Source organism: Mus musculus, chromosome 11 (assembly GCF_000001635.26).
Source record: "Mus musculus strain C57BL/6J chromosome 11, GRCm38.p6 C57BL/6J".
Lineage (NCBI taxonomy): Eukaryota > Metazoa > Chordata > Mammalia > Rodentia > Muridae > Mus > Mus musculus.
The window spans coordinates 120,905,979-121,035,432 of record NC_000077.6 but is presented as its reverse complement, the minus strand read 5'-3'; the positions used below and the strand labels follow the sequence as shown (position 1 = coordinate 121,035,432).

At 47.9% G+C, this 129,454-nt stretch overlaps 3 protein-coding genes, 3 long non-coding RNA genes and 1 pseudogene across 26 annotated transcripts in view; 2 read left to right on the top strand and 5 right to left on the bottom strand.

Annotated features, from left to right (window-relative positions):
- Nucleotides 1–4,450: 4,450 nt before the first annotated feature.
- On the bottom strand, nt 4,451–4,575 carry Gm22152 (annotated as a pseudogene).
- Nucleotides 4,576–20,011: 15,436 nt separating this feature from the next.
- Gm30062 lies at nt 20,012–25,958 on the bottom strand. Its single transcript, XR_003949840.1, has 3 exons — nt 25,815–25,958; nt 21,325–21,501; nt 20,012–20,641 (listed from the first exon to the last, which is right to left on the bottom strand). It is a non-coding gene; the product is annotated as a predicted gene, 30062 (long non-coding RNA).
- Nucleotides 25,959–32,884: 6,926 nt separating this feature from the next.
- LOC115486436 lies at nt 32,885–44,069 on the bottom strand. The gene is made up of 2 exons (XR_003949839.1): nt 37,184–44,069; nt 32,885–34,603 (listed from the first exon to the last, which is right to left on the bottom strand). It is a non-coding gene; the product is annotated as an uncharacterized LOC115486436 (long non-coding RNA).
- A 13-nt stretch (nt 44,070–44,082) lies between these two features.
- Csnk1d (casein kinase 1, delta) lies at nt 44,083–77,724 on the top strand. 4 transcript variants are annotated; one of them, XM_011248663.3, is made up of 10 exons: nt 44,083–44,498; nt 52,090–52,200; nt 61,464–61,612; nt 62,239–62,467; nt 62,886–63,056; nt 63,718–63,866; nt 66,239–66,410; nt 67,299–67,438; nt 76,138–76,290; nt 77,348–77,724. In XM_011248663.3, exons 1-9 carry the CDS (start codon nt 44,423–44,425, stop codon nt 76,225–76,227), a joined length of 1,287 nt encoding a protein of 428 aa, XP_011246965.1. In that variant the 5' UTR covers nt 44,083–44,422; the 3' UTR covers nt 76,228–76,290; nt 77,348–77,724. The 4 variants fall into 4 exon arrangements, with proteins under 4 accessions (XP_011246965.1, XP_011246964.1, NP_082150.1 ...); XM_011248662.2 differs by lacking the exon at nt 77,348–77,724 and adding an exon at nt 77,113–77,255; NM_027874.2 differs by lacking the exons at nt 76,138–76,290; nt 77,348–77,724 and adding exons at nt 70,423–70,485; nt 71,527–73,692 and having other exon boundaries at nt 44,100–44,498.
- On the bottom strand, nt 76,433–86,949 carry Slc16a3 (solute carrier family 16 (monocarboxylic acid transporters), member 3). 5 transcript variants are annotated; one of them, NM_030696.3, is made up of 6 exons: nt 86,854–86,949; nt 81,165–81,259; nt 79,964–80,207; nt 79,491–79,634; nt 78,311–79,078; nt 76,433–77,578 (listed from the first exon to the last, which is right to left on the bottom strand). In NM_030696.3, exons 3-6 carry the CDS (start codon nt 80,184–80,186, stop codon nt 77,301–77,303), a joined length of 1,413 nt encoding a protein of 470 aa, NP_109621.1. In that variant the 5' UTR covers nt 80,187–80,207; nt 81,165–81,259; nt 86,854–86,949; the 3' UTR covers nt 76,433–77,300. The 5 variants fall into 5 exon arrangements, with proteins under 5 accessions (NP_109621.1, NP_001033742.1, NP_001033743.1 ...); NM_001038653.1 differs by lacking the exon at nt 86,854–86,949 and adding an exon at nt 86,283–86,366; XM_011249321.3 differs by lacking the exon at nt 86,854–86,949 and adding an exon at nt 85,421–85,587 and having other exon boundaries at nt 76,658–77,578.
- Nucleotides 86,950–101,420: 14,471 nt separating this feature from the next.
- On the bottom strand, nt 101,421–102,569 carry A430102A20Rik. 2 transcript variants are annotated; one of them, XR_880366.2, is made up of 3 exons: nt 102,296–102,569; nt 102,025–102,092; nt 101,421–101,877 (listed from the first exon to the last, which is right to left on the bottom strand). It is a non-coding gene; the product is annotated as an RIKEN cDNA A430102A20 gene (long non-coding RNA). The 2 variants fall into 2 exon arrangements; XR_880367.2 differs by having other exon boundaries at nt 102,342–102,569.
- The window catches only part of Ccdc57 (coiled-coil domain containing 57), a 106,398-nt gene continuing 79,450 nt past the window's right edge, over nt 102,507–129,454 (top strand). For 2 of the 13 annotated variants that reach the window (XR_388531.2, XR_001780053.2), the window contains exons 1-3: nt 102,513–102,717; nt 113,499–113,913; nt 115,852–115,960. Coding sequence is in view for 5 of the 13 variants with exons in the window: in XM_006534240.4 (XP_006534303.1) it covers nt 113,507–113,913; nt 115,852–115,960 (516 nt within the window). In the remaining 8 variants the exon portion in view is untranslated. Of the gene's footprint in view, nt 102,718–108,640; nt 109,391–113,498; nt 113,914–115,851; nt 115,961–129,454 lie in introns of those variants that run through there. The other 11 variants (XR_001780051.2, XM_006534236.2, XR_003949507.1 and 8 more) reach the window with 9 other exon arrangements.

Below are 129,454 nucleotides of genomic sequence, written 5' to 3'. Positions count from 1 at the left end.
ATCCAGGCCTGCCCAGGCTGACCCAGCTTCCCCGTCAGCTCCACCCCTGATATCTCAGAAGAGCCAAGTCACACAGCATTGGTAGGCCCTTCCTGCAGGCCTTCGTGGGCAGGGCGTTGCTCAGCCAGGGGTCATCCATAAAGATTCCTCCCTCAGCATGAAGAGAACCTGGCTAAGATGGCTGCAGATCCAGAGCCTAACAGTGAGCCCTGAGACTAAGTTTGTGCCTGACCAACCATTGCAAGTCTGAGACAAAGTTAATGCTATCAACTGCATGCTTTAAAAAAAAAAAAAATCCCAAATAAAAATGATCGACTGTAACCTCCACCCAGCCTGAAGCTGGCTGAGCCAGACCTCGACTTTGCTGCCACTAAGGAGATTATCTAGGATGGAGCCTCCCTAGATCACTCTATTGTTCAGCCACTGCAACCTGCTGGGAGTTTGCCTAGCACCCTATCCTGCACGTGGTCACTTGCAGCTGGGCTCCAAGGATGAATTGGCGGGAATGGGCCTCTCCCCTCCTTTAGAAGCGCATCCGCCATTAAACATTTGAGCCTTGAACAGACTAGTTGTCTTGGTTTCCATTATTTCTCGACCCGCCTAGGTTCCCTCTTCTCTTTCAGCTCCGGTTGCCTCCCAGGCTCCAACCGGACATGGGAGCCACAGGCCGGCCCCAACAGTCGACAAGGAACTACAAACAGCTGGGAAATAGACGGGTCAGGATCCAATATTTTCAACTTATAAGATGACTTGTTCAGGGGGGGAGGGTATGGGGGACTTTTGGGATAGCATTGGAAATGTAATTGAGGAAAATATGTAATAAAAAAAAGAAATAAAAAAAAAGATGACTTGTTCATGAGCAGGAAGTCAGTATTTGAGGTAAAGAATCTACCAGAGACAAGCCAGCAGTACCCAATTGTTCTTTTTTCCTTTATAGTGGCTCTGCAGTGTCTGCTGTCACTTAGTGTGCAAATCGGCCATGTTGGCAGTTGTGCCCTGTGCAGTAGCAGAAGTTTTGTTCTAGCAGAGGACAGCAATGGGACAAAGCCCAGGAGGCAAATTTCTGTCTTCTCCACTTCCCTAAAGGAAATAGAGACGTCTATGTCTTAAGACTCGGCCAATGGCAGATCCAAGTATACAGCAGGTGCTACCAGGGCCTTTCCAACTCCACAAAGGAGCCTTATTATTGGTCCTTGGACCTCATTCCCCAGCTGTGAATTAGGTAGATGGGGGTCTACTTCTCTTCAGGTGCTGGTTCGGTTGCCAGGCTTGGTGGGCATCAACTGAGCTGCCCCAGACCTTCAGCTCCCATCACAGAGAAGTAACTCTACTCCGTTTCCCCTGTCATTTCAGAAGCAACTTCCTGAAAGAAAGCAGGCAGCCCACAAGCCCTTGTCATCTCAGAGCCCTCGTCATCTGAAACACTGCTTGCTAGACCCCACCCAGCAACAACACACCTTGTGTCTGTCCCCGGGGTCTCCATCCCTCCTCCTGACACCTCAAAGCTATGCTTTCTGCCCACTCCATATTCAGGCCCACATTTCTTGTGATCCTTCTCAAGATCCTTCCGTGTCCCAGGCTGAGTTCCCCACAGTCCCTGATGAGTCCTCATTCATACCCTGATGTGTAGTACACGGAAATGAGTCCTACTACGTGTCCCTCCCCACCCAGGCTCAGAAGTACCAGCCTCGCACTATGTGCTGTGCATGTTAGGTAATATTCTGGCTTATTCTTCTACTGGCAAAAGCGTGTGCTTTCTCTGAGACCTGGTCCCCTGCTGTGGTAATTTCTGTGCCTCCCACCTCCCTGCAGGAAGTGGGAACATCAATGGTTTGGGACTCAGTCGAGGACAGAGTGGAGCACACAGCAGTGCCACCAGGGACTTGCTGACTTCTGGTGCCAGATCTTCACTACTCAAGAAATAAGCCTTATTTTTTGGCCCTTGGGCCTTTGTGGAGGCATCCGGGACAAAGCAGTAATTGGATGCCACGAAGATTAACCAAGATATGGCATGTGATACCTCTCAGACACTCAAGCTTGGACACTTGGACAGACAGAAGAAGTAGACCACAAGGAGGAAAAAAAAAACTTAGGAGAAGCCCTACCCATTGGGGGAAAAAACCTTTCTACACACACACACAGCTGGAGATTTGAGAATTTCATGAGGTCAACCTCAGCCTAAGGGTTCCCAGCACAGGGGGAGCCACGGAACCACAAAGCCCCACCTCTTCCTTCTTTACTCCAAGTCTGAAACTATCAATAAATCTGTTTTGTTAACACTATACTCGGTCACAAGGACCCGGCCAAGGGGTAGCAGCCAGTGGAGACTATGGGAAAAGAAAGGTCCGCAGCAAGCAGAGAGCTCCTGAGGGGCAAGACTTCACCCCAAAGGCAGTTTGGGGTACCAGGTGAGAGGGAAGGGAGAGCCTGAGAGAACCACAGAGCAGTGAGGAGAGTCCAGACCAACATGGCACCAGGCTCCTCATGCATGCCAACAAAAGTAATTACATGCAAATCAAGAACCTGATTCCCAGACTGCCTGTCACTCAACAGAAGTATACAAGTTAAGAACAAAGTAGCAGCCGGCCATGGTGGCGCACACCTTTAATCCCAGCACTCGGGAGGCAGAGGATTTCTGAGTTTGAGGCCAGCCTGGTCTACAAAGTGAGCTCCAGGACAGCCAGGGCTATACAGAGAAACCCTGTCTCGAAAAACCAAAAAAAAAAAAAAAAAAAAAGAAAGAAAGAAAGAAAAAAGAACAAAGTAGCTACTCAGGCATTTAAGCTCTTAAAACACACTATCCAAATCAAACTTGCAGTCACAACTGGAGTCAGTATTCAAGTCAGACTAGGCTCAAGTGCAGGAGTCATCACAAAAGAGAGAAGACATACTGAGTCTGTAGAGGTCAAAAGTACTAGCTGCTCTTCCAGGGACCAGGGTTCGATTCCTAGCAAATGCATGGAGGCTCCAGTCCTAAGGGGTCCAATGTCTTCTGGCCTCTCAAGGTATTGCACACACATGGTACACAGACAATACATTCAGACAAGCATTCATATGCATAAAATAAATGTGAATAAGGTCACTGGGGCACTCAGGAAGCAGAGGTAGGTGGATCTCTGTGAGTTTGAGGCCACCCTAGTCTACAAAATGAGTCCAGGACATTTAGGGCTGGTTACACTGAGAAACCCTGTCTCAAAAAAGCAAAACACAACAATAAAGAGAAAAAGGTCAAAGCTAAGAACATGAATTATTTTGCAGAATGTTTGCATGCTGTGATGAAGCCTTGAGTTTGAGTCTCAAAACCACAAAAACTCAAGGTAGTGCACACCTAAAGACCCTGTGCTCCAGAAGCAGGAGCAGGTAGATCAGGTGTTCAAGGACATTACTGGAGATATATATTTCAAGGCCAGTCTGGGATACACAATACCCTGTATCAAAACACAATAAAATAGAGATAAGAGACCAGCTGGCATTTGCTTTGTTTCAAAAGAATAAAAGAGTAAAGAAAACAAAAGCAGAATCTAACAATGTAGAACCAAAATTCCACATTATAGCAGCATAACAGATCGGGAGGAAAAGTAGAGAGAAAGGGAGGTGAGGAATTATCCAGACATTTCTTGTGTCGGAAAGATAAGACAGGCAAAGGTTAAGAAAATCCTTTAATCCCAGCACTTAGGAGATAGAGGCAGGAGGATCTCTGAGTTTGAGACCAGCCTGGTCTACAGAATAAGTTCCAGGACAGACAGGACTACACAGAGAAACACTGTCTCAAAAAAACCAAAAAGAACAAAAGAAAAGAAAAAAGAAAAAGAAAAGAAAAGAAAAGAAAATCACACTACGAAGAATTAAATGTGAGGCTTACAGGTTATGACCGTAAAATCAAAATATACCTATGTCTTTTTAAAAACCAGCAAAAAAAAACAAAAACAAAAACAAAAAATCTCTTAAAGAGGCAACAATACATTATCTACAGGACAAAATACAACAGAGCAAGATATAACCAGTGTGAGATTAGCAGAACTGATGTTGTGAAGATGGTAACATGTTCAAGAGTAACCTATAGAGCAAGATATAACCAGTGTGAGATTAACAGAATTGATGTTGTAAAGATGGTAACATGTTCAAGAGTAACCTATGGATTTGATCCGCTCCCTCTTGGGCTAGAGAGATGACTTGGCAGAGAGGAGCATTTCCTGCTTGTCTAGAGGAGATAGCTTGGCAGAGAGGAGTGTTCCCTGCTGTCTAGAGGACCTGAGTTTGATTCCCAGGAGCCCCACCAGGTGCTTACAATCCAGATACACTGGATCTAATGCTCTCTGGCTTCGGCACTTGCACACACGGTGCACACTCAAGCAGGCGCACTTGCATAGACATAAGTAGGTTGGGTTTTGTTTTTTTATTTCAATCCACTGTCCATCAAAATTCCACAGATATTCTTTTTTTTCTACACTCAGACTGCATCCTCTCCCTCTTGAACCTCATAAAGGATCGAGAATGAGCATCAATGGCAAGCAGCTGTTGCAGAAAGCAACCCTAAGAGCCGGCTTCACACTCAGGAAAGAGCACTGCGTCTCACAGTCAGAAAAGCTTCTCCAGTCTTTCCACAGATATTCTCTACAGAGCTAAAAAAAAAAAAAAAAAAGCTAAAATTTGTGTGGAAACACAAAAGACCATAGATAGCAAAAGCAATCTACATTAAAAACATAGGCAAAGTGTTCTACTACCTGACCTCAAATTATACTACAAAACCACACTGATTAAAAACAGCATGGTACTGACGCAAAAATAGGCATGTAGAGCATAATAGAAAATCCAAAAATAAATCCACTCAACTATGGGTAGCTAATTTTTAACAAAAGTGTCACTGAAAATGGCATGGTATACAATAAATAGTGTTGGCAAAACAGGGTGTTCACCTGCAAAAGAATGAAATCAGACCCATATTTCTTGCCCTGCTTTTTTTTTTTTAATCAAATCAAAGACCTAACTTAAAATCTTAAACATTTAAATCGCAAAAAGGAAATCCAGGGGAACTGCTTCAATATCGATATGGACAAGGGTTTTTTGTTTGTTTGTTTGTTTGTTTGTTTTTAAGGCAAGGTCTCACTTTGTAGCCCTGGTTGGCCTAGAACTTGCTAAGCAGTCTAAGCTGCCTTCCAACGCAGCAGAGATTCACTTGCTTCAGCCTTGCAAGTGCCGGGATAACAATGTGCACACCATGCCTGGCTTAGGCCAGAATTTCTGAACAGAACCCTGGTGGTGCAGAAAACAACTTCCATGAAATTACATTAAGTCCAAAAGCCTCTGCATAACAGAAGAAAACGTCAACGGGACAAGCAGCCTATAAAATGGGAGAATTATTGCCAGCTGTATTTCAGACAAGGGGCTAATATCTAAACTATAACAGGAAGTGCAAAAATTAAACACCAAAAACAAACCACCACCACCGACAACAGAAAGAAAACAAAGAAACCCAAAACTGCCAATCAGTAAACAGGTTAATGAGCTGAATCCGAAGTCCTCAAAAGGGAACACAAATTACCAACAGATGCTTAAGTGTTCAGCATCCTTAGCCATCAGGGGAATTCGTACTAAAACTACTTGAGATCCTATCTCACCCCAATCTAAACAGCTATCGTAAAGAAAATAAAAGTCATCTCAGTGGCCCAGGGTTCAATCTCTAGTATAGTTAATAATAATAATAATAATAATAATAGAAGGAGGAGGAGGAGGAGGAGGAGGAGAAGGAGAAGGAGAAGAAGAAGAAGAAGAAGAAGAAGAAGAAGAAGAAGAAGAAGAAGAAGAAGAAGAAGAAGAAGAAGAAGACCCCAGCAAATAATGGTAAGCATATGAGGAAAGATACTCACTGTTGGGAGTATGAACTAGTGGAGCCACTGTTAGGGCTTCTCAAAAAAGAACCAAAAGCTAAAAACTTTAGGGGCTGAGAGATAGTTCGGTGGTTTAGTGTGGAACAATGGACCATGCCAGGAAACTCGGTAAGGTAGAGCTGGTCTGAGAACTCAGGTCCTGAGACAGTAGACGCCTGCCTGCTCCCTGCTAGATTCCTGGTGTGGAACTCGTGCTCACGTTGGTCACAGAACACAGATCTCCATGGTAATGAGGTACCTAGAGGCCTGAGGGTTTAGCCAATAAGCTTCCCTTCCCAGGCATTCCTTCCCACGAAAGGTATTTAAATATCTGGTCTGCCCAGAGAAGTTGATATGCATTTATTTTCCAGGATAAAGAGTCAATAAATGGTATGGATAAACATGGACTGTCTCTTCCATGGAAACCGCCTAGACTCCATTCTCAGGCTGCTTATGGCCCCCCGACTCCGTTCTCAACTCCTCTCAAATCAGCGATGCCTGGATGTCCAAGAGTTAGGGAGCCTGGGTCCTGGCCTTGTCACAGGCCAGTGGATCCCTGACACTTCGTTCCTGACTTCTCTGTGTGGCACCCCAGGGGTGACTGGGTGTCCAGGAGTCAGAGAACCCCAGCTCCAGCCCCCCACATCTTGGACTGCACTTTCCCACCCTGGGAGTGGTGTCTCCGCACTTCCCTAAAGCCCAGCACCCAACAGCAGCAGCATGATATAAGCCCAGTCAAGCTTCCCACGTTTCGCCTGCCCAGCAAGCAGGATGTGCCCAGCACCCCAGCAGCAGAGCAGAACTCGGAACCCACAGCTTATTTCTAAATAAGCATTTGCCACCTTTAAAAAAAAAAAAAAGACTTATTTTATTTATATGAGTACACTGTAGCTGTCTTCAGACACACCAGAAGAGGGCATCAGATCCCATTACAGATGGTTGTGAGCCACCATGTGGTTGCTGGGAATTGAACTCAGGACCTCTGCAAGAGCAGTCAGTGCTCTTAACCGCGGAGCTATCTCTCCAGCTCGGAGAGTACTCTCTTAAGTGATGAAATCCAGGCTAAAAAGGAATGCCACATCTTTGTCCTCATTTGCAAACCCTAGTTTCTAATTCTTATATTTGTATATTTGTGTGGGTAGAGACTACGACACTAGAAAGGATCCAGTAGAGCCAAGGCAGAGGGTTTGAAAGGAGAGGGTTGGGTTAATGAGACACGTAAAATCAGAAAGTGGAGGGGTGAATACTGGCAGTGGAAGGGTACAGTGTGGGTAGGCCTGGAGGATGGTAGGAAACATGGGAGAATCGACCAAAAATAAGAGGAGTGTGGAAATGCCATATGGGAACATGTTACTTTGTATGTGGTTTTAAAAAATTAAAAAATTCAGGATGGAGAGATGGCTCCATGGTTAAGAGCACCAATTGCTCTTCCAGAAGTCCTGAGTTCAATTCTTAGCAACCACACGTGGCTCACAACCATCTGTAATAAGATCTGATGCACTCTTTTGGTGTGTGTCTGAAGACAGCTACAGTGTACTCATTTAATTGAAAATAAATAAATAAATAATATTTACAAATAAAAAATTCAATGATATAAGCACTATGCAAACATGTGATCTGAAAACGTAAAATTCATGCGGGTGAGGACGCTGTGACCACAGACAGAAACAGATAGATCCATAGTTTTAAGCAGAGATTTCACAGAGCGGCATGAGGTGGAAAGAGTCAACTCTGTACACATGTAGCCAAGGATGGCCGAGAAGGCCTCAATCTCCTGCTTCAGCCTCCAAAGTGCTAGGATTAAAGTGTTCTCCACCACGCCTGGCTTTGGGGAGATTTTTAAGCCCCACTGCAGATCCAATTCACAGAAGCAGTCATAGAGGGATTCCACATTCATACCAACACTACCACCCGATTGTGTGAAGTTGCATTTTAATCATAAGCCACATCAGGCCCTGATCTGTGAGAGGCAGGATGACGTCTACAAGCTCAGCAGCCTTTATGCGCAGCTCATGAACTTGCAGAAAGTGCCAGAGCTCTTTGCTGTAAGCAGGCCCAAAGGAAAGTGCACTTGAACTCAGACCAGTCGAGAGAGACTATCTTGGTTTTCTTACAAGGGAAAAAACAAGAAACCACAAAGCAAGAGAGTGGCCATGATAAGACAAGTGACAGCTCCGGTCCTAACCTCTGAGGACATGAGGCCTGTACTCTATCTTTGAAGTTCAGCCTGGTCTCTGGACCCAACCTGAAGGTTGTGTGCCAAAACCTAGATGCGCTCCACCCAGGAAGGACTCGGGGAACCACTAGCCATTCTCCCACCTGGACTGCAGGTTCCCCCCCAGCTCAGGACACAGGACCCTGGGAGTATGCCTTGGAGGGAAACTTCCCCAGATCCATCCTAGACTCTTCCTTCTGGTGCTCACGAGGTCCCTCTCTGTGCGAGCCCATCCCCTGCTTGCTTCCCAGCCTACCTAGCAGTCTGTGGTCTTGAAACAGCTGCTGTTCCAGGTGGCCCAGAGATCCGTGCAGAAACCCTAGAAAGTTAGAGTATCCGGGTATTAAAAAGGAGAATGAGCCATACCTGGTGACACAGACCTGCCATTGCAGATATTCAGAAGGCTGATGCAGGAGGATCAGAAGTTCAAGGCTAATGTGGTCTACAGTGTAAGTACAAGCCTGGCAACTTGGTGAGCCTGAGGGCTGAGGTTATAGCTCAGTGGTAGAGCTTGCCTAGAGTGAGTGAGGCCCTACAATGAATGAATGAATGAATGAATGAATGAACTGGTTCAGTGGGTGAAAGCACTTACCACCAAGCCAGCCTGAAACTCTAAATTCAATCCCAGGCCCCACATAGTGGAAGGAGAAGAAAGACTTCATAAATTTTCTTCTGACCTCCACACATGCATGGTGGCACACACACGTGCACGCACGCACACACACCTGCATGCACGTACACACACAGGCTTTCATTTTTCATGATGCAGTTGGTATTCTCATCTGTAACCACACTGCCTCCCAGATGCTGAGATTACAAGTGTGCGCCACTAAAACCTGCTGAAAATTATTTTTAATTGTACCATCAAAGACAGTTTGCATATCTTCACCAATTCAGCAAATGTCAAGGTCTGTCTACAAACCGGGCTCGTGCTGCACTGGCCCTGCAGAGGCTCACCTTCAGGCTACCGGTAAAGAGTAGAACACCTAGAACACCTAGGCATGAGGTAATTCAGCTGGAGAAGCTGCAACACGCACAGACTGAGAAATTGCACCAAGAAAATAAACACAGAATCACAGATATAAAACGGTATCATCTGATGAGGTAGAACATACCTGCAATCCAACACTTGGGAGGTAGAGGCAGAGGGGTTAGGAGTTCAAGGCCATCTGCAGCCACATAGTGGATTCAAGACTAGCCTGGGCTACTTATTTAGGATCAAAAGAAAATTATGAGAATGTTTACGTAACTGTTTTTATGCATACAGATTCATGTGTGTGCCAGTACTTATGGGAACCAAAGGTCAACCTTGGGTGTCTAACCTCAGGCCCTGTCTCACTGGGTCTTTGAAGTGAGTGCTCTCACTAGCCTGAGGCTGACTAGTTAGGCTAGGCTGTCTGCCCACTTGAGTTCTAGATACCTGCTGTTTCTGCCTTTCTACTGCCACCATGCTACCACTATTTTTTGGTGGTGGGCAGGGGAGTTGAGACAGAGTTTCTCTGTGTAGCCTGGCTGACCTGGAACTCACTCTGTAGACCAGGCTGGCCTTGAACTCACAGAGATCTGCCTGCCTCTGCCTCCCAAGTGCTGGGATTAAAGAAAGGTGTTTGCCATCACCACCACCTGGCTTCATACCTGGATTTTTATGTGGGTTCTGGGAACAAAATTCAGGTCCTTGTGATTGCAAATCAATACTTTGCCAACTGAACTATCTCTCCAGCCCCATTTTGTTGGTTCACTGACTGGCTGGTTGGTTGGTTGTTTATTGAGAGAGGGTTTCTCTGTGTAGCTCTGACTGTCTAGGAACTTGCTATGTAAACCAGGCAGGCCTTGAACTCACAGAGATCCACCTGACTCTGCCTCCTGTGTACTGGGACTAAAGGCATGTGCCACCATGCCAGCCCCCTAGTCAATTTTTTTAAACATTTATTTTCTTAGTTTTTAGAATTACATATTTGTGTGCGTAAATGCACATGAGGGCCCATGTTTGTTAAAGCCAGAGGCATCAGATCTGGAGTTGCAGGTGGTTGTGAGCTATCTGAGCTATGTGCTGGGATTCAAACGTGGGTCCTTTGCGAGTATAGAATTTGATCTTAACCTCTGGGCCATCTTTTTTTTTTTTTTTTTTTTTGTGAGACAGGGTTTCTCTGTGTAGCCTTGGCTATCCTGGAACTCACTCTGTAGACCAGGCTGGCCTCGAACTCAGAAATCCCCCTGCCTCCCTCCCAAGTGCTGGGATTAAAGGCATGCACGGCTTTCTATTTCTTTTTTTTAATATTAAAAAAGAGCCCCTAAATCTAATGTTTTAAAGAGTATATAAAGCAACATATACAATTTAGAAGCTTGTGCATATTTGTCATAGTTCAAAGAAAAGATTATGGGCGTTGTGGCACATGCCTTTAATCCCAGCACTCAGGAGGCAGAGACAGGTGGATTTCTGAGTTCGAGGCCATCCTGGTATATAAAGTGAGTTCCAGGACAGCCAGAGCTACACAGAGAAACCCTGTCTCAAAAACAAAGCAAAACAAAACAAAAATCCACAAAGAAAAGATTATAAGTTGTAAAATTTTAAAGAATATATATATATATATCAGTATAGAATTTAAACTTTTAGATGGTATCAAATTAATTGTAATGCAATCCATTTTTAACTTCAGCTATCTTTAAGAATAACTATTCTGAAAAAATAAAAGTATCTGAGAGAAATATCCAGGAACTAACTATATAGGTGTATCTATAACACTCCCCCACAAGCACACCTACCCCACAGGTGGTTATGTAAGTCTAACTCTCCTGGAACTCTCTATGTAGAACAGGCTGCCCTGAACTCACAGATGGATGAACCTCCAGCCTTTGCCTCTCACGAGCTGGTTTTAGAGATGTACACGTCTGGCCACTCAGCTATTTTTTGCTGGGGACTTCACACCCTTCTCTCTGCCTCTTCAGGTGACCACAATCCCATGGGGTCCTTTTCTAGAGAAAAGATAGGAAGTCTCAGTGCTGACTCAACAGAGATATGTCTGGGAGACCCAGATAAAGCGCAACCTACTGGAGATTTCCAGACGTGGGCTTTGCTCACGACACACACACAAGGAATTCTGGAAGATGTTTGTTGAGATTCTCAAAATAGTAAAAGAACAGTGTGGTCACAGACGTGATAGGCAGCTGCATCATGGGATGTTAATTCATGCGTGCGTGCATGCATTGTGCGTGGTGACGTAGCACACTCTCATTCCTGACCTTGGAACCAGATTTAGGTCTCTCACTCACTAAGCATCAAGAATTTAAGCATAGCTAACAAAAATCACAGTGATGACTGCCCACAGGGACTGTATTCTTTTCTTGAGTGATGTTTAAACAAAAAAAGTTAAAATTAGGTCTGGAGAGAAGGCTCAGTGGTTGAGAGGACTTGTTGCTCTTGCAAAGGACCTGGGTTCAGTTCCGGGCTCTCATCTATCTGTAACTCCAGTTCCAGGGAACTCCTCATCACACCTCCCCAGGCACCAGGCACACACATGGCACATAAACAACTCATACACATAGAATAAATACACCTTTTCATTAGTGATAAAATGGCAGAGAGCTATGCTGAAGGTCAAAGTGCCTGTGATCCTTGATTTTAAGATACTCCGTTCTCATCTTTAAACTGATGCCTTTCTGATAATCTCACATTAAGATGATGAGCCTGCTTGCTGTCTTGAAGTTTGGACATTCCTCACCTCTTTTTAATCTTATCACCCTCTGTCACCTGCATGATGCACCTGGTACACCACTGACAATTTCACGTAGTAATGTTTCTTAGATAAAAGTCAGTGTAGCCAGGTGTGGTGGCGCACGCCTTTAATCCCAGCACTAGGGAGGCAGAGGCAGGCGGATTTCTGAGTTCCAGGCCAGCCTGGTCTACAGAGTGAGCTCCAGGACAGCCAGGGCTACACATACAGAGAAACCCTGTCTCGAAAAACTAAAAAAAAGTCAAAGTCCTTAATTGTAAATCCTTTGGCAACTGTAACTTCAAACTCATACATATGGCCATTGCTTAAACACTGAAATCTGACTATTTTAAAGATTTTTTGTTTCTATTAGGGCATTAAAGAGTACTGGCTAATCTTCCAGAGAAGCCAGGTCAATTCTCAGCACCCACATGAGCAGCCCACCTTGTTCTGGCTGTCCCTTGGAGAGCTGCAACTCTTTGGCCACTCTGGCTGGGCCAGATCCCCTCAGATCCCCTCAGATCCTCTCAGATAGCACCAGAGACAAGAACTCAACTCGTATATCTACGGCTGGCCTTGAACTCCTGATCCTCTTGCCTCCACATCACAAATCCTAGAATTATAGTCATATGCCACCACACCTGGCTTTAACTTTTTATTTCTAACCTGTATGTGCCTATGCACCACGGGTGTCCCTGGTGCTCATGGAGACCAGAAGAGGGTGTCAAATCCCTGGGGCTGGAGTTACAGACAGTTGTGAACTGCCATTTGGGTGCTGAGACTCAAACCTGGGGCCTTTGGAAGAACAGCCAGTGCTCTTATCAGCTGAGCCATCTCTCAGTAGCACAAGCTGGTGGAGGAGTAACAATGTTGCCTAAACTTACCCAGAACGCATAGAGATTCTCCTACCTTAGCCTACCAAGTGCTAGGATTAGTAAGTAGCCCCGATATACTCAGCTCCCATATTGTTTTTCCTAGCAATTGATCATGACCAACTGGCCCCACATGGCCCCATCGGTTGACCAAAGAGGTTAGGGCTGTGATAAAGTCCATCTACTCCCAGTAACAGTAAGATGTAGCAGGTGCCCCTTCTCTACTGTCCCCTCCCACCCCCCCAGGATGCTGAGGCACCTAAATGGTAACCTGCCAGTGGGCGCCTGTCTGCTTGAGCTGTGGCTGTGGTTTTGGTTTATGGTGGTTGGTGCAGGAAGGACCTCCTGGGCCTGCAGAGGCCCAGCAAGTTCTCAGGCCCTCCACTGTTTAACACCACCCCCGCTGCACCTCAACACCAGCAAGGGTCCTAGACTTTTGAGCTGGATAGTTCACAGCCCCAAACCAGGTCAAGGGCGGGTTCATAAAACACTCTTGTTTTGGCAAGGAAACCTCATATGGACCTGAGAGTCTGCACCAAGTGGGCACACCTGTGTGTCCAGTCCTTCTGCCCATGCCTGGCCTGTTCAATGAGATTTCATTGGGATCATCAACCATACACACTGCTGCTCACTCCACCACAGGAGCCATGGCCAATCTGGGAGACCTCACACAGTCCTTTACCTCCACCTCAGCCTCCTTAGCCGAATCTACAAGCCCGGTAGGACAATGACCCAAAGTACCAGATGGCCTCTGGAACCGTGACCTTGGATAATGGAGAAGGGGGATGGTGGTTAAAGGGTTTAAGGTAAGCATGGACACAGGAAGGACACAAGAAGGGAGGAAAGAAGAAGTGAGACGAAGCTGAGAGAGAAGGGGGAAGGAGAAGAACACAGCCCTTGCAGCTCTGGGGTCAGCAACCACATCTTGCCAGATACCCTCCCTCCCCCAACCCATTGGCTGGTAGGTGGAGGGAGAGAGCCCCAAGTTCTCAGTGCTCAGAAACAAGGGCTCGCAGCTCTGAAGACTCCAGGGCAGCATGGGACATCACACACTCACCACCACAACCCTTGCAGCCCCACAGCTCGATCTTTAGAGCATGAGACCTTTATCCCATTCCCTTGCTCTCTGCTCTTTTTGGCCCTTTCATGCATTCCTAGTGTTCAAGGATGGCTGGACAACTTGTCTGGAGGCAAGACCCTTGCAACACAATGGGCCTGAGGGACAGCATTCAGGAACACCTTGCACCCACAGTTATAGACAAGTGTCCCATAGACCTTGGTAACGTCCCTGTTTCCTCAGATTCCTCCCCTCCTTGTAGCTCTGAGGCCCAAGCTCTGCATGCCGTCATGTTATTTAAAGGGTTCACACCTCAGAAGAGCCATGAGTGGTGGGCAGACAGTCTATTTGCAAAGCCAGCTTGCTGGGTCGCAATACACGACGGCTCGCTCAGCAGTTAAGAGAATATACTGTTCTCAACGTGGGCCTGAGTTCAATCCCCAACACTCATTTGGGGTGGTTCACAACTGCCTGTGAGGTCCCTGGAGTCCCCATCCCCCAACAACAGATCATACAGCAAGTGTCCCTACACTAAGCCTGCACACCTCAGACCCATGACCCATTCCCTTGCAGTTCCTGGGATCTGTGGCCTGCACCCTTTCTGTATGTGTGGCTTTTTGGGGCACCATGGAGGCTTCTTGAGTTAAGATTCAAGGCCCTCCATAGACACCTGAGAAGAACACCAGGTGGAAAGATCACATCTTGGCTCTCATTGGGTCATTAGTGATGGGTTTCACAGGGGCTGGCGAGATGGTTCAACAATTAAGAGCACTTTTGATCTTGCAGAGGACCTGGGTTCGATTCCCAGCACCTATGTGGTGGTTCAAAGCTACTCATAACTCCAGTTTTGGGGGAATTCAATGCCCTCTCTCAAATTCCATAGGTACCAAGCATACACATGGTGTGTAATATATGTGCAGGCAAAACATTCACACATAAAATGAATAGATCTAATTTTAAAATTAGATGTGTGTGTGTGTGTGTGCAGGCTAGCTCACACTACAGTGGTCACTCAGGTCCCAGGTCTCAGATTTCAGGCCCTAGGTCCCAGGTGGCCTGAGCCCCAGAAGGACCTGCCAGCGGGTTACAAGCTCTACAGGCCCACAATAGCCACATTATAAGGCAGCCAGCCATCTTATCTCTGCCGGATTATGGAGCACAGACTGCTATGCTGTTTGGGAAACAGCTCGCAGAGGCTAGGGTGCCAGGCTAGCTTTGACCCCGTAGAATGAACCTCATGAGGAGCCTATCCAGACCCCAAACCTCAACTTCTCTCTAAGGCCAAATCCAGGGTATAGGGCCCATCACAGAACTCCATACCCTCTCAGGCTGAACTTCTGGTTCTTGAGGGTAGACCTTACCTCATCCTGACTCTTGGGGGTATGTGTTCTCTCTCTCTCTCTCTTGCAGCCTAACTTATTGTACCTCCCCTCCTGGCCTGGCACCTGTACCTGGGCTGTCTGAGATACCTCCCTACAGGACACTAACTGCTACAAGACCATTGCTCTGCTTGTTCACCTGTCCTTGTAGCCACACCACCATCATGAGCGCGGGACTTCCTGTTCTGCTGAGCTTTGGGCCCAGCCACCCCACCTGCATCCTCCAGGCCCAGAGGTTACCTTGACCTCACTCTAGGAGTGGCCTGAGGCAGGACTTCTTCAGGGACTCAAGCCCACAGAGGTGATTTTGCCTAGTGGGAAGTGGACATTCCTCATCTCCCTTCCCCAGATGTCACCAGACTCCCTTGGGAAGAAGGGAGTCAGTCAGTCCTAAGGTTACAGCAGGAAGAACTGGCAACACACAATGATTTATCCAGGCTGAGACACAGCCACTGTAGTCCCTGGATGCTCTGGGAAAGGCCAAAACAACGGAGTGTGCAAGGGGACCTGGGTCTCTTGTTTTGTTCCCTCTCTTCTCTGTGACACTTTGCAGACTTACCTCCTATGATGAATTTGGTCTAGCCACCTCCTGCCAGCCTGACCACACGTCATGTGACCAAGCAAGGCCTGGGACTCAGCTTGCCACAGGTACCACATCCCCTAGCAGAGACCTCAACCATGCACTTCAGGTATACAATAGCTCTGCAGACTCAAGGCGAGCATCTCTCGTAAGAGCATTTGTGAGCAACCCCAGAAACTAGGTGCATCCTGCTCCCCTATGGGCCTGTGATGGCGCCCAAGTCAGAGTACAAGGTCCTCCACAGACCACTGAGAAAAACACAAGAAACAACTGGGGTGAGAGAGCTACATCCTGGTTCTCATAAATCATTAGTGAGGGGATAGTTTCCCCCTACAAGCCCCTCCCCCAGGCTCAGCATGAAGATCTCAGATGCCCTGAGCCCATGAAGAACCGACCTATCAGTGTGTTACAGGTCACAGGGACAGCAAGAGACCAAGCCCAAGACCCACCAAGAGCCAGGTGGTTTCCAGACCCAATTTTCAGGGCCCTGGTCCTTGTCTTTTGAACACATCCAGAGAGGGGGCCCCAAATTCTCACTCAAGTGTGGGGAACCATGAAAAGGTCAGAGCCATGGCCAGCACACCCTGAACTGACCTTTGTCCCCAGAACACTCCCCCCCCCCACACCCCCGCTCACCTCTTTCCCCACCTCTTACTCTATCCCTTCTCTCTTTGCAGGGACCACAGACCTCAGACTCTCAGCCACAAATGCTCAAAGGCCATCTTAGCCTTTCACACCTGGGAGGGGGGCCTCACAAAAGACCAGGCCAAGTCTGGATGGGACCTCAGTCAAGTTTCCTCTTCCTGGCTCCATATCTGCTGCCAAAAGCAATCCACTACTTGTGGGGCATAAGAGACTAGGAAAGGGGGGTTTAGAAAAAAGTAGGGAGCCCCGATAGTTACCCTTTTTTCTGCATCTGCCACCACCTGCCCTGGAACCCCAGGGACACACTGACTCTCCTCAGTCTCACTGAGACTGACCTAGGACATGGCCCCAGTCAGGTCATCCCCCAAGACATTGAAAGACAGGCACTTAGGAGTAGAGCCATCTCCCTCCTCCCATTTCCCAGGACACCATGTGTATCCTGGGACATCTCATAAGCATTGACACCTCCCTGAGCTTCTCTCAGTGTCCATTCCACTTCCAGGTCAGGTGTCCCTTTGCCCCCCGGACTTGTCTGTTTCAGCTGGCCCTGATATCTGAGCTGGAAAGTCTTCCTCCTCCTAGGGAGCCTTGTTTTTTTATGTCTGACATGAGTCATGCTATCTTCCCTAAGAATCTGTAGATTTTTCTCATGATTCTCTCCTGCCCATCCTATCTGCAGAAATCTCAAACCTCTGCTCAGTACCCTGGTACCACCCACCTGAGCCTGAGGCTGAGCCTAGCTCTAGGAGACTGAGGAAGAGTATCTCACACTAGTATTTCACATGGCACCATGGTCCACGACCCCCTGTGGACCCTCCTTCTACAATGTCCAAGCAGGCAGTCTCTTTCCCTCCCCCTTCCCCTCCCCCCTTCTTCCCCTCTCCTTCCCTGATCAGGAATCCTCCAGATATGCCCCACCTGCCCTTATCCAGGATCAGTCGAGGCTTTTGCTGTCCTTTTGCTGTTCCAGGAAGGTTTCTCAACATGATCACTGAGTGGTCCCACCACCCTGGGGACACTGGGACCATTCTGTCTTGATGCCAGTATAGCACGCTCTAGGAACCATTTAGAAACTTAGCCCTGGAGGTAGGGAATGTCCTGGAAAAGGCTGGCACTTAGGTTTGGGCAGGGGCAGACCAGAGGACTCTAGCACAGAGAGGCAGAGTCCAAGGCCAGTCGCAGTTCTAAGAAGGGCTGTCTGCCCTCTGGTGGCCAGACAGAGCAGAAGTGAGGACAGCATGCTCAGATAGGACCACCTTTCTGTGGAAGGGCTGGGCTGAGTCTGTGCCCTGAGAGTTTCCTTGTTAATAGAAAGGGGAGTGACCCTTCTCACCTCTACCAACACAGTTCCCTTGGTCCACCCTGCACACCTCACTTTCCCCACTAGGGAAGAAGAGCGGGAAAGAGAATGAAGCTGGATGAGTGTCAAGGAAGCAGGAGATGGCCATCACTTAGGCCCATTTGGACAACACAGATAAAGATGTCTCATGAAAGAAGGATACCCATCTGTGCTTGTCTGAAGGAAGCATTGTCTCCAGGGACCCAGGAGGAGTTGTTGTTTTGGAAGGGAAAGTGATAAGCTAAAGCTAAAATGTGAAGAGGAGCGGGGTACCTTTGACAGGCCCATGCCAAGGGGTGTCCCTAGAGATTACACCAGGCAACAGATCTAGTGTAAGGTTTACTGAGGGAGGGGAGAGCAAAAAGCTGTCTCAAAGTGGGCACGTGAGGGAGAAATAGAGGCAGACAGGCCAACAAGCAGACAGGGAGACAGAGAGTGAACAGGAGACACAGAGGAGACATGAGAAACGAGAGAGAGAGACAGAGACAGACAGAGACAGACAGAGACAGAGACAAGAGACAGAGACAGAGACAGAGAGAGAGATATCTGGGGTGACCGGAGGCACTTTTATGCACAGCATGTGCCTGGTGCACCTGACAGCAGAAGCTGCTGCTAAGTCCCTGAGAGCAGGCCAGTGTGACTGCCTGATCACTAACAGAAAGTGTGGCTGGGAGGGACCAGGTAGTCTTCCCTGTCCCATTTATCCCTGTCTGCTCATATATTTATAGTAAGCCAATGAGGATCTCTCTCTCTCTCTCTCTGTGTGTGTGTGTGTATGTGTGTGTCTTTATCTCTCTGTCTCTCTGTCTTTGTATGTGTGTGTTTGTATCTCAGTCTGTGTGTGTGTGTGTCTTTATCTCTCTGTCTCTCTCTTTGTATGTGTGTGTCTGTATCTCAGTCTCTCTGTGTGTGTCTGTATCTCTTTGTTCCTTCCTTTCCTTCCCCTTCTCTCTGTGTCTCTGTCTCTCTTTGTCTCTGTGTGTTTATCTCTCTGTCTCTCTGTGTCTATCTCTCTGTCTCTCTGCATGTCTGTGTTTCTCTGTCTGTATCTCTGTGTCTCTGTCTCTGTGTGTGTGTGTCTATAACTCTATGTCTCTTCATCTTTCTCTGTTTCTCTCTCTATGTCTCTCTGTGTGTCTATATCTCCCTGTCTCTCTGCCTTTCTCTCTATGAGTGTGTGTGTGTCTGTCTGTCTGTTTCTATCTTTCTGTGTGTTTCTTCATTACCGACTCTAAAGGGCTGACTGAAATTTGGAGAGTCCATCTCTTCATAGAGATCTTTGCAGAAGTTTGAGGCCAACCTGGACCACCCTCTAGTGCTGGGAGGGCCCTCAGCCATTGATGGAAAAGCTCTGAGACCAGCCTGGAGGGCCGAGGCATTCTTTAGCCTCTGTCTCCTGGATCACATATGGATGCTTCCTCTTCTCTGTCCAGGCCACAGGAAGCACAGGCCTCCAGCTGCTCCTCCATCTCCACGGCCATCCTGACTCCCTGGTGACAACAACGCCTGCATCACACCATAGAGAACACCCTCCAAGGCGGCCCTTAAGCAATGTTTCATTTCTCATGAGTCTTAAAATGCCCCACAGCAACCAAACAACCTGGTCACCATGTTCCATTCCAGCTGAATAGTGTCCATCCTGGTAAATATAAGTATTTATCATCCATTAGCTTTACTTAGTAACCCACTAACTTTATTTCACATCGGCTTGTCTGAATGTCTTTCCTAGGATGCAGTCACGGATCTGGCTTTATCCAAGTGGAGGTCCTTAGTTGGGCTCTCCTCCGACTGCCCTCCGCAGTGCTGGGCTGCATTCCTGCTGCCTCTGGCAATCAGAGGGAACCAGAAAAGTTTAGGGGACGCTGTATGTGGTGGTTTGTGCCTGTAATCCCAGGACTTGGGAGGTAGAAGCAGAGAAATAAGACATGCAGGGAGATCCTCAGCTACACGGTAAGTTTAAGGCCAGCCTGTGCAGGGCAGTATGCAGTGTCACGTCCACTGAAGAATGTCTTCCCTAGGCAGATGGCTTTGTCCCAGTAAACACTAATTTCCTGCTGCCCGGCCCTGCAAGATCTCAGCTACTTTCTAAGCTGTTCCAAATCCACAGACACCTCTACTTAGTCTCTGCTCACTCACTAACAGTTAAGGGCGTCTAGCTAGATGCCCTGTGTAGGAAGCTGAAGGACCCTAGAGGCGTCTATCCCAGCTCCATCCTGGTTTCTGAGAGCTGTTTTCATTCAGTGTGCCAGCAAATGCAAAACCATGCCCCGTTTGTGTAGTGTTGGGTTTTGTTTTGTTTTCTATTCTAAGACAGAATCTGAATGTTTTACAAAAGGAAAAACATAAGCACAGGGGAAAATTTTAATAGGGATTTGAGTGAGAATTTAAACTTAGAAAACGCCTCGCATTTGTATCTAGTAAGTTTGGAAGCACAGACGTCATGAAAGATAAAAGAAGGTTGGTTAGGTCTTGTCAGCTAGCAGAGATGGTCCAGGTGCTGTTGGCAAGCATTGCCTGCTGACGTCTTCCCACAGGCGATGACAGGTGATTGCTCACTTTGGTCCGGGAACCATCTGGAGGCGGTTCTTCCTGGTGGTGGGAGCCTTGGCGCTGCCTCCTGCATTCAGCTCCCTGTGACCTATCTGCTTCTCCACTAGAGGTGGCAAACGCAAGATTCTGGGATATTCTCCACAAAATGTCCAGGCAGAGCAGTGGGAAGACTGCAAGATGCCAGACTGTGGCGTCACTCTCGCTTCCTGGAGACGCGCGCACTTCCTCGGATTCCTACGATTACGTCATGACGAACTCAGCTGGGAACAAGCGAAAGCGATGCTGCAGTAATACTCCCGGGAACGGAATGACAAAAGTCCTGTGTGAGTTGAACACTTAGATCCCATCTGCACTAGTCACGCTAGGGCGTGTTTCCTTCCACTTCTGAGTGACCCGAGCTTCTCTTTGTGTCTGTACTCGGGAAGACCTGTAAGGATTAAAATCGTGAGACACCCATCCCCACTGCAGAACCACCACAAGGTGACATGGAGGAAGAATAAGGAGTCTGAGAGGAGGGTATGGAGAGTGTGGGGGAGTGTAGGGCAATGTTGGCTAAGAAGAGGGAAATCAGAAATTCAAGTATGGGGTAGAGAAAAACCTCACATGTGTTACTGTTTCATATTCACATGGAAACCAGAACATAAAATTTTCACGGAACATTTCACTTGTTCTGGGTTGCAGAACTGGAACTCGGGCTTCCAGTATCCTGGGGACTCCAAGTTCCTTTTCATCGCATTGTACCGCTCACCCACTCAGATGAAACATTTTAAGTGGCCCACCTGAACTAAGGTTCCAGTAAACATACATAAAACAGCCTTTCTCCTCAAGCTTTAGGTGCCCTCCCTGCAATCTGCCTTAAACCACCTGGCTGAAAGGTGGACACAGAGTTACCAGGGCCAAATGCTATCTTTTGTTTTGTGGTCTGTTTTTATTTGTCTGTAGCCCAGGCTGGCTTCGATTTTCACTATGTAGCCAAGGATAACTTTGAACCTATGATCCTCCTGCCTGCACCTCACAAGCACCAGGATAGAGCTGTGTGTCACTACACCCACCTTTGTTAAGTTTGATATCATCCCAGTAACCCAGGCTGGAATTTCACTTGATATGTACCTGGCTGGCCTTGAACTCCTGATCCTCAGGCCTTAGCTTCCTGTGGGCTGGGGTTCCACCGAAGATGGAAGATGCTGTGAGACATAAGGAGATGCAGAGCCAAGGGTTGCATAGGCATGCTTTAGCAAGAATTCACAGGCAGAAGAGCAACTCGGCAAGACTAGTCACTTCCTGTACCTGAAACAGAAGCAAGTTATGCTCAGTTAGGTAACCGTGAGCCGCAGTCCCTGGATGTACCTGGTCTTTCTCACTGTTAACATGTCCCTGTCAGTTAAGAAACAGCCCAGCATCGGTGGCTGGCACACCACATTGGACCGTCTAAAAGACTTCATTTGTCTGGTAGGCTCTGTGGTGTGTGCCAAGGATGCCTGCAGCACAAGACTGCAATTGTGCCCAAGATGGCTGTAATTGTGCCAAGCGGATCCCTACAGCAATTCTATTTGCAATACAGAAATCTAGGAGATTTCAAAATACTAACTAGATTTTTTTTTCTGTTTTAATCAAAGGCTTGAAATATAGTTACTGTGTGTTTGAAAAGGCCTTTTCCCATGTCATAATCCATTTCACGGATGTGTTCTCTGAGAAGCTGCTTACGTTAGCTGTAGAACACTATCCTCTAAGCCTCAGAGCCATTAATCACTATCCCGTCTCTGTCTCTCTCTCTCTCTGTTTCTCTGTGTGTCTCGGGTGCGTGAGTGTGTGTGTCGGGGAAGGGGAGGCACTTGTGGTCATGAAGGGTCCTTCTCAGGCATGGACAAGTAATTGAACTTCCAGAGAAGACAGAAGACCAAGTTGCCAAGAAAGGAAAAGTAACAAGAAGGAAAACCCTTTGGATGGGAGGGGGCCCCTGAGTCCTAACCCATTCTAGGCTGGGTATTCTATAGCCCCCTAGGTGCTCCCCTTTACCCAGCTGGTCCTGTTTAGAAACCTGCCCTCTGTTCCCACCTTCTCTTACTGTCTTCCAGCGAACCGGAAGCTGTCTACTCAGGGCGCCTGCTTCCACCTTCTTGCCTTTGTATCTCTCTCTAACACCCCTTCACACTCCACATTATTTCCATTAATTTTTTAATTGCATTTATTTATGGGGCAGGAGGGAGCCATCTCTTCTTCCACCCTATGGGTCCTGGGGCTGGAACTCAGGTCCCCAAGATTAATACTGAGTACCCTTACCCCCTAGCCGTCCTGCCAACCCACCCACCACCCTTTTTCTTCTTTAGTAAAGTCTCTTGCAGAACCTGGAGATCATCATCTCGGCGTGACTGAGTGGCCAGCAAGTCCCAGGATCCTCTCTGTTTTTCCAGAGCTGGGATTACATGTGAACAGGACCATAGCTAGGTGTTACGTGGGTGCTGGGGATCTGAACTGAGGTTCTCATCCTTCCAGGGCAAGTACTTTATCAGTTATTTCTTAAGTTCACCATTACCGTCTTAATCAGAGAGGCTATGAATTCCATGAGGGATTCTCACAGGATGGGGCCTATCGATGTTCCCTTGAAGGAGGGATTGGTTCAGTCACTCAGTCCCTCCTATGTTCCCTGCCCTGGCTGCATATCATGTTGGGTGATAGTTGTGGAGCACTGTCTGCTAAGCATCATAGCCCCACACACACACACACCTGTATGTGTGTGTGAGTATGTATGTTCATGTGTGTTTGTGTGCACGCCCGTATGCATGTATATATGTCCATGTGTATGTATGTGTGTATGTGTGTGCCAGTGGGCATGTATGTATGTTCATGTGTGTGTGTGCATGAGAGCACGCAGGCTGTAGGAATGAGGAAATCGCATGGTACAGTTTCAGAGAGCTTTTCAGAGATGCAGTTGTTTTGCAGTCACCCGTGTTCCTGTAACCCCTCACCACACCCCTGTAAAGAAACCCAATAGACTCGTTGGTTCAGTAAGCTGGACTTGAGTGGAATCATTTGTTTGCTCTGTTGTTGGGAGATGTTTGAACATATCGCTTAAAGAAAAACTACAGTACTCTTTTTCTCCTCCTACTCATCATCATCATCTTTAAAAATATTTTACAGTGGCTGTACTGGCTAGTTACTCCCAACGTGATGCAAGTTAGATCCCCTGGGAAAAGGAAGCCTCTGTCACGTTGACCTGTGGGCATGTCTGTGGGGACATCTTCTTGGTTTATGATTAACAAGGAAGAGCTCAGCTTGCTCTGGACGTTGCCACCCTTGTGCAGGTGATAATGAGGAGGGGGCTGGAGGAGGTGTGGAGAGAGGGCCAGAGGGCCAGGAGAATGAGTGGAAATCTGCAGCTGCTGGGGGCAGGGAGAGTTTCTAGGAAGTCCCAAAGACCTGGGATGAGGGAGGCTCCCAGGAGTCAATGTTGGTGACCTTAGCCGAGATGCCTAATAGTGGTGACGTGGAGCCTGAAAGGCCACTCCTGTGGCCAGACAGGACCCCCAGTGGAGGGATAAGGACACCAAACCATCCACAAAACTTTCAACCCCAAATTTGTCCGGTCTACAAAAAAATGCATAGACAAAGATGGAGCAGATATTGAAGGAATGACCAAACAATAACTTGCCCAACTTGAGACCCATCCTATGGGCAAGCACCAATCCCTGACACTATTAATGATACTCTGTTATGCTTGCAGACAGGAGCCTAGCATAACCGTCCTCTGAGAGGCTCTACCTAGCAGCTGACTGATACAGAGGCAGATACCCACAGCAAGCTAAACATTGGACAGAGCTTAAGGAATCATGGAAGAGTTGGGGGAAGAATTGAAGACCCTGAAGGAGATAGGCACCCCACAGGAAGACCAACAGTCAACTAACCTGGACTCTTGGAAGCTCTCAGAGACTGAGCCACCAACCAAAGAGCATGCATGGGCTGGACAGAGGCCCCCAGGACATACATAACAAACATGCAGCTCAGTCTCCATGTTGGTCCCCCCAACAATTGGAGCAAAGGCTCTCCCTAAAGCTGTAGCCTGACTGTGGTCTCTGTTCTCCAACAGGGCTGCCTGTCTGGCCTCAGTAGGAAAGGATGCACCTAATCCTATAGAGACTCAATGTTCCTGGGTAAAAGGATAGCTAGGGGTCCCAACCTCCCAGAGGAGAAGGGGAGGGGGAGGGACTCTGTGAGAGGGGCCTGGATGGGGGGGGGCCGCATTTGGAATGTAAATAAATAAATAAATAAATAAATAATAAATATTGTTTTTAAAAAAAGGGAAGAAAGCAAGCTAAGAGCTGTGGGTTTCTTTACAAACCCAGTTATATGATGTTTTTGTTTTAATCCCAGGTGCGGGCTATGGAGTTGCTTCAGGTTGTCCACAGCCGCTAACTTTGATTGTCTCATGCTCTAGAAGGGGCGTGATTTTTGCCAGCTGCAGATAGTTTATGTTTGGCATTCTGGGGTCTCTTGAGAGGGTATAAATTTGAGAGCCCAGGAGGGCCTGTGGTGGCTGCTGCTACCCCTGCTTTCCCCAGTTCCGCCCCCCCCCACACACACACACTGTCCCTGTTGCTTGTCCCTGCTACTGCTGGTTCCTGCTGCTGCAGTTGTTATTGCTGGATTGTTGGACTGCTGGCTGGAGATATATCCTGACAACAGAGATTGGACTTGCCCCAAGGAACCTGATGCTCCCTATAAGCAGGAAGTAGTCTAAAGAGGTTTACACCCCTTTTTGCTTCTAATCTCCTTTCTCTCCTACCTAGTATTAGGGACTTAAAAGGAACTGGGGTGGAATAACAGTTGGAAGGGTGGTAGATAACAGAGCCCAATAAAATAGCCCCCCAAAAGTATGCCTATGAAGAGCCAGGTATGGTGGCACATGCCTTTAATCCCAGCACACCAGGGGCAGAGGCAGGCTTATCTCTTGAGTTCCAGGCCAGCCCCTAGTTGCTGTGGACTCCAGACCAGCCATGGCTACATAACAAATGCTATCTCAAAAGAAAAAAAATAGTCCACAGCAACTATATTCTTGAAGCCAAGTATGAGTAAAGGGTGTGAACACATCAAAGTGTGCTTAAAACAGTGCTACTCAGCAAAAATACTGAGGCCAGAGCGAAGGCCCAGTGCTCAAGAGCACTTACCGCTCTTGCAGAGGACCTGGGTTCAGTTCCCAGTGCCCACATGGCAGCTTACAATGGTCCATAACTGTTCCAGGGGATCCAACTCCTTCTTTTGGCCTCCTCTGGTACTAATTTAGTGCACACCTATACATGCAAGCAAACACTCATACCCATAAAAATAAATAATAAATCTGCCAGGTAGAGGTAGTGTATGCCTTTAATCCCAGCAATCAGGAGGCAGAGGCAGGTGGATCTCTTGAGTTCAAGGCCAGCCTGTCTACTGAGTTTCAGGACAGCCAGGGCTACACAGAGAAACATTATCTCAAAAACAAACAAACAAAAACAACAACAAAAAAAAAACAAAAAGAAGGAAACCTTTAAAAGAACTACTGATGAATACATGGGAGGTCATACATGACACAAAAGAGAATTGCAAACACATTGTAGAAGGAGATTGACCTGCACAGGCTTGTGTTGATGTTCTCACATGATATCTGAAGATCAAGCGAGTGGGAGGAACAGGAGCAATGGATGCTTCCAAGGATAGGGTCACTGGAAGGACACAGTTGTTCTGGGCTGCTGGAATGTTCTATGCATCTGCAAAGCACTTTGGGTAATAAAGTTATGGGTATTTGCAAGAACTCAACAGATGTGCAGTTACAATTAGTCCTTTTCTACAGACAAAAAAATTCTTGGAGACAGTGTCTCAGTTTGTAGCTGTGGCTGGACTGAAATGTAGATCAGACTGGTCTCAAATTACAGAGATCTGCCTGCCTCTGCCTCCTGAGTGCCCAGACTAAAGGTGTATGTGACATACAAGCAAATACTCTATAATGGTTTGTATGCTCTCATATTCAGATGGAGCTGTAGGCATCTGCATTCTAATGTTGTAATAATCTACCCTAAATGCACCATAGACAGCAGGTGGTGGTTTCAAGTCCTCCACTACCTGGGCAGGTAGCAGTTTGACAGACAAGGGTCTCTGTAGGTCTGCCTTTCCTCTCCTCTTCAGTAGCAGTGTCGGTCTGCAAGTCGGCAAAGATCTGAGGTCCTCAGCAGCTCTCAGCAAACCCTCCCGCACAGGACCTGTCAAGAGTACCGGAGTGTCCTGAGGAAACACTAGGAGCCCTTGGAAACTTCCATCTGCTCAAAGGTCCCTGTCACATGAGGCCTGGTCCAAAGTTGTGGGTGATGCCAGCTCTAATATCAGCAATGACCCCTGCTTCCCAAAAGTTCTCCATGCCTGTGGGCCTGAATCCAGACTTGAAGCAGCCCAAGCAACAGATGATTCCTGTTGCCAGTCACTGAAAGTTAAACGGCATGGCCCTAGACAGCCAACTGAGGATACTAGCCACGTGAGAACTTGGCCCAGAGATGAACCCAAGGGACTACTGGACCCTTTATACACACGGGGACCAGAAGGCAATTGAGTATGGCCAGAGAAAGCACAGGTTGCTTGAGGCACGTTAGACCTGTTAGGCAGCAGTGCACAACTGCAAAGCGTGCCTGTTTAGTATGAGGCTCCTGGCTATGCAGCCAATCCTCCTGCCAAACGGTGTTCTCATTCCCCGGAAAAGACCCTAAACTATGAGCGGTCACTCCCCGGTCCTAGGAATCCACTAAGGCTCACCTATATCACAGAGACTATGTTACATGTGTGTGGCTTATCTGAAGCACAAATTCATCTGGAAATTCTATGCTGTTATTAAATCTGGCCACCTCATTTGGGGAGGTGTTCTGAGCCCGGGCCTATCTGTCCATGAGATGTCCACTCTTATATTCTTACCTCTCCCTGTTTCCAAGAAAGTAGCCTCAAGAAAGCAGGTAGCACCTGAGTCCACCCTGGGCTGTACGGTTCCTCTGAATGCCCTAGACAGTTCTCCATGAAGAGTCCAGTCTTCAGAAACAGTAGGAAAGGGATAGTCACTGTAGGTCCAGTAGGACCTAAAGTTTTTTCATAAGCATATTGTTGCCTGATTTTTTTTGTTTGTCTACTTCTAGTTCTTTCTATATATTTAAAGGTAAATCTCAGTGCAGGGGTGGAGGTGGGGAACATGTTCAAACCTAAAACATTCTAGAAGTGGAGGCAAGAAAAACCAAGAGCTAAATGTCATTTCGGCTACTTAGAGAGCTTAAAGCTAGCCTTGGATATATGAGATTCTTTCTCAGTCTCTCCTTGTCCCAGCTCCCCAGTACTAAAAATGTAAAATAAAAAGAGAGTTCTTTTTTTTTTTAATTTTATTTTGAGACGGCATGGTGCTGCAGTGGCCTACTAGCCTTCTGGTAGCATAGCCACTTCAGGCAATCCCCAAGTTTTGTACTATAACCTGGTTCCTGAGCTCCAGGACTCTATATATAGCTTCCTGTATTTACACACACACACACACACACACACACACACACACACACACACACACACGCTCCTTGCCCTTATCCTTTGACTGTCAGGTAGGTCTTTCCTGGTGTGTTTTGGTTGGCTGTGAATTTATCACGTGATAAAAAGAAATATGTATTCTTGCTGAAACCATCAGAACCAGACATAGGTTGGTAACCCTATAGTCACAGAACTCTGAGTCTGAGGCAGGAAGAACATTTGAATCCAGGATGTTGAGGCCAACCTGGGCAGCGTAACAGACCCTCACCTCAAACAAGATAATACAAAATATAATTATTAGCAAGCTAGGGGAAAAAAGCCAGAAAAGTACATAATATGGAACCATTCTGAAACCTAAAATAATTTGAATTCTTTCCATATCAGTATTTGTTGTAGAATAGCACAGAATTCCCACATGGCCCACTTTTCCCATGGGTAACATTCTAACAAAGGTGGTGCTTCAGGGTTTGTTCTGTTTGTTCGTGTACGTTAACTATGCAGAGCAGTGGGTTTTGTGATGCCGTTTTCACAGCGTGGCACAGCTGTTTACCATTACAAGCCCAGGATTGGTTAGTGAAAATCATACTTCAGGGGCTGGTACTGCAGCTCAGTTACTGGATCATGTTCCAAGCATGTTCAAAACACTGCATTCGATTCCCCAGGCCGTATAAGACCCAGGAATAGAAGCATCCTTGTATCCTAGCACTTCAGAAGTGGAGGCAGGAGAATAAAAACTTTAAAGTCATCCTTGGCTACACAGCAAGTTGGAGGTCAGCCTGGGCTACATGAAGTTGTCTCTAAATAAAAACATCATCCCCCAATCCCTTCTTATTTCCTCAGTCACTCAAGGTGCCCCTCTGCTCAGGGTCCCACAGGTCATTTATATTCTAACCCCTTAGGCTATTAGGAGCACTGGGCAGGTACACTGCAGACAGTTGCCTTTTTTTTTTTTCCTATGATGACAAGACTGGGGCCTGTGGTTTGAGGACTGGGAACACAACCAGATAAAGTGCCTGTGGTGGTGTAAATAAAAACTGTCCCCATAGTCTTTGGCACTTGAATACTTGATCCCCAGTTGGTAGCACTGCGCTAGTTAGGAACTGTGGCCTTGCTGGAGGAAGGGCTTTGAGATAAAGCCTCCCACCTTTCCCAGTTGGCTCTCTCTGCTTGCAGTTTACGATGTGAACTCTCAGCTTGCTGCTTCAGCCACCATGCCTGCCTCCTGCTATGCCTCCACACCCCTATGGTGGTGAACTCCTGTCCCTCTGGTACCTAAACCCAAATAAACCTTTCTTCTCTAAGTTGCCTCGGTTGCGGTGTGCCGTCACAGCGGGAGAAGGGTGACTAATGTGGTGTCCTTATTGCTGTGTCCTCTCATGGGTTCTTGTTATCAACATGTCTCACTGTCAACCACTCTCTGGATAAGTCGTCCTTTCCCCTCTCTTCACCCTGGGCCCCCTGTAGGAGGAGGTCACAATACCTGGATGGGGAACATGCTACTGTCCTGTCCACTGCTGGGTCCTAATACTCTGACTAAAAGCAGTTTGGGGAGAAAAGGGCTTATTTGGTTTCCAGGTTACAGTTACAGGTTACATCTCGGGAAGTCAGGACAGGAGCCACAGAGGAACGTTGCTGGCTCAGTCACTCACAGTCTCGTCTTAGGTGGATTTCTTTACAGCCCAGGACTACTTGCCTAAGGAGTGCTGCTCCCCACAATGAATGAGGTCTTCCTGTAATATAAATCAAGTCAGTCCTCACAGGTTAGTGTGAGCTAAGCAATCCCTCAGTTAAAATTTCCTCCCAGGTAACTAAGCTGTGTCAAGTAGACAAGGCTAACGAGGACAGAAGAGTGAGGTGGAGAGTCTACCTAAGCTATATGGAATGTTGTACTTGGGACATTCATTTCTTTCCCCATTACACGCTCAGTCCGTTTCTTATTTACATGTGTGTGAACCCACGTGGACTCATTTATATTTGGCTCACAGCAGCATGTTACCCGTTCTACTGTTTAGAATCTAGCTCGTTCCAGCTTGAGCCATTAGGAACACTTCTGTTGTGTCTCTGGTCTGATCCCATCATTGAGGGTTTGCTGCTTCATTGATGGGTTTTTCCCTTCCTGGGTGTATTAATCTGCTTGAGTCGCCATAACTAAACACCACAAAGTGGCTTCAAGAACAGATGCTCCTTTCCTCCAGTTCTGCTGGATACCTGCGGTCAGGATCTGGCAAGGCTGGTTTCACCCGAGGGCTTCTCTCTTCAGTCTATAGATGTCCCCTTCTCCCAGTGTCCCCACTTGGTTTTCTCTGTGTGCTCCAGGAGTCCCTTCCTCTTATATGGGAACCATCCATGAGACCAGAACCTCACCCCGATGATCTCATTTAACTGTAATGACCTCATTAAATAATTTGGCTCCAAATGCAATCACATTGGGGCGTCTGCATGTGATTCAAGGAGAACATTAGTTTGCTCTGGAGCAACAGCACTAGGATACTCCAGGAACATGGCTATCTGCTGGGGCAAGTCCAGTGTCCTCTATTTCTCCAAGGCCCGTGGGTTCTTTACTAAAGAATGATGCCTCTGTGGTATTTGTGTTCACTGAAGTGCAATTGTTTTAACTGACCAAAAGTAGAGGCGTATGTGTGCTACCCTCTGCATATACATATGTGAAAAACATGTATCCATACGCCTTTGCATTAGGTAGGAGCTCAATTGGTGTCTCTGGTCCTAATTTACTTCCACCTGCGCTGCTCCACAGTGAGGAACCATCTACCTCATTCTTGATTTCAGGTGCTTGGTCAGAAGCCTCGGGAGCCTTTGCCAATCAACTTTACCAAATGTGGGCGAGTGTCTCTGTGCAGTTCCTTCTGCCTTTGGCCTTTCAGAATTTGCTCACTTCCAAAATTGCTTAGGTCTGTCCTAAGCCTCCTTTAGCCACGTTGTCTGCTGTATTTGTGATATAGTCATATTCCCTCCTCTCATCTGAATTCCATCTTGGGACTCCCCACCTGCTAAATGACTAAATTTGCATACATTAGGGTAGGGTTTCGGGTGTCGACAATTACACAATAAGTTCCACTGTCTTGGAAATCCTGTGCTTTACCTATCATCCTTCTCCCCACCCCACACGTGAACTCCTCTGTGTCCCCATCTGCACAGCATGCAGTCTTTGCCTGGCTTCTTCCACTAAGACTGAGCTTGTGACTCATCCCTGTTTCCACACCCCCTCTTTCTGTGATTAAATGTGTGTAATGGTTTGTTTATTACCATTTGAATATGACCCCTCTTCCACGGGCATGCACTGGGGTGTGTGGCCGCCAGCAGACAACTTTGGGGCTGTGGATCCAGAGAACTCTGATTTCATTGAGAATTAACCCTTGATGGAGTCATCATAATATGATGACATTATTGAAGTGGTAAAGAGGGGAAGATGGGGCCTTGTCGGAGGAAGTACTTCATCCTGGAAAGAGCCTTGTGGCCTGCTCCCTCTCCTCTGTTTATCTGCTTCGGTCCACCATGAGGTAAGCAACTTTGTTCTACCAAGCCCCCACCCTCATGATGGTGTGCCTGACCTCAGGTTGCTAAGGGACCCCTGTGGCTGTGAGCCAAAGCGAATCATCCCTTAGTTATATCTCCTTGGATATTCTGTCACAGCCATTAAAAAAGAAAAAAAAGCTAACATACTTATCTATCCAGCTACTGGACTGCACCCTTGTTCTTTAAGTTGGGGATAATTATTATGAGAGATGCTACAAGTCTTTTTCCTTTGCTCCCACCATGTGCACAGAGGCAGAGGTTTGTGTGTATGCAGGACTCAGCTTCACTCATAAACCCCAGCAGTCATGGCAGAGGAAGCGTTGCTGCTGGAGGTGTAATAGCCGCTTATCCTGCTTCACAGAAGGTAGGGCACCCTACCTTCATCCATGATGGCCTAGTCTGTGGAATTAGATGGGAGCCAAGCCTGCCTCTGTGTGCTGGTATCCAATTATGGTGAGCCCCTGTACAGCAAGTCTGTGGAGGCCCTTTGAGTCAAGCACCAAAGCAACCTAATTAAGGTTGATGACAATAAATGGGCAGGCCTCTGTAAGACCCATCATGAGGAGAGACCATACAAAGTGGTTGATTATAGTTGTGTAGTGGCTAAGGATTATGGGGGAAAAAAAATCTCCTCAGGCCAAGGATGTCACTGAAGAGTACTTCAAATGCAAGAAATAAAGAAAAAAATTGAGTCAATTTTTTAAAAAGATGCTACAAATCTTCATATTAATGTTTCAATGGGAAGCAAACAAAAGTGAAAGCCACACTTACGATCCTAGTGCTTTGGAGAACGAGGCATGGGCGTTGCCAATTCAAAGCCTGCCTGTTTTGTTGGTTTTTAAAATAAACTTTATTATTACATGTACGCGGGGACAACATATGTGGGTAAACGCTCCCAGGGCCCATGCGTAAGGTCCGAAAACAACTTTGGGGAGCTGGTTCCCCAGCCACCTTTACGTGGGGTCTAGGGATGGAGCTCGGGCTGCCAGGCGTACAGAGCAGCACTCTTACTGGCCAAGCCATCTTTCCAGCTGCACACACATTTTCAGTTCTGTTGGGCATCGAGAGGGTTGACTGCAGGGCTGTTCTGTCTCAAAGGCTGTGTAAAGCAGGACCTTCCTTGGGACTCTTGGTCTAGTCGTGGTCTTGGTTATTGATGTTTTCCTATTACATACACTTCACTATACAACACTGTATCTATGATTATGCATTAGTTTATATTGTACACGGTGACTGCAGTAGACATGGGAATGCTCTCACTTCTGTGCACTGAGCTCTTTAATAATAAACAAAGGAAACACAAGTCTACCTGATCTATCAAACGATGTGTCCGTTAATGACAGAAATTGTCTGTTCCCTGATACTTATCCAGAGAAATCTAGACCATGAAGTCCATATCTAATGTACAATTAGATCCGGCTCTGGACACTGTATTTTATTTTTAAATCTGTATTTGTTTCATTTATATAATTTGGGGGGAGTGCCTGTGCCATGGCATGCATGTGGCATGCACAATTTACAGTACACTCTCTTCTTTCAGCATGTGGGGCCCAGGGTTTGAACTCAGGTTGTCAGGCCTGATTTACTGGAGCCATGTTGGCAGAACCCCCCCCCCCCGCCCTTTTTTTTAAATCTGCACTTAAGCTCCTAGTGAAACAGGCTCTTAACTGTCCTTTGTCCTCTCTGGTCTGGGTTGGCACAGTCCTGACCTTGTAAAATGAGCTGTCACCTCTTTCTCACCTCCAGAACATCTTGTTCAAAGCAAGGGTTCGCTGGTCCCAGGAGGCTGGGTAGAACAGCCCATTCTGAGCTGTAGAAAGGGAGGCTCCCAAAGCCACTATTCAGTCTTTTCTGTTTTGTTTTGAGGTTTACTTTTGTTTTGAGGAATATTTTCTTTGGACTTTCTTCCTTATCACGCCATTGATGTTCCTGACTCTGTTCTTCTCTGACCGTGTGTGGTTCACTAACATGTTTTCCTGGCCTCCTTCCTGCAGGGAGCCTGCCTGCTGGCGTTCTTCCAGGATTGGTTTTCAGTTTTGTTGATTCTTGCTCTGCCCTTCCTACTGACTTCTTTCTTTTTTTCTGGTTTCTTCGGTTTGCTCTCAATTGACTGGTTATAGTCCTGGAACTGATGCTTACCTGGAGAAGAACTGGTCTTGTGTCCACTATCTCTGGTACCCACTCCTTCCTTAGCAATTAGTCCTTCTCTTGTGCATATGTGTGTGCACGTGTGTGTGTGTGTGTGTGTGTGTGTGTGTGTGTGTGTGTGTGTGTGTGTGTAGGTGCACCTGTGTGGTAGTATGCATACATAATATGTATGCACCTGTGTGTGGAGGTCAGAGGTCAACCTTGGGAATCATTCCTCAGATATCATTTACCTTGTTTTTTGTTTTGTGAGTATTTTAACTGCATGTGCACTCTGTGTGTCTGGTGCCCAAGGAAGCCAAGAGGGTGTCAGACCCCCTAGAACTGCAGTGAGTTATTGATGGCTGTGAGACACCATGTGGATACTGGGAATGAAACCTGGGCCCTAGGCATGAGCAGCAACTGCTAGTCACAGGTAAGCGATTTCTCCAGCTCTAACACCTCCAGCTCCCATTGCCCTGAACATAATGAGTAGGCTAGGTTAATGTTGCTAAATTTCCTTCCCAGGGGATACTTAAGCAATATCTACCCCATCTCCTAAATCCTAATGACAAAGCCAGGCATGATTTTGCCAAAACTCACTGTGGTGGTTTGTATATGTTTGGCCCAGGAAGTGGCATTACTAGGAGGCATGGCCTTGTTGGAGCAAGTGTATCACTGTGGAGGTGGGCTTTGAGATCCTAATCCTCTCTGTCTGTAAGTCAGTCTTCGTCTGTTTGTCTTCGGAACAAGATGTAGAACTTTCAGTTCCTTCTCCAGCACCATCTCTGCCTGGATATTGCCTTTATGATAATGGGATGAACCTCTAAATCTGTATGTTTGCCCCAATTAAATATTACCCATTATAAGAGTTGCTTTGGTCATGGTGTCTCTTCACAGCAATGGAAACCTAAGACAGAAGTTGGTACCAGGAACTGGGGTATTGCTGGGATAGGCCTCACTGTGGTTTTGTTTAGAGGAAGGTGGGTTTTGAGACTTTGAATTTGGGAAACAATGGAATGGTTTAGGTGGAGCTTAAGGGACCACCCTAGTCAGAATGCGGAATATGGCTGTGTGGAGGGTGATTTTAACTACTGTAGACCTGCTGGTCAGGATGTTTCAGAGGGGCAGAATTTTAGTATGTGGCCTAGAGACTGTTCTTGTAATATTTTGGTGAAGAATGTGGCTGCTTTTTGCCGTTGTCTGAAGAGTCAACCTGAGAGTAAGGTAAAGAGATTTTGATTAATTGGCATTGACAAAGGAAGTCTCAGAAAAGTCCAGCCTCTTGTTGAGTCTCATGAAGAGCATTTTGATCAGGCATAGCAAGCTTACAAAGGAAAAATACAGGCCAGGCAGTGGGGGCACACGCCTTTAATCCCAACACTTGGGAGGCAGAGGCAGGTGGATTTCTGAGTTCGAGGCCAGCCTGGTCTACCGAGTGAGGTCCAGGACAGGCAGGGGAACACAGAAAAACCCTGTCTCAAGCCCCACCCTACCCTACCCTCAAAAAGGAAAACTACAAAATGTATGGCTCAAGTAATAAAAGGGCACCAGGAAGCACAATGCAGCAAAATCCTCTGTTAGAGGAGATAAACAGATCAAGGGAGCAGTTAGTGTCTGGGGCAGGAGCCCACCCAGATGAGCTTATTGTTTATGCATTTGCCATCGAACAAACAAGGAATAGTTACATCATGTTAGGCGTTATTACTACTCAGTTACTGTTTTCATTTGGACTTATAATCTGGAATGAACTACAATCCAGAAATGGAAGACACAGGCTTTTGATCCAGATATTGAGGAATAGTGGCCATGAAAAGCTTATCCGTGCCGGGCGTGGTGGCGCATGCCTTTAATCCCAGGGAGGCAGAGGCAGGTGGATTTCTGAGTTCGAGGCCAGCCTGGTCTACAGAGTGAGTTCCAGGACAGCCAGAGCTATACAGAGAAACCCTGTCTCGAAAAAACAAAAACAAAAAAAACCAAACTCCACAGCCTCTATTCTTTTGGGGCTGGAGAGATGGCTCAATGGTTAAGAGCACTGACTGCTCTTCCGAAGGTCCTGAGTTCAAATCCCAGCAACTACATGGTGGCTCACAACCATCTGTAATGAGATCTGATGCCCTCTTCTGGTGTGTCTGAAGTCAGCTATAGTGCACTTACATATAATAATAAATAAATCTTTTTAAAAAAAAAAAAAAGAAGAAAAGCTTAGGTCCAGGCATGGTAGTACATGCCTTTAATCCCAGGAGACAGTCGTGCAGATCTCTGAGTTCGGCCATGTGGCTCTGGCTTTAGAGTCAAGAATAGAAGGGACTACTGGGACAACTGATGCTGGTTAGCTGGAGCTAAAAATTAGCAGTGACTAAGAAGAGGCCAGCATCACTGAGGTGAAATCTTTTGGGAAGTGTTTTCTCAGAGCACAAAGCTATGTTCCAGAGATAGCCAAGGTTGTACCTCATGCTGCAGATGGACTTGGTAATGTGTAAGAGTCACCCAGGTGGTATTTTCTGTGAATGTATGAAGGGGTCATGGAGACCAGGTGAGGCTCGGCACTCTGAGAAGCCATGGAAGGCCACTGGTGAAGGTGCAGCCTCAGCTGCAGTTGACAGCCCAGGACTGAAGGGGTTATGTAAAGAATCTGAGGCTTGGCACCACAACCACAGCGTCTGAGAGGCTATTGGTGAAGCCTCGTTGCAGTAAGAAGAGCCCAGTATATCAGAGATGCCGGTACCATGGGATGACCACCATGAACAGCTGCAGTAGAGTGGAGTCAACCAGAGCCTAGGGTGCTACAGAGCAGAGATGGAGAAGCGACCCAAGCCCTTTGGAGAGCCTAGAAGATCATGTGTGGATTCCAGACACTGGAACAAGATGCTGTAAAGTTGGAAACCTGAAGATGTCAGAGCTGTGGGATACCTGCCGAGAAAAGCTACTAAGAGGGAGTGGAAGCAGCCAGCCCAGGTGAATGAAGTCTGCTGCTGCTGACTGCCAGATCTGCCAACAGCACTCAGCAAGGATGAAAGGAGCTGGAGATCTGAAGAGCGCTTTGACATCGGACATGGAGATGTGGAGTTTGGAGCTTGCCCAGCCGGTTTTAGTCTTGCTTTTGTCCAGTATCTCCTCACTGTATTTTTGGAATGGCAGTGTATATCCTGTGATGCTGAAAGTAAGTGAACCACTTTTTGACAGTTAAGTGATTGGATGAATCTCAGAAGAGACTTTCAACTTTTAACATTGTTGAGACTGTTACAGTCTAGGGGGACGTTTGAAGTTGGACACTAAATATATCTTGCATTATTGTATGGCTAGGTATGGCCCCCACAGACTCATGTATTTGAACAAGCCTATGAGGGTCAGGGAGTAAAATGAGGTGGTTTGAATATGCCTGGCCCAGGGAGTGGCACGGTTAGGAGGTGTGGCTTTGTTAGGGTAGGTATGATCTTATTGGAAGAAGTGTGTCACTGTGGGGGGGGCTTTGAAACCCTCCTCCTGGATTCCTGTAAGCCAGTCTTCTGTTTGCCTTTGGAATAAGGTCTAGAACTTTTAGCTTCGTCTCCAGCACCATCTCTGCCTGATCACTGCCATACTTCCTGCCTTGATGATAATGGATGGACTGAACCTCTGAACCTTTAAACCAGCCCCAGTTAAATGTCTTTTATAAGAGTTGCCTTGGTCATGGCATCTCTTCACAGCAACAGAACTAATCCACTCACTCTGGAAAACTGGCGAGTTTATTGGACTTCCTTACTGAGCATTGGTAAAGGTTACTTATAGGCATGCTATTCTCTGCAAACCATACCTGGGAAACTTTTACTCAGCACAGATGAGGGCTTTTTCACATCTCCATAGATGGAGTCTCTTCCTCCAGTCCCCATAGTCTAATGGTTCTCAACTTGTGTGTTACAACTCCTTGTGGTGGTGGTGGGGGATCATACGACCCTTACTCAGAATTCACCTGAGACCGTCAGCAAACAGATATTTATATACGGTTCATAACAGTAGCAAAATTACAGTTAGGAAGTAGCAACAAAACAATTTTATGGTTGGGGGGGTCACCTCAACACGAGGAAAGGTTTGCAGCATTAGGTGGGTTGAGAACCATGGCTCTTGACCCGCCCCTAGGCCGAGTGCAATCAAGGTAGAGTTGTATGCATACAATAGGTGTTAGGAAGCCACTACTCAAGTGAGGGTCTCATTAACCTAACAGACTGTGAGAGGATGTAAACAGCCACCAATCCCAGATGGCACGTCGTCCTGTTGCAATGAGGTACAGCTGAACTCAAGATGGCAGCCACTTAATTCAGAAGACAGTCATGTCATGGACTGACTGATAATTGTGCCCCAGAGATCCACGTGTTCACATCGTCTTAGAAGAGTCAGTGCAGGCTACCATAACTATTTGTTTCTGTTGCTTGTTGTTGCTGTTGTTTTCAACAGGATCACTAAGTATGCCTGGTTGGTCTAGAACTCTCCATGTATACCAGGCCAGCCTCTGCTTACTGAGTGCTGGGATAAAGGCTTGTGCCACTACACCTGGCATGCCTATCTTTTTGTTTTGTTTTAAACCTGGGTTCTAGGATTAAAATTCAGGTCCTTGTCCAGCAAGCAATTACTAATTAAACCATGTCCCCAGCATTTTTTGTTTGTTTTTGAGACAGGATCTGATATACTCCACTCTTTCCTCAAAGACTTCACTGTGACCTTGATTGTCTGGTCCTTATGCCCCCACCTTCTGAATGTTGGGATTACAGGTTTGTGCCACCTTGTCTAGCTAGCCCCAGCAATTATTTCTAATAATCGTGGCAGTTGTGCCTTCACTGGCACCTGTGTGTGGCCCCCTCTCCAACCTCACACGTCCACTCTGTCTTCCCAGTCAGGTCTTTTGAACCTCCTTAGAGAGGATCAAAATCTTACCCTGATTTCACCCCTAACTCCCTTAGCACTACAACACCCTTTCTTTGGCGGCCTCCAGTGAGGATGCTCAAGGTTGGACAGAGCCAGAGCTCTGCCAGCTGAGCTGGGTGTGATATCTTGCCTGGAGGGGGTGCGCTGACATCAGAGGCTGCCAGCACCCATCCTTTCATGGGTGACTCCACTGGGAACCAAGCCTGTTGGGGTGGGTAGGCCTCATGGAGGAGGTGCTGGGAATGTTCCCATGGCTGCCAGCTAACTGGGTACTCACCTTGGGAAACTCTGAGACACTGGGCTGGTGAATCACTGCCCAGTGGGTGCCCCACAGGCTTGAGATGTAGGGATAACGGGGGTGTTGGAGCTCACAAGTCAGTGTCAGTCAGACACTGGTGCCAGACACAGTGGGGTACCGGGTGGGCCTCTCATCTGCCTCCCTGCCCATGAGAAAAGTGCAAGGCCTCAGGCCAGAGTCAGGCAGGCATGACTCTCCTAGCCTTGAATCAGGAACAGGGACAGGGACTGAGAAGGGAGGGAGTACCTGGAGACTACTGAGATTTCCTTCAGACCAGGCAGGTATTTCCCCCACTCCCCAACTGTCTGTCTGCTGTGGCAGCTGCAATGGTGTTAGGAGCTCTGGTCAACTGCCAGGGCTATGAGAGGGGTTTACTGAGGGGCAGGGCTTTGTACCTGATAGGAAGGCCTAGGGGTCAGGAGAAGAGAGGATGTAGGGGGACAAGTGGTGGGCTAAGAGGAACCCAAAGCTACACTGCTAGCTCTAGAGAGGCCATTGTGGGCCAGAGTTGCTGCAATATGGACCCCCCCCCCCCAACACACACACACACACACACACACACACTGCTGTATCTGAGTGATATTCAACAGAAACTACATCAGGTCAAGAGTCAGAATTAGGAGAAAGCCTGAGTCCGGGCTTTATTAGAGCAGTGTTAGAACAGCACTGAGATTCAACCTCTAAAGATTCCCATATCTCTGCCACTGGTTATCAGGACCGGCAGAGATGAAAGCAGAAAGCAGAACTTCTGAGAACCCAAAGTGCTGCTCTCCACAGCTCTTACCGGTACCTGTGGCTCGCCTGAGTGCAGTAAGCCCAGAACTCCCTGGGATTACCTTCAGCATTTGGATGCATGCTAGCCTGCCCCAACACACAGACAGACACCTGTGTGTGCATGCGCACTGCTGGCCGCTCATGCAGTAACCCTCATGTTCCACTGGGAGTCCTCCACAGGGACAGTTCACCACCAGACCTAAGGGTCAACCAGTGGTCATTGTGGTGGCTATTCTTGGTTGTCAACTCGACTACATCTGGAATGACCTAAAACCCACGTGACTGTGCACACCAGCGAGAGATTCTTTCTTAATTAAGTCATTTCAAGTGGGAAGACTCACTTTTTATTCAAATCTTTTGAGGTTGGAAGATACACCTTTGATCTGAGCCACACTTTCTGCTGGCAGCCTCTATAAAGGACATGGAAGAAGGAGGCCTGCTTGCTCTCATTCTGGCTGGCAAGTCCATTCCTTCACTGGCATTGGAGCTTACTCTTTTGGGATTCCACTGCATACTGAAGACCAGCAGAGACATCCAGCTTTATGGAGACTGAACAACTACTGGACATTCCATTGATAGATAGCCATTGCTGAACTACTATAAGCCATCCTAATAGTGTGTGTGTGTGTGTGTGTGTGTGTGTGTGTGTGTTTTCTATTAGTTCTGTCCCTTTAGAGAACGCTGACTAATATAATCACCCACCCTACAAACTACCAGAAGCTGCAAACTGCAGCCAGGTCAAGCCCTGTGTTGCACGATACTGTCATAAGACCCCTACGTCTTTTGATAATTTGTCAGTTTCTATTCACTTGTGAGTTGGCTTCTCCATCTTCACCCACCCCACCAGTGATGACAGGATTGTGCCACCTTGGGCAATGTGCATCAGCATTTCTGTGGTTCTGCAGTGATAGAGAGCTGCAAGGGGGATCCTTGACTGATGATGCTCATCGGGAAGCAAGCTAGTATGAGCTGACCCGATGGCCTTCTCCCCAAGAACAAACAAATCAGTGACCCCAAGAGCCCCAGGGGCTACATCAGGAGAAGCCACAACTTGTGTGAATGACCCAGTTCCTGCCTAACTGTTTTCAAAGTGACAGTTTGGGGCTAGCCAGTGATCTATAACCTTTGATCTGATTCGAAAAAAAGAACTGGCTAATTGCCAGCTATTATCTCTTACCAAACTGAATGGATTCGCTATTGGGAGGCCAGGAAAGCTGTTATGAGCAGAAACTTCTAGAAGTTAGAGCAGTCCACGGAGAAGAATGGAGTCAAGTGGCCAGGAAAAATGGGGTCACCATGAGAGCTGAGGACTCTCCACACCTCTCGTTCTGTATCCAACCAGAGTCAGGTCTCTGGACACAGGCACACATATCTAGCACCCTTCTTGATCCTGGAGATGGAGCCTGTGTCTACCGCTTGCCTGACAAGGACTGGCACCATGAGACTGGGTGGAGAATACAAGTGTGCCTACTCTTTCCATCATCATTTGCAGTTCACATGGCCACACAGGAAATGTCAATTCTGAGCCCCTAGGTTCTAAGCCTTGCCTCTCTATTCACTCCTGAGGTGTCTGCTACTTTGGGCTTCTTTGTAGGGAGTATAAAGAGGTGAAACCTGGGAGTTTTGGAGACGCGATGGTTCAGTGGCTAAGAGCCCATGCAGCTCTTCAGAGGAGTTGTGTTTTATCTCTACCACCCACATGGTACACAGACATACATGCAGTCAAAGCATTCACACACATAATAAAATGAATAAATCTAGAAGGAATTTAAATAAAATGTTAAAAAAGAGAAAGAGAGAGAGAAAGAGAGAGCCGGGCATGGTGGCACACACCTTTAATCCCAGCACTCAGGAGGCAGAGGCAGGTGGATTTCTGAGCTCGAGGCCAGCCTGGTCTACAAAGTGAGTTCCAAGACAGCCGGGGCTACACAGAGAAACTCTGTCTCGAAAAAACAAAACCAAACAACAACAACAACAACAAAAACCCCCCAAAAAACAGTGGAGGCTTGGTGGTGCACTTCTGAGGATACAGGTGAGGACAACTTGCAGAAGTTAAAAATGAGCAGGCTGCACGGAAGGTGAACTCCAGCTAAGTGAGGGTAAACTCACTCATACAGGCTGCTCAACAGGAGACATCTGTCACAGTTCCAAGCGGAAGGATGCGCTTATTCTGTTCCCAGTCTCCTCTTTTCCTAATGGCTCAGGGAGAAAGGCAGGCTGGGTCTCCACGCTCCAGACATAGCTTCCCTACTTGGTATTCTGAAAGGAAACCTCGCCCCATGCCTGGGAGGCTGGGGAGATCTGGGCTGAAGCCAAGTGGTCTTGTATGAATCTGGAAGCTCACACTTACTACAAGCATTGGGGGGTGGGGGGGAATCTGCAGACACATACGACCCTCACAGTGAAGCCCAGTGGGCAGAGATACAGCTGTGCCCAGCAAAGCTATGATGGAATCTATACTCCAAATTGTTGGGGGCACCTGGAAAGTTGCCTAGCACCCCAGCTCCAACAAGGGCTACTCAAACCTTCCTGAGACTAGGCTTCTGTTGGGGTTTGTGGTTAGAATACACGTTAGTTGGGCAGGGGTGTCCAGTCTACAACATACACAGGGAGTTCAGGTATGAGTTTTGAGGGAGAGCCTAAATCAGCACCTTTGTTGGGAAGTGAGGACAAGAGGGGGATAGCCAGTACCCCACAGAAGCTGCCCCAGGCCCTCAAGGCAGTATATTTATACCTTGTTGTCTTGCTTTGGCTGGCCTGGCCTCATGCTCCACACTGGGCTGGACATCTGATCACAGGAGTCATTTGTGAAGCTGATGTTACTGAGTACTTAGTGTGGGTATCGCTTAGGGTCACCGTGAACCAGAAAGCTAACAAGGCTATTTCCAGCAGAACACAGCATGTTTGCTAAAGCACCTGTGTAGGCCTTTGCGTGGGCATTGTTACTGCAGGAGAAGGGTCTACAGGCCTAACACTTGGCCCCCTCTCAAGAGTGTTCAAATTACTAGCAGCGTTGTGAGAGGGTAGATTGTGTAAGTATAGAAAGAACCTAAACTTCAGAGGTGCCCGTGGTGAAGAGCCACCATGATCTCAGTCAGTGCAATCTCTGCCCGGCATGCCCAGGGGATGGCGATGGCTTTGGCACACACATTCTGCAGCAAGGGACTGTGATGAGAAGCCAAGAACCCCAGCACAGGACACTTGCAAATGACCTTCAAAACCCAGAGCATTGATCCTGCCTGGGGCCTCTTCCGTGCACTGCCTCCTTCTGACCATCGAGTAAGTAAAACGCAGCAAGAACTTTGGTCACTTTATCAGCTGACTGTCCTGTATACAAGTAATAAGAAGGGTGTGCAGAGCCCTAGGCACGCAGCAGCTCACACCCTCGGCTCTCTATTCCAGACAGAGCAGGTGCTCCCAGAGGGAAGACCGCTAGGCAAAGATCAGGCCCGAGGTTGGTAAGAGAGAGGTTAGGCCAGATACCAGGTTTGCTGTTTTCAGTTCAATATAGGGGCTTCTCAGATGAAGTTAGGTATTGTTCATCAACAGAAAAAAAATTATACTTGAATTCTGTCAGTAAGATTATTTTTACTAGTTTGGCCGCATCTGGCTCTGACTCCTGGACTAAAAAGCTAGGCAGTTCCCATACCTGCCGCTCAGTGACCACTGGTTTCAGTTTGCCTTGTGGTGTCTTCTGTCTCCGGCTGTGTAATGCTCCCCAACCTGACTGCCAACTGTGTGCAGGCAGGCACTGCAGGACCACCAAAAGGAAGGGTGGTGGAGCTGGGAGACTAGAAGACATGTCAGCTCCACGTGCTTCTGCAGGGCTGCTGAGTTGTCATGCAGCGTGATACCCTGTGCAGATGCTACGGGTGCTAGCTGACCAAATAGAAGCATTACACTCATCTGTGACTCTCGTGTTTCTGGCTGGGTGAGAGTGGGCCTAGAAAAGCATCTATTTGGAAGGTTGTCCCCTCCTGGTTAGGGGGCACCTCCTGTGTGGTAGCTCCTCCAGAGTCCCTCCTCAGTGGTCAGAATGGACAGCCAAGTCTTGGAAGCTGGCCGTCAGCCTGAACTTCAGAATTCATGTTTGTGTTTGCCAGGGGAACATGCAGATCCAATGCAGACCAGATAAAAATGTTGACTCTCTCTCCAGGCAGACAGCCCTGGAGAGCGATCAGAGTCTGAGACATACCCTCTACACCCTCAGTGAACTCAACACTGACCTTCCTGCCCACAGTGGGTCCCAGGAAGACCTCTTTTCTTCCACCCTTGTGTGCAAGAAGCTGGCAGGCAGCAGCAGGCACGTTTTGCACCATTCAAAGCCCACAACTGGTGATTCCTACAAAAGCTAACTGTCTACCTGTGATCTCAGAGCTAGGCCTGGACCGCCCTCTCTGCCCTTTTCCCCTATCTGTAAAGGGCCTTTCCCGGGGTCTACAAAAGGAACTGCTATTCGGCTTCTCTCTGCCTGTTTAGGGGCAGGGTCGCTATAGCCCAGGCTGGTCTCGAACTCCCAAGGGCTGGAACTACAGGCATTTCTTACCACACATGGCTTAGCTTCCTCGGACTTCTATTGGAGACAAATGGGAAGACCAAAGAGACCAGCTGGAGTCATCCTGCGGGAACGGTGGACACTGGGACAGAGAAACAGGCCTGGTTGCGACTGCGCAATCCATCAAGTAGCCAAGCCCCGCCCCCGAGCACGGTGGCCCCGCCCCCTTGGGTTGCTAGGGGAAGTGACGTCACAGCGCGATGGCGGCGGCTCCTTTAGGCAGCTGAAGGGGGATTTAGGCCCGGAAGATCCGAGTCCATCCGCGGCGGGGAGAGGGCGAGCGGGGCCGGCAAGGGCCGGAGCAGCGGCGGCGGCGCTCGGACTGTCCCATCCGCCCCGTATTGAGGCGCTGAGAGCGACGGGGCGACCGGAAAGCGATGGTGAAAGCGGGGCCGTGAGGGGGGCGGAGTCGGACCGGACCCGCAGTAGCGGCAGCAGCGGCGCCGCCTCCCGGAGCGCAGACCCAGGAAGCGGCCGGGCGGGCAGTAGCGAGCCGCACCGCTGCCATGGAGCTGAGGGTCGGGAACAGGTACCGACTGGGCCGCAAGATCGGCAGCGGCTCCTTCGGAGACATCTATCTCGGTGAGGCCCGGCGCCATCGAGCGCCCGGGGGCCTTGCGGATCGGCGGGCGGGGTCCCCGGCAGGCCGAGGCCTGCGGAGGGCCGGAGTGGACGTTCGGCATCCCCGCAGCCGAGGGCCCGGGCACCGGCCTCGGCCAGACACCAACGGCCGCTGTGCGAGCGCGGCCGGGGGGCTGGGCGCGGCGCGGCGGGTCGGGGTGGGGTGCGGGGAAGGGCTGGAAGGACAGGCCGGTCTTGGGGACTGCAGGCCGGGGGGCAGAGCTCGGAGCGTGTCTGGGGATGGTCGGGGACCCGGGAGAGGAAGAAGGAGGCCTAGAGGCGGGGGCCAGCGGGCCTCGGTGGTGGGGTGTCAGAGGGCGTGGGAAAAGGACTGGGGGCGGGGGCCGGGGGGGGACAGCGGGGAGGGGGAGGGGAGAGCGGGGCAGGGGAGGGCAGCAGGCTGGGGGTGGGGCCCGGAGGGGGCAGGGCCTGGGCCGGGCGTCAGCATCCTCCCCCACCTAAGGTCACCGCAGTAAACAAAGGCCATGCTCTGCTCCGCCAAGGGTCTGGTGCTGTTCCTCAGCTCTGCAGTGGCGTCCTGGATGTTTTCATGTGTGGGGGAGAAATGTCAAAATAAGCCAGATGTAGTGTGGAGGTGGGGAGTGTCCCGGTCAGAAATGGGGGAAACGACCGGCTGATTTCTGAGGGTTCTTGGAGCAGTCTGGGCCTGCTCTTTTCCACAATGGCATCTCCACTTAGCTGACCCGCTAAAGGGATCACCCATAGCCTCCTGGCTGCCACTCTCCTCCAAATCAGGACTGAAAATGTTCCCTGTGCCTGGCCTGAAAGGCCTTGGTTTGGTTGGGGTCTTGAGGATATGTTGAGCATCTAAGTTGACTACTGGACACCCGGAAATCAACAGGAATGAAGTTTTGATGAATGCAGATGCATTCAATGTCGAGATGTAGGCAGAACAGAGGGGAGAGAAGTGGTGTGGAAGGAAGTTCTCATGATGGCTCTCAGAATTCTCAAGGTAGACATGAGGGTTGCTTAGGGTTGCTTAAACCTGATAGTTGGGGATTTTTAAATACAAACTTCCCCCTGCATTTCTTAGTAGAATTATGTTATTCCAAAGCCCCTTGAGAACTTGGAGCCTTCTGGTGGTGAACTTCCTGTTAGAGGTAACCATATTCTGTTGAGCAGTAGCCCATCCCTGCATTTGTTTGGCTGTTGTACCTCTAGTGGAGAGTCAGGAAGAAGCTGTGCTTTGGGCCGGCCTTCTAGTCTTCCCAAGCTTATGAACTTGCACTCTGACTCCTCACAGGACCTTGATAGCTGGTGGTGTGGGGTGAACAGCTGGCCCATTTGGGTAGTTCAGAAGTATTTATGGTGCCTGGTTAGCATACAGGGTAAGCCTGCTATGTGCCACATGAGTGCCTTTGAATCCGAACTTCTTGCCAGAGTGGTCTGATGAGTAAAATATGCTTTAGAGATACTTAGGATTTGCTTATTTAAATATTTATAACCAAGTAGAGAGCCAGATGCCTTCTCGGCAATGTTTGGGAGTCAAAGTGCTGGGTAAATTGGAGCTGTTTGGCGTATTTATAGAACAATAGATTTTGGCAGAAGTTTAACCTCAGGATATAGGAGCTAGACTGAAAACCAATCCATTAGCCACCCTTTCATGGGCATCAGAAAATAGGTATTTTGAAACTTTTTGTTCCCTGAGATCTTGCCAAAAGGTTTTGTGCTTTCTGAAGATTGATTATAACAACCAGTTGTGCTATGGTAGTCATGTGTCATTCAGAGATGGGAACCTTTCTCCAGGAGAGTGCAAGCTGTGTCTGGGGTTGCAGTTTACTTAGTCACATCTCTACTGCCCCACCTGGTTCCCCACCTCCATCCAGAGCATGGGGCAGGATATGAGGGACAAGACAAAGGCTGAAAGACTGTTTTGAACCCGCAGATGCATATCCTGCTCAGGGTCTTCCACAAGTGGGTGGTTGGGGGCTGGCTTAGACACAGGCTGGGCACAGCGTTTGATCACATGAACTAACCTTTTCCAGAAAGGTTTAATTTGGTGACTCCTCTGTTGTGCTCCAAGATGGGCACTGGATCCTAGGGTTAGAATCACTGGCTTATCTGTCTGTCATGGTGTGAGTTTTGTTGTTGTTGTTTTGTTTAAGACATGGTCTCACTATGTAGCCCTGGCTGGCCTTGAACTCAGAGATCTGCCTTCTGAGTGCCAACATGCTAGGCCTACAGTGTGCCTTTTGTCAGGGGATTAAGCACTGCCAGTCTTTCTCTGCTTAGCTCTCAGCCCTACTGTCCTTTCAAGATACCCCTTTGGGGAACTGAATGTGAAATGAGTGACTCAGAATAAGATAGGCTAGGAAAGCAGGTCTGCAGGACGGTTTGGAGACAGGACCCGAAGACAGTGGGTGGATTGGCTCACCCGTACATACAGTAGGTCAGGAGCCGTGTGAGCATGAGTGGAGTTGGATCCTCATCTTGAAGTCTGTGTGACATGGGTTCTGGTGCAAGTGCAGTTGAAACATATTCCTAACTCTCCCACTTAGGTACTCCACATAAAGTACTTTATTCTTCCAGTGGGGTTCTCCCTTTTTTAAGCCTGGGAGTTGGGGGGGTATATTTCACCCTGAGACATTTTTACATAGAAATATGTAAAACTGTGGTCATAAGTAATTAAACCTGTGCTTATGCCTTCCCTGGTGGCCTGCTGTGCCACCAGACAGGAGGAAAGAAAGTCTAGTGGCCTGTCATGTTGTTGCTTGTGTCTTCTCTAAAACTACCTCTTTAGAGGTCACTGGCATCTTGCGTCTGTTTCTTGATTGCCCAGGTTTTAGAAAACCCAATCTCAGTCTTTGTCCAAGACAGTCAGATGTAGAATGTGCCACTGCCCACATATCTGTAGATGACCCCTGGACAGAAGCGTTTGCTGAGTTGAGCAGCCTCTCTGTCCTAACCTCACCCCAGTGTGTGTTGTTTTGGAACTGATGTTTCTGACGCGTTGGGAGCCAGTAGAAAGCCCTTTTGCTAGTACTGTGCCACTTGATAACTTTTGTTTTTTAATTTTATATAAATTTTTTGTCTGCAGGCTGCATGTATGCAGTGCCCTTGGAGGCCAAAAGAGGGTGTAGAAGCCCCTGGAACTGGAGTTAGAGACTGTTAATGTGCAGCCAGTGCTCTTAACTGCTGAGCCATCTCTCCAGTCTCTTCTAGATAACATTTTAAGACAGAGATTATACTCTTAAGTCAAGTTTGTTCCCAGCCCAAAGGAGGCATGGGTAACTTCAGGAAGAGTTTGCAGTGTGGGCTAGGCTGGGGTCCAAGTTGTCTGGTGTTAAGAAGTAAGTGAGTCTGTTCATTGAAACAGTGTAGGACCAACCTACAAAGTGCAAGAGAGGCAAGACAAGCATTAGCTACCTACTGTTTTTGGCAGCTGCTTTCATCCTTATTTCTCCTCTGGAAGCAAGCAGTAAAGGCTGTGGATGTCATAGGTAAAATGGGAGTTTCCTGTCCACTGTATTAATTTGTTCCTTACCCATTATTCTGATTTCTCTGCACCTCAGCTGACAGTGCAGTCAGATTTCATGATGTGCCTAAGCATCCCTTGGGAGTTAAAACTTAGTGGCATTTTCATCTGGTTTTTCTCCTCATAACCTTGAATGGCTTCTGAACACTGGTGGTTAATGAGAGTGGTACTTCCGATCTCACAATGGCCTTCAACAGGAAGGATGTCTTGTAAGAAAATTTGTGTATGCATGTGTTCTGCCTACATGCATGTGTGTTTACATGTGGGTACGTGTGTACATAGGGTGCACATACATGTGGAAGTCAGAAGCTGACATCTGTGGCTTCTCAGCCCCTCTCTACGTACTGAGGCAAGCTCTCTCACTTGAAACCAGAAATCCAGTCTGTGCTTCCTGCATTTGGGGGTGACAAGTGGGCTGCCACACTTACCTGGAATTTAAATAGGTACTAGGGATCTAAACTCTGGTCCTTGGGCTGGGGTAGTGTGTTACCTACTGTGCCAGACATCAAAGAATTAAATTTACCTGTTGTTGGGGAAAAGTCAAGGCTGACATCTGGTACCACCCAAAAAGGAACTGAATGTACAGAAAGAGTTCACATAGTTCTGACGGCTTGTGTGACTACCTTACAGGACAGATCTAGAACTGTGACAGTAATGGTGGATCCACAACTTGATTTTTGCCTGCTTCTTGCCCTGTGCTTGAAGTTGAAGGAGGGTCCACCCTGGGCCTCACATGCCCACCATGTTTGTAGATATCCTATATAGTCAAAACCCTAGGGCAGCTTTGAACTTCTTTGAAGTCAGTACTGAGTGATGGGGACAGGGGAGTCACTATATTCCTTTGTGTTGTTCTGCCCAATGTGACTATATTGAGTAAATCTCCTTTATTTTCTTTTTTCAGTTTTTCAAAACATAGTCCTGGCTGTCTTGGAACTCTCTGTGTAATCCAGGCTGGCCTCAAACTCAAGAGATCCACCTGCCTCTGCCTCCCAAGTGAAGACATACGCCACCACTGCCCAGCTGTTTTTGTTGTTGTTGGCTTTTTATTTTTTATTTTTTTGATATGTTTTGCCTGCTTACATGTCTGTGTACCACCGTACTTACAGTGCCTGAGGAAGCCTGACAAGAATGTCTAATCTCCTGTTTAGAGTTATAAGACAGGTGTTGACTGCTTTGTGGATACTGGGAAATAAGTCCAGGTCTGGAAAAGCAGCCAGTACTCTCTTAACTACTGGGTCATCTCCAGTCCAGAAAAGCTAGATCCTTATGAGAGTGACCAGCATTTGGGCTTGTCGCTCAGTGTTCTCTTCCTGCCCTAGACAGTGTGATGTGCTGGGTTAGGTTCATGTAACCTTTGAACTGCTCAACCTTAGGGCTTCCAAGTAAATGTTTCTATCTGTTCTGCATCTGAACCCCTGGTTACAGTGACATCTTTTAGGTACTAGTGTCCCTTCTGGTAGCATTTATCAGACTTATATATGGTAGAGAACCTGGTAGTAGTGTTAAGTCACTACCAGAGTTCCTAGGTCCTTCTGTGTTTGTCTCAGGAGCAGTGTATGGGTGTATGGTCTGGACTAGATTAGCATGCTAATGGGGCTCAGGAGATGTGGCCCACTGGGCTGATAGGACAGAAATACAGGGCTACAAACCAGTGAGTCTGCAATGGCACCTGTAAGACAGACAGAACTTGGAGCTGCATAGTCTTTCTACACAGGTGACACAGTCCCTGGAGTAGGCCTTGTGCTGTCCTCTCAAGTGTGTATGTCCTCTGTTCATCTGTTACTCTCCTATCAGACTCAGTACAACCCTCTTAATAGGTCCTGCAGGCTCTGTGTGTGTGTGTGTGTGTGTGTGTGTGTGTGTGTGTGTGTGTGTGTGTGTGTGAGACAGACAGACAGACAGACAGACAGACAGTCAGTGTGACATAGTATATGGCCTTGGCTTCATGAAGAGATGTAATTCATTAGTTTATGTCATTGGCTGAATGAAAAAAAAAATGTTATTAAGAAAGGCGATAGTGGCTCACACCTTTAATCCCTGAAGAGGCAGGCAGATCTCTGAGTTCAAGGATAGCCAGAGCTACACAGAAACTTTCTTGGAGAGAGAGGGAAAAAAAGGTTGGGGGGGGGGTAGAGGTAGGGAGAAAATGGTGTCGAATGGTGGTGTAATTCACATTATGTTTTGGAGTTGTCATTGGTCATTTGTCCCCAAGGCTGAGAGTACTGCAGGAGTGATTTGTCATGGCATGAGCTATAGGAGCCACAGAAGAGTAAAGCTAGAGGCATTTCCACCTTCCTGAAGGTCCTGATCTGCTAGGCTGGTTGGCCCCAACTTGTCTTGTCCCTGTGGACCTGCCATTTGGCAAGGGTGGTATGGTGTCCCAGAGAGTACTGCTTTGGGGGTTCAGGGAGTTGCTGACATAACTGGTGAAGTGAGTCACCATAGCTCCTGGCTGGCAAGTTCAGCTCAGAGTCCAGGTCCTTAAAAGTAGTCAGAGGTCATTTTTCATCTGCAGATTCATTCTAGATGAAGTCATTTCTTGTGTGAGTGGATAAGCTGCCCTGACTGTAGGCAAGAAGAATAAGATATATTGCTTCTTACTATAGTGTTCCCAAAGATTTCTTGTGGAGTAGTAAGTGAAGTTCTTCCACCTAGATATGTCAGTGGCATTCCTGTTATTCTTACAGATCTGCAGCATCGGAGATTGGCTTTTGGCCCAGGTGTGGTCAGAGCAGCCAGCCATCTGACAGACCAAAATGACTTGTCTATGATTCTTGGGTGGCAGCAGACACAATTTGTTGGCTTTAGGTTGTCCCTATGCCTATAGGCCACCTAAGTGACTCATTCCTCGGCTCCCTGTGAAACTCTTGCATACCCCTCCCATCTCAGTTAACAAAGAGATTGAGTCACGGAGAGCTAGCCAGGCTTCTCAGTCCACAGCTTCTCTACCCAGCACAGAACCTGGTCATGCTTGGTTGTATCAGGCTCTATTTAAAAAAAAAAAAAGAAAAGAAAAGTACAAATCTTTTTCAAATAACTACAGTCCTTGGAGTATAGAACTGCTTTCCACTTAGAAACAACCTGTCGAGGAAGAGGGCTGTGTGGAATGTTAGGTCCTGGATGTACCATGCAGAAGCAGGGAAACTCCGAAGCAGCCTGGACCAGGTAGACTGAGGAACATTTATGTGGGAGCTTTTAGAGTAAAGCATGAAAGGGATGCTTACAGATAACACCGTCTTTACCTCCAAATTCCACAGCCCTAGTTATCGTAACATCGTCACAAATTAACAAAAACTCTGTGGCCCCAAGGGGCTGAGGGTGGCACCTGCCTTTAATCCTAGCATTTGAGAGACAGAGGTAGGTCAGTCTGAATTCAAGGCCAGTCTGATCTACAAAAAGGAGTGGAGAGTTTTCCCTTGGTTTAGTTGAGGGTCTTTGTTAAGCCTATGGTAGTTTGTTTGGAGATGATTGTGTCCACATTAGAACCACTGGTGAGAAACTGTTGAGGTGTGTGGGTAGACGTCAGGCTTGTCTGGCCTGAGATCGGGAGGAGAGAGAATAGGGGGACACTCAGCTGTCCTCCTCTTGGGAGACTCAGGCACGCTCCAAAAGGCCTATCAAACCGTCACAGAGAAGCATCCCATTGCTCTCTGTCTTAGTTAGCCCTGAGTGGGTAGAAGGAATGGGGCCTGCAGCTATATTGACTAGCTGGTGGGTACAATGGGTACAGGTAAAAATGGAAGGTAGAATGTCAAAGATGTTTTCTTACATGTTTTTGAATAAAGATAGTTTTTTTGTGTGTTGGTCAGCCAGCAGTACCTTCTCTTAATAGGAAGTACAAAGCACTATCATTTAGTCCGTCTTAGGAAGCCAGTACTATAAGGGGTAGGGTGTGGTGTGGTTCAGTGGCATGGTTTTGGCCATGTGCAAGGGTGTTGGATTCCATCCCTAGCACTGTTCCTGCCTCACAAAGATGTAATGGATATCAAATAACCCAAAAGCTTTGGGTTATGTGGTAGACACAGAATAATATATGTAACTTTGTTTGTTTGTAAGGTACGGACATTGCTGCGGGAGAAGAAGTTGCCATCAAGCTTGAATGTGTCAAAACCAAACATCCTCAGCTCCACATTGAGAGCAAGATCTACAAAATGATGCAGGGAGGAGGTAAGGTTCATGTTCAGTTCATGTCTACCATAGCCTACAGATGATACATAGCTTACAGATACATCGCCTACAGATAGAGCAGACCTCACACCCCAGAGGAAGCAGACTTAATGGGCTTTGCTTAAGAGCTCCCCCTATTAGCTTCCCATTAAATGATAATGTCTTTGAAAGATGGATTTTGTGTAAATTTCAAAGTAAACATGGTGCTCCTTGTCACAGCACAGTGCTTCCTGCTAGCTGGCTTCTTCTGGGTCACATGCTTTCCTTAGAACTTGAGGGTAGTCTCATAAAACTCTGAAGTTTCAGTTTTCTCTTGGATAGGAGTTTTGAACATAACTTCTCTGACTCCCAGCTAAGTCACTGTTCTCAGTTCTGTAAAACTTTACTGCAAGACCTTGGAGTACTAAGTAGTTTGCCTGATGAAACAGGAGCTCTAATTTGAGGCTTTCAAGACCATGAGACCCAACCCCACCTCCTAGGATAGGAGCCTGCTTGTGACAGGATTTGTATCTGAAAAACAAACAAACAAACAAACCACAGAAGCCTCTGTGGTGCTGTGATAGTTGGAATAGGGAGGAGAGCCCCCCACCATGTGACCATGTGACCCCCCCACCATGTGACAGACTCTTTATTGGCCTCAGCAGGAAAAGGGAAACTGTTGGTTTGATGTTTTGTTGCCCTCCCTCAGCAAAAGCAATTTAATTCTACCTCTCCTGGAAACCAACTTTCTCTAACAAAATGTCTAAGGCAGTAGCTGCATGCCATTGTGTGTCCATCTTAGTGGCCATTGTATTCCCTTAATGTCCATTGTATCCTATCCTGGGTATAGAATCAAAGGAGGCCATAGGTAGATGAACAATACCTGGTGACATCCACACATACCTTCCAAACATAGGGCTGGTGCACATATGAACTCACAGAGACTGTCTATGGGCCTAATCCAGATGGGTTCCCAGCCCCAAGAGAGGAAGTAGACACAAGCGACCATCCCTAAACCAGAAGCTATCTCCAACAGAGTATCACCAGTTATACAAAACAAGCCACTCTTAAGGATAAATGTCATGCCCAGCAGTAGATGAACAAGACAGCATGAACTCAATGGCATTTTTGGGTTCCTTGTCTCATAATGATTTGTTTGGACATTTTTGTTCTTTTTTCTTTTGCTTTTCCTGTCAGATCTTTTGCTTATGTTTTATGGTTTCTGGTGTTGTGTGTTAATTGGGAGTTCTCTGTGTGTCTCTGCATCTGTATGTGTTTCATGTGCTCTTTGGTTCTTTTGTTGTTTTATCCTTTTCCGTTTTGTTGGGTTTTATTTTTAACTTTATTTTCTCAAAAAGAGGTCAGCAGAGTCCCAGTCCTGTACGCCTGCCCTTTGGCACATCCTCAGTAGGACAGTCTTCGTGAGGGCATTAGCTTTTGTAACAAGTGGAGTAGAACAAAACAGCATAAGAATTAAGCTTAATGCATGAAGGGGTTATAATAAGTTCTGAAAATGTGCTAGCCTAGAGTGCCTAAGGGTGCTGCAGCCTGATAGTGGTCAGAAAGGAGCATAGTGGGCTCCAGAGAGGCACGAGGTTCCAGCATCCCTGCCATGTGCTATGGTTACTGCTCTTTTTTTTTTTTTTTTTTTTTTTTTAAAGATTTATTTATTTATTATATGTAAGTACATTGTAGCTGTCTTCAGACACTCCAGAAGAGGGAGTCAGATCTCCTTACGGATGGTTGTGAGCCACCATGTGGTTGCTGGGATTTGAACTCTGGACCTTCAGAAGAGCAGTCGGGTGCTCTTACCCACTGAGCCATCTCACCAGCCCTGGTTACTGCTCTTTGTGCACTGTGTCAGTTGCCCTCCCAGGTTATGATTGGAGAATAAAGTTGTGGATAGTGCAGGGTACCTACTGCTGGGTAGCATTACTCACTGTGTGGGCCCTTAATCACTTGCCCATATCCCTTCTCTAGATGCCTGGAATCCACACAAGATTGAGAAGTGGGTGGCAGCCTTTCTTGGCCTTTGAACATTGTTCTGGCTTTGGTCAGGTTTTACTCTTGCTGCCTACTTACTGTGTAGTCCTGCAGGTCTCTGTTTTAGGAAACAGGAAAAGGATGCACAGTTACAGCAGTTTTTAATTATCTGAGACTAGATGGGGGGGGGGGGGTGCACTTTGCTCAGAAACCACAAGGTATTGCTCCCTGACAAGTGTCATGTTTTTCTGTATGTAGGTGGTATAGGTCACTTTGCTGCCTTCTGAAAGGAACAAGTGCTGCTTTGGTTGTCTAGATCTTGTTTACCTTGGCTCTGGCTATGCAAAAAAAAAAAAAAAACCAAGAAGGAAAGCATGATTGGCTGAAGCGCTGGGAGACCGTGGTGTCACGGTGTCTGATTGAGAGCTGCCGTGCTGGGCGAAAAGCCAGCTTGCGGTTCTGTGTGGTCACTGTGCAGTGGGTGCTACAGAAGGCAAGATGGTGGGCTTTCTCTAGGATACAGACTGAAACCTGGACACTCAGCCTCAGGATTATGACCCAGGCACTTCACCAGACCAAAATCCAGTCAGGAAAATAGATTAAAGGTAAGATACGAGAAATAAACTAGAATTCGGTGTTAGTGGACAGCTTGAGTAGACACTGAGTTTTTTATCAACACCTGGTGCTGCCAGATAAGACCTGGTAGCTTGTTAAACTGCTTGTTCCATTCCTGATATATCCAAAGTACACTAGAGCACACCCTCCTTCAGCAACTCCTCAGCAAAGAACGCTAATGAGCTCACATAGGCTTTTGGTAAATGAATGCTAACTTTGTGTTAGTGAAAATGGATCTTTGTGATAGGATCTGGGTAGGGAAGTAAGCAAAGAATTTTTGTCTTGGTTTTGTTTGATTCTTCTTTCTCTCTTTTGCCCTGGATGGACCAGAGCTCACTTTGTAGGCCAGGCTGGTATTCTTCCCTCCCCTGCCTCCCAAGTTCTCTGATAAACCACCGTGCCTAGCAATGTTTATTTTTATCTTTTGCTTTTTATCAAGATTTCAAATTCAGTCTTCCTACTCATGAGTGTTGGGGTTAATGTTGTGGGACACTGTGCCTGGCACATAATTAGTCATAAACTATTGGATATCATTGGAGAGCATGCAGCAAATAAAGAGTCTTAGATATTGGACTAAGAGATGCCTGTGACCCCGCGCTCCCTTGAGGAAGTCCAGTGCTCCCTTGTGAAGACATGTGCCTGCCTAGTCCCCCTAGTTGATCTCCCGTGGCCCTCGCTTACACAGTCTGTATGCCGTGATTTAGGAGGTGTTTGTTGTGGAGTAGTGCTAGGATGAAGCCCCACCCTTGCCTGTGCTAGGTCAGCATTCTCCCAGTGACCTAGACCCCGGCCTGTTGCTGTTATCTGCTGTCCTCCTACAAGAGACACAACATTACTCGTAATATTTGACAGGCTTAATCTTAAAAATTGCTGAAAATGTAATGAGTTTTCTTTTGAATTAATTCTGAGTACCCACATTGCCATTGAAATACTTGTGAAATCATAATGGAAAGCCCTTGCCTAGTACTTGTGTCTTCTAGTGTCTGGCCCAGTCGCTTATTTTGGCATCTTAGACGCCACAAGGGTAGAGAACCCATGTTTACAACTGTGAACGGCAGTGGGAGCAACTCTTTCATTCCCAAGTCCCAGCACAGACCATAGTCAGGGTTTCCTTAAACCACTGGCAGCGCTTCCCAGGTCTACTTTGGATTCTGAATCCTACTAGTATGAGATTCCTGGCTTCAGAGTATCAGTGAACATGTTGCGGAAGGGTCTTCATTCTGCATTAGCAGGAGCCTTCTCATTGGTTTTATAGTTACCTTCTTCCTAGGCTTCACCAGTAGTTAGTTTCTGGTAGTTTGCTGAGGGTAAAGTAAACCACAGATGAGACTCTGCATCTTTTCCAGCCAGGGAATCTGTGAGCTTAGGAATCCTTTACAAATGGCAGTATTTTATCCAGTCACCAATGCCATGGAATAACAAAACTATTGTTCCCCATTGAAAAGGAAGGTGGTGCCATCTATCACATATACCACCAGCCATGATACACCCCTCCTAAAGAGCAGTTTGATGTTATGTAATGCAGTCATAGTCCTGGAACTTGTTTGTGTATGATAGAATCTCCTAGAATAAACATAGAAAAAAATTAAAAGTTTATTTAGCTTAAGATCAAAATACCGTCAGTAGGGCTGGGGAGTTAGCTCAGTGGGTTGGAATATGGAAGGTGGAAATGGGAAAATCACCCAGAAGCTCACGGGCCCGATAGATCTGCTGGAGTGCACAGGCCAGCAGCAGAAACCAAGAGAGACTGTCTCAAACAAATTCCTAAAAAGATGTCTTATGTACGCAATGTGGCACAAACATGTACATACATATACATTCAGATTAAACATTTAAAATATGGCCAGTTTAATTCAACAAAACTACTTGCAAAATGTAATTTAAAAATATCACTTATGGTAGCATATACCTTAAATGTTATCACAAAATGTTTTTAAAATACCCTTTATAGCCAGATGGTAGTGGCACACACCTTAGATCCCAGTGCCTGGGAGGCAGGGGCAGTTGGATCTCTACAGATCAAGTTCCAGGACAGCCAGGGCTGTTAACATGGAAACCTTGTCTCAAACAACAACAAGAAGACATTTACAGTAACAAAATAGGAAGCACATGGGGTGTTTAGGAACAAATTCTCAGATGGACAAGTTAACTGTACTCAGTGCAGAAAGTTAAAAGGCTCAGTGTTAGTTTAGTTCTCTTATAGTTTTAATGTTAAGTGAAATTCCAGTCAAAACTTCCTTCTCTCCCCAACTTCTTTTTGAGTCAGGGTCTTTCTGTATTTAAAAAAAAAAAAACTGTATGTATGTGTTTGCCTTTGTGTGTGTGTGTGTGTATCACATGAATGCTGCTGCCTTCGGAAGTCAGTGTTGAATCCCCTGGAACTGGAATTAGATGTGCATAATTATGAGCCACTGTGTGAATGCTAGGAATCAAATCTGTGTCTTCTGCAAGAGCAACCAAGGGCTCCTAACTTCTGAGCCTTCCCTCCAGCTCTGTGTACACATGCACGCGCGCGCGCACACACACACACACACACACACACACACACACACACGAATACATTTTGGTTATATTGTTATCCTTCCCATCTCCCTAACAACCCAACTTCATATTTTCCTCTTTCAAAGAACAAAAACACAGGGAAAACTCTAATAAGGGAAATAAGACAAAACAAAAAGCACATAGAGGAAAAAGTTGTAGCCTTTTGTTGTTGTTGGCTAATTTTCTGGACATGTGGCCTGTCCTTGGAGAGAGTGGTTGATACACATACCCAGTGACACTGAATTGGAGAGAACTGGTTTCAACTTTCCCTGCAAGTATCAATTGCAAATAGCTCCTTGGATAGGGATGGACTTCATGTCTGCTTACCTTCTCAGTGTTGGGGTTGCGTGTGATTTGAACCTGTGTAAATCCTGTCCAGTGGCTCTTAGAGAACAGGGTTGCTAGACTTTAGAGAGGAAAGTGAAAAGCCAAGATTAACGACAGTGCTCATGAAGAAGAGCAGCAGTTGCCTGAACATTTCACTACTTGCTGCAGAACTGTGAAGATTAAAGTTGTGTGATTGTGGGCACGGCCTGGTCCCAAGCTCTCACAGTGTACTTCCACATGAGAGATGTCCGAACTACTTGCAGTGGCCAGTTCTAGGACTGGAGCGGGAAATTGGACCATGTGGGGACACGTAAAAAGGCATGCCTCCTGGCCAGCTCTGAGACAGGGCTTAAAAACAAATGACAGCAGTGTATTAGTGCACATTGGAGAGAGAATAACAGCTGTCAGGTCCACGGTAGGACCTGCTGTGAATATAGCTGTGGTTTTCTTCAGAGAAGACTGCATCTAAGCAGTAGTAGCTCCCAGAGCTATTAGTGAGACTGTGTGGATAAGGGGCTCCCCTGACACTCTTGCCCTCTTAGAAGGAGCTCTTTGCAGGACGGCTGAGAAGGAACACCACCTGTCTGGGCAGTTTGTTGTGCACTGATGTCATAATCTCCATGTTCTCACACCTGTCTTCATTAAGCTGAGTCTGGATCTGTTTTCAGATGTCTGCTTGCTTCACTTTGTCTTTTCCATGATGGTGTGAGCCTGCTGAGCAGTGCACAGGGCACTCCGGTTGACTTTTGCTCTGCTTTAGCCGTTTCTTCTACAGATTTTGGAGTTCATTGGTCTTTACAATGCTTAATCTGCTTGGGTTTTTTTTCCGCTTAGAGTTTTCAACTTTTATTGTTAGAGAGTGTGTGTGTGTGTGTGTGTGTGTGTGTGTGTGTCTTTCCTTAACTTTCTTGACATGGAATTTAGTTCTGTTTAATAAGAACGTTTTCTTTTGCATTATTGTGTTTTAATCTGAGTCTCTCACATGCTAGGCAACCCCTCCACTACTGAGGTTTGTCCCTATCACTTTTTTGTTTCTATTTTGAAACATGATTTCAATAAGTTGCCCAGGCTGGTCTAGAACTCACTCTGTAGTCCTAACAAGCTTTGAACTTGTGATCTTCTTGCCTCAGTTTCCTAAGTAGCTGGAATGAGAGCCCCTTGGCATATATTTCATTCTAATTTTTAAGGCCCTTCTCTTCCTGCTGTAATATGTGAGCCCGTTTCTCCATGCTTTTACAATATATCTCCCAACTTTTGGTGCCAACGTTGAGATCTTACCCCTGTGTATTGGGTATTTCTGTCATACACATTCTTTCTGGGCTAAAGTCAAGTTCCATTGGTCTTTTTAGTTATGTTTTTTATGGTGACACTTGGGCATGTGGTGGGGGGGTCGTTCAGGCATCAGCAGCATCTTTCTGAGCACCATCTTCTCTTGAGTTACATTAGTACTGGAGTGAATTGAGTCTCTTATTGTAGCACTGCTAGAAGCAAAAGTGACTTCTGCACGTAAACACTTGTTGTTACTGTTAAGACAAAGTCTCAGTATGTAGCGTTGCACTTTGACACTTTTATAGGATAATAATGGGATCTAGGGTCAGGAATAATTTCATAGAGAAAAATGCTAAAAGCACGCAGGACAGGCATGTCCATGTCGCACTTGAGAGACAGCAGAAGAATCTAACTCCAGCCCAGACTGGATATGTTAGGAAGACCATATCTCAAGAGGAAAAAAATGCTGACATTATTATTCACCACAAAAAGATACTTGCCTCACACAAAACCACAAAATCGTTTTTCTGATCCTGTAATAAATAGGAAGGTTGTATCGTTATAGAAAAAATACTGTCAAGGAATGCTCGAGGATTTCAGAGAAGATAACAGGTGTGGTTGTTCTCTTCATAAAAGACACATCCTGAGGTCAAAGGTTCATTTCCCACTCTAGGTACAAGTAGGGAATTGACAGTTCTGAGCAGGAGCAGGGCCTTGCTCCTGCTGCTCCGTGTCAGTCGACTTACCCATCTAGAAAGCTTCTAATGTTGTCATGGCTTGTGTAGTCAAATAATGTGCACCTCGACACCACAGCAAATGTGTTCTAGGTATATAGTCAGAGGTAAAGGATTGCATGTATTACAGTGGACATACATAAATAAGAACATACTTCAGTGCCATTTATAATAAGAAAAGCAAACCTAAACCATCTGTCTTAGTTTCTGTTGCTGTGAGGTGACACGATGACCTCACAACTCTTATGGAGGAAAGCATTTAACTGTGGCTGGCTTACAGTTGAGGTTTAGTCCACTGTTGTGGTGGTGAGAAGCATGGCAGCATTCAGGCAGACATGGTGCTGGAGAGGTCGACAGCTGGGATTGGCTGACAGCAGGAAGAGAGACAGGTGGGGAACAAGGGCCTGTGTCTGGCCTGATCATCTGAGACAACAAAGCCATACCTAATAGTGGCACTCATTGTGGGCCTATGGGGGCCATTTTCTTTCAAATCACCATTGAAATGACAGGTTGTTACCCATTGTGGAGTGCTGGTTGGAAGAAATGTTACATAGCACACGAGGTAGGGCTGAACGCTGAGTATCTGGAGAGCACAGGTCACATAAGGTAAATGGGATGTAGAAGATACTATCAGGAATATATATACTAGGTTCCCAGTCTCAATTACTTTTATGTTTAGATATTTGTCATACAAGTTCTCAATAAGATATAAAATACTTGGAGATAATGGAACTTTTAAATTTTTCAAATGGTAGGATCTCACTGCAAACATCTAAACTTACAATGAAGCTCCACTAAGCGTTTTACCTGGAAGGGAAGAGAGACCTCAGGCTCATAACAACACCAAAAATGGAATGTGTATGGTAAGAGCCAGTAGCAGAGGTGGCACTCACTAGACCACGTGCTCTGGCAGGCAGAGGAAAGCACAGGGCATCATTCTTGTAAAGCCTCTCTGCACTGCTTGCTCTTGGACTTGGACAGAGCATTGGACAGAGCTTGGACAAAGCTGCTCTGTGCATCCTCGTTCCTGACAGTGCTCACGAGCAAGCAGCGTTCTCAGCTTTTTTCTAACCGTCTTTTTGTGGCTGTCTGTTGTGTGTGCTCTTAGAGAAAATATTTGGTCTTTGACCCATTTTTCAAAAGTAGTGCTTTGTTTTCAGATCTAACATCTTGAAGGCATCCTTCAGTTCCTTCCCTCATTCTGCATTGTTTGGTGGTGTGATTGCTGTTGTTTTCTTTTACCCAGAGTCTTAGTATATAGTCCAAGGCGTGAGCATCCTGATCCTCGAGCTCCACCTCGCAAGCGTAGCACCATACCTGGCTGGTTTCTTTCTGTTGGCTTTGTCCTGGTGTTTTTATTCTCTCTCCTACCAGTTGGTGTGTTTGAGTTTCTGCCCATCAGTATTGGGGGGGGGGACCTTTTCTCTCTTCTACAGCCCATGGTAGTTGTCTTTGTCTTCAGTTCCTCAGGGTTAGCTTCCAGCCTCACTGGACTGGTGCAACTGTGGCTTCTAGCTGGCTTCTCTGGACCTGTCTTATCTCACATATTTATTATTCCCCATGGATGGTGATGTTATAAAATTTAACTATTTCGCTTGCTGCCACTGCTTGTTTGACTCTTGTCAGTTTGCTCTATGTCATGTTACCGTATCCTGCTTAATGACAAGTGGGCGTACTTGAGGGCAGAAATTGCCAATATCATCTGAGCCCCTTGAACACCACAGACATAACCTGCTAAACACCTGTGTCGTGTTGAATAGAGGTGAGATGATGCAATAGCGTGGGTTGAAGTGCTGTGTTTGGTTTCTCTTCCAGTGGGCATCCCTACCATCAGATGGTGTGGGGCTGAGGGGGACTACAATGTCATGGTGATGGAGCTACTGGGACCCAGCCTGGAAGACCTGTTCAACTTCTGTTCAAGGAAGTTTAGTCTCAAAACTGTTCTGTTGCTTGCTGACCAAATGGTAAGCACCCCTTTTCCTGAAGTGCACTTGGCATGTGCTGCTGGCTTGCTAGAGTAAATTACTGGGTTACATTGGCAGTGGTGACTTGTAATCCCAGCACTCAGGAGGCAGAGGTAGACAGATGTTTACCCCATCTCAGAAAACTAGATCACTTACTAGGTTGCCATTTCTCAATTATTATACCCATCTGTGCATAGAAAGGGGAGTTTGTTTAACCTTGGCCTCGAGATGATTGACTTAGAAAGCACCCAGGGTGCATCCATATTGAATGGACTTCAGTTCTCTCAGGGAGCCCGCATTTGACTGGTAGCAACTCTTGGATGGTTTCCATGGATGTTCTTGCTTATGACTCATACAGAGTCCATCTGACGTGAACCATTTCCTAGCAGTAGGTTGTCCCGTCAGCTTGCTCGTTTACCTATTCCTCTGGGAACTTAAAGAGAAAAAAGTGTCTGGGCCTGTGGGGGGGACAGAGAGCTGAAGACACTTCGAGAGAAGACCACCTTAACTGAAGTCACTGTGCTCTCAGCACGTAGAGAATGTGTGATGTGAGCCTCACTGTCAGTCAGCCTCCTTTCCTAGCATGATCCACTATGGGATTCAGTCTTACCTTTGTTTCTCTGTAGATAAGTCGTATTGAGTACATTCATTCGAAGAATTTTATCCACCGAGATGTGAAGCCAGATAACTTCCTCATGGGGCTGGGAAAGAAAGGCAACCTGGTCTACATCATTGACTTTGGGCTGGCCAAGAAGTATCGGGATGCACGCACCCACCAGCATATCCCCTATCGAGAGAACAAGAACCTCACAGGGACAGCACGCTATGCCTCCATCAACACGCACCTTGGCATTGGTGAGCCCTGACGTAGAGACGGATCACTTGACTTCGTGTACCTTTAGCATGTCCATCCCTTGGTTTAGGCAAAGTCCATTTTACATAGCAGCCTAAGTGATGAGAGATGTGGAGGCTGTCAGCCAACCTTGGTAACGGACAAGCAGAATTGAGCAACTGCTGGAGTCTCTGTATTGCCTGGTGCAGTGGGATAGGCAGAAGCTGGCTTCTCCAGCAGTTCTTCAAGATGTTGATGTTGCTCCCTGAAGTGTTAGGAAGGTTTCTTTAACACATGTAAGGTACAGCTGGTGACATAATTCTGCAAATATGTTTTTCTGTTATTTTTGAAATTTATTTCTAATTTTTTGTTTGCCAGGAGTTGATTTTACACACACAGACACATATGCCATCCCTGACATAGTTTCCTTTTTTTTTCCAGAACAATCTCGAAGGGATGACTTGGAGTCTCTGGGGTACGTGCTGATGTACTTCAACCTGGGCTCTCTCCCCTGGCAGGGGCTGAAGGCCGCCACCAAGAGGCAGAAGTATGAGAGGATCAGTGAGAAGAAGATGTCCACTCCCATTGAAGTGCTGTGCAAGGGCTATCCTTGTGAGTCCCTCACATCCTTGCTGCAGAATTTGCTGGAGCATCCAGCAGCCGCCTGTCTCAGGGTTAACTAGACGCTTGTATGAAGAGCCTCTGGCTGTGCTGTCAGATACGCTCACCTTCTGAGAAGAGTTAGATGAAGTGGGTACTTACATATGAAGATGGCAGTGGGGACCTGCCACTACACCACATCATCCCACTCCCAGTCCCTAAGCACTTTTGCCCAGGAGAGACTGGAACGAGGCAGGACTGGGCCTTGGGAAATGACCCCTATGGCCGGGAGGCCTAAGTACATCTAAAACTGGCTGTCTTTACCTCTTCTACCTCCCAGAGCTATTTTCCTAGTTAATGCTCCTGGGATGAGAATGCTCGAAATAACTAAATTTTGCTCTGTAGTCTTGACTGTTTAGGGGATGTGGAAGGTGCTGGATATGGAATCCAAGGCCTCACATGTTCTGTGTAAGCTTTGCAAGATTCTACCATTGAGCTGTACCTCTACTTAGATGCTGAATTTATTTTTCAAACAGTCTCCCAAAGGCCAGATATGACTAGTCTTCAGATTGTGTCTCTAGTGTCTTTAGTGTATGGCATGTGGGAGGTGAACTGGATGAACTTGGCCACAGCTGGTAGCTCCAGGCTAGCTTTGAGTTTCTTGTTTCTTTAGCTGAATTTGCCACATACCTGAATTTCTGCCGTTCCTTACGTTTTGATGACAAACCTGACTACTCCTACCTGAGACAGCTCTTCAGAAATCTGTTCCATCGCCAAGGCTTCTCCTACGACTATGTGTTCGACTGGAACATGCTCAAATTTGTAAGTGGAATTGTTAGAGCATGAAATGACAACAGCCTGGTCCTCAGGACACTGGCGCTGGTGGCTGGGCTGGGTCTGTATGTAAAGCTTTGCTGTCTGCAAGACTCGGGTTTGCAAGTCACAGTAGAGTTGTGAAAGCCAAACACACTGGTAGAACTTTGGCCTACAGATCACTTTGCCTGTGGGTTCAGAGTACTGAGAAGGAAGATGCTGGATAAGGCAAAAACTTCTATAGCAAATGGGGCTGGAGAGATGACACAGTAGTTAAAGCCACTTGCTGCTTTTCCAAAGGACATGGGTTCATTTCTCAGGACAACTAGGGGATCCAATTCCCCTTCATACCCTCTTCTGGCTTCTGTGGTTACTGCACGCCGGTAGTGCATTTACTTAATGCAACCAAAACACTAAATTAAAACAATCTCTGGCATTTATGGATGTGCATAATAAGAAGCCCAGGAAGCTGTGGTGAAGGTCTGCTCAGAGTCAGCTCCTTCTGGATTGGTAAGTCCTCCTTAGTTCTTAGTTGAAAGGCTTGCCTGCTGTCCTTCCTATATTTTCCTCCTTTCTTTAATTTTTAAGGAATAAAGCTACTTCTGAGAGAATTTATTTTTTTAGGGTTAGCCTTTGTGTGTGTAAGAAAGAGAGTGTGTGTGTGTAAGTATGTCTGCATGTATATATGTAAACAATGTGTATGCCTGTGCTGTCAAGGTCAGAAGAGGAGGTCGGATCCCCAGAAACTGGAGTTAGAAGCTAGTGTGAGCCTCTGTGGGTACTGGGAAGCAAACTCAGACCCTCTGTAAGGGAGGCAAGGGTTCTCAATCACTGAACTTTGGCTTTCCAGGTGCTACAAGTACTGCTGTCCCCATGTCCACCTTAGATTATTCCAGTTACTATAAGAACTTGTGAATTCAGCTACCTGTGGTGGCATGGCATGATGGTCTGGGCTGGCAGGAAGCTGGTGGTATCTTAAGCCCTGTCCCCCCTCCTCCTCCAGCACCCCTACCCCCATCGCAGATCTAGTGTATACCTCATAAACCTCAGAAGAGCCTCTGGGTAAAGTGCCTGGTGTTCTGTCTGAGGTGACCAACCCTGTAATCATCCAGGCGGTGCTGCTGCTAACTTTAAAGGCTTTGTGAAACTTGCATGTCTATTTCCATTAAAAATTTTTGGACTGGGCATGATGGCTCACACCTTTAATTTCAGCACTCAGAAGGGCAAAGGCAGGCAGGTCTCTTTGATAGTTTGATACCAGCGTGCTCTATATAGTGAGTTCCAAGCCAGCCAGGGCTACAAATTGAGACTCAATAAAATAGAGGAAAATAAAATACATTTCTGAGCCAAGCACAATTGTACACCTTTCTAATTAATTCTAGCACTTGGGAGGCTGGTTATTAGCTTGAAGCCAGTCTTGGGCACAAAACAAGACCTGTTTCAGTGGAGAATTGTTTTGTAATTTGAAGTAGAGATTAGAGTCTTTGTAGGTAATGTATCTAGTCAGAGGAGCAGCAAGAACTGTGTCCTCTGTGTGCGCACCAAGGGCCTTGTCAGCTGCGCCGTGTCAACTCACAGGGGCAGGGCACTGTGAACTAGAAGTACGTGGGCCTAGTGCTGCTTGTGTGGATGTTGATCAACCAGGGCTTGGAAGATGACCCTAGGGGGTGAGCTGGCTCACAAGATGCCTAGACCTTCTGCTATGGTGGGGGTTCAAGAGACAGCTAAGTCTAATTATTAAACAGGCAGCACAGGGAAGTGCTTGCAGGTGCCTTCTGTGTCACAGCGGTAAGAATGATACATTGACTCTGATTTCTGCTCCAGGGGAAATCTGACTCTTGTCCTTACCATTGGCCTGTATGTAGAAAGGCTGGCATTGCCATGGCGTCTGAACTCTGCCTTGCTCTACTCCCGGTCTTAGGCAGTCTTCTTTCCTTTCTCTAATGCATTCACATGCCAACACTGATAGGTAGGGATTAAGGTGGCAGGTTGTACCTGTGAGTTCTAGTATGGTGGAGAGTGCAGAGGGACTATGGCCTTCCTGGTACTGTGCAGGCATCATTCCTGTGAGAGCATGGACTTTCTGGTGTCGCTGCCTGCTGTAGGAGACTTCAAAGGGCACTCTTCTCTTCTCCTTTTGTTTTGTTTTGTTTTGTTTAATTTATTTATTTTACTTATATGAGTATACTGTAGCTGTCTTGAGACATATCAGCGTTGATTTCCATTACAGATGGTTGTGAGCCACCATGTGGTTACCAGGAATTGAACTCAGGACCTCTGGAAGAGCAGTCAGTGCTCTTAACCGCTGAGCCATCTCTCTAGCCTTTTAAAAAACCACCAAGGCTATTTTCCTCCTGTTTATTCTAATCTTTCCTCATCAGGGTGCCAGCCGGGCTGCAGATGATGCTGAGCGGGAACGCCGGGATCGAGAAGAACGATTAAGACACTCCCGGAATCCAGCCACTCGTGGCCTCCCTTCTACAGCTTCCGGCCGTCTGCGGGGAACCCAGGAAGTGGCTCCCCCAACGCCCCTTACCCCTACCTCACACACGGGTAAGCACACCTCTTACTGTGCTTCACCAAACTAGGACCTCTGTTTGCTGTGTTGATGAATTGCTAACCATCCCAGTATGTGACTGGATTAGTCAGTTAAGGCCAGCCTGGTTTACATAGTGAGATATTGTCTCAAAGAAAAGAAAGAAATTTCCCTTTTATAAGACTTGTTTTAAAGTTAATTTCCCTGAAAGTTGTTGCTCATGGGGCTGGAGAGCTCGCTCAGTGGTTAAGAGCTCTAGCTGGTTTTTGTAGAGGACTTGGGTTTATTTCCTAACACCCACATGTCAGTTTTTACACTGTCTCTCTAGTTCCAAGGGAACTGACACTTTCTTCTGGATTCCTTGGGCACATGGTACAGAGATGTGTAGGGAAAACATCCACACACGTAAATTTTTTTAAAGTCTAGCTCTCATAGATTTTCTCAAACTTTTGAATACTCGGGGCTGACTTTTATATTGATAAATGTAGGGCCTTAGAATGCATTCAGCTACCATCAGGTTTCAGTTGCTGAGCACTTGAACTTGAGTTGGTTATGTGTAGCCCTGAGCCAGTTAATAGATTCAGGATATGTACTTGGCTAGGGTCATTAGTTTCTGCTGTGCCTACAGGCTTATGAGTTTTTTGTGTTTGTTTGTTTTTAGATAATTAGGCGTATTGTAGGTGTTTTTCTCGTGTGTATATGTGCTGCCTGTGTACCCAGTGCCCATGAAGGTCAAAAGAAGGCATCAGATCTCCTGGAGCTGGGGTAGCGATAGTTGTGAGCCACCATGTGATACTGGAACCCAAACTGGGTCCTTTCTAAAAGCAGGTGCCTGCGGCCATTGAGCGCTCTCCATCTAGTGGGTCCAAGGGTATTTAATAATTATGCTTTCTCTTCCTCTCCAGCCAACACCTCTCCGAGGCCTGTCTCTGGCATGGAACGAGAACGGAAAGTGAGTATGCGGCTGCACCGTGGGGCCCCAGTCAACGTCTCCTCATCTGATCTCACGGGCCGACAAGATACCTCTCGCATGTCCACCTCACAGGTATGCATGTAGAGCTCACTGAGGCCTAGCTGCGCCAGACCTGTGTGGGGTGCATGTCCTTGTCACTGTGTGCTGACACTGGCTCTCCCTGCCTTTCTTTAAGGACTGATCTTTTCAGGTTCATAGTCAGGAGTGGGGCGACATTTGTGAAGACTGTATTTCCTTTCTTCCTCCCACATTTTTTCTTATTTTTGTGGATATTTAACCCATTGGAACCTGTGACTTGCTGGGTTTCTAAAGGGTTTGTTTCCTGGCTAGGACTGTAATGGGCTGTGAACTCTGTGTGAAGCTTTTTCTCTTCTGCTCGATCTCAAAGGGACATCCCTATCCCTGCCCCGCCGCCTTCTCCACCAGTGAAGACAAAATATACCTGTTTGCTTTGTACCTTTTGTTGGGGAGACGTCTGTCGTTGGCACACCGACTGGGTTTTTATAACTCGATTTGTGTTTGCTAGCCAGGCTCTCGTTAGAACACCAGAAAAGGCACTGGCTGCATAAGAAGGGTTCCCGTGAGTGATTGAGCCTTAGAGGTGCCAGGCTGTAAGGTGTCCTCTTCTGTTGCCCTGTCTGTCTCTCAGGAAGGAGGTACTCAGGGAAGGTAGGGTAGTGTGAACTAGTTCCCAGGCCTCTTCCTCACAGATACTCGCTCATCCACATCTGCGTCTCCTCCTCTCTGTGCTTGCTCAAGCCTTTGCATTCAGCACTGCTTCCTTCAGCAGTCTACACTACACTTCCTTTTCTAAAGTAGGGTCTCCCACTGATGGGGGGGTTAGGGTCAAGGATAAATTTGAGGAAGCTCTTGCAAGCACCACTGCCCTTTTAGAGCTTGTTTTGAAGCACACTTGTATGGCAACACCTCTGTAGCTCACTGTGGGACCTCTACAGTGTTTGAGTGGAGAAGGACTGAGCATGTATTGAGTTAGTGTAAGATCCCTGGAGCTTCCTGGACTTGTCCATACTTGAGACTGGTCTGATGAAAGTCGTGACTGCTGAAATGTGTTCCTGTGCATTTCTTAATTTACCAGGAATTACTGATTTTGTATAAATTTCTCCTGAAAAGACAACAGATGTAGGAAGTTTAATGAGGGATGACTTAAGTTCTAGGCCTTGAGTTTTGAGATGAGGAGATTGAATTCCTTGGTGTGCACCCCTTAAGCTCAGCTCCCTGGGAAAGACTTACCAGGTTGTTTTTCTTTGGGGTGTTTTTCTGGTTTTGGTTTTTGTTTTGTTTTCAGGCAAATCATTGTGTTTACTTTAGGAAATGGTTCACTTCTGCCTGTTTATCTACAGCTTGTGGTGTGGTGGACCCTGGCTGGGTTTAGACATATTTTATGCCAGTAGCTGGATAAAGACTAAGGAACTAACAGCTGGGGTGGGCTTTTTTGCTTTTGTTTTGTTTTTAGTTCAGTATGAAAATGAAGCATCTGGTAGTTTGTGATCCAGGAGGAAAATGGAAGAATCAGGAAGGTTCTGTGGGTATCAAGAAGACACAGGGTACATACAGCCCAGCTTCTTCCTGCCAAGGCTATGGCTGCCTTGGCCTTACAGTGTCAGAAAATAGCACTTCCTTCCACATGACTAACTTGGGCCTCAGAAATCAGTCTCTGGTTGCTTGGCCTCTTATGTTTCTGCATGGAGAACTATTAACAGGCTTGAACATTGGTTGGGAGGCTTCCTTCCTGGAGTTTCTTCATTTCTCCTGTTATATTGGGGATTTTCTAGAGACTGTTGTGTGTGGTTGTCTCCAGAGTACTCATTTGTCTTCACAGCTACTCCTTTGGGGTTGTTTTGCTGTCACTAAAGGGCAGGTACCCTTAAGAGGGTCCCTTTCATTACATAGTGCCACCAGCATCAGTGTGCTTGTACTATAGATGGTGTCTTTTCTCCAAACAATTCATCCCTCTCTATACTCTTTTCTAGGCTCTCAGCCAAGCATCTGCTCTGATATTTTAAAAATTAAAGGCTAGTTGGGGTTCCTCCAGGCATGGCAGGCCAGTATTAACTTCTCCCTAGAGAGCTGGAGTTCAGGTAGGAGTGATGGCGTCTCCTTAGAACTGTGAACTAGAGAGCACCATGCATATTATTAGCTCTTGTTACAGCAGCACATTCCTTTCACTTGGCCTCCTTTACCTATGGCTGCTGGTTTTCTAATAGGTGGTGCATCCTGTGAGGTGTAATATGACACCCACAAGTCCATACACACTCAGTTAAAGTCAGCCTTGAGAAGCATCTGCCCTTGTCCACCTCTGATGGGGAGGAGGAGGAGCAAGAGGCGTGGTACAGGTCACTGGAGTCACCTCTTCTTCCCTGTAGAACCCCACCCTCACTCAGGCTGCTGCTTCAGCATCTTCTCTTCCCTGAAGAGCGAGGCATTAGGCGAGTCTTCTGGGGAGACCATTTCTCCTGATATCTGTGAGTTTGCTCTCATTAACCAAAAGAGCATAGGCTTTGCAGGGCATCTGATCAGTGGCTCTCTATTGTTTGTTTTTCTTTCACTAAAAAGAAAGGTTTCCTGTCTTAGCACAGCTCAAAATGTGCCAGTTACTGCTTTTGATACCTTACTTAGTCCACACCTGCCCCAAAGTAAGGTCCTAAGATCCACCTGGTAATCTGTTAGGAGGGAGTATGTCCATGGGTGTATCCTGGGAGGTGCTCTCCCTTACACTGCTGCATAGTGCTGTCAAACCGATCTGTAGAGCTTCTTCAGCCTCGCCGTCCACTGGATTTCAGCTTTTCTAAAGCATGAAGTTAGGAAACAGCAATGTCACTTTTATCAAGGGTCATGAGAGGCAGATGAGCTGTGCACTGTGTGGAGAGACTTGCCGTGAGCTGGAGTCCCCAGAGTGTCTGTCTGTGTCTTGACCTGGTCAAGGCAAGGGACACATCAGGACTCAGGCTCAGTACAAGCAGCCAGGGGACCAGGACCTCATGTGCTGGTGTGGCCAGCAGGACACTTACCAACAGCTGTCTTTTCCCCCACCTCAGAATAGCATTCCTTTCGAACACCACGGCAAGTAGCTGCTCGTCTCCATCGGAAGGCAGCACTGGGTGAGTGTGCTCGTGGTGGGGCTCTGCAAGTAGCAGGTGCCAGGCAAGGTGGGAACAACTCCCCACCCATCATCTGGGCTCGCTGGTGGGCTGGGCTTGCATGCCAAATGCTGGAGATAGAGTGAGGCTTCTTCTGCTTGTTTTTCTTTGTGTGGGTTTGGAGTAGTTATGGTGAGCTACCCAGTCTGGGGGAATCAGTGGCATCCTTAGAATCTCTGGACTGAGTGACCTTAGAGAACCATCCTGCTGTGCCTTTGTCCTCTGACCTCCTGTAATTGTATTCAGTATGCTGGAACTGCCCCCAGTCCTGGCTCTGGGCCAAGCACATGTGTCTGTTGTACTCAGCTGAGTGGTCCATGCTTGGTGTTGGGCTTTCTTGAGCTCTTGCTACATGCAGACTCCCAGTGGTCTGTGCTCATCCTGGCTTTTTTAGTCATCCCTCTTCCTCTTTCATTTATCTTTGTCCTCATTTTGTGTTTCTTTCCAAACTTGGTACCTGCCCAGTCATCTTGTCCATGCAGCTGTTGTCTGTATTAATCCAGCCACAGCCGCCTGCTACCCTGCCGTCAGTGCATGGCTGGGTGTCCACGCTGAGCTCCTTTCTTGTTGGCCACATGGTATTTGGTGGTTCCTTCCTTCCATCAGGGGCTTGAGCTTTGGTGGGGGTTGTGCTGCTGGGAGATCTGCTTTGTTTAACACATATGTGCACTCTTGGAAGTGTCCATAAGAATTTTTCCGTCTTCCCTAAGGGGTGTGCCTGTTCTCTCTAGGAAGGGAGGCTGGGAGCAAGTGTCGCTGCTCCACTCGGATCTACAGGAGCACAGCTCTGCAGTTTCTTTGCTTGCATGCCCTTTCTTCCCCATCTTCCTGTCCTGGCTAGAGGCCTTTCTGTGCAGCCAGGGGTGAAGGTGTTTAGATTGAAGCCAGGTGGCAGTGTGTCCCTTCCCTCCCAGGCTCTATTGTGTTATGTGCACCCAAATGCCTGGCTGGCCTATTCCTCTGGCCTTATGCTGACCTTGTACTGTGCTTTGGCTCCGACAGATTCCCGGTCGGGTGGCTTCCAGTGGTCTTCAGTCTGTCGTGCACCGATGAGAACTCTCCTTTTTGCTGTGAAGGGCAGACAATGCATGGCTGATCTACTCTGTTACCAATGGCTTTACTAGTGACACGCCCCCCGGTCTAAACCTGAAATGTTAACGCCGGGAGCTCTCCAGGCCACTCACCCAGCGATGCACATGGGGAATCAAAACACAAACTAAATGGACAGGCTCCAAGAGCTGCCATCGCCAGGGGCTGCCACCGTGGCCCCGTGTGAGCTCAGTTATCATGGGGCTGGGACGAAGAGCAGAGGCTGGGAGACCATTGCAGAGAGAACCCGACTCCCTGTGAAGAGCCTCTCAGCTCCCACCAGTGGTGGCGGACCTGCGCTCCCTGATGATCCCACCGCAGCTACCAGTCTTCTACTTGGTTAAGACAGTTTTGTATCATTTTGCTAAAAATTACTGGCTTAAATCTGTGTAAAGAAATCTGTCTTTTTATTGTTTCTTTCTTGTCTGTTTTTGCGGTCTTAAACAAAGAAGGATGTTGACCTTAAAGAATCCTAAGACACGCTGGCTTGGAGCTTCTATGTAAAATGGAGGCAGGCAAGAGAGGGGCACATGTGAGTGTTGAGGATGTGTGTGGTGTTCTGTTTTGTTTTCTCATGTTGTGCTGTTCACTTTGGAAAGGAACTTCTCATCAGTTGTGTATGTGTGTGCGTGTGCGCGTGTGCGTGTGTGTCTTGTGGCTCCCATCAGCCTAATTTGGGCATCTTGCTTACTCTTTCCCACTGTAAACTGATAGCCTGCAGTCATCAGAGCAGGTACAACTGCCATGGCGTGAGGGCTCACAGTTACAGCCTCAGCAAAGCACCACGGCCTGGCAGTCCTCCCAAAGGAGGCAGAAGGAAGTCAGAGCTGAAGAACCCACATGCTGGGACGGGGGGCCCCTCTAGGCTGCTGGAGAGCTCCAAGATTCAAAGCTGAGCTTGTGTTTGTGGTTTCTAGGGAGAGGATTGCTGTTGGTAGGATTGGTTTCCTCTATGCCTTTGAACTTGGGAAGTTGCAGAATAGACTGAATAGTCTCATGCAGATGCCATTTGGGTTTGTCATGGGCTCTCTGCTCAGAGCCAGGGAGCTGGCTGTCCTAGAAACACACCATGGTTTGCCCAGAGGGACCAGTGGCCAAAGGGAATCAACCCTGAAGTGCCAAGAAGCAGGTAACTGCCTATCTGACTCTAAAACAAACCTTCACCTCCACATGCTGCGTGACCTCCAGAAAGGTGTGGTGCCACACACTGCGTGGTCTTCAGCTGGACACACTGCGGGCTGGGCTGCTCTGCCGCTGGCGGTTAGGATGCCACCATGCTCTTCCCCACCATGTGCACCGGATATGAAGAGACGGCAGGACCTGAGCTCCCCATCTGAGAAGTGGGTGCAGTACATGTGTGTGGGTCCATCTCTGATTTTCCCTGTCAGCCTATGGAGAGTTATGCTGGTTACCTCGCTCCCTTGGAGGTTTGGCTCTAATGGTGCCACCATGGCTTCTCCCTTCTTCCCAGAGTTCCCTGGCTCTGAGCACTGGCCCGGGGTTGGGAGGGACACACTGCTGATGTGTGATATAGCACCTCAGAATGTGGCTGTTAATTGTGCCTGCCAGCCATCTGAGCCTGTGGGTGCTGATTTCTGAATCCTGAACTGGTTACTCTGCAAGCATTTTAGGGTGCAGAGACTTGACTCCGTGGGACTGTGTGTCTAGGAGTGCAGAGGGAGGTTGGGAGGGTCGGGCGAGTTTGAGATTTTTGTTGCAAATCCTTTATCAGAGTTGGTCCTCCCCTCTCCAGTGGCAGGCCTGCCCGGCAAGTGTTCTTGTTGATACCTGTGGTTCTGGAGGGGTATGGGGTGGCCTTGAGACTAATCCAGGTTCAGCCTGGCCCTGCTGGGTTGTGCCGAGACTAGGACCATTGGAAGTCCTCCAGGGTGTGTTCTGACGGTTCTTGCCCGATATGTAATCCCATCGTCACTCGCAGGAAGCGTAGTTAGAATGTGTGTATCAACCTGTGTCTTGGTGACCAGTCTCTGAGCTGTGCGTTTGTACTACCACTGTATTTGTGTACTTTAACAATTGTGTAAATAATAAATTCATAATGACTTCTACCTTTCTTCCCTCCCCTTTGTGTGGTCTTTCTTTCAGCAGCATGTGTAAGCTACATGAAAGCTAACTTGGTGTGGGTTGGGGTTCTGAGGTTGATAGTTTCTATAGCTTAGGCTGGCCTAGAACTGAGCAATCCTTTTGCATCAGCCTTCTGTGTGTTGGTTTTACAAACCCAACAGAGTCAACTTTTTCAGGATGACATTCCTGCTTGTCCATTTGTGGGTATTGGGAAGCTAGTGGAGTAGGTGCCAGAAAGATGATTTCTGCTTGGACTCTGGTGTCATGAGTAGATGTGAGTTCCCTTAGTGATGTTGTGACAGTTCTGTGAGCCCTCCTAAGTACATAACCTAGGCAGGCCTCTGTGTTAGTGCCTTAGATTTTCACCTTGCCTGGAAGGGAAGCTCTGAAGTGGGTATGTCCAACTGCCTTAGCTCCTGGCATGCACTAGAATCCATGAAGGATTCTACATCCACAGATCTACTGGCATCTGTGTAGACCTGACTTCCACAGCAGCACCAGACTGGGAGGCATGGAAAATCTTGTCAGGCTGCTAGAACTAGGTCTGTTCCTGTTTGGAAATCTGTCTTCTTGGGAATTCCTAATGTGTCCCACAGCCTGATGAGCTTGACCAGTTGAACATGGTAGAGTAATCCCCACTCTCCTGCTGCTCTTAACCCCGCCACTTACCTTGCTCTTGTCTCTTACAAGTTACTCTTCAGCCTTTTCTACCCCTATACCTTAAACATTCCAAGTTGGCTTCTAGCTGAATTCCAGAAGGGAATCTGTTTTCCCACTCCGTCCCCTCATTAGCTAAGACAGTGTTTCTTAACCTGTGGGTAATGTCATAGCCACTTGAACAAATCTCCAAAAATATTTACATCATGATTCATAAGAGCAAAATTGGTTTTTTAGTAGCGACAGAATAATTTTATGGTTGGGAGTCTCCATAACATGAGAACTGTAAGAACTAGCAAGGTTGAGAAACACTGAGCCAGGAGATGAAATATGGGTACAGGCTCTGTCTACATGGGCTCCTTCCCCAGCCTAGTGCTCCCTGCTGTTTAAAGCCAGGCAAAGTACAGGGGACCCTATACTTCCCCTCCTGTAAAGGTACTTAGGCTAGAGGTGGAAGGACCAGTCTTGGAGCTAGAACTGGGTGGACTGCACATCCAAGAGGCCATTGTCTACACTGAAGACTGGTCCTACCATCAGTCCCCCGTGCATCTGAGCAGCATTCTTCCAGGAGCCCCACCCTGACTCTTCAAATGGTATAGGATCTGTGTCCACTAGGCTGCTGAGTCAGCCACATCTTCACCTCCATGTGTTCTCTGCCAAGGATAGGGTATGGGGATTGGGGAAGAGACCAACAGGTGGGTCAGCAGTAGCCTGTAAACTAGCTCATTTGCCTCAAACTGGTTTGGGGATTATGGGTTATCTTAATCTCTTCCCCTGGACCTTTGCAGGCCCAGTTATAAGCAGGTCTAGATGGACAGGCCTCTCCATTCTCACTCAGGCTTGGGTCTTCACAGGATCCTAAATATAGCCTTCCCTTAGTCAGTTCAGCCCCTATAGAGTTCCTAGTATGTTCTTTATGTCCTCAGCTGCTATAGGAGCAGTCACAGGCCTTAAGTCTTCCTGGCTTCTGGCATCATCTGCTTGGGTTGGTTGCCACCCTAGGAACCCCAGCAACCATACTTTGAGGACAGGAAATTTCCTTTCCTCCAATTAGAAAATATCCCAGCCTAGGAATGGAACTGGATGGAACTAGCTGTTCATTATAGGGCCCAGAGAGCTAGGGAACCTCGGGGCCACCCAGCATCTCCCTTATAAAAGCTCCAGCCCACTCAGTCTCTCCCCTATGAAGAATTTTACTAGAAAGTGATCCTGATCATCTTATCTGTGATTGCCCATGTGCAGGAAACCTGACCCATTTTTGCCATTTCCTGAATGCTTCATGTTCTCACCACATGCTCTGGGTGCAAGCATGGGGTGACACAAGCAGGGGGGAGGGGGGCGTGCAGCACAGCCTACTGCTCTCATCCAGGCTGAGCCTGAGCAGTACAGATAGCTCTAGGAGCCTTCCCCTCCAAGATCCACTCTCCACAGCCAGGTCTAGAACTAGGAAGCCTGAAGCCTGGGGGGTGGGGGGGGACACGCAGAGCAGTGATGTGGAGAGGCCCAGTGCCTCTGCACAAGAATGCTACCCACTTATCACCACTTTGCCTCTGGGGCTCGGCCTATCTTGAAGCCTTGCCATTGCCACTAGTCTGGTGAGATTGGCAAATTAGACTCCCAGGATGCATGTGACTGCTGCTGCTATAAGCAGTGCCCACCAACTGACCTCCTAGTACAGAGAACAGACCAGATGGGAGAGGCATCCCAGAGTGAGCAGGGCCAGACCCAACATGGGGCATGGGAGGCTGGGCCCAGATATGAGCACTCGCCTCCTTTTCCTTGCAGAGGAGCAGGGACATGGCGTCTCTCCGGCTGCACGCGGCCCGCCAAGGTGCCCGCTGCCGACCCCAGCGCCCACGACGTACCACCTACTGAGGCGGCCCCAGCGGCCTCTGACCGGGCTTCCAGCCACACAGGCCGCCACCGGCCACAGGGCAGGTGGGTGTGAGGTGCCCAGGGCGAGCCCGAGCTGAGCATGGGCTGGACAGAGGTCAGCAGGTGCTGACCACATAGAGAAATTTACCAGCCCTCCAGAGGGTCGAATAAACAGAAGGCAGGAAACTTAGGTTGGAAGCCCACACACAGTGAACAGCTTATGCTATACTTCAGCTCGCCCTTGGGGGTTCCCCATGGCCTCCAAATGCCACCCAGGCACCCCTCTCTAGCATGGGGCTCCCTCCCTTGCTATTCCCCTCTCCCCCTTTCTTCCTGCTGTATGAATGCTGTGGCTATTGAACAAACCCTAGGGGCAGCAGAGAATGTTACAGCAGGCAGACCTGGAAGAGCTAATGAGGGCCAGAACCACTTTTTAAGAATCAGCAGTTTGTTATTTAACAAAGGGTGGGACTCAGGGTGAACAGACCACTGCCCAGAACCACACAGCTCCTAGAGACAGGCCCCTTGATGCTCCTCCCACGGGCAGGTCTATTTCTGCCTTCTCAGGTAGAAGGATTTCTTTGTCCCTTAGGCAGAGATGGATGACTGTCAATGGAGGAGACTAGGGCTGAGGGGAGGGGGGGCGTAGGTAGGATGGTGGGATCAGGGAAGACCCTGCAGGCAGTGTCCACCTGCCAGCCTGTCCCAGCCCTGCCCTCTGATTAAAGTCGTGTTGTCTCCTAAGTGTGGGTTTCTAGGTCCTTGGCCACAGTGGGGATGGAGGGTGGGGAGGGGGCGGGGGAGCCACAGGCTGCTTGGGCTCAGCAGGCTGGGTCCCTGGTTTAGGTGGCTGATAACTATGGGGCTTCCTTGGCTTCACCGCAGATCCACTTTGGAATGACGCGGTTCCCACCCCGCCACCTCTCCCCGCAAAACACTGACCGGCTGACCAGGCAGCCAAGAGCTGAGCCGATGGCCCCGCCCGCCCTCAGCTGGTCCTGTTTGTGAAATAAATATGAGCGTTGCCAGTCTCTGGACCTCTTCCCTGCTCCCTGCCCGCCCGGCCAGGCTGCTCACACGCTGGTTTCCGGGGTATGAACCACCTCCCCATTTTTCTCAGGCTCTGCCTTCAGGAAGTGCTCCACCTCCCTCGAGTCCACTCCCACGTCCACAGGGGGCTTGTGGAGCTTCTCCTCTGAGGCCACCTCCTCAGGCTCTGTCACCTCGGGCCTCTTCCTCTTCCCGATGCAGAAGAAGTTGCCCAGCAGCAGCACAAGGGAGGAGGTGAGCACCTCGGCCCCCGCCAGGATGAACACATACTTGTAAACTTTGGTTGCATCCAGCAGCTTGCCTGCAAAGAAGACCCAGGGTCACTAGAAGCTCCAGGGAGTGCCCCGCCTCCACCCTGGGCCAGGGCTCCATCTCCTGGCATTGAGGAAGTGCCTCAGACATGCAGTCACCCTGTCTGTCTTGAACTTCATCCCTAGTGGCACCCACCCAGCCCTCTCTAGTCTCCTCTTCTTCTTTCTCCTCTCCATGGGAGCAAAGACTGAATCAAAAAGGATAGATAGAAGTGGCCTTGAGGGTTTGTACACACCCCCTCTTCCCAGTCACAGATGGGACCCCTAGAAAGAGACAAGGCTTAGCCAAGGCCCTTTGTATCTAGTAACTGAGGACCCCAAGACCATCCTGGGAGAAAGAAGGAACCAGAGGGTATAAGGAGAGCAGATAGGGCTATAGAGTTCCAAGTCCAAGATGGCTAGGCTGCCCTCTCCAGCCTAAACTTGAAAGGAGTGGTTTGGTTTTTTTTTTTCAGCTGGTCTTTAAAAAGTCAAAGGACTGCAGTAGCAGACACTGAAAGCTGCCCATGTAGTGTGCAGACTTCAAAGCCTGCCGCCAGGCCCCGTGTGTAAAGGTGTCAAGCTTATGCCTGTCCTGGCTCAGAGCCAGCACTTAGCTGTTGACACCTGCTGGCCCCAGTCTCCTAACGCCGGGTATGGGTACAAGAGGAAGGGGGGGAGCAGCCCCTCCTAGGGAGGCCAGGCCTTGCCCTGTCCAGGTCTCCCCTGCCAGCAGCACTCACCTCCTGACGGGGGTCCGATGAGCACAGCCACGGCCTCCAGCAGCAGCACGAGACCAATGGCACTGGAGAACTTCTGAGTGCCCACGATAGCCATGAGCACCTCAAACTGTAGTGCGCCCACCATGCCATATGAGATGCCAAAGAAGATGCAAAAGACCACCAGGCCACCGTAGTCAGTGGCTGTGGAGCCTGTCAGGTCAGTGAAGCCATTGAAGAACATGGCAAAGCTGAAGAGGTAGACAGAGTAGGGCCGCACCTTCTTGAGGCCTGTTATGAAACCAGCCGTGGGCCTGGCAAAGATGTCGATGAAGCCCAGGATGGTGAGAAGGAAGGCGGCCTTTGTGTCGGGTACACCCATATCCTTAGCATAGCTCACCACAAAGACCGGAGGCACAAAGAGTCCCAGCACCATGATTGAGGCGGCCACGGCATAGATGAGGAAGCCGCGGTCTCGGAAGACACTCAGGTCTAGCAGGCGTTGAGGTGGCCGCTGGGGTCCGCGGGGCTCAGTCCCTCCGCCTACCTGCGGTGCCACCAGCGGCCTCATGAGCGCAGCACACACACAGCAGTTGAGCAGTAGGCCCCCCAGGATGAGGAAGCCACCCCGCCAACCATAGTGATCCTGCAGCAGCTGCCCCAGTGGAGACAGTGCACAAAGGAACACTGGGCTGCCTGCCGCTGCCAACCCATTGGCAATAGGGCGACGCTTGTTGAAGTATCGATTGAGCATGATGAGGGAAGGCTGGAAGTTGAGAGCCAGACCCAAGCCTGTAAGAGAGGACAGTATAAGATCCCCAGACCTCCAAAGAAGGCATCGTGAGACTCTGAGATCCAAGCCTGCAGGGAAGGCATGACTCAGATTCCCAAGCAAGGCAGCTTAGATCCCTGTGTTTCCCCAGACCTTTGTCCACTCCCCAGATCCCCTGGACTTGGGCTCCAGATGATGACAAGCTTCTAAATGGGTCTCGACGTCCAAGCCCTCAGACACCAGCCACTCGACCCCAGCAGGGCTGTACCTACTGCTCTCGGGGACTATTGTGGATGGGAGGGAAGGCTACACATAGCCCAGGGGCCCAAGAGTCTTCAACTTTCCCCCAAAGCTTGGAACAGATGAGCACAAGTGCCATGGCCCACTCATCTTTCCTGACACCCTGAGGTCTTCAGGTCCCACCGGACTCACCAGTGATGACCCCCGTGGTGAGGTAGATCTGGATAATGCTTCTGCAGAAGGACGCAGCCACCATTCCCAGGGACGCAAAGAGGCCACCCACAAGCATGACAGGCCGGCAGCCAAAGCGGTTCACACACACACTGCAGAGCGGTCCTGTGTGGGGAAGGTAGCTGAGGGCAGGTCCAGGCCTCCAGCTTAGCTCTGCCCTCAGCCTAACAGGGGTGCTGAGCACTGGGGTGTCAGGTCCTTAGTGCAGGTGACTCATGGACCCTAGGCATGGCTCAGCTCCTCACGATGCCCAAGCAGGGCAGCAGGCATCAAGCACCTTTGAAGAAACTGCTTGTGGAACCTGACCACTGGGAGTATCGGCACAACCCACCCCCTGAGACAGAGCCAATAGCTCTCTGGCAAGATCACCTCCCCCAAGATTTAACCCATTCGCCCATTCGCCCATGCTCCCTGTGCCCCCCCCCCCACCTCACCTGTGCCATAGAGCATAGCCAGCAGGATGGAGGAGATCCAAGCCGTGTCGCTGTAGCCAATCCCAAACTCATGCATAAGCTCCTTGAAAAAGACGCTGACCGCCTTGGGGAAGGCGTAGGAGAAACCCGTGATGATAAAACAGCCAAAGAGGACGGCCCAGCCCCAGCCCCCATCGGGGGCCTTGATGCCGGTGGGACCCTCGTCCACCACAGCCCCTCCCATAGCCAGGAGGGCTGCTTTCACCTGAGAGGAAAAAAAAAATAGCAGTGACTCAGGTTGCCAGGGTGACCATCTCAGCCACAGCCCAGCAGAGGAGGGTGGGGCCAGAAGCAGGCAGGGCACCTGGAGAGTGCCAGCATTGGCACCTGGCTGCTCCAACAGCAGCTCAGCCAGGGGCAGCCTGCTCCTGCTGGCTCAGGGCTCCCACCCCTGGCTACGTTTAACTGGTACCTTGGGAAGCTGTCTAGACCCCTCCTCATTCAGTTGCTGATCCCCACACAGGTGGCTATAAAGTACAGTGACTTTGGGCTCAAGCAGGATTCTATGTTACTTCCTGGGAAGAGCAGGCACAAGAAGTCAGCCTAGCTGGCATCTTCTGAACTCTCGCTGGGCAATCCTGGCAGTAACCTGGACTTCCTGTCCCTTTCAGAGCACACTCTTGAATCCTCCCCTAGAATGTCTCGGGTGGGTATCCAGCACTCTGCCCACCTCTGAGTCTAAATAGGGTCTGCCCTGTGCTGCTTTCCTGCCCCTGAGGAGCTACTCCGGATCGCACTGGCTGACTGGGAGGACATGTCTCTAGGGCATGAAGAAGCAGGCTGTGTGGTATCTGAGGGGGGGAGGGGGCTTGCTTCCCAGGACCCCTGGGTAGAGAGGTTGGTAGCTCTAACTCTGCCTGGAACAACAGTGTATGACATTAGCTTTGGGGAGTAGCTGAAGATCCTGATGAATTCTGGTAAGGTCTAGGATTAAGGGAGAACAGCCAGCCATGGCAGCAAGCAGCTCACATCCCAATCTACGGGAACAGGGGCTGACCCCAAGCCCACACCCACCCAGCTCTAACTTCCCTTTTCATGAATTTCAGGGCCTTATTGATGAGAGACAAAGCAAGTCCGAAAGCTAGGACCAAGCTTCTGTTTGGCTAATGGCACCCCAGTTAGTGTTCTCCTAATCCCAGGTTAGCCTCATCCCCCGTCTCACCAAGAACTGAGCTGCAGCGAGGGCGGCCTCGGACCTGAGTATTCAGTCCAGCCTACTCGTCTCTCTCCACAAATGGTGTGCTGCCAAACAGTACTCTGGGAGAGAGAAAGCAAGCCATGATGTATAGAAGGGCAGCTCGCACTGGGATGGAAACTCCTGACCAGGTGACCTTCCCACCGCAGCTGCTCACCCTGGGAGGGCTGAGCATGGACCTCTGGGCTCCAGCCCTGCCCCTGCCCCTGCCCCTTTGCTGGCTCTCTCCTTGAGCAGTCCTGTGATTGGGTCACAGTGTGCTAAACAAGACTGTCCTAGGAAGCCCAATGTGACTCTGTCCAGGTATTCCTGGGGCTCAGAAACAACACACAGCTCTACTAGGAATGCACACCAGCCTTTGAAGGCTGCACCCCACATCTGACCATCTGGCCACGGCCCAACCTGAGCCCCACCCCAGAGAGTCACCAACAGGACATGCTCAGTGGGAGCCCCAAGTGAGCCCCAGACACCTCTTATCCATGAGCCCTAAGTTTGAAAGGCCCTTAAGATTATTTAAAAGGAGCCGGGCGGTGGTGGCACACGCCTTTAATCCCAGCACTTGGGAGGCAGAGGCAGGCGGATTTCTGAGTTTGAGGCCAGCCTGGTCTATACAGAGGGATTTCCAGGATAGCCAGGGCTACACAGAGAAACCCTGTCTCGGAAAAAAAAAAAAAAAAAAAAAAAAGATTATTTAAAAGGGAATCTTTAAAAACTGGAGTAGTTACATTTTAGGAATATATATTATTTAGAGATGAAATCAAAAGACAGAAAACATGAAGATCACCCCAGGCCCAGAATTTAAGGAGTGGTCATGGAGAGGATGGGGTGGGGGAGGGAAGCATGGTCAACTCAGCAGGGGTTCAGATTGTGGCCTTAACAGAAGTTTGCCTTTTTTGTCTGCCTACCTGTCTCTCTGCCTCTCTTCCTGTGCATGTGTGTAGACAGTATTCACTTTGTAGCCCTAGATAGCCTTGAACTCTCCTGACTCTCCTCAGTGCTGGGATTAATTCTGTTGCACTCTTTAAAATAAATCCAGGGTGGGCCAGATGGATCACTGGGTAAAGACACCTTCAACTGAGACTGAAACCTGGGTTCAATCCCCATGACCTACATGATGGAAGAAGAGAATGGACCCTGCAGGCTGTCCTCCGACCTCCACAAGCAATGGCGTACACATACAGGCACATACGTTCCTGGGCCCCGCCCTCCCCCACATAGTCACAAAATAAATTAAGATGTAAAAAAATAAAATCCACGTTCCATGTGAAACAAAAAGGAGAACATGCCCAGAACCAGACGTGAGCACCAGCCTAACTCTGGACACCTGAGGTCCCCACAGAGGAGCTCCGCCTCCCAGTCCCGAGCTTCTGGCTCTTATCAGATATACCTAGCACTTGTCATGGTACCAACAGGCATCCCAGGCTTTTGAAGTCAATCTACCTTTGCTTGTTTATTTTAAAGGTTGGCCTTCACTGGAGCTCTCAGAGTCCTAGGGGACAAACGGGGACATAACTACTTGCTATAGATAAGGTGCCCACTGAACTAGGGTCCTGGAGGGCAGTCAGGGCCAGAAGAGTACCCGTCCTGGGACTTTTCTGTCCCATAGCTGCCATGTAAGGCTTACACAAGAGGGGCCACCTTCAGTGCCAGGAGGTGATGGCACGAAGACAGAAGGCCCTACACCCACATTGTCCTTACCCAACCCAGGCGCTAACTACCGTAATGGCACCTCACCAGTGCCCATCCCAGCCTGTCACCAGAGACCTTGCAGAGGGAGACCTTCCAGGGAGATGACAATTTCCTAACCAGGGTGGAGTCTGAGCCTGCTATTGGGCCTGCTGTTTACCACCCAGGCCTGAACACATCCCAATAGAGTAAAAAGGCTAGGATACCCAGCCTGCCTCAGGGATGAGGTCCACGGGGTAACAGAACACAGATGGGCCAGAATGCAGACCAGTGCTCTAACCCTAGGGCTTCCCTGTCTGTCTCCACCAGGGCCCCACCTCCAGCAGCATATCACATGGGCACAGCCTAGCTATCTGGCCTTTCAGTGACATTTACCCTCCCAGGGAAGCTTGTGAAGCAACCCAGAAATAACTCAGCCTCCAGGTCACAGAAAACTGATCTGGGGATGGGGGCTGGGTCAGGAGAGGCTCCGGGGTGCTCCCAAGGGCTGTGTCTTATGACGGGTACATGGAAGTCCTTTGGAACAGCCCTTTGCATCTGAGGGCCTGGACTTCCTCCCTTTCACCAGCTGGGGTCTTCAGACCTGGACTAACAGTTCAAGGGAAGCAGACTAGGTGCCCATTAAGTGCCTGTCACCAGAGGGACCAGCCTTGGCCCTGCTTTTGTGGTCAAAGTAAGCAGCAGGAACTAAGGCAACTACAGCCCTTGTGTTGCGCTGCAGATCCCCAAAGAACAAGTAAGGCAGTTGAGGCCAGCACCCAGTATCTCAGGGTGGCAGGGGCAGACGGTTGCTAAAAGGCCCCCTTCCAAGTTCCCTCCTCCCCCCCCCTACCATTGTACAAAAAAAAAAAAAAAAAAGGAAAATGTAGCAATGGGCCTCTCCTCTCTGAGCCCACCCGTGTGCAAAGGTATACCATGGAAAAGTCCCTAGGGGGGTGGTTTCTGGAGAGGCCACCGTGGGCAGCTGGAGGCCTGCAGTGCGTGCCTGGCTCCTCTGCGCTTTGTCCTGTCAGCTCACATCAACTTTGCAGGGATCCGTGGGATAGAAATACTGACCTTGTTTGCCAAAATAGACAGTTGCCCAGAACCAACCATCACACCACCTCAGCCCTGAGATCCCCCTTCTTGTGAGGAACCTTGGCTGTCACAAAATGGGGCAGCCCTAGGGACCTGCTCCGGCTTACTGTGGGAGACCCTTCTTTGCAAAGTTCCACCAAGGCCCTGCTGAACATTGCACGGTCCACTCCTCCACAAGAGCATCTTACGGAGCCCTCGATTCTCATGCAGCCCTCCTCCCTAAAGCCAGAATCTAGATTAAAGCTAAAGGGAGTCTCGGAAGTCATAAGCGCCCTCCAACTCCCATCACTGTCTGGCATAGAGGAGATACAGGTTTGGAGATGGCCGAAGTATGAGTGGGGGTGGGGCTTGGATCAGAGGGCGGCAACCGACTGGAGATAGTGGTCCAGCCGACCTGGGCGGGGTTCAATGGGTCGGGTTAGGGAAGGAAGCTCCGCCCAAGCGGACTCGGGACGTGGGGGACGTGACCGCGCCAAGGGAGGAGCCGCTGCCGTATTGCCTGGAGTAGGCGGTCCTCTGCTTCTACCGTACTTGCAGCTCACGGCGCCAAATGCCCTGAGAGACCTAAGACTCACCCGTAGATTAGCTTGCAAGGCGGGCCAGTTCATTCTGCCCTTCACGAAGGCGAGCGAGGGCGCGCGACTGAACCTCTGGGATGCTGAGATGGGCTAGTTCATTATCCATCTACCCCCTCATGGCCCATTCCACTGATGGGAACAACGGCCAGAAGTCTGCTCTTGCCGCTAGGGCGGTCTCCATTCCTAACCTGCCCCTGAGCCAGTGCTCAGTGCCAGCTGGACCAAGGCCTGGTCCAGAGGTCTCTAATTGCTTAGCATCACCATCCAGAAAGTCCCGCATGGGGCCCAAAGGTGTCTGCTTCTGGGCCTCCCCAGCCCTCCCCTTTCTGACCAGTTCACTGGAGGATTAGAGTCCTAAAGTCCCGGAACACCGGCATACTGTGGGGTCCCACGCACTGGCCCCTTCAACATTACTTCTTGATGGTTCTAAGGCCTACTGTGCTTTCTCCTCGCTGCCCCTCGAAATTTAGGCATCCAAGCAGTGAGATCGTTTTTACGGGGAGCAAGCCCTGCCCAAGGTCACTGGTGATGTGGCCAAGTCCATCTTGGAACCAAACCACTGGTTATTCAAAGTCCTTGCCAAGAAGGGGCCACATGTATCTCGGTAGTGTCCTCAGTGCCCCTTAAGGGGTAGACTCATCCTTTGCACAGCATCCTAGCTGTGCACTAGTCACTGCTCATCCTGAGTGAGTCCACACACTTTTAGGACTGTCCTCGTTCCTCAACACGGACGGACCCAGCACCCACGGGACACCAGCCAACTTTGGGCCTGTACAATGATGCCGGGAGCCCTCGGGGATAACCTGCTCCCAACAGAAGAACTTTGGGAAAGCTAATGAGCCTGTGTTATGGGGAGAACCTTGCCGTTACGCTCAGACCAACCTGTTGTCCTGAAAGGGTTCCTGTCGGCCTGGGCCCTGCTGCCCTCTCCTTGCTTGTCACCCAGATTCCAAGCACTATCAGCTGTCCAGAGTTAACAGTTTCTTGAGCCTGTCTGTTGACTGGACCAGCATCCAGGCAGGCGCCTAGTCAACCCACTTGTCAGGTAAGAAAACAGACCGTGCCTGGTTTTCCTATCGGATGAGAATAGAGCAAACAGAGCCCACTCCGGAGGAAAACCCCACTTTCATGTGCCTAGTTTGGGTTAATAGTGGTGGCTGGGTAAGAGTTGATGAGTTTAAGATGGTAGAAAAGGTGGATGTAAAGAGATGAAAGAGACCCGAGGGCATACCTCCCCCAACGTGGCACCATTCCGAAGCGCACGTGTCCCTCTCTCTCACTGGGCGGCCTGCTGACGCCCGCTGGAGATTCGGGGTTCCAAGGAGGCTGTAGCATTCCCACCAAATATAGCCCAGGTTCCCCGGCCGTCCGGCCACGCTCCAACCCTCTTGGGCCGAGCTATTTATACTCTGGACGTTTGGTCGCCCAGGGCAGCTGCCCTCCTGGACGAAGCCCAGCCCCCGAGGGCTACCGGATGGATAGATAGGCGTCTACGAGGGCAGGGAAGCAGGATGCAAGCGCGCAACTGGCTGTTCATGGCCCTTTGGTGGAGCCGCAGTGGTGAGAAGGTTCTCCAAGTCAAGAAAGAATGGGGCTGGAGAACCAGGAGGAGAGAGGGTCAGGGGCCGGGAGCTCCAGGTCTGGATCCCCCGCCTGATGATCGAAGGCCCCAAACCTTGGGCGACTGGAGGCGGGGGGAGGGTCCCAGCCTCGCTCCGCGCGCCAAGCATCTCGCCGCGCCTACCTGTTACCGCCAGCCGCTGTATCTGCCTCTGTCCGCCTTGGCTGCCCGGCGCCGCGCCGGGGGCGACTTTAAGTGCTCTCATCCGTCGCGCGGCACGTCCCCCGCGCACGTCACCGCTGCCTGGCGCCGCCCCTGCCCTCCCCACCCGGACCCCGCGCCGCTGCCGGAGGGGGCGCCCTGGCCGCTGTTCCCCGACGGCGCGGACAATGCCATCTCCACTTAACAGGGAGACCAGGCTGGCACTCGCTCTATAGGCGCCCGGGGCCCGGGCCCCACCCAACGCAGACCTTCTCACTGTTCTCTTCCGCGCCCTTGGGCCGTGACTACCCACCTCTGCTTCCCATTCTACCCTCCATTTATCCCCTCCCAAGACTGTGGGCTCCTTCCATGATTCCTGCAAGAGAGTGGCAATGTCCTCGCTATCTCCGAGACTGGGACCTTTTGCCCTCCAGACCCTGGCCTTCTGGCCTGCGCCTTCTGCCGGGTGGCACACGCCCCCACCACACCTCATGCACACAGGGCTCCTGCCGCCTGCCTACTTCGGACTTTCGCCCCATCCAAACCACCATACCTTGCTCGTGCCTCAGCCTGGGCTATTGTGTGGCTGTGGCAGCTGTCTTCCCTAGTTAGGAAGACTCAGGCACCTTGGACTGACCGGGGATCTTGGGCAAGGCTGTCAACCTCCCTGAACTTCCGTTTTCCCCTGTGGTCGGGGCCCTGCAACAAAGTCAGATACAGGCACTGACACAGCCCTGCTCTGTCGCCCCTCAACTCCTATAGAAGTGATTTTTATGGGGGGATTTCTGCTCCACTCTAGCCTGTATAGCTCCCTGGGGGGCGGGGGGGGGGGCAAAGAAACCTGGTGTTTTTATTAACAAGCTGTAAGTTTAAACCGGGCAGGTTCTGAGATTGCTATAACATCCTAACTATAGACGCCACATTACTTGCCAACTGAGTCTTGCTGTGTTTGCTCTGCCCCATGAGTGTCCTCAGCGATTTTCTCTCGGCCACGTGCTCATGGTCCATCCTCCCAGACCATCCTGCCTCAAGGCAGGCCTCTTCCTTCCCCTGCCTTTTTCCTTTTCCTGGTACCTACTGGAGATACCCCTACTCATCTCAAGTTCCACCTTCCTCTCTTTCCTGCCCAGTCACAGGCTTTAGCCTTTTACTATCCAATCAGAAGTTATTGGGGAGCATTCTCCACAGCACATTGGTCAATACGCTGCCCATGTCCAGACTGCAACCTGATCTTGGGGCACAGAACTCTTGGGGCATCTGAATACACAGAGCACAAGAGCAATCCTAACACTCCCAGCCCAGTGTGGGAGATGAGGACAGGACAGCAGCTTTGCATGCTGCTCTACAAATGCTGACTTCCCGGAAAGGAACAGGATTGGGAGAGAGTAGAGCCATTCTGAGCTGGGAGAGTTCTTTCCAGTCCTCCGAGGGGTGCAAGGGGTGCCGATTCAAACCCATGCCACACAATGGAAATGACCAATGACCGGGCAGTTTGGGTGAGGAGATGAGGAGGCATCTCGGAGTATGGCCTTTGGTGGACAGGGCCCAAGACACTTACCCTAGGGTACCCAGTCCATCTCACTTCTAATGTGGCTCCTAAATGACCCCAGGTCCCCCGAAACTAGGAAATTTTGATAATAACTCAACATTAGACAAAGATCTTAACACAGCCAGAATGGGAAAGGGTGACCTCCGAGTCCAGAAGGTCACAGCTGCCCATTCTTTTGACCATGATAGCAGTGGTGAAGAGGTTGGGCACCATGTGCCTTAGCTGTGGCTCCCATAGTCCACCATCCTGAGTCCTTACCTACGAAGATGCCCAGCCTGGTAAGGCCAGATGCTCTATCACGTGTTTACTCTCCAATGGCCCTCCATGAAGAGTCATTCAGACTCCACCCATGCCTAGGGCCTGACTATTATTCAAAAGGTGCTTCAGAAACAACACATGTGAGGACCCCATAGCCTACAAGTGGCACTGTGGGGGGGGGGGGGCTTCGATCCTTAGGGATGGAGACCTGTGACAGGTAGCTGACAAACTTCAGCCTCAGCCACTGGGTATGTCACAAATACCCAGACCCTTCCCACAGATGCTGGGGCATAGCCAGGTGTACTGGCCACCCCTACCCTGCCTTCAGACCAAATAACACGGCGCTCCCAACAGGGAAACAGAAGCCAAGCCAGTGCTTCCAGGGTCTCAGAGCCTCCTCCTGTCTCCCAAAGGTTAGGAGCAGCACCATCAATAACCATGTTTCTGCAGACTCGGCGACCTAGTTTCCCTAGAGGACCCAATAGTCCTTTTTCTGAGTTAGAAGCATTCAGTACCTAGAGGCAAAGAATAAATTCCGTAGTACAGCCGCTACAGCTCTGTGGCTCACGTAGCAATGATGTGGGAGCTCTCTTCAGACCTGGATCTAGTGTCCAGATGACCCACTATGGCCCTGTACCAGCCCAGGATGTCCCCTTCTAAAGGGAAGGTACTTGGGAAGATGTAGCTACTATCCCTGGTGAGGTGACAGTTACCTAGAAACTGCCTGGTGATCCAGTCAGATCTGGCCCCACCCTCTAAACTCCACGTCCCTCCAGGCAGCCTACTCTTCTCACCTCTTTCCACTCCAGTCTACAGTTTCAAGTCCCATCAGGCCCTGGAATGTGCTCCGAGGCAACTCAGTGGCCCAAACCCTGGGGGACGTGGACTTTCCCAAGATTCCTGACCCTAGGAACCATGGGATGTGAAGGATCTATCACCAGTCTTAAGCAATCATCCAGTCTTCCGGATGGCCTCCTGGCTCCTCCTCTGTCTCCAAAATGATCTTAGAAATAAGGAGAGAATTATCTGAAGGTGTCCTGTCAGCTACCCCAAGGTGGGTGGAAGGTCAAACCTCCTCTCTGGTCAGGAAGATTCTGTAGAGCCAAATGGACGCCACATTGGCGGCCCATGGGGTTTCTTCACGATCAACCTGATTACAGATCATCACTATGCCTGGACAAGCCTGCATGAACCACCCAGCACCAGTTGCTACCCCATGATGGACTGGGGCCAAGACAAGCTGGGTCAGGTAAAGAAAGCCAAGTCACTGGGACAAACATTCCGTCCCGAGCACAGCTTCCACCCCCCCCACCCCCCCCAGGTCTGCAGCTGCCTGTCTCTTACTCCTGCTGCCTGGGTGATCTCTGTCCAGGGGATCTAGGACACACTATTGAAATCTTTACTCCACACCTAGAGCACTTTTCTCCAGGTGCCTGCAGGTATAGTGGGATACAGCCTTCCCTGGCCCACTCCTAAGGTTGCTAACACCTCCCAACATGCCATTAAGTTATGAATTAATTCATTCCTAGAGTCCATTTCTAATGATCCACAAACCTCCCAAAAGTCCTGTCTCTGAACAAGGCCACACTGAGTCACCAAGTTAGAGCATACAAGCCACAACAGGATCTCAGATGGCCCCATGTCCCCAAGGCTCCACAGGGCCTGGAGGGTCAGCTTTAGCATAGCTGTCCACAGAAGATCTCGACAGCAAGAAGGGAGAAGGAATACCAGGAGCAGAGGAAGCAGCTGGGTGTAGACCATTTAAGGCAGTCAAGTGTCTGTATGAACAGGACATGCCCCACAACTGAGCAGATCATCCAGTAGAGAGCAAGATGCAGACTTGAGCAGGGTGGGGCTTTGTCTTCCTGTTAGGATTGCTTGTATACAAAGGGGTGTGGTAGCACACACAGCAATCCGAGAATCCAGGTGTTGAGTTTGGAGTACGAGGCAGTCTGGGCTAAACACACACACACACACACACACACACACACACACACGTGCACACGTGCACACGTGCACATGTGCACATATATGAAGCCCCCGTCTTGAAGGTAAAATTGGGATGGCTCACTAGGAAAATGCTTTCTGCACAAGCATGAATGTGGGAAATGTAGAAGATGAAATGTACTGTCTTCACTATCAAAGGGTCAAATGAGACCATGAAAATTTCATCTATAAAGAACTTAGTCAAGACAGAATCTGAAGAGATGGCTCAGTGGTTAAGAGCAGTTGTTGCTCTTGCAGAGGACCCAGGTTAGATTTCCAGCACCCATATGGTAGTTCACACCATCTGTAATTTCATCCAATCCCAGGGGATCCAATGCTGTCTTCTCACCTCCAAGAGCACCAGACGTACCCATGAGCATATAATACACGCAGGCAAAAGACTTATAGATATAAAATGATAATCTGAAAATTTTCAATTTGTTTACTTTTATTTTATGTGCACTGGTGTTTTACTTACATGTTTGTCTGTGTGAGCTGCCATGTGGTTGTTGGGAATTGAATCTGGGTCCTCTGGAGTGGAGGAGCCATATGTGCACTTAATCACTGAGCAATCTCCCCATCTCTTGGAGCTTGGGGTTGCATCCTATTCTTAGATGTTGCTCCTTGCTGATCAGGTATGCCATTTTAAGTGCCATAATCCCTTCAAGAATGTGAGGCTGAGCTCTGACTAATCAGAGTGAGGGGCAAGGACCCCTTTTTTGCATTAGGAATAAAACGCAGTGGGAAACTCTAGGGATGCAGATCGCTGGATTTGCATTGCTCAGCATCCTTGTGCAAAAGCGATACTTTTTTTTTTTTTTTTTTTTGGCCTTTTTTGCCTTGCTGAAATTCTTTGGATTGTGTGGACATCTTCTTGCAACCCATTTCTAGCATTAGAACCTGAGTCTGAATCCCAAGAACCGATGTAAAAAGCAAAGACTGTCGGTTTGTGTCTATAACCCCGGCAAGGTGGTGGTGGTGGTGGTGGACAGAGAAGGGTAGTGCACTTGCCACCTAATCCAGGCAAAACAGTGAGAGATCTTGTTCTAGAACGGAAAGTGGAGGCTGGGGAGATGGCTCAGTGGGTAAAGGTACTGTCTGCATCAACCTGACCACCTGAGCTTCATTCCCGGAACCCACATAAAAAATCGGATGCAACAGTGATGAGCACCTGTGATGCCAGCACTCCGGTGGTGATGTGGGAGGTAGAAGAATCATAACTGCCCAGAAGCCCGGGGCCGGCTGGCCTGAAGCACGTAGTACAACATCACAAACAAGAGGCACATTCCACCCCAACAAAGTGGAAGGTGAACTGACTCCCAGAAGTGTCCCCTGACCTTCACACCTTTTCCGTGACACCCTCTAACCCAAACTCCCTCTCACGCACAATAAATATTTTCTTAGAAGGCAAAGTGATTGAAGGAGACAGACATCCTAAAGTTAACCTTGACCCCTATGAGCATCTGAGTGGTCAGGTGCATCCACGTGGCACACACATATACAAAGCAAAAGTGAATGTGCACATAATGACCAGAAGGACACCCCGAGTGTGACCTGTATAGTGTGGCTTCCCTTCTGCTTCCCCAAATTGCCCTTTCCCTGCAGGGTATGCTGTTACCTGTGCTTCACCTTTAAAAATCAAAAATGAAGCTTTAGTAAAGCAACAGTGGCATCCGGTGCCTGCAAGTGTTGTGTAACCAACAGCTTCTCAAAGTCTTTCCATCATCCCATCACAGCGCCCTGCACCCACTGGGGAATCACTCGGTACAAAGTAGCAACTATTTCTGTGCCTTCTGCCTTTTTCTCTGTGGACATTTTATGCACAAGGAAAGAGTGTGTATGTCAGGGACTGAACCTGTGGCTTCAGGCAAGTGCTCTGCAGTGGAGCTGAATACTTCCAGACATTTTTCTTCCTTTTCTTTCTTTCTTTTTTTTTTTTTTAATTTTTTTTAAATTGGTTTTTCGAGACAGGGTTTCTCTGTGTTGCCTTGGCTGTTCTGGAACTCACTTTGTAGACCAGGCTAGCCTCGAACTCAGAGATCTGCCTGCCTCTGCCTCCAGAGTGCTGGGATTAAAGGCGTGCACCACCATGCCCGGCTCCTTTTCTTTTAAGACAGGTCTCACTAAGTTTCCTAGGCAGGACTTGAACTCACAATTCTCCTGCCTCAGCCTCCCAAAGCCACAGGGATTGCAGGCCTGGCTCAGAATGTGGCCTTATGTGACCAGTTTCTTTCACTGACCATAAAGTCTTCAGATTCACTAGTACTTCACTCGTTTTATACTGAGTAATATCCCATTATTTGGACAGAAAGTATGTATTCTATGTATCTGTTCACCTGTTGATGGACATTTGAGCCATTACCACCATCTGGCTATCATGATTTTTTTTTTTTTCCGAGACAGGATTTCTCGGTGTAGCCCCAGCTGTCCTGGAACTCACTGGAGACCAGGCTGGCCTCGAACTCAGAAATCCACCTGCCTCTGCCTCCCAAGTGCTGGCATTAAAGGTGTGTACCACCATGCCCGGCTCATGATTTTTTTTTATTTTTAATTTTTTTAAAAGATTAATTTATTTATTATATGTAAGTACACTGTAGCTGTCTTCAGACAATCCAGAAGAGGGAGTCAGATCTCGTTACTGATGGTTGTGAGCCACCATGTGGTTGCTGGGATTTGAATTCAGGATCTTCGGAAGAGCAGTCAGTACTCTTAACTGCTGAGCCATCTCTCCAGCCCCCTAAAAATAAATTTTTAAAAATTAAAAATAAGAGCTGGCGTTCAAATCCCAGCAACCACATGGTGGCTCACAACCATCCTTAACGAGATCTGACACCCTCTTCTGGAGTGTCTAAAGACAGCTACAGTGTACTTACATATAATAAATAAATAAATCTTTATAAAAAGATTCATTTTTAGATTTATTTATTTTGTGTATGTGAGTACACTGCCACTCTCTTCAGACACACCAGAAGAGGGGATCGGATCCCGTTACAGAGGTTGTGAGCCACCATGTGGTTTCTGGGAGTCGAGCCCAGGACCTCTGGAAGAGCACTCAGTGCTCTTAACCTCTGAGCCCATCTCTCCAGCCCATGATGTATGCGCTTATGAACACTTACGAACAAGTCCTTGTACAAACATATGTCTTCATCTTTCTCAGCAATGCATAGAAGAGTGAAATTGCTGGCTCACACAACACAGGAATTGTGTGTTTATTGCGTGTTTAGCTTCATGAGGAACTACCTACCCAGCTGCTTTCCACACCCCCTGCTCCATGTCACACTCCTGCCACAGAGCAGAAGACTTCCAGGTTCCCCCTGTTCTTATTAACACTGATCTTCTCTGTTTTCTGTTTTTATTGAAGCTGTCCTTATGGGTGTGAAGTAGCAGCTCACTGTGGTCTTGATTTGCATCTTTTTTTCTTAAGATTTATTTATTTTATGTATATGAGTACACTGAAGCTGTTTTCAGACACACTAGAAGAGGGTATCCATTACAGATGGCTGTGAGCCACCATGTGGTTGCTGGGAATCGAACTCAGGACCTCTGAAAGAGCAGTCAGTGCTCTTAACCACAGAGCCATCTCTCCAGCACTTTGAAAGTGACTAGTAATGAACATCATTGCTTTCTATCCTGTAGAGAGAGAGAGAGAGTGTGTGTGTGTGTGTGTGTGTGTGTGTGTGTGTGTGTGTGTGTAGTTGTGGGAGGGTGCTTAAGCACAAATGTGCGTGGAGGCCCAATATTGATGGTGCCACTTTTTTATTATTTCCTGCAACAACAGATGACAGGTTGTTCCTCGATCTTATCTATCTATCTATCTATCTATCTATCTATCTATCTATCTATCTATTTTTGGTTTTTCGAGACAGGGTTTCTCTGTGTAGCCCTGGCTGTCCTGGAACTCACTCTGTAGACCAGGCTGGCCTCGAACTCAAAAATCCACCTGCCTCTGCCTCCCAAGTGCTGGGATTAAAGGCGTGTGCCACCACTGCCCGACTTCCCCGATCTTATTTATTAAGGCAGAATCTCTCATTGAACCTAGAGCTCAACCATTTGTCTAGTCTGCCTACCTATTTTGCCTGAGAGACTCCCTGTCTTTACTTTCCACTTCCTTGTGGCTGAGATCACAGACAGGTCACCACACCCACTCCGCTGGCATTTACATGGGCGCCTGAGAGCTGAAACTCCTCCTATCCTCATACAGTGAAAGCTTTGCCCACTAAGCCATCTTCCTGTCCTCTAGAACATCTTGTGTACTGGCTTTCCCCTCCCCCACTGACAGTTTTACTATGCAGCGTTGGCTGCAATTTCCACCTACCTGCTTTGCCTGTGCCTCTTCCACTGAGTGTTGGGCTTAAAGGTAATACACCAACACCAACGGGCCTTTTGTTGCCTATTTATTTATTAATTTGTTTTGTTTTGTTTTTCCGAGACTGTTTCTCTGTGTAGCCTTGGCTGTCCTGGAACTCACTCTGTAGACCAGGCTGGCCTTGAACTCAGAAATTCGCCTGCCTCTGCCTCCCAAGTGCTGGAATTAAAGGCGTGGGCCACCACACCTGGCAGGACCCTTAGTTTTAGTTGCTTGTGGTTTTAGTGTCCTGACAAAAACCCTCTGCCATGAAATTTTACATTTTCTTTTCCTTTCTCTTCTTTCTCTTTATTTTCGATGTTGGAATAGCACCCTACCCAATGTTTCTTTCTTCTAAGAGTTGATGGTTTGTTGACCCATTGTCCAATTTCAAAATACTCTACGTGAACGGCTTGGGGTAGGGGTCTGGTTTCATTCCTCTACATGTGGACATCCAGTTATCTCAGCATTTAAAAATTGTTTGGAATTTTTTTTGTTGTCGTTGTTTTGGGTCAAACTCAGGAACTTTCACATGTTATGCAAGTATTTATCTATTGACCTACACCGGCAGCGCCACACACATGTCATTTATTTTTGTTTCTGAGACAGGATCTCACTGTTGTGTAGCCCAGGCTAGTCTCAGACTTATGTTCTTCTTGTCTTATTCTCCCAGGTGTGGGTATTAAAGGTCTGAGTCATGGTACTTGGTTTAGCATTTTGTTCTGTTTTTTGAGACAAAGTTTCTCTGTGTAGCCTTGGCTGGTCTGGAACTCACTATGTAAGCCAAGCTGGCCTCAAATTCATAGAGGATTCTGCCTGCCTCTGCCTGCCTCTGCCTCCCTCCTTCGTGCTGGGATTACAGGTGTGTGTGCTGCTATGTCAGAGAACTGTCACTTTCTTTTTTTTTTTTTTTTTTTTGGTTTTTCAAGACAGGGTTTCTCTGTTTAGCCCTGGCTGTCCTGGAACTCACTTTGTAGACCAGGCTGGCCTCGAACTCAGAAATCCACCTGCCTCTGCCTCCCGAGTGCTGGGATTAAAGGCGTGTGCCACCATGCCCGGCAAACTGTCACTTTCTTGGTTGCAGGCTAGCAATGTGTGTTCCCCCTCCTCTGTGCCTAAGCTAAAGTGGGCGTGGCCTGGCAGGACTTCCCCTGTGAGAATCTCTCCTGGAGACCTTGTCCTTATATTTTTCTGTCCACTGACCTTCACCTACTCTCACAGCCCTCAAGACCACCCTTACACTGACCCTTCTGATTGTCCATGTAGCCCAGGTGCCCTGGGGTGCCCTCAGTCTTGCTTGGCCCAAGCAGAGCTGCTTCTCCCCCATCCCCCACCAGCCTTTGGGATCCTCTCTCCCCCACTTTCTGCTCATACCAATAGGAATTCCTAAGGTCCTTTGAACCCCACTGGGCCTCCAGCCTGAGGCCCAGGATGAGACAGACAAGGTGAGAGGACAGTCAGCAGGAGGTAGCCTTGCCCCCAGCCTATCCAGCCCTCATCCCTTTAGCCCATCCCCCACCAGCAGTGGGGTGGACCTGCAGAATCTCGCAGTGATCAGCACTGCTTTGCTTGTATTTAGTACTGGCTCAGATGAGCATCCACAATGGTTTATGACTTCAGCTGAACGTGGCTTGGACATCTACTGGTTTGTGACACCAAGAACGAATGTACCTGGTCCCTTGATTTCTCTTCCACTACTGTTTACCTCCACCATTTACCTGGAGCCTATCATGTCTGCACTGCAGCTAAAGGCTCACAGTGTGAAACACCTCAAACCAAGGGGACAGAGGTCATGTTCGTCCTACCCTGGCTTTGAAATGTTCTTGCTCTCAGCTTTCATCACGGAAGAATCAAGAGTTTCAGGAGAAGCCAGCCCATAGTAAGGGGACAGGGAGCTTATGGGTAGGCAGCCTTTGTGCTAAACTCATGCCTCAGACTACGGGATGCGGTGAAGCTCTGACCAGCTGTCCATCAGAAACCAGGAACTACTGCCCCTCCCTGTGAGTCAGCACTGAGACCTCAGAGGCCAAGCGCACAAGGAAGCAAAACATCACAGGTTTCTGATGAAGAGATCAATGACTGAGCTGGCATTTCCCTCTGTACAAGACCAGTGCTGCCTTTCCAAACTTTTCTCCCCCTCCCCCTCCCTCTCCTCCTCCCCTTCCCCTCCCTCTCCTCCTCCCCTTCCCCTCCCTCTCCTCCTCCTCCTCCCCTCCCCTCTCCTCCTCCTCCTCTCCTCCTCCCCCTCCCCTCCCTCTTCTCCTCCACCTCCCCTCCCTCTCCCCCTCCCCTCCCTCCCCTCCCCTCCCTCTCCCCAGCCCCCTTTTTTCTTTTTTGTTTTGTTTTTGTTTTTCATGACAGGGTTTTTCTGTGTAACTTTGGCTGCCCTGGAACTCAGTCTGTAGACCAGGCTGTCCTTAAACTCACAGAGATCTGCCTGCCTCTGCCTCCCAAGTGCTAGGATTAAAGGTGTGTGCTCCATTGCCTGGCCAAAGCATTGTCTCTTATGTCCTCAGTCCCTAGCCAGTCCACCCATCCTGGTGACCCTATTTGAATAATTCTCTGGTTCTTAGGATGTAGGGACCATTTGTACAGGTCCAACCATTCTGTAGGGCAGGTGACAGACATTGCCACTAATAGCCATTCCCAAAGTGGCTCCCTACTTGGGGACCTTGTTGGGAACAGATATCCACATCCATTGTCACTCACAGAGAGGTCCAAGAAACAGGTGACTTTCATCTCCCTCACTTCTCAGCTCACCTCCTGCTCCCTGACAGATAGAGAAGTCACCCCAGCAAGCATGACACTGCCATTTCCTGAACCTAAGGGAAGTGGCTTACTCTGGCCCACACAGGCCTGTGCCCAGTCAGAACCTGGCCCTAGTTCTTGTACCAGATCCCTGTGCTATTGAGGCTCCAACAAGTCCTAGAGTCCTAAGGCAGACAGCTGTGTGTGTGTGGTGTGTATGTGTATGTATGTATATGTGGGATGTGTATGCGAATGTGTGTGTATTTATGTGTGTATGTGTGAGGTGTGTGTATGTATGTGTATATGTGTGTGTATTATGTGTGGGGTTGTATGTGTGTATGTATGTGTGGGGTGTGTGTGTGAATCTGTGTGTGTATATATGTGTATATATATGTGTGGGGTGTGTGTATGAATGTGTGTGTATATATGTGGGATGTGTGTATGTATGTGTATATGTGTGTGTATTATGTGTGGGGTTGTGTGTATGTATGTGTGTATGTAGGGTGTGTGTGTTTATAAGTGTGTGTGAATGTGGGGGGAGGTGTGTGTGTATATGTGTATGTATATATGTGGGGTGTGTGTATGTATATATGTGTGTGCATTATGTGGGGGGTTGTATGTGTGTATGTATGTGTGGGGTATGTATTTTTGTGAATCTGTGTGTGGTGTCTGTGTATTGTGTGGGGAATGTGTGTGTATGTATGTGTATGGGGGGAGGTGTGTGTATATATGTGGGGTGTGGTATGTATGTGTATATGTATATATGTGTATTATGTGGGGAATTGTATGTGTGTGTATGTATATGAGGGTATGTATGTGAATGTGTGTGTATGTGTATGTGTGTATATGTGTGTTGGGGGCAGGTGCCACCACAAGGTTGGCCTATGGCCAAAAATCAAAGAAAGAACTCCCAAGTTGTGGGTGGCCAGAACCAGGTGTCCTTGTGTTGCCTTCTACCCCAGGGCACTGTCTTAGGAGAATGTGTAGCTACCAACTTAGGCTGCTCACTCAGTGCTCAGCAGCATCTGCCAAGTCAGCTTGTGTTCCGATGTCCCAGAATTCTGATCAAATTCTAGCCTTTCTGCCCTTCCTTGTTCATCCCACTCAGGAGCCCAAGCACCTACTACACAGAGACATGCTGACATCTACCCTGAGGTGGTAGCATCAATGCCTGGTGGTCAAGGACAGTTGATCTCTACTCTGCATCTTAACCTGTAGCAGGGATCACTGCAGAGTGGCCACTGGAGCCTAGCACAGGCCCAGACAATGACAGGCTCAAGTCCTGGCCACCTGTGTTTCAAATGTGGCCCTACTTAGAAACAAGATGACTTGTTGATACAGTTGATTAAGATGAGATTGCACTGTCCTGGGTACATCCTGACCCAACGTGACTGGCATCCTATACAGGGCAGTGTGAGACGGCAGAGAGGCACAGTGCAGAAAGCACCTGCAGCCGAGGGTACCACAGATGCCTGCCACCAGTAGCAGCTAAAGACATAGGAGCATCTTCCCCTAAGCCTTGGGTGTGGGGCTGGCCCTGCTAGCACCCTGGTTTCCCTGAATGGTGAGGGCTAATGTGGGAAGCCACATGTGCCGTTGCAGAGTGGCACTGACTACTGCTGGCCACCACGCATAAGTTTGGACAAACAACCAATGTGTACATATGCAGTAAAGTTTTTTGCAAAGACACTGCCTGGCCCGGGCATGATAATGAGGCTTTGGGAATATAACCAATCAGATGTGAGACATGCAAATGAGGTATGATAATGAGGCTCTGTGAGGTACAGAGAGAGAGAGACTAGCCAATCAGATGAGGAACATGCAAATGAGGTGTAGTGCATAACCAATCCGGGTGTAAGACACGCCTCTCCTAGGCCTATAAAAGCAGCACCAGTTCTGGGCTCGGGGTCTCTTCGCCTCTGCAATCAAGCTCTCCCAATAAATGTGTGCAGAAGGATCCTGTTGCAGCGTCGTTCTTCCTAGCCAGTCGAGCGCACGCAAGAGGCTAAGTTTAACATCCTTTCTCATTGCAACTGGTCTCTTTCACCCATGAGCCCCACTTGCATTGTCCTCCGTGACAGTGAAGTAAATGTCATCTCCTTAGCCATCGCCTGACTGGTGATGCTAAGAAAGTAGGAAGAGGCAGGAGAAAGGTGTATGACATGCAGGGGGCTCAGAGGAGGGTTCCAGCACATCCTTGAAAGAATCACGGCAGGACGGGGAGGATGCAGGGTGTGGCGATGTGAGCCTGCACTCTCAGATGGTATTTGAAGATTCAGCCTTAGTCCAAGCCATGTGGGAAGCTATCAGCCAAGGGAGTCCAGCTCAATTGCACTGAGATTCGTACAAAGGCTGCTGGGCACTACCACAGCTTCTAGACTTAGATGGTACCCCTGCTTCTGTTCTTAGGTACCAGGGCATGTGGCTTAGCTGCAAGAATGACTGCTGTCACCACGACACCTAGGTTGCCCAGCCAAAGTTCCAAGTACATGTGCCTGTAATGCCCTGTTTCCACCCTGGCTGCCATAACTAAATGCCGAGGGCTGGGGCTTCACACGGACACTCCTTTCTTCTCTTCTGGAGATGAATGAGGTTAGAAAGCCAGCAGGGCTGGTTTTTTTCTGGCCCTTCTTTTCAGCCTGCAGACAGCTCCTTTTTCCTGTGTCCTCACTTGGCCTTTCTGTGTGCTCCTTGTGTGTCTTCTTCTTCTTATAGTGGTCCCACACTGATGATCTCATTAATTGATAATTACCTCTTTAAAGCCTTAAATTCCAAACACAGCACCTTTGGGAACTAGGAATTCAAATATTGATTCTGGGGAATCCACTTCCTTCCATAACACACAGGCTCTTATGGACCTTCACTTTACAGATGAGAGGATGGATGCTTGAGGGACTCAGGTGACACATATTCTGGCTCTCTTTCTCTCTCTCTCTTTTGTTTTTTTTTTTGTTTTTTTGTTTTTTTTGTTTTTTTTTGTTTTTCAAGACAGGGTTTCTCTGTGTAGCCCTGGCTGTCCTGAAACTCACTCTGTAGACCAAGCTGGCCTCGAACTCAAAAATCTGCCTGCTGTGCGGGCGGTGGTGGCACACGCCTTTAATCCCAGCACTTGAGTGAGTTCCAGGACAGCCAGGGCTACACAGAGAAACTCTGTCTCAAAAAAACAAAACAAACAAACAAACAAACAAACAAATCCACCTACCTCTGCCTCCCAAGTGCTGGGATTAAAGGCATGCACCACCACTGCCCAGCATATTCTGGCTCTCTTGTGGGTAGCCTGGCCCCAATTTGAGCACACAACTTAGACTGGTTCCTCTCAGCCTTCCCTAGCCATTTTCTTTTCTTTCTTTTTCTTTGTTTTTGTTTGTTTGTTTGTTTGTTTGGTTTGGTTTGGTTTGGTTTTTCGAGACATGGTTTCTCTGTATAGCCCTGGCTGTCCTGGAACTTACTTTGTAGACCAGGCTGGCCTCGAACTCAGAAATCTGCCTGCCCCTGCCTCCCAAGTGCTGGAATTAAAGGCGTGTGCCACCACGCTCTGCTTCCCTAGCCATTTTCATGTACATAGAGGCCCAATTCCCTCTGTCACCTTGGGAAGCTATAGTGGCATGTTTGAAAATTCTGGAATTCTGGTTTCTTTGAAAAACACAAAAATATCATAAGAATGTGCTTTCATTTTAATCCTAGGTGTGGGGATATGAGACTGCTTCAGACAGTCCACAGCAGCTGACTATGATTTGCCTCGTGCTCTAGCAGAGGCATGTTTTGCCAGCTGCAGATAAGTTTCTTTGATTGTGTTATGTTTGGAATTCTGGGAACTTTTCAGAGGATATATAGATGCTAGGGCCCCGAGAAGTGGGAGTGGATGTTGGTCGTGGTGTGTGTGTTGCAGTTTTGTTAGTCGTTATGCTCAAAGTAGAAACAAGGAAAGAAATTAGATTCAGGAATCTCTATCCCACTCTCTCCCCCCATCCTTCTTTCTCTCCTATCTGGTGATGGTGGGGTGAAACAGGGGTGGGAAAAAGAACCACAAAGTAGCAAAGACCAACTACAGGAAGCTCCTGTGACAGAGTGAGGCAGAGACAAGGGGTGTGAACATACTTGTGGAATGGGGCTGACCCTTGGACCCCTCAATTAAGGCAAGGGTTTTACATTTGACAGCAAAGAACTGGCAGTTGAGGTTACCTCACTTTCTAATAGAACAGAAGGCCCCTAGAAGTTCAGGGGACTCCCTGGCTGAGAAGAAGGCTACAAAGACAAGCTGGTTGGGGGAAGGTTCAAACACCAAGCATTTGCTGTCAGGAAGTGGGGACAGCAAGTTGAGGGAAAGAGACTGACGGGTAGAGGAAGACGGCAGGATATAGGACAGGAAAGTAGGAATGACTAGACTTCTTGATACTGCCCTCCTGGAGGAGGGGATTCCCAGACACTCCCCATCCCCTAGGAATTATGCTGGTTTAGGTGTGTATGCCAGTTCCAGGACCAGGCCACAGTTTAACTTCTTCAGTATAAAGAGATAAGAATACCATTCTTTTTATTATTTGTGACTGTGTGAACGTGCAGACCATAACATATGGGGGATAGGGAAGACTCATGGGAATTGGTTCTCTCCTTCCATTCTGTGGGTCCCAGAGTGTGAATCAGGTCATCAGACTGACACATCCACAGAGCCATCTCCCTGGCCCTCAGATGACCTAAGGATTTAAAGAAAGACAAAGGCGAGCCTACAACGAATTCCTGGGGCTCATGCAGGCCCTTCCCAGCAACCAGCCCCATTCCATCCAACTCTTCTTAGTCCAGGACACGCTCCATGAAAGCTGGGGTCTTGGAGGATCATTCACCTTTTGATGCTTGGGGTTTCAGACCAAATCGTGGATGGACTTCTTGTGACTGCGCCTTACCCAGGGCTCTGAAAGAGGATCAACTTCTTCACTTAGCCCTCTCCGCCTGGCGACATGCCCTAGGTGCAACCTCCACCCACTCTTGCCATGTGCACCCTTGTTACAGTCTCATGTGCAGTCTACAAAGGGAAAACCTGAGTCCCAGAATAACTTCCCACCCACGACTTGCAGGTTCCATCCCTGAGCTCCCAGTCCCTCCGCCTACAGGCACCTCCTGCTAAGCTGAAGTTAGCCCTTTGGGACTCCAGAATGGGCACCTTGGGGACCCTCAGGACAGCTGGGGGAGGGCACAGGGCCCCGTAGGTGTAGGTCCTTGCTCACTGGCTCGCACTACTCAGGGAGTCTGCTAGGCCACGGAACCCCAAGCGTCTCTTCCTTCGGTACCAGCGCACAGGTCGGAACTCTTTTGTGTTGAGACTCCTGTTTCTGCCCGGCGGGATCGGAGCGCCGCTCAGGGTGCACCGGGACCAAGGTTACTGACTCCAGTCGCTATGGTAACGTGGCCCGCGCTGTAGGTTCGGGCGGGAGAGTGCTGGCGCTCGGAATCCTGGAGACCCGGGTCCCAGCTGGCGCAGCTCTAGGTCGCACGCGGGAGACGAAGCTAATTCCGCTGGGACCGTCCTGGCACACGCGGTGAGTGGACGGTCATCGCATCAGGTTCTTGCTCCCCTGTAGCTTTCTTTGACTCAGACTCCCAAACGCCTACCTCGTGATTAGCCACACGCGCTTCACAGCGCTTCAGTCCCTCACTGACTTCATTAGTCCATTATCTTGTAGACTACTTGTCATCCTGGCTTGGCCCGATATTTTACACAATTAAGTTACACATTTTAAACAAGAAAATGGCGCGCTCGTGCCTCCCAGAAGGCAAACGCCCCATTACTGGGGAATACTTTCGTCGCCAAGGTTTGAGTGGTTTAAGTGGTGGCTGCCAAGGGGCTAACATAAAGTTATTATTTTCTACTCGGCATGGTGGCACATGCTTTAAAATCCCAGGATTTGGGGGCAGAGGCAGGCGGATTTCTGTTATTTCGAGGCCGGCCTGGTCTGCATAGTTCCAGGACAGCCAGAGCTATGTAGAGACTCTGTCTTAAAATCTAAATAAATAACAAGGTTTCTGTTTTCTTTCCTTTTTTTTTTAAGATTTATTTATTTATTATATGTAAGTACACTGCAGCTGTCTTCAGACACATTAGAAGAGGGCATCAGATCCTACTACAGATGGTTGTGAGCCACTATGTGGTTGCTGGGATTTGAACTCAGGACCTTTAGAAGAGCAGTCGGGTGCTCTTACCCACTGAGCCATCTCACCAGCCCCCAGGTTTCTATTTTCTTATTGTAAATAATAAACACCATTTGGGGAGGTGCTTGACTGTGTAAAAGTCTTGCTTTTAACCATATTTTCAGCTACTAATTTTAGCATACGTCAGTGAAAGCTTCCTGATTTTTTTTTTTCTTTTGATTTCATGTTTTATTCTTGCTATGTTGGGTGCAGAAAAAGAATCACAAGTTAACTGAATCAAAGGCCATTCAGACCATTCGGACTGAAGTGGGATCCAGTTTCCAGCAGTCTTTATTTAGAATCGGCATCAGTGTAGGTTTCAATCACTGCTCTGGCAGCTGGGGCCCAGGGAGAGCTGCAGGAAACAAGAACAGGCTGTATTCTCCAGGGCTCCTGCCTGGGTACAGGTCGGTCCTCCCTGGGAATAGCAGGTGGAGGATAACAGCGACTCCAAGGGATGGGCTAGTCATGAAGAGATGGAGATCATTGATGTCCCCACAGGGAGGACCTCAGAGGTCACTGCCCTTCCACCTGTATCCTGGAATCTTTTATGAAACTGCTCCATGAGAACCAGGCAGGAATTTCATTGGCTTCAGGAATAGTCCAGTATAAGCCCACTGTCTTAGTCACTGTTCTGTTGCTATGAAGAGACGCCATGACCAAAGCAACTCTTATAAAAGAAAGCATTTAACTAGGGGCTGGTGTACAGCTTCAGAGGCTTAGTCCATTATCATCATGGCAGCAAGCATGGTACTTGGTAGCTGACAGCTACACCCTAATCTAGAGACAGGACAGACTGAGACAGCCTGGCGTGGGCTTCTGAAACCTCAAAGCCCACCCTAGTGACACACACTTCCTCCTATAAGGCCACACCTCCTAATCCTTCTAATCTTTACAAACAGTTCCACTCCCTGGTGACTAAGCATTCAAATACATAAGCCTATGGGAACCATTCTTTTTTTGTTTGTTTTTGTTTTTCGAGACAGGGTTTCTCTGTATAGCCCTGGCTGTCCTGGAACTCACTCTGTAGACCAGGCTGGCCTCGAACTCAGAAATCCACCTGCCTCTGCCTCCCGAGTGCTGGGATTAAAGGCATGTGCCACCAAGCCCGGCTTCTTGTCTCTTCTTAAGCACCCACATAATTCCAGTAATTTCACTCTGAAGAACCACCATGTCTATTCTGACTCCTGGATTTTCTTTTTACTGGAGCCACAAGGTCTCATTTGAAGCTGGCAGAGAATCAGCACTTACACTGCCTGATGTGGAGTCAGATAGCCGTGCTTAAGTGTGGTGACCTCTTTCTGTCTCTGGCAGCTTCAGTCCTGAAGGAATTCTATATGTGATATCTGTCAAATATTTTTCTATTTCCGTTACTCCTACATTGATTAGCTGGCACTTTGTTGTAAAACAGAGTCTTTCCTTATAATTTTTTCCATTAGTTAATTTAGTCACATCTTGGTTGCTGCCCCTCTCCCTCCGTCCACTCTCCCCTGTTAAGGCCTGGGTGACTGTTGCCTATCCAGCCAGCCATTTTGTGCTGTTATTAATGTTATAGGGAAACTTTGTCCTGCTCTAGTTGATCTCATATTCTGCTATGTTCTACGCTTTGGTGTTCTGGGAAACCGGCAGAGGTCGGTTAGAACTGCTTTGTATAAGCTTGCACCCGAACTGCCAGCAGCTCTTCCTGAATCTATATATGAACTTTTATGGTTTCTTGTCTTTGTAAGTTGCCCTGGGATAGACCCCAACGTAAGAAAGACAACTGCACCAATATAATAAGCCATTTGGATTAAAACTTTCATTTTGAGTGGGAGTTGAATAAAGTTTAAGTTCCTCCCTGGGAACCGACATCCTGCTTGGCAGAAACAGACATGTACGTGGGTAACTGACTTCCTGCTTGGTAAGTTAAGACATGGATATTAGGCAAGTCAAGTTGCCCAGCCACAGTTGACTGACTACCCCAACCAATGGGAGCAGGATAAGGATACAAAAAAGACATGTTCCTAAGGAAATCCCCTATTCCTAAATCCCGATTGGTGGAATAACTTGGCACAGATATTTGTGGATTTCAAGGCTTAAAGGCTCTGTAAAATCCTAGCTCCAGGTCTCAACTAGCTCCTGTGTTAGTCACATCATGATTGATCAGGCCTGGGGTGAATGCTCAATAAACTATCCCTGCCTGACTGAGATCGGTGTTTGTGTGGTTTGTGAGGTGACTCCTGGACCCCAGCACTCCCCTCACAACACTCTGGAAGGCAGAGGTAGAGGCAGAAGAGCTCTGTAAGTTCCAGGCCAGTATGGTCTGCATAGAGTTTGTCTCAGAAAGAAAGAAAGAAAGAAAGAAAGAAAGAAAGAAAGAAAGAAAGAAGGGAGGGAGGGAGGGAGGGAGGGAGGGAGGGAGGGAGGGAGGGAGAGAGAGAGAGAGAGAGAGAGAGGTGTGAAAGAAAGGGAAGGAAGGAAGAAGGAAGGAAGCAGAAGACTGAATAGTCTTTAAGCCAGCCGTCCTGTGTCTGTTACCAGGTGGTGGTGGAGCACATTTTTAATTGTAGCACTCAGAAGGCAGAGACCGGCAGATCTCTGAGTTTGAGACCAGCCTGGTCTGCAGACTGAGTTCCAGGACAGCAAGGCCTGCTGCTTACAGCTCGATCTTCTGGAGCCATTTTCTCAATTGAGGTTCCCTCCTCTCAGAGAACTATAGCTTGTGTCAAGTTGACATAAAATTAGCTGGCACAGGGAGGAGGGGTTTATCTATTTTACACAGACTATCCCTGAGGAAAGACAAGACAAGAACTGGAGGCAGGAGCTGAAGCAAGGGCCGTGGAGGGCACTCACTGTTCTCTGGCCAAGACCACCTGCCCAGGGGTGGTCCCATCCACACTGGATTAGGCCCTTCCACATTAATCATTAACCAAGAAACTGCCTCACAGACTTGCTTACGGGCAACCTGATGGAGGCATTCTTCTCAACTGACATTCCTTTTCCCAAATAACTCTAGCCTGTGTCAAGCTAACACAAGCTAAGCAGGACATCTGTATTACACACAACATGGCTTCAGAATGGCAGTCCATTTTCCTATGAGAAACAGGCCTGTCGTAACTGTCAAGTATGTTGCTTGTGTGCAGTTTTTACTTTTACTTAGAACATAGAGTCAAAGTATTGTTTTTCGAAGTCTTTGTGTGTGATACCCATTTTTAATAGCATTAGGCTCTCTCATTTTTAATTTAATTCTAATGCTTATTGGTAAGCCTTGTGGGTTTGGGGGCCTGTGAAACATTGTATGTATCTAATAGTTTACGTGGACCTAGCTCTTAGTATGAATTGTACGACTTCTCCTCCATTTTATCTCTCATTTACATGTGTGTCCCTTGTGGCATGGCACCTCTCTCCTCAGGAAGTGCAGTAAGATAGTGGGGATCCATTTACTCTTGCCTCTTATTGCAGATTTAAAAATTGCAATTGTCATCTCAGAAGCTTACTGCTTCAGTCTGCTCACCTTGGCCTAGTCTGGGAAGCATCTACCCTCCATAGAATCTTATCTAGGCCGAGAGTGTTTTCAGCCTCCGAGACTTACCCCTTCCTAGTTCTTTCTGCACTCTGGGTGGCTGGTTCAACTCAGCTATTGTGACTTAAACTTCTCTCCAAGCTGACAGATTCAATCTGGCTTCTCTTTCTCAGCCTTTCCTGAATTACTCTGCTTGGCCTCATATTAACCTTGGTATCTGTTCTAATCTTCTGTCTCCTTCTCACTCTCTGCTCATTCTATCCTCACTTGTGTCTAGCTTCTCTCTCTCTCTCTCTCTCTCTAACTGGCCTCCGTAAAACTGTCTCGGTAAAGCTCCTCCGCCCACCCTTTTTGTGAGAGTTGGGCATATCCTATTCTGTCAAATCTTTTTGGGGTTTGTCACTTTTCTGTCACTCAGTTTGACATCACTTTCAAACTTGGGTGCTTCCTTCTAGAAACTAATTTTACCTTCATTGTTTGGGATTAAAGGTATATACTAAGGGTGCGTGTGTATTCCAGCCAGAGGGATTAAAGGTGTGTGCTAAAGACTGAGCCACACCACAACTAGAAACAGGGTTTTTTCAGTAAATACCACAATCTCAGGGTTCACAGTGTGATGAAATATCTAGCAACAAAAACTGGTTGTAGCTGTGACTCTGATGATCAATGATGAATATGAAAAAACCTTGAGATCTGACCTGGTCCTTGGGTCAGTCAATGGGGTCTGCAAGAGAGAGAGTGGAGACTGAGGGGCAAGAGACTCGAAGAATGGAAACAAGACAGTCTGTCTGCTCAAGGCTCAAGTTTGGAGACTGGTTTATTGGGAGGCAACCATGGGTACGTATGCACACGCTGGGGAGTGCAGCTGGAGACACTTTCCCGATTCAATTAATTGAAGTGGAAAGACCCACCCTCACTGGAGGGAGCACCATTCCATAGACCAATGTCTCAGACTGAATAAAAAAGGAGAGCTAAAAGCTAACTGAGCAGCAGTATTCATTGCTTTTTGCTTTTTGAGTGTGGGTGTGACATGGTGGCCAGCTGCTTAACGTCCCTGCTGCCTTGCCTTCCTGCCTTAACCGACTGGGCTGCCAAACTGTGAGCCAAAATAAGGAGGCCCACCCTTCCTTCCTTCCTTCCTTCCTTCCTTCCTTCCTTCCTTCCTTCCTTCCTTCCTTCCTTCCTCCTCCCCTCCCTCCCTCCCTCCCTCCCTTCCTTTCTTCCCTTTCTTTTATCTGGTTCTTTGTCACAGAAATGACATAGTAACTCATGCAGGTATTTACACAGCCATGACAGGATGACTGTGCCCGAAGTCCAAAGAAGATAATGTTCTTCTGCACCAGACACAGACACAGAGAGAACCAAGTGCACCTGAGCTGCAATTCTTCACAGGAAGGAAACCAAAGGAAACAGCCACTGTGGAAGGCGGTCTAGTTCCTGTACTCAGACAGATTGTTTTTAGTTTTGTTCTTATGCTTTTACAAATTATCCTTTTGTTTAAACTGTACAGTCTACTACTGCAATATAATACTTTTCAATTAATTATCAATCAGACATTTATTTATTTATTTATTTATTTTTTTAAAGATTTATTTTATTAATATATGTAAGTACACTGTAGCTGTCTTCAGACACTCCAGAAGAGGGAGTCAGATCTTGTTGCAGATGGTTGTGAGCCACCATGTGGTTGCTGGGATTTGAACTTTGGACCTTCGGAAGAGCAGTCGGGTGCTCTTACCCACTGAGCCATCTCACCAGCCCGACATTTATTTTTTTAAAAAATCGTTTCACATTTGTATGGTTGAGTGAAAGGGTTGTTAATCCCCGTGTGTCATCTGTTGAATAGAAATCGTACTGTGCTTTTCATAGGCCTCTTCTGCTTATCCATGATCAGCAACTGCAGGGAGCTCCCTGGAGAGTTAGGAACACAGTGGGCACAGCAAGGCAGCCCTGCTGGGCCTGTGGGGAGGCTCCTTCCCTCTCAGATAGACCTTTCTCAGATGACTTCAGGACTGGGTCTTGAATTGCTTCCTCTTAAGGGTGGTATCAGCTGTTAAGAGGGCCCTGCCCCAGCTCTGGTACTCTCTGGCTCTGTTGTAATCTTGTGACGTCCCAGCGTCTTGTACTACCTTGAAGGGCTGACTGCCTTTTCACATCAACCTTTTGCTGCTGTGTGTTGCTCTCTCCCTGGCCTAGTCCTGGGCTCAGGAGCGGCTTCTACATGCCTTATACCACATACACTCTTGCTGCACACTTGTGTTGGGCTCTATGACTTCTAGAGCTGTGTTCATGAGCTGCTGCACGTGCTACCGTATTGTTTGTGACATTTAAGCTCTGGGCCACAGCCAAGTGATGGGTGTCTGGACTGGGGCTCACTTTGTTGTGTGTAATAATGAACATGTCTTACAGATGAGGCCTCTGCTATCTGGAAGCCTATAAGCCCCATGGGAAATCACATCTTTCAAGAAGAATTGTTCATCTTCCCAAATCCAGAGCTTTCTAAGGCTCTCTAGACTTCACAGGTATACTGACAGCATCCTAATAGATTTTCAAAAAGAAAATCTAGTGTTCCATTTGTTCGTTTCTAAAACAGGGCCTCAGCACCCAGCCTAGGCTTCAAAATCAAGCTTGTGATCCTCCTGCCTCAGCCTTCCAAAAGCTAGAACTTCAGGAAAGTGCCATCTCACTTGGCAAGTTTAATGTTTTAAAAGAGAGAGACAGAGAGATAGAGAGAGAGAGAGAGAGAGAGAGAGGGAGGGAGGGAGACAGAGAGAGAGAGAGGAGACAGAGACAGAGAGGGAGGCAGGGAGGGAGAGAGAGAATAACAAACGGATGTGCCCCTGCCCAGTGCTGCTCTGTTGGCAGAGTCTCCGTGTGCTGTGGGTGAAGTCTTGCTGGCAGTGGAGCTCCGCTTCCTCCAGAGACTTCTCCTGTTGCTCCCCTGAGACTGTGTGCTGACAACCAGGTGCTTTGCTAGGGACAGCTGTTACCTGGTGGACAGACTAGATGCACTCGAGCCCTGTGCTGCCTGAAGATGATCAGCCTCATCCGGAACTCTTCTTTTTTGTTTGTTTGGTTTGGTTTTTTTCTGAGACAGGGTCTCTCTGTGTAGCCCTGGCTGTCCTGGAACTCACTCTGTAGACCAGGCTGTCCTCGAACTCAGAAATCCTCCTGCCTCTGCCTCCCGAGTGATGGAATTAAAGGCATGTGCCACCACGCCCAGCTCATCCGGAACTCTTGCAGTCATCCTTTGGTGAAATGTGTACAGAAGCAGGACACTGTTCTGCAGCGTGTTAGAAGGAAAGGAACGTGGTGGGATTTGGGGGCACTGACTCTTTGATGGGCTCCAAGACTGGCAGAAGCATGTTCCTCCCCCTGGCTGGTAGACTACATATTTACCCTCTGCTCACTGAGTTACCGTTGATGCAGGGGGAACCCAGTTTCATTGGAGAGACAGGGTACCACACTATCTACCTGGTCAGGAGAACAAGGAAGAAATGTCAGGGATAAGTACCCACTGCCTGGCTTGATGGACAGAAGCTTCATTGATGGAGACCTTCTGAATTTCAAAAACCTAGCAGTAAGAAATTGCCCCAGTTTAAAACAAAGCAAAACAAAATAAAACAACAACAACAACAACAAAAAAGCACCACCACCTAGAAGGCCTTTTAGGCAGAGAGTAATGTGTGCTGTTCTAGGAACAAAAGCGTCCGCCCTTAGGCCTTCTGGAAGCAGCTAGAAGTCAGAGAGTGCTGCAGCAGACTCCAACCCAGGGCTCTCTGTATGCAGCTCCAAGGAATGAAACTTACTTGAAATTTCCAGAAGCCACAGCAGATGTTAAGCATAATGGTATCACACAGATTTCCATGTTAGAACACTAACAGCCTGAAGCCATGCGGCTAGTGCACTGCAGAGACACGCAGTGGTTGAGTGACTTAGGTGGTTCCAGTGCTCTAGACCACCCCGGTTAGGCATCTTAAAGGGATTCTTTCCGGTGGCCATGGGGCATGCTAGTTACCTTTCTCATTGCTCTGAGAAGAGCGGTTTAAGGTCTCTTGGCTCACAGTTTGAGGGTGTAGACTGTTGTGACGGGAGGTCTGGCAGCAGGGGTGTGAGGCAGCCAAGGTGCAGGCATCAGGGATGAGGTAGTGAAGAGTCAGGCCTGTTCTGTTAGTGAGATGACCAGACCATTACATAGGATACAGGAACTGAGTAGAGCTGTAGGGTGGATGCCAGGCAGGCAGGGAACTGTGATGGGTCAAGGAGCTAGGACTTATGCCAGTTAAGCAACAGGAGAAACAGCTGACTCAGACTGTAATCTCCTCTGAGAAACTCCATCTCAGCACACTTGAGGAGCTCTGGGGCCTGCAGTCATTGTCACCGGTGGGCCAGTCTCCTCTGCATGCATCTAGGGAGTCCCTTGCTCCAGCCTTGGATCTTCTTGACAGCACTCATCAGCGCTATGCCACTGTGCCCTCCTCTAGGGTCAGGTACTTTGCACAGCTGGTGTTTTGTTTGAGTCTCTATACAGCCCATGCTGGGACCCCTAAAGGGTTGGGGACTCTGACCAGCTTTGAGAAGCTTTGTCAGGTTTGTCCCTACATGCTAATAGAAGACTCTCTGTGTGAGAGCAGTAGGGCAGGGCTTGGGTTGTATAGTTGCTGTGTGGCTCGAAGCTCCTAGCAGATACTGCCTGGTTCATTACAGAGTACCTGCCAGGCCCTGTCCTAGGTGATTCAGCAAGTACAGGAAGACCTGCCACAGAGCTGTGCCCACTGTCTGATGGGAAAGCGCTCCTTACCTCTGAAATGCACTCTTGGTTTTTTAGTCCTGGTGATGTATAGTGATTTGGACTGTAATTTTTAATTTTATTCATCTATTTTTATGTCTCTGTATGTTCTTGTGGAAGTTTTATGTGTACCATGTACATGAAAGAACCTGTAGACTCCAGAAGACATCAGAGCCCCTGATTGCAATGATTGTGAGCCTCCATGTGGGTGCTGGCAAAGGAGTTAGGTCCTCTACAAGGGCAGTGAGTACGCTTAACCACGGAGCCACCTCTCCAGCCTGACTGGGACTAGTTCTTCTTATCAATAATTTCATGAGTTACATTTTCTGTAAGTGGTTTGCTTCTATAAAGAGCAACTACTGGCTTAGGAACTCCAGAGTTGATGTAAACGTGTAACACAACACATCATAACACACACGAACTCACCCACATTATACCATAAACACACCAACCTTCACAGCATTACACACTCATAATACACACGACAGAACAACACATACCACACACACACACACTCAATACATACATCATGCCCCTCCCCTGCACCCATACAGCACTCCTGTTTATGAGTTTACATCTGTGACAGCCTGTTCATTGTTTTGAGTTAGAGGTTACTCTGGGCTATCTCAGGGTGCAGGCCATGGGCTATCTCAGGGTGCTGGCTGTGGGCTATCTCAGGGTGCTGGCCATAAGTATTTTCACCTTATGTAAATATACATGAGACTAGTGAGTTGAAGTGATCCAGGGCAATGTGGTTTTCTTTCTAAAGATGACCCACTTACAGAGAGCCATATTGCCACCTTCTTTGGGGTGACAGTTAGTGCAGAAGCCTCTATGTGCCTGGCAGAGGCTGTTGGAAGACAGTCAGAGAGGAGCTCTGGTGCCTCCCCTGCGCACACTTGGCTCCTGTGCCTCGGTGATGGTGCTCAGCATTATTAACCTTATGTCCTTCCTTGTGAGCAGCCATGGGCTCACTCTATAAATAAAGCCAGGAGCCCCAAGTGAAATGGCTCTGTGTACAGAAAAGAGCCCCTTTTATGGTGAGGACTGGCAGCCAGGCTTCCCTAGAACCAGTAACAGTCTGTAGTGTGCCTTGATAAGAAACAGTCTCTTCCAGTGTGCTTGCGGCCACTGCAGTTCCTGGAGGCCCACTCTTCACTCCTCCAAGTTGCTTTTAAAGACTTATTTTCTATTTGGCAAAGTAGTTTTATAATGTTGGATCTAATTTTTTAAAAATTAAGACTTTAGCCAGACATAGTGGTACATATCTATTACTGTAGCTATTCAGGAGGCTAAAATAGAGGACTGAGTTCAAGGATATCCTGGGCAACTTAGTAAGACTCCATCTCAAGAACCTCTGCACTTGTATAGTGTATCTTGTTTTTAAAATTTATTTGTATAACTGAACAGTGGTGGTTCTTGCCTTTAATCCCAGCATGTGGGAGGCAGAGTCAGGTAGATCTCTGTTAGTTCAAGAGTGAATTCCAGGACAGCCAAGCTAGACAGAGAAGCCCTGCCTCAAAAAACAAAAATACACACACACACACACACACACACACACACATACACACATACATACACGTACACATGCACACAAACACACACACATACACACATACATACATACACACATACACACATACACATACATACACACACACATACATACACACATACATGTACACATGCACACAAACACACACACATACACATATACACATATATACATACACATACATATATATATATACATACACACTCATGTGCATACACACATGCACACGCATGCTCACAAGTCAAAGTCTCTAATGGTATGCTACTTGTGTCCTTCTTTGCTGCAGCCATCACCATGCTGCCGCTATGTTCAGAGCGGGAACTGAATGAGCTTTTGGCTCGAAAGGAGGAGGAATGGCGAGTCCTCCAGGCCCACCGTGCGCAGCTGCAGGAGGCAGCTCTACAGGCTGCTCAGAACCGCCTGGAGGAGACACAGGGGAAGCTGCAACGCCTACAGGAGGACTTTGTTTACAACCTTCAGGTGCTGGAAGAGCGGGACCGGGAGCTGGAGCGCTATGATGTTGAGTTCACCCAGGCCCGCCAGCGGGAGGAGGCCCAACAAGCAGAGGCCAGTGAGCTCAAGATAGAGGTGGCCAAGCTGAAACAAGACCTCACCAGGGAGGCCAGGCGAGTGGGGGAGCTGCAGCATCAGCATCAGCTAATGCTGCAGGAGCATCGCTTGGAGTTGGAGCGCGTCCACAGGTGCGTTACCCTTACAGGTCATTGTGTCTGGTGCCCAGTGAGTGATGTGCATGCGTCGGTGGCTGCTCAGCGCCACTGGATGCTCAGTGGTACTGATGAGTTTTTCCGTAGGTCTCAGTCCAAGATTTTTTGTTTTTGCTGTTTTGTTTTTTACATAAGATCTCACTGGCTGCCCTGGAACTTACTTTGTAGACCAGGCTGACCACAAATTCAGAGATACACCTGTTTCTTCCTCCTGAAATGCTGGGACTAAAGGCACCACTATCCCAGCATGACAGATGTTATCTGCTGGCATTCTTACCTTTGGAGTTTGATGGAAGCTACTGGTCTGCTAAGTTTTAGCAATCATTCCGTGAGTTTCACCTAACATACAGAGATGTTGTGTCAGACATGGAGGTCTTTTTTTTTTTTTTTGGTTTTTGGTTTTTGTTTTTTGTTTTTTTTCGAGACAGGGTTTCTCTGTATAGTCCTGGCTGTCCTGGAACTCACTCTGTAGACCAGGCTGGGCCTCAAACTCAGAAATCAGCCTGCCTCTGCCTCCTGAGTGCTGGGATTAAAGGCGTGCGCCACCACACCCAGTCGTGGAGGTCTTTAGTAAATGTTCTGCAGCACCTGTGACCCAGTCGGGAAGTGCTGCTCAGCCACCGTCTGGAGCATCCTCAGCACAGACTCATGTAGCTCGCACTTGGAAGCTGAAGCTGCTTTATGTGATTTTGTGACTCTTTCCTTTTTCTCCAAATCTGAGACCTTCCGGTCACTCGGACGCTTTGTCAGTCGCCACTTGTAACTACCCCAAATCCTCAGGGCTCCATTTGTTTGTTTGAAACAGAGTTTTTCTGTGTAGCCCAGGCTGTCCTGGAATTCACTCTGTAGACCAGACTGGCCTCAGACTTAGAAATCTGCTGGGGCTGAAGGTGTGCGCCACCAATGCCCGGCCCCATTCCTTTATCTTTTATTTTTAGTTCATTTTTTCTCCATTCAGTCATGTGATATCTAATGTCTGTATCAAGTTCACCAATTCCCTCCTTTGCCATATTCAGTATGACATCATACTCAGGATGTGAGACTTTTATTTAGGTTATTGTAGTTTTTAAATCTTTTTTATTGTTGTTGTTTTGAGATAGAGTCTCACTACGTAGACCTGGCTGGCCTTGAACTCACAGAGATCTGCCTGCCTCTGCTTCTCTGCCTCTCTACCTCTCTGCCTCTTTGCCACTCTGCCTCTGGCTCCCAAGTGCTGGGATTCTGATTAAAGGGGTAGTGACGTGGTACTATTTGTACTTTAGTTATCAAGTTTTTATTTGATTTGTTGTTGTATCTCTTCTTTGCTGAGATTCCCTGTGTTTCCCTTGGGTTTTCTAAATATTGGCATCTTTCAGTTATTAACCCCTCCATTTCATAATTATATAGTCCTGACTGGCCTGGAATTCACTATGTACAGTAGGTTGGCTTTGAACACAGAGATCAGCCTGTTTGCCTCCTAAGTGCTGGGATTAAAGGTGTGTACCACCATGCCTGGCCCTTCTCTTGATTCTTTTTTTTTTTTTTTCTGGTTTTTTGAGACAGGGTTTCTCCGTGTAGCTCTGGCTGTCCTGGAACTTACTCTGTAGACCAGGCTGGCCCCGAACTCAGAAATCTACCTGCCTCTGCTTCCCAAGTGCTGGGATTAAAGGCGTGCGCCACCACACCCGGCTTCTTTCTCTTGATTCTTGTTTGTCAACACAATTCTATGTTCTGTTTTCTCCTGTGCTGTTGGCAGCTTTGTTTAGGGGTGGCAGGCAGGTTCAGGTCAGGCAGAAGTCCTACTTCTTAGAGGCCCGATGCATGCACCCCTGCAAATGCCATGTCCCAGCTCCATGGGTGAGGTGCTCCCGCTGTGTGTACAGGCAGTGAGCATTCAGTAGATGGCTCTCTCAACACCCTGTCTGCTTACCACAGTGACAAGAACAGCGAACTGGCCCACCAGCGGGAACAGAATGAGCGCCTGGAGTGGGAACTGGAGCGAAAACTGAAGGAACTCGATGGTGAACTTGCTCTGCAGAGACAGGTAGAACATCGCTGGGGTTGGTTCTTTGGGGCACTCCTTGCCAACTGGTTTGAAATCTACATGGTGAGAGGTTCACTGAGTGCTCTCCCAGGAGGAGTGGATCCTTGGGCTGATCTATGTGTAGGGCTTGGTTGAATGCTGTGAGAGGTGTCCAGATCTCCCAATGTATTCTTTCTCATGCACCAATCAAAAGTTTCCAGGGAAGTGAAGATGCATAGATGTGCATAGGCACACTTACCAGGGAGCTGACCTTGGAGGTCTTGGAGGCCACCCCACTATCTACCTTGGTTATATCTAAACCCAAAGGCCCTAGAAACTGGAGCTCCACCCTGTAAAGGCAGGAGAGATGAGGTCAGGACTCAAGCAGAGATCAAAGGAGTGTTCTCTGGCCTTCATCAGACTGGATGAATTCACCTACACCAAGGAGATGGTTCTTCTTTACGCAATACACTGATTCAGCTGTTCACCTTGTTTGGAAACTTGCTCATAGACATACCCAGAAATAACCACTTACCAACTAGCCTTTGGGCTAGTAAAGTTGACCCATAAAGCTAACCATTACAAATTTGTCAACCTAGCCCCATTACACCACCCCATTGCTGTAAGCATATTTAACCTCAGAGTAAAGGCATTAGAAGGTTGTCTTTCCACTGAGCCTGAGACAACAGTTCTGAATATAGCAACATGTGTGCTATTTTTCCCAAGTATGGAAGGAAACATTTGTTTGTTTTTAAGATAAGACCTTGTAGCCAGCCAGCAGTAGTGCATGCCTTTAATCCCAGCACTCGAAAGACAGAGACAGGAAGATTTCTGTGAGCTTGAGGACAGAACTACAGAGTGAGTTCTAGGACCTCAATTTTGCCTCAACCTTCCAGAGGATTTTTTGTTTTGTTTTGTTTTGTTTTAAAATTTTCTTTATTATTATATGTAAGTACACTGTAGCTGTCTTCAGACACTCCAGAAGAGGGCATCAGATTTCATTATGGATGGTTGTGAGCCACCATGTGGTTGCTGAACTCAGGACCTTCGGAAGAGCAGTCAGTGCTCTTAACCACTGAGCCATCTCTCCAGCCCCCAGATAAAGTTTTAATGAACGCTCATTCTTCTGATGTCCATAACTTTACTAATTTAATCCAGATTTGGTAATAGTCAATCAATATTATGCTATATGACAAAAGAATAGAAGAAGAAAGAAAAGAAAAAGGTAGTGTGTCATATATGTGCATATATGTACACATATTCTTTTTTAAAAAATGTTTTATTTATTATACGTATATGAGCACACTGTAGCTATCTTCAGACACACCAGAAGAGGGCATCGGATCCCATTACAGATGGTTGTGAGCCACCATGTGGTTTCTGGGAATTGAGCTCAGAACCTCTGGAAGAGCAGTCGGTGCTCTTGACCACTGAGCCATCTCTTCAACCCTGTACACACATATTCTTAACAAAATAGGAAAAAAAAAAAGTTGAGCATGGTCATGTGACATCTGTCATAGCACTCATGATCATGTGACATCTGTCATAGCGATCATGGAGACTGCAAGCGTTAAGCCCCTGTAGGCTACATGATGAAAACTTGTCAGAAAAACAAAAAAAGTTGAGTATGTAGGCCTGAACTGGAAGTGTGTGTGGCCTTGGCGGGAGAGAGCCTGTCCTTTTGAAGCAGAAGTTGTGGAGTCTTGACTTGAAGTGGCAGAAGAGATGGCTTCAGCCTTGTGCTAGTAGCAACAACCACTTTTCAGAGGCATTGGAAGAGGAGATTCAAAGGCCAAGAGCAAAGGCCCTCAGAAGATGTACACCATGCATTTGTATTTACAGTGGGTTACATGAATTTGCTTGTGTGTATTTGGGGCAGAAACACACATGCTGTAGCTTGCCTGTGAAGGTCAGAGGGACTCTGCGGGAGTCAGTTCCCACTGTCTAGGTCCTAGGGAGTGGAACTCAGATCAGTAGGCAGGGCGATAGAGTCGTCTCTGTAGCCAGAGCATGTGTTCATGTCTGAAGAGTTCCTGCATTCCTGTGACGATGAGTTTATAAACGTGCCATAGAAGACAATAAGGAAAAAAAAAAGGGCTGGTGAGATGGTTCAGTGGGTAAGAGCACCAACTGCTCTTCCAAAGGTACTGAGTTCAAATCCCAGCAACCACATGGTGGCTCACAACCACCCATAATGAGATCTGATACCCTCTTCTGCTGCGTTTGAAGACAGCTACAGTGAACTTATATTAATAAATAAATCTTTAAAAAAAAAAGACAATAAGATGCCTTCCTTTTTCTTTTTTAAATTGTGTGTGTATCAGTGTTTTGGAGTGTATGTGCATGTCCACAGAGGCCAGAAGAAGGCATGAGGCCTTCAACAGTCATTGCATGTGGTTATGAACCACCATATGGATGCAGGTCCTCTGAAGAGCATAGTGCTCTGAGTCACTGAGCCACCTCTGCAGCTCAGGGCTCAGGGTGCCTTATTTCAATACTTCTGGTTATTTAGGAACCAAGGGACAAATTGGAATAGTGGATGAAACGTTTGAACAACTCAGAGAGATTTTTTTTTCCAGTTAAATTGTTAGAATTCTTGAAGACAGCTTACTTTAAAAATGACATATAGACACCTATAAGTTAAATTGACCCCTGAGAGTTGCTGCCACTGCAGAAACTTCTGCCTCACCCTCCAGGTGAGAAAGATCTTGCTGGAAGCAGTGGGGGGTGAGGTTAAGGACAAAGAGCTGAAAGTGGTGGGTTTGCAGGGCAGAAAGGAAGTGATGTCACAACTAACACACTTCCGCCTTAGCTGGGGGATGGGGGGATGGGCTTCTTCCGTGATTGGAAACTTGTGTCTTGAGCAACCTTGATGATGTCATTCTGACGGTGGAACTGAAATGTCAGTCTCACATAAAAACAAGTGGAAAACAACAGTAGATTTTGCTCTAAAAGAACATGAACAAACTTGGTATTTTAAAGCCTGACAGTCTGAATGCTTAATAAATTGACATAATTTTCATTAGAAATATATTTGATTTTTTTTGTTTTTGTTTTTGTTTTTGTTTTTTTGTTTTTTGAGACAGGGTTTCTCTGTGTAGCTCTAGCTGTGTCCTGGAACTCACTCTGTAGACTCAGAAATTCGCCTGCCTCTGCCTCCCAAGTGCTGGGGTTAAAGGTGTGCGCCACCACTGCCCAGCTATTTGAATTTTTAAAATATTGTGTTCCCTTATTTTAAAAAGAAAGGAAATAAATATTTATATTCCACCATGTCTGGCCCCACTGACCATAATCACAAAACATGGTAATACTCGATGTCTCAGGATCTTCCTGACTTCCACTGTGGGGTAATCATCCGGTCACCCTGGGAGTCTGGGCCGATCTCCTCAGCCAGCACCGTAGTTCCTTTCCTCACCTATTGACCTAGGGGCTGGAGGGTCCCAAAGTGGTCAACGTGCCTGAGAGGTCTGGTGGAACCATTGTAGTGCCTGTAGAAGAGTTTCCCACTCTGGAATCAAGACTTGTGGTGCACCCTGGGAGCAGGAGGTAAATGGCTTACTAGAGGTGGTGATGAGTAATGCTGTTTTTATTGCTACCTCTCAGTTCCTGGACCCATGGATTGTTGCCATGGTGGAAATTACCATTCATTGAATTCCAATTCAGAGCTTCTTCAGCCTTCTAGATCTCATTTCGGCTCAGCAAGTTAATGCCACTTAGCTGGTACTGTAAATTAATCTTCAAAAGGCCATTTCAGGGCTGGAGAGATGGCTCAGTGGTTAAGAGCACTGACTTCTCTTGCAGAGGTCCTGAGTTCAAGTCCCAGCAACCACATGTTGGCTCACAACCATTCATAATGAGATCTGATGCCCTCTTCTGTGGTGTCTGAAGACAGCTACATTGTACTTACATATAATAAATCTTTTTTTTTTTAAAGGCCATTTCACAGGTCAATCAAACCAGCAGCTCATGATGGCGAAACCATGATAAGACCCACGAATCTTACAACCTAGAGCCCACTAAGTACTTCTGTGACTGTGAAGTGTGTCCTTGGTCAGGAGACATCCATGCTCTGTAGATGAGGCATTCTGTGGTCCAAGCATTACATGAAGGTAGAAAGTAAACCTGTACTCAGAATAAATAAATATCTGCTCTAATAAGGACACAGCGCTGTCCCCTCCCTGATGGCAGTGGGCCACCAGGTCTCTGGCTGGTCGTCCTGGAAATGATTCCATGGAGGAGCACTGTATGGGTTTTGTTGCTGGTAGCGTGGACACTCAACAGTAACCACAACCAGACAAGCCCTGCTAAGTGGGAAGTCCACATTGCTGAAGCCTGCTACCATGGCCACGCTGCTCATGAGTCTACTGGGCAATTATAGGGACGATTGAAGAAAGAAAGAAATTGAGGTTGTATACTGTCTATAGAACAGGCCCTCTAGTCTATACCATCCAGCCAACCCATTGCCTGCAGCACATGAGTCAGTATAGAGTTGCATATTTGCCCAGTTTTTTCCTTCCAAAAAATGAGTTCACTGTCCAAAGTCCTGCCTACTGGGAAGGATTGCTGTCCTTCAGGAATGTTCTAGGGAGAGCCTGTGTGTTGTAGCTAGGCACCCTCAGGTGGTGCCTGAAAATCATGGTACAGCCAAGCCTTATCTTCCTCTGTGAACTGCTTATAGGAGCTCCCCCTGAGGCCACGGATGCAGGCTTTAGAGAGAGAGCCTGGTAGCAGGAATGAGGGCTGTAGCCTTTTGACTCACTGTACTCTTTGTAGATACCAGTTTTCCTTGATGGTGTATTGCAGTAAATGTCACACTATAGGTTAGTGGGTCAGATGATAAACCAGCTGGAATCTCATGGTAAATTGGTGGCGTATAGCCAAGTGTTTGGGTTTATACCAAGACCCAGTGGCTGACCAAGAGTTTGCTGACAAAAAGGAAATAGGGAGCCTGGCTTAGTGATGCACACCTTTAATCCAGTCAAGGCAGTGGGGTCTCTGTGAGTCCCAGAGGGGTTGGGGATTTAGCTCAGTGGTAGAGCATTTGCTATGCCCTGGGTTTGGTCCTCACCTCTGGGAGAGGAAAAAAAAAAGATAAAATAACAAAAGTCAAACCATTGAGTTGTGGTGTCACATGCCTTTAGTGTGAGCACATGGGAGGCAGAGGCAGACAGATCTCTGATTTTGAGGCTGGCCTGGTCTACATAGTGAGTTTTGGGGTAGCCAGAACTACATAGTGAGATACTATCTGGGAAAAAAAAACAACTAACCAACTAACCAAACAAAAACCAAGCAAAACAAGAATAAAGGAACATAAAAGGAGAGGATTTGTCCTTCTTTTCCCAGTGTTAGAGGTGAAATCTAGCACTCACATGCACTAAGCTGCAGCCCGGCCTGTAGACCTGGGTATCTGTGGACGCTGTGGATTGAGCTGCAGCCCAGCCTATAGACCTGGGTATCTGTGGATGGTGTGGGAGCTTCTGCCACCTCAGGATCTGCTGTAATGTGACCCAAAAGATGAGCAGCCTTGACCTTGACCTACTGGAGAGCCTTCTCTGTCTTATGTCCCATTCAAAACTGCCAGGAGTAGTGGCTCACACCCGTAATCCCAGCACTCCGGAGGCAGACTCAGGTCTACAGCAAGACCCACCTCAAAAAAACAAGTGGAGGGGGCAGAAAAGGGAAGCACCTGCTGGCTTTTTGAAGGGTACCATATCCCCCACTTTATATCACCGTCACCCAGGTAATGTTTAGGACTACTCAGTGGTACCCAAGTGAGGTGTGTGTTGCCTCCAGAATCTGAAGAGGCCCACTGGGTCTTCTGCTTCTTGGCTGTGGCACCAGCAACTTGGATTTCAGAGATGGAGGCCCTGCATTTTAGTCAGGTTCTGCTTCTCAACCATTGACAGTGCAAGTCTGTTACCAGTAAGTCCACAGTGTCCTCTGCTTACTTCACTTTCCTCAGTGTGAGGGCTTGTTCTAGTTGTTGACCTGAGGCGCCTCAGAAGAGGGATCCTTGACTGAGAGTTATCCCGTCCCGCGGGATTCAGTTATTCGTGGGTGCGAGGGGGACCGCAAACCTGGAAGGAAATGGGAGTAAAAGAAAGAAGAGTCGGAGGACCAAGTAGATTGAACCTATCAAGGTCTCGTTTATTAGGCTGAGGTGCCTTCTTTTTAAAGCATACATCGCGGGGAATATGGGAGGGGTCGAGGGAGAATTATACAAAGAACAAAGAAGTGGGCATCTGCTGACATGGGGGCCGAAGTCAGGCGCCAGGCAGCGGGCACTCTGGATCTTATCTCTGGAACATCGATCCTCCTTGACAGCCTTGGGGGTCAGGCTAGGCTCAGGCGTAACTCATGTCCTTGGATGGCATGGGAACTCAGGAAGAGATAGGGAAGAGGGGACTATAATTCAGCTTTTACAGCCTCAGGTGCCAGGAAAGGAATAGGGAGGAAAGGGGGGTGACAACCAGCTCTCAGTACAAGGCCATTTGGCCTGCTAGGGAGATTGTGAAGGGCTCACTTTCTCACGGGATGGTCTCTGACATCTCCCCCTTCTGAATTAAATTAAATAAGGCCACACTTAACTGAGGTGATCAACTAATCTTTTTCATCTTTAGATGAGCGGGCATTACCATGGCTGGGGGGGACATTGACCCGATTCCTCCCGTGGGTGCTGTCACAGACCCACACTTGTGGCTCTCAGTATCTTTTGGGGAGGTGAGGCAGAGCCTTTGAAAAAATTATTAATTGTAACTGAAATTAGATACCAACCTCTTCTTAACCGGGTTTGTCTCTCAGGGAACTCAGAAACGGTCTATTTGGACCTTCCCCTGCAATACTTAGTTTGCACCCATGCTGGGCCCATACTGGATTTGTATTTATCACGAACCAGCATGCACAATTCTGAGTTTTGTGCAGCTCCCGTAGGAGAATTGTCAACCTCAGACTTAGTAAGGCCTCTGTAAGAATGCCAATTGTAATACCACAATTTGTGGCTCTTAAGCTATAACAAGAGCTGGAGGTCATCCCTCTTTGTCCCTATTGTCTCCAAAGCCTGAGGAACCAAGGGGACTCTGCTTTGGCAGCAAGGGTGGAAAACTGGAGACGAGTTGCTGTTTCTGTCTCGGTGGGAGGGGGATCTTCTTCGTCTGAGTCCCGGACATCCAGCTGATGGTAGTGGACTGCAACCAGCTTACTTAAAGCAGCTTCAATCTGTGACTTAACAAAACTGGTTAATCTTTTAAAGGCCCAGGGGCCAAAAGACAAAAGCAGTAGAATACCCAAGAAAGGTCTCAAGAGTGTGGGAAGCAAGGTAGTGACCCAAGGAGAAGTAGAAAACCAATTTTTATACCAAAATTCTTGTTTTTCTCTGTTGTTTTCTCTCTTCTAAACTAGCTCTAACTTTGTCTATGTTATCTTGAACTAAGCCAGTCTTGTCAGAGTAAAGACAACATTCTTCTAATACCTGAAATTTCTGTCTTTGTAGCCTTAATATGTTATATCCTGTTTTATTGTTGAGACCACTACTTCTAAGACATTAACCTTTGCCTCTAATTTTTTATCTACAATAAGTTGCTAATATACGTATGCATATCATAAACAAAATGATCAGTATGCAGCTGTTGATCCAAAGCTGTGGTAGATATTGAAGTTAAAATTGCAACTAAAGCAGTAAATCTAAAAATTGCTCATTTGACCTTTTCTAAGTTTGTATTTCTGAATTTTTTAAACTAAGGATCATTTCTTAATTTTAACAGGCAGCAAAACATATGGAGGTCTCTTTAACAAAATCATAACAGCAAATTCCTTATCTAAATTAGGATCCACAGGATTAGTTAATTGACAACAATTACAATGAATATGAAAAGACTTGTCAAGATTGGTGATCTTAACTCTTAAAATTATCTAACAATATAGCATATAGGTAAGGTACAAAAGCTTTTACAGCTATAGGGGAGTTGGCCTGAATGGCCAAAAACAGTGTCTCTGATGAAATCTTGTTAAATACACTGTAGCAGTCTCTCTGCCCCACGGGTCATCATTTATAGTTGTCCTCAAGTGGACACTAGGTAGGCTCTCATTGTTGTAGCCCATGGCGAAGATAGGAAGTTTCTTCATCTTGTTTGTAAGTGTCTGTTCTCTCTGATTCTTCTTTTTCTGTGCACTCAACACAGCTTTCTTGTCATCACTGCCAGGGCACTCATGAACTCACAGGTCAGTGTGTCACAGGAATCATACTGGAAGCTAGCATGCTTTTGCAGCATTCTGTGGATAAAACAGAAACACCGCCCCCTTTTCCCCATAATAACCTTCTGTTTAGGCTCATGCCATGTGTCAATGAGTGGGTCCTTTTCATCTAACCTAGACATGATTATGTCTAGTTTTAAGATATTATGAGGCATTTATTAAGTTCTTAGACATCTAAAATTTAAAACTCTTAATAATAAAAGTATGATTTAAATAATGCACAGGGGGTATAATTTTTCCCCTTTTTTGTTTTTAAGAAGATAGAGTTTTAAAGTTTTATAATACCTTGTCTTTGAGAATTAAAAAATTTTTGACAAAACCACTTAAATACTGGACTGTTATAGTAGGTTTTAATATAACATGGACAGTGACTAATTACACTTTCAATTGTTTCTCTTGAAGAGAGATTGTAACTAGAATGTTTGAAAAGTTATTATAGTCACGTGTGTATAATTTATATATTTATTAATCAGAAATAAGAGAAAGTCTTTAAGTTGTCTCTGTAAATAACTATCTTCTAGGGAAAACCAGTTTGATCAGTAAGTCTAAAACCCAAATAATTATAAGGATCCTGAGTTTGTATCTTTTCAGGAGCTCTCTGTAATCCTTATCAGTTAAAGCTTTATGTAAACCTCTATAACACAAAAGCAGATCCTGGGGGTCTCTTCCAGGCAACCTAGGATAATTCCTTAACTGTCTAAAAACAGTCTTCTTAAAGGAACAGTATTTTTTTCTTATAAGTTGCATAAGCAATTGCAAGCTAGAGAATTAATATTGACTATTAACATACAACTTAAAGTTTGACTGTTCAACATTTTTAAACACCATCTTAGCACACAATTTAATTATCTGTGCTGAAACAGGAGGAAACTCAAAAGAATAATCATGTGATTTAAATCACATATACTTTTCTCTTATTTAAAGGCTATTTTTTAAACACAGTAAATGGGATGCATGCATGCATGAATTTTAGAAGATATACAAGCATGCATGAAATAATTTTTAAACTATATTAGGATAATGATTATCAATTTTACTTTATATGATGGTATGTTTAGAACAACATCTGGCTAGGTCTGTAATAAGGCTCTAAGAAGTGCCATACAAGCCGCGCTGAGGCTGCTCCCCTCTGAGCTCAGCTTTAACCCAAATGCAAACCTTTTTTAATCTAAACACTCTGCCAGAATCTTGGCTCAAAGACTATCTCTATGTAGAAGTATCCTTAAAGACCTGTTTTCTTGTGTTTGTTCAAGTTGTTTAGAAAGATTCTAACCTTGAGTTCCCAATTTTAAGCTAACTTTCTGTTACAAGCAAAAGGCTGCCTGCCCCTTTAAGAGCTCCGTTTGCAATCGGGCCCTCAGCAAGGCTTTTTCAGCTGTACTTGGCTCCCAGCCACAGTGTAGCTAACTTATCAACTTGTGCTGTGTAATTTTGAAACTGCTTTTTAAACAAGTTTTAACCATTTATATTTTTCAACATGAAACACAGAACAATAATCATTTAAACAACATAACAAAAACAAACATGACAGACATATGGACAATTTGTTTTGATGCATCAAAAACAGACAATAGACAGACAGGGAATAGAACTTGGTGTCTCAAAGGGACACAGATATACTAACCAGAGCTAAGAATATCTCTATAGGAGGCAGAGAGAAAACGGGACGTCTCCCACTTTCCCTCTGTCTCTAGGAGAGCTCTGAAATAGCTTATTTTCATTTTTTCTCTTTTTTGCTAAAAGATCTCAAACAGGGGATAACTGCTTTTCTAAAACTTATTTTCTTTCTCTCATGTTCAGAGTCTACTTCCTTATCTCCTTCTTCTGGGAATACTTCCAGAGAAGGGAGAGGAGGTACAATGGCTGCTTTTGATAGTTACTTTTCAATAAGAAAAAAACAGTTGTAGGGACTGCATCGGGACAGAAAAGACAGTTGCAGGGACCACATCGGGACCCTCATTAGCTAGTTTATCATTTAAATCTCTACCTACCTTTCACCATTTTTTACAACGTATCTCTGCTTCATCTATAATAAACCATGGACATACCTGGTCTATGAAAAAAAAAAAAGTCTATCTAATCTTGTTTTTTAACTCGTACTCTTCTTTCTCTGAGAGCTATCTTGAAACCTTTGATGAAGGCTACCTCTTTAGATAGCTTATGTCCCATAACCTGAAGTGGAGATGACTCAACTCACCAAGGACTTCTCGCTCTTCCGTGAGCAGCGGAAGGTGTCCTTCACTACTTTTAAATTCTTGGGGTCGCGACGAACTTCTCTGGAACCTCCACTGATTAGGAATTACGATCCGGACCTCGCCCCACGTTGGGCGCCACTTATCCCGTCCCGCGGGACTCAGTTATTCGTGGGTGCGAGGGGGACCGCAAACCTGGAAGGAAATGGGAGTAAAAGAAAGAAGAGTCGGAGGACCAAGTAGATTGAACCTATCAAGGTCTCGTTTATTAGGCTGAGGTGCCTTCTTTTTAAAGCATACATCGCGGGGAATATGGGAGGGGTCGAGGGAGAATTATACAAAGAACAAAGAAGTGGGCATCTGCTGACATGGGGGCCGAAGTCAGGCGCCAGGCAGCGGGCACTCTGGATCTTATCTCTGGAACATCGATCCTCCTTGACAGCCTTGGGGGTCAGGCTAGGCTCAGGCGTAACTCATGTCCTTGGATGGCATGGGAACTCAGGAAGAGATAGGGAAGAGGGGACTATAATTCAGCTTTTACAGCCTCAGGTGCCAGGAAAGGAATAGGGAGGAAAGGGGGGTGACAACCAGCTCTCAGTACAAGGCCATTTGGCCTGCTAGGGAGATTGTGAAGGGCTCACTTTCTCACGGGATGGTCTCTGACAGAGAGTTGCTTTCATCAGATTGGCCAATGGCACGTGTGGGACATTGTCTTGATTGCTAGTTAACGAGGGCCCCAGCTCACTGTGGGCAGTGCCAGCCTTGGGCAGGTGATCCTGGGCTGTAGAAGAAAGAGCAGTCCAGGGGAAGCCAACAAGTCAACAAGCAGCATTTCTCCATGGTGTCTGCTTCTTCCTGTGTTGGCTTCTTAATGATGGACTGTATAGAACCTCTTACTGAGCGAGCCCTTGCTCCCCAAGCTGGTTTTGATCAAGTGTTTTATCACAGTAACAGAAGCAAGCGAGGACAGTGTGACAGACCAATGTGAGGCCCTCATGTGGAAAAGTCAAGATCCCTGTGAGCTAAACTGCAGAATGGATCTGGGAGCCAATAAAAGCCTCAGGTAGGATAGTGCAGATATATTTCAGCCTTGCCAGCCAAAAGCAAGACTACTACTACTGGACCTTATGGACAGAGGAAGAGACATTTACCATCTCAGTAGCTGTATCCAGGTGTGTGAATATGTACTTCTAGGGACTGAAGAGATGATGGCTCAGCAGTTAAGAGCACTGGCTGTTCTTCCAGGGGAGCTGAGTTCAGTTCCCAGCACCCACAGAGCAGCTCACAATTGTCTGTAACTCCAGTTCCAGAGGATCTGACACACTGAGAAGAGCAGTTCTCAAGACAGAACCTCTTATAAACCTGCCGTGGGTCCGCAAGTCCCAGCACACATAGACCCATGCTTTGATCCCTGTGACCTTTGAGGTAGTCACATAGCCTGGTGGCCAAGACACAGGTTAAACTTCCTCTCTCCTTATAAGGTCATCACCTGGAACTCCTCCTTTTGCAAATAAGGCATTTCCAGTACCCTGGCCCAGTTCATCCCCCAGCCCCTACTCACCCCCCAAAGGCCTAAATAACCTTTGTTTCCCCTAATTAAACGAGCTTCTAGATGACTTTAGATGCCTTTAATCCCAGCACTCAGGAGGCAGAGGCAGACGGATTTCTGAATTCGAGGCCAGCCTGGTCTACAAAGTGAGTTCCAGGACAGCCAGGGCTACACAGAGAAACCCTGTCTGGGGGGTGGGAGGAGAAGCCTGCCTCCCAAGAACTCTTTTTTCCTGCTCACCCTACCCATCGCCTGAGGTCTCTATCACCTCCTGCCGTTCCCACCTAGCTTTCCCTGTCAGGGCATCTATCTGGGTCTGATGAGCGGTCGATCGTGCCTTTAAGAGAATGCGGAGTGGAGTGGGAATGACCAGTTTGACTTCGGAAACAGCCAAGAGTCTTGCACATTGAGCCAAAGCCTGGAAATAATGTAGTCAAGAAAAGATTAATTGTACCAGATGTGGTGGTTCAAAGTAGCAAGAAATCTTAATAAATACTTGGGAGGCTGAGGCAGGGGAATCACTGTGAGTTTAAGGCCAACTTGGCCTACAAAATGAGAACCTGTCTAAAAAGTTAGCAGCAACACAACCACCAAAAACAACTCAGCAACTGTTGTGTCTAAGAAATGACACTCTCGCAGTGGTACCAAAGTCACCAAGGGAGCTTCAAGAGAGTCTCTAGCTGGGAAAGGCGGCTGAGTGATTAGTTTGTGCAGACTCAGTGGAGCACACTCAGGTGTCCCTAGCCCTATCTCTGGAAGCACCAAGCCTTACATGCTACTGTGCCAGCTCTGCCGCAGGAGGCTAGGGAAAGGTCTGCCCCTGGTGGGTTGGAATAGCCAGCCTGAGGCAGCCTTCTGCAGCCCGGGGCAGTCTGCCTATAGCAGCCTGATCTGGCCTGGAACAGTCTTGGCCTTCTGGGTAGTTGTGAGCAGAGAGTTGTGTTAACACAGAATCTTAAAGACCAACAACTCTTTTGCTCAATTGCTCTTTTCTGTTGTTGGGCCAGAATCTCACATGTTGGTCACCCTTGTAAATAGAACCAATTCAATGAAATAATGATTTTTCTCTTATAAGTTGAGGCAAGTTTATAACTAGTAACTGACTGGTCAGTTATCACGTACTGTGAACCAGAGAAAATCCTTTTTCTTATTGGATAGTCACAGGCTCACAAGACATTGGAGGAAATTTACCCACTCATTTCAGAAATGTTTCTGAATGCATGCTGCATGCTGGTAGCTCTTCAGGCTTGGGATTGCGCACGGATCCCTGTCATTCCTGTCATACCTGTCATGCCTGTCAGTCATACCTGCCATGCTTGCCCTTATAGAGGGAAGAACACCTTGAGACAGTTAACTGCCTATAGATGTGATGAGACGGGAGGGTCAGGAGTCAAGTACAGTGAGTGGGCAAGAGGAGCCACAGACGTTGGTGAGGGTGCAGAAGAGAGTTCAGGAGGAGGAAGACAAGAACCTGCCCATGTGCTCGGAGATACCTAGAAGATAGAGTTCAAGTTCAGAGGACGA

Bases quoted from the DNA above. Each gene is read 5' to 3' on its own strand.
- Csnk1d (XM_011248663.3), top strand. From the start codon at position 44,423: ATGGAGCTGAGGGTCGGGAACAGGTACCGACTGGGCCGCAAGATCGGC. The intron at 44,499-52,089 runs GTGAGGCCCGGC...TTTGTTTGTAAG, and splicing joins CTTCGGAGACATCTATCTCG to GTACGGACATTGCTGCGGGA. The intron at 67,439-76,137 runs GTATGCATGTAG...TTTTCCTTGCAG, and splicing joins CTCGCATGTCCACCTCACAG to AGGAGCAGGGACATGGCGTC.
- Slc16a3 (NM_030696.3), bottom strand. From the start codon at position 80,186: ATGGGAGGGGCTGTGGTGGACGAGGGTCCCACCGGCATCAAGGCCCCC. The intron at 79,079-79,490 runs GTGAGTCCGGTG...CCTCTCTTACAG, and splicing joins CACCACGGGGGTCATCACTG to GCTTGGGTCTGGCTCTCAAC. The intron at 77,579-78,310 runs GTGAGTGCTGCT...TCTTCTTTGCAG, and splicing joins CATCGGACCCCCGTCAGGAG to GCAAGCTGCTGGATGCAACC.